General features: G+C 39.8%; 2 protein-coding genes across 5 annotated transcripts; both read right to left on the reverse strand.

Annotated features, from left to right (window-relative positions):
• Positions 1–40425: 40425 nt before the first annotated feature.
• ALKBH8 (alkB homolog 8, tRNA methyltransferase) lies at positions 40426–114753 on the reverse strand. Of its 4 annotated transcripts, none has more exons than XM_004284013.3 (12): positions 114620–114748; positions 108301–108436; positions 104592–104829; positions 101751–101882; positions 100621–100716; positions 98491–98595; positions 97306–97376; positions 80187–80293; positions 59682–59833; positions 56575–56831; positions 42395–42544; positions 40426–41397 (listed from the first exon to the last, which is right to left on the reverse strand). In XM_004284013.3, exons 1-12 carry the CDS (start codon positions 114739–114741, stop codon positions 40840–40842), a joined length of 2124 nt encoding a protein of 707 aa, XP_004284061.2. In that variant the 5' UTR covers positions 114742–114748; the 3' UTR covers positions 40426–40839. The 4 variants fall into 4 exon arrangements, with proteins under 4 accessions (XP_004284061.2, XP_049570046.1, XP_033269305.2 ...); XM_049714089.1 differs by lacking the exon at positions 114620–114748 and adding an exon at positions 111584–111713; XM_033413415.2 differs by lacking the exon at positions 40426–41397 and adding an exon at positions 41441–42274 and having other exon boundaries at positions 114620–114747.
• LOC105748793 (KRR1 small subunit processome component homolog) lies at positions 50863–53398 on the reverse strand. The gene is given in 1 exon segment (XM_033413416.2): positions 50863–53398. A coding segment is annotated over 1 exon segment (1146 nt). The 5' UTR covers positions 53392–53398; the 3' UTR covers positions 50863–52245.
• Positions 114754–137458: the final 22705 nt, after the last annotated feature.

The raw sequence follows: 137458 nt of genomic DNA on the forward strand, positions 1-137458 counted from the left end.
GTCCATTTCTACTGGCTCACAGCTCTTTGTCAACTTTATGTTATCACTTTAAGACCAAGAAACACGTTAAAAATCAGGTGAAATTCATAACTTTTGATAGTTAACTTGAGAAGGTGAAGAACCAGCAATAGGTAGTTTTGTTTGGGGGAGTTTTTTTTCCTAATTATAACAAAATCTCTATGCAACATTTAAGATAGGAAGGAATTGGTTTGGTGGAGGTGAAATTTTATTGAGACACTAGAAAACTTCTTTGTTTATGTGGTAGCTGTATTGTAGATTAGCCAGAGGCTCTGTCTTAAGTGCCAGTTAAAGTAGGTTAATTTTGTCCTGAAATTGATCACGTGCTTCTTTTTCTAGCATACTGTCCATTAACTAGATATTACAAAATCTCATAGGATCTTGAGTTTTTTTTTTTTTTTTGTGGTACGCGGGCCTTTCACTGCTGTGGCCTCTCCCGTTGCGGAGCACAGGCTCCGGACGCGCAGGCCCAGCGGCCATGGCTCACGGGCCCAGCCGCTCCGCGGCATGTGGGATCTTCCCGGACTGGGGCACGAACCCACGTCCCCTGCATCGGCAGGCAGACTCTCAACCACTGCGCCACCAGGGAAGCCCAGATCTTGAGTTTTTATTTTGTTTTGTTTTGAGTTTCTGTCTTTGTCTTTCTCCATGGATTTCCATTTACAATATAATCTATTTCCTTTATTTTTTAAAAATTTTATATTGGAGTATAGATGATTAACAATGTTCTGTTAGTCTCAGGTGTACGGCAAAGTGATTCAGTTATACCTTATATGTATCTATTCTTTTTCAAATTCTTTTCCTTTAAAAAAAAGAAAGGGTATGAATCATATAACACAATTGTAGTCATTTGGTTAAAAATAATTATTATTCTATGGAATTCAGTTGTAAGCAATTTGGTAAAAGTTGCTATTGGTAAGGGATTTTTAGCCCTTTTAGTTTCTAGAATAAGATTTTAGAACTTAACTATGAAAATTTCCAAAAAAAACCCAGAAAATTTCCCAGAATCTTCAACTTAGAAAAATTATGAAAAGATAATTAGCATAATTATCTTTTAAGGTGATTTCATACAGCCTCCAAGGAACCTCACTGAAAAGGATTGTTACAAAATATCTGATGTGCAATTATATTCTTTCCTACCCTCAAGAAAGGATTAGTGTTCTTTTTAAGACTTTCCAGTAGAGTGAGCAACTGGTATTTCTTTGTGCACTAGAGAGCACCTATGTATTTTTCTTTCTAGTATGTGAAAAAGGCAAGATTTGCACGGGGCTTACAGATAGATCCAAGTAATCTAGGTCTTCAAATCTAGATGACTCACTTCGGTGTCCATGCTATTTACTTTGACCCCTGAGTGGGACACTTAAGTTCTTTTTACTATTAGTTACACCCAAATTTGCCTTTTAATTGTCTCAATACACAGAACAAATACCCTTATTACGTATTTGGTGAGTCCATATCTCACAAGTGTTTCATTGTGTGGCTATGTTAACATGTATACATGTGTTCTCCCATTTCTTTTTTTTTTCATTTTAACATCTTTTTTGGATTATAATTGCATCTCCCATTTCTGTTCATCAGTTTTCCTATTATCACAAACCCGAGGTTTACTGTAGACCTCATTCCATGAATGAGTGTTTTAAAATTATCTCCTGGGACAACAGCTTATCAAGCTAAACTTTTACCTCCACCCCTTTTAATGAAGCCCATACCAGGACAAATACTAATAGCTTCAAGGATATTTGGGGGGAAAAAGTAGAAAGAGAACAATGTTACTATTTGTTACATTTACAAAGATGACAGTTTCCACCCATCCAAATGAAAAATGACTCTGAGTTGCAAATGGCTTCCTATTTCAATGTAACTATGCTATTCATCTTCTCAATAGTTTGAGCCATATTACATTAATCTGTAGTTTTAAAATAATTAGTTTTATATTAACATCTTTATCCTCCTCCTCAACTGTATAAGAATTCACTCTTATGCTTCAACCAGTATATGGTTCTCTCCATCTCACAAATGGCATTAGAAACAGTAAGCACTTTTTAAAAATACGTTAGCCTCAGAATGAATATATATGCACACATGTTAATAACATAAAACAGTAGTAAATATATGAAATAATATAGTTTTCAAGTATAGAAAAGTAGTTTTTCTATTCCAACATTATTTGATTAACCTATTGCTCAGGATTGCAGTGTTAAAAATTAGTATAATTTCAGCTTCCAATGCATGAGAAATTTTCTGCTCTTCTCAGAGTCAGAATTGTGATTTTGGGTCAGTGTCCTAATAAGAAATAATAATAATAATAATATAATAAGGTAATAGGTAACATAAACTGAGTAGACAGAATGTTCTGAGAACAGTTTTAAGTAATTTACTTGTATTATTCTTCACAACAAGCTTTAAAAACAGGTACTACTATTATCCCCATTGTATGAATGAGGAAACAGGCACAGAAGTTGTGGCAAGAAGAAACAAAGCATATTTTGTTTATAAGGCCAATGTAAAGTAGGGTGTCCTGTTAAATATCTGCGTTTTCTTTCATATTTTTCTTCCCATAGAGTGATTAGAGCATAGCTAAGAGGGAAAGATCTTTGCTAAACTTTGGATCTTTTACTATCAGTTGTTAAAAACTAAGTTTTGAACCCTTTCTCCGATTAGAAGAGAATGATGCTTCGTTTTCATCAATGCTGTTCAAGTATACAAAAAGGCCTTGTCAGTTACTGTACAGTATGTAAAGAAAGCTTGATTTTGGAATTATTAACAATTTCTTAAATATATCATTCTTTTCCCAAAATATGGTCATGAATGCTGATTCCGCTCCCCAAACCACACCACCCATTTATCAAACTCTGAGCCACATTAGGTGGTCAATCAAGACTATTGCTATGACTAAGTTATTACTAAATATTATATTTCTTAAAAAAATTTTGATTTTTCCATTAATATTTTATCCTCTGAGAAGTACAAATTCCATATATTTTTATACTAGAACATACAATGAGGGATAAAACAGAAATAACCAATTAATGATCTGCTATTCTGATCAGAAATTTAAAATTTCTTACCTCTCTAGAGTATTTGTAATTTACAGTTTTGATTATCAAGGTTTTCAGGAAATGAATATGTATAGTAGGTATTAACATAAAATGTAGAATCAGAATATATGGGATTTTTCTGGGATTGGGGTTGGAAGAAATCAAGTGGAAAAGGAAGGTGTCTACAGTTTGAAGTACAGAACAAATAGACTATATTGGCACTGGTTGGTTGTTTTTCCATTACCATATAGGTTATGGGATAGACTCAATCTTGAGTTTCCAGCAATCTCACCCTCAAAAATCGTTTTATTTAATTAAATCGTACCCTCTGCATACCTAGATATTTATAAATGCAACACTAATTTCAGCAGTGGAACAGGAATGCATTCACATTGCAGAGCAGCTTCCTAAGGTTTGTTGTAACATGTTTATAACCAGTTGCAAACCTAGGTGTTGCATCATCGCTAAGCCTCAGTGGAACATTTTGGACATGTTTTATGATTTGCTGATTTGTGCTGTGAACCCATCAGTCTGTTTGCAGTGGGGAGGAAGTGGGTGGGAGGGGTGGGAGGGTGGAAGAAGGGAGGATCATTTTGTTTGATGTGTTGGTGGAGGGAAGGAGGGAACTTGGTCATGAAGTTTGAAATAAGATGCACCTAAAGAGTTCCATTTTGACCCTTGCACAAAATCAGCTGCAATAAATAGATGCTACTCATAAGCAGGTTTTCAGTGATCATATTTCTTTTTCTTTTTATATTTTTTTCTCAGGGGAAATCTCTCACGTCAAAGAGGTTAACAAGCCTTGTTCAGTCTTATTAAAAGGATCATCTTGTAGCATGTAAGTGAACTGGAGTCATTGCATATACTTTGTAGTTCTTTGTTGTTACCTGCAGCAGAGGACATTAGACCAAGATGTTGCATGAGCAAAGGACCTGAATTGTTCTTTTTTGTGTACATTAAGGCACTGCCATCTCCAAGGGACTCTACCATCTCGATGCCTCCATTTCAAAATGTCTGCTGACTTCCTCCTTGTATTAAGCTGGATCTGTGTCTTTTCCTTTTTTAACGATTCAAGTGAAGTAAATCTTTTTCTCCCCTTTCTATCTTAAAGCTTCTTCTAGACACACAGTTCACTAAAAATTCAGTCACAAACTGGAAGAATTGTAAAAGGAAAAAAAGCATATATCAATAAGTATACATACAGCTTCACATTTATTAAATAAATTAGCACAGAAAGTTTCATTTCACCAATATATCACAGTCAGAAACAAGCTTGTGTCTTTGTCTGTTGTCTGTATATTCTTGGTTAATGTTTCTCGCATTTATTTTTATACCATATTTAAATGAAACACCTTTTACTCCAAATGTATTCAAGTTGATCCCTTCTCTGTAAATTTGTGAATGTTTATATTGTTTTATCTTTCATTAAAAGATGCATAATCTCGTTGCTTTTGTAACTTTTGACTTCTGTGCTAATTGAAAATAAAAATGCTGAGAAAGCATCAACAAATGTAGTCACAAGGTAAGCTCTCACCCTGGAAGTTTATTTCAGGGCTTCAAGACAAGCTTGGATGGTGCAGCAGCCAGGAGCAGACTGAAAGTGATTCATCTGGGAGTTCACCCAAGATCAGGTAGATGCTTTTGCTCCCCTGGAAAACAATACAGATTGGCCTTCCACATTTTCAGAGCTATTTATGAGGTCTTTCTAATTATGAATATGCATCTCTATGTTTTACAAATGCATATTTTATTAGAATTATGTTTTAGTGTGACTTTTCAATTCAGGAACAGATTCTTTTCTTTAAGTATAATTCTAAAATGCCTAAATCAGTGGCTCTTAACTCTGGTGGTTACAAATTCCTTTGAGAACATGATGGTAATTACTAACATTTAGTGAGTGCTTACTGAGTACCTACCACTGTATTATGGGCTTCATATGCCCATAAAATCCTCACATTTAATCCACACAGCAAGCCTGTAAGATTATTTCTGCAATTTTGAGAATATTGAAGCAGAGAAAGCTTAAGTAACTTGTTCAGAGTCACACAGCCTAGTGGTGGGTTGGAATACAAATCCAGATGATGGACTCTAGAGCCCACTGTACTACGCTGATCCACTATACCACACAAATTCTTTTGGTAAAAGTTAAGTGAAAATCCATACACACTCTCACATAGGAAATATTTGCCCTGAATTTTAAGACATTCATAGAATACCCTCTGAAATTCATCCAAGGACCCCAGATAAGAAACCTGACTGCCTTTAAGGGTTGGATCAGTGACACAGAAGGTCACCCAGCCAAGAGACAGGCCTAATCTGTTTGCTTTTGCATCCACCAAAGGATTGCAGAATCTGGTTATTTAAAAAAGAAAAAGAGATCGAATTATTAATGGCTATTAATTACTGAGTTAATTTTTAATTCCAAAAAAGTTTACCAATATTGATGCAAAATCAATAGTGGAGTTTGTTGGCTACTTTATAAACTGCTGCAAGTTGGAGGAGACTTATATATAAGCTATAATCTGAACACTGTGAATAAGTTAAGAAAAATTTAATTATATGCCCATATGGCTTTTTAAGAACAATACATAAAATGCAAATAAACCTAAGTTTATAGATGTTCTCCCTTAACACTTAGGACAGCTTTGAGCACTGAAACTAAATTGAAACCCTATCTAAAGGAAACATTGTTTGATAGAAAACAGTAACCCTTTTAGAAGAACATGATGCATAAACAATAAGCCTTGCACAAATATGATTGGTCATTTTGGAGACTATTTTTCAAAAACCATTCTTACTAATTCCAAATCATAGAATTGGATTTATACAGAAATGAAAGGCATATGAATGACAATAGAGGGCAAAGAAGTGAAACCCTCAGGCAAGTATCCTTAAGTCAGGAGCTCCCAGTAAAATTGTGAGTCAATTTCTAGGTTCAAGAACATAAAAGTTTTAAGTGGCCTAATGACTCATTTTAATGTCGTTTAGACAAGACTCAGGATACAAAACAGTGGTATTTCAGGAAAAGCACTTGGAAAAGTTATGGAATTCCTTGCACCTAACTCAAATAAGCATGGGGCAACTGTCTCCCACCCCACCTAGGGACAATTTTATCTATAAGGCATAGAATAAAAATCTCTCTAGTTTCTAATGAATAAAATGGTTTCTAAGAAGTCTTTTTCTACCTTAAAGCAATTTAAAAAGTTATTCACCAAAGCAGTGACCCAGAGTTCCTACACTTACACTGCAAAGCTATGTAATATAGCCTCTAAATTGCATAAACTGCTTTCCTTTGCCATGTATGTTACAGCAATGTTTTTGGTGGATCTCCAAAGGAATTTCTGCTTGAATCAGAGTAATAGAAAGGTAGTCAGAAACCTTTAAGCCGTCTCCTGTCAGATGCCAGGAAAATAAATGAAGGCAGAAACCTTCCCTCTTCATTATAGCAAGTGTGTGAGTTGATCTTGCGACTTAGGAGTAAAGTTCTCAATTCTCTGTGTAGATATACGATGGTTTATTAATAATTTTGGTCTATGGGGAAAGGCAACTCTTGGCTACTAGCATGAATTTAGTCCAGCTACATGTACTGATCATCTCACATATGATTTTTGTGTTCTTAGATACATACTTGAAAGAGCACATTGAAATATTCCATGGTTTTACTATTCCCCGTGACTATCTCGCCTAGCTGGACAGGAGACCAAAGCCAAGTGCTGAATCAGGATACCAGAGACCAAGGGAAAGGTATAGAGAACAGTCAGGTGTGATGGTGGGTTGAGAACCAACCAGATAAAGCCAATGAAGAATTAGGACCAAATGGGTGACCAAAAACTGAAATTGATAAGTCAAGGAGACTATGTCTTGAAGAAGTGGATTCTGGAAATTATAGCTCTGCAATATAGAAATGGGACTTTTCAGAGAGCATCAATGGCCTCACCTGTGTATAGGAAAGAAACTTTTGCGGGAACCCAGCCAGTATGAGCTACAGGTGGTTGATGGTTATTATAATGTAACAGAGATTAAATTACCTATCTTTCCCAGTTCAGGGTATTCAAAGGAATCTTTGGCCCCAAAGTACAAGAATAAAAACTTCTCCCTCTCTCACACTCTAAATTTCCAGAGGTCTCCTGGGATAACAAAGGGAAATGGGTATTTGGTAACTAAAATATTCAGTTTTGTTATTATTATTTTATAGAAAATACACACTTAGTTAACTAATTTTTAATAATTTCTTTGCTTACCATTAATTCTTTTTTGCATATATTCTTCACACTTCTTTTTTTTTCTCTTGATAGAGACCATGCTCTATCAAGAAGTAAACTTGGAAGTTGAAAAGTAGAAGGGAGTAGAAGGAAACAAAATATTTTAACTTTGTCTTATTTTTGAGAACTGAAATACAGAATAGCTTTATATTTAGCTAGAAAAAAATACATTTAAAATTTTAACTATGTACTTATATAATATACAGTATGAATATTGAAATGAAAAATATCACTTCTAAAATATATGATAGGGAAATGATGAAAAAAGAATACAGTTGGAAATACGAAAGGGGAAGGGAAGTAAGAGCATATTAAATGGCAAACACAAAATAACGTGGAAGAAATAAATTCAAATATTTTAATAATTAAAATGCAGGAGATGATTTAAAATCATCTCTTAGAAATTCTCAGATTAGACTAAAAGTGCATCTGGGCATAGTTTATAAGAGACACCTAATACAATACTACCCAAAGTTCTAACCCAAGGTGTCAGTGTGGGAAGATTCTGAACTCACCTTTTCTCATGGATGCAACATATTAACATCTGCATGTAAAGAAATTCCTCCTGAAGAAGAACTGACAGCTAACTGAACAGCATCTCTACAACAAAAATGATAGAGACGTTTGTAGGAGGGGTGTACCCATAGAGATGGGTAAGAGAAATGGAGACACAGTATGTCTTGCCAAAAGTTTTACTTTCATTTTAGGTTCGAAGGATTCGTTAACAAGAAGACACCACTCGTCACACAAATGACAATTTCAACTTAATTTTAATAGAAAATCATTAAAAATAAAGAAAAAAATGAAAAGGGAAAGAAAAGTAAAAGCATGTACACCACCAAATTGGGCCAACACCTACACCCAGACTCAAACAGAGCTGGGAAGTCCGAAGAACAGTAATCTGGAGTCCCAATTGGGAAAATCCAGGCAGTGTGTCCACTCTGCAGGTGAGACTTCAAATTGCAGTTTAGAGGAGTCCCGCTTATAATACCAGGCTGCAAAGTGATATCATCAGTTTGCATGCAAATATGCAGCTGTGAGTCTCTTCAGCAATGCTGTTTATCTCATTTTGTGTATTATAAGAAGTTCTAGACCCCCAGGAACTTGCCAGGTCCCCAAGGCTCAAGAAATTCCATGATCCACTCCCATCTTTTTTTTTTTTTTTTTTTTTTTTGCAGTACACGGGCCTTTCCCTGTCGTGGTCTCTCCCGTTGCGGAGCACAGGCTCCGGATACGCAGGCTCAGCGGCCATGGCTCACGGGCCCAGCCGCTCCGCGGCATGTGGGATCCTCCCGGACCGGGGCACGAACCCGCGTCCCCTGCATCGGCAGGCGGACCCTCAACCACTGCGCCACCAGGGAAGCCCTACTCCCATCTTTTTAAAATTTATTTATTTTAATTTATTTATTTTTTGGCTGCTTTGGGTCTTCATTGCTGTGCGGGCTTTCTCTAGTTGTGGAGAGTGTGGGTTACTCTTCATTGCAGATTGTGTGCTTCTCACTGTGGTGGCTTCTCGTTGCAGAGCACAGGCTCTAGGCATGCGGGCTTCAGTAGTTGTGGCATGCAGGCTCAGTAGTTGAAGCACATGGGCTCAGTTGCTCTGAGGCATGTGGAATATTCCCAAACCAGGGATTGAACCCATGTCTCCTGCATTGGCAGGCAGATTCCCAACCACTGCACCACCAGGGAAGTCCCCCTTCTTTATCTTAAGTGCTTCCGGACTTGCTGGCGGCAGCTCACAAGCAGGCATGTAGTCCAGGCAAGGTCACTAATCAGTTAGAGGCCTAATGTTGCCTCTGAAGCCTGAACAAGTCTACTTCCTTTTCAAACCTCCTAACATGGTATTGACAGGAACCCCACCCCCAACACTGTGACATGCAGTAGGAAAGCATATCACTGAAGGGCAGGCGCAGACTTGCTTGCCCTGGGGCACAATGGAGAAACACTTGTTTAAAGGGAACCTAGACTATATGTGAGGGAAATTCATTTACCCACCCTAGAACTTCTGCCAAACGGGAAGGACACTGCTGAAACTCTCTCCAAGGTCAGAGGTTCAAGACAGCAAGATTTTTTGTATTCCCTTTTCACCTTGCTATCACAGGTGGGAACGTGATCCAGGGCTCTAAGTCAGTCTGCCAAAGCCAGCTCAGTGTGCCCCAGACCCCAGTCCACACTATCTCAAGCCATCCCCGCAAGGCAGTGCTGGTGCACTGCATCTCAGGTTCCCCTGACTGTATGCAGTCCAGCTCCAGCTGTCCCACCAAAGTGGTCTTGGTGCAGCCCCAGGAACCCCCTGGCCCATGCCTGCTCCTGTTGTCTGCCAAGGCAGCTCCTGCATGGCATGCCCCAGTGCCTCCACCCCCCGTTCCATACCCACTTCAGCTGCAGATGGCCTGCCAAAGCCACTCAGTACATGAAGTCTACACAGAAGATCCAGAGGAATATGTTCCAGACAAAAGAACAAGATAAAACCCCAGGGGGGATAAAACCTAATGAAACAAAATAAGCAATTTACCACATAAAGAGTGAAAAGTAATAGTCATGAAGATGTTCACTGAACTCAGGAGAAGAATGCAGAATCACAGTGGGAGTGAGAACGTCAACAAAGAGAAAATATGAGAACAATCAGAGCTGAAGAACACAAGAACTAAGATGAAAAATATACTAGAGGGACTAAACAGTGGATTAGATGATACAGCAGAAAACCAGTGATCTGGAAGACAGAATAGTGGAAATCATGAAATCAGAACAGCAAAAAGAAAAACAAATTTAAAAAATGAAAACAGTTTAATTTTTAGGACAACATTAAACATACTAACATTTGCCTTATAGCAGTCCCAGAAGAAGAGAGATAAAAGGGGGCAGAAAAAAATATTTGAAGAAATAATAGCTGAAAAATTCCCCAACCTGGAAAAGGAAACATATCTTAGTCCAGGAAGCACAGAGAGTCCCACACAAGATGACCCCGAAGAGATCCACATGAAGACATATCATAATTAAAATGGGAAAAGTGAAAGATAAAGAGAAAATCTTGAAGCAAGAGAAAAACAGTCACATACAAGGAAACCTCCATAAGACTATCAGCTAATTTTTCAGCAGAAACTTTGCAGGCCAGAAGAGAGTGGCATGATTATTTAAAGTACGAAAAATTAAAAACTTACACCCAAGAATACTCTACCCAGTAAGGTTATCATTCAGAATTGAAGGAGAGAGAGTTTCTCAGACAAGCAAACGCTAAAGGACTTCATCACCACTAAACCAGCCGTATAATAAACGTTAAAGTGTCTTCTCTAAGGAGAAAAGAAAAGGCCATGACTAGAAATAAGAAAATATATAGAAGAAAAGTCTCATTGGTAAAGGCAGTCGATAAGCCACTTTAAAAGCTAGTATGAAGGCTAAAAGGCAAAAATAACTATAGCTACAAAAAGTAAAGGGATACACAAAATTTTTAAATGTAAAATATGGCATCAAAAACATAAAATGTAGACAGGGATTAAAAATGTAGTGCTTTTAAAATGTGCTTGAACCTAAGCAACTATCAGCTTTAAATAAGCCACTATAGATATAGGACAATATATATGAACCTTATGGTAACCACAAACCAAAAACCTACATTAGATACAGGAAAAAAAGAGAAAGACTCAAGCATGGCACTAAAGAAAATCATCAAACCACAAGAGAAGAGTTCAAGAAAAGAAGGAACAGAAAAGAACTACAAAAAAAAAAAAAAAAAAACCAGAAAACAAGTAACAAAATGGCAATAAGTACATACTTATTAATATTTGCTCTAAATGTGAATGGACTAAATGCTCCAATAAAAAGACATATCTAAAGACATACAGACTGAAAGTAAAGGGATGGAAAAAAGATATTATATGCAAATGGAAACAGACAACAAGGGTAGCAATGTGTATATTAGACAAAATAGACTTTAAAGTAAAAACTCTAACAAAAGAAAAAGTTAGCCATTACATAATGAAAGAAGAGGACATAACATTCATAAATATTTAGCACCCAACAATAGAAACTCATAAATATATAAAGCAAATATAAACAGACATAAAGGGAGAAATTGACAGCAATATAAAATAGGAGACTAACACCCACTTACATCAAGGGAGAGATCATCCAGACAGAAAGTCAATAAGGAAATATTGGCCTTAAACAACATGTTAGATCAGATAGAATTAATAGATATATACAGAAACTATTTGCAAATGGTACGACAAATAATGGGTTAATATCCAAAACATTTAAACAGCTCACACAACTGTATCAAAAAAACAAAACAAAAACAAAAAAAAACTGATCTTTTAAAAATAGAGAACCTGAATAGACATTTTTCCAAAGAAGACATAGAGATGGCCAACAGGCACATGAAAAGATACTCAACATCTCTAATCACCAGGGAAATGCAAATTAAAACCACAGTGAGATATCACCTCACATCTGTCAGGCTATATCAAAAAGATAACAAATATCAAGTGTTGAGAAGGATGTAGAGAAAAGGGAACCCCTGTGCACTGCTGTGGGAATTGTTACAGCCACTATGAAAAATAGTATGGCGTTTCCTCAAAAAATTAATAATAGAACTACTATATGATCCAGCAGTTCCACTCTGGGTATTTACCTGAAGAAAATGAAAACACTAATTTGAAAAGATATATGCACCCCAATGTTTATTGCAGTATTATTTAAAATAGCCAAGAAATGGAAGCAACCTATCAATATATGAATGGTTAGAGAAGACGTGGTATATATTTATAATGGAATATTACTCAGTGATACAAAGAATTAAATATTGCCATCTGTGACAACATAGATCTAAAGGATATTATACTAAGTGCAGTAAAGACAGAGAAAGACAAAGTCAGAGAAAGACAAATACCATGTGATTTAACTTATATGTGTGAAATCTAAAAAACAAAACAAATGAACAAACAAAACAGAAACAGACCAATAGATACAGAGAACAAACTGTGTTTACCAGAGGGGAGGAGTATGGTCCCCTTCAAGGAGGGATGGTTAAAATAAGAGAAGGGCTTTAAGAGTTGCAAACTTCCAATTGTAAAATATATGTCATGGGGATGTATAATGTGTAGCATAGGGAATATAGTCAATAATATTTTAATTACTTTGTATGATTCCTAGATTTTTTGTGGTGATAACTAATGTATAAAAATATCAAATCACTATGTTGTACATCTGAAACTAATATATTATGTCAATTATGTGTCAGTGAAAAAAATACTACTCCAAAAAATGGAACATAAAAATTTTGAGAATATATATCTATCCAAAAAAAATTCCATGTGAAAAGCATTAACTGAAATCAAGAGGTACATTCATATGGATAAATAATCAATAATCCATAAAGAATTTAAAACAATCATAAACCTACATTCACCTAATAATACAGCCTCAAAATTTAAACAAAACTGCCAAATTGGACAAATACATAGTGGGAAACTAAAATACTGCTTGCAAAAACTAAGTGTAACAGTTATTAAAGATATAGAATATTTGAATAATATAACTAACACACATGCATTTGCACACACAAACACACACAACAGAGAGGGTACTGACTTGGTTTTCCAACACTCTCAAAACATTTAGAAATACTGACCAGATATTATGTGCAAAATAGGCTCAATAAATTATTGAAATAGGCTCAATAAATGATTTGTATTATTTGCTAAGATACAATAAAAATAGAAATCAACAATAAAACGATAAACTTTCTTTAATACAAGTAGAATATAAAAAGCAAACTACAATAGTCTTGAATTAAAAAGGAAATCTAAATAATACTGGGAAAATAGATCTATCTGATCAAGAAACTAAAGCTGTTACTCAAAAAAACAAATAAAATGGTAAGATCTCCAGATTAACCATGAAAATAAAAGATGTAGCAAAATTATTAATATTCAAATTAACGTCTTCAATATTCTTTTCTTCTCCCTCTTCTTTTTCCTTTCCCTCTCCAACTATTCAAAGCCCACATCATTAGGTGGGGCTTAGCAAGGTGAGTGGCTATGCAATGTGGGTGCTTGGGGAGAGACATAGAGGCTCAACATAAGGAGACAGAGACCAAGCAGGGAGATGAGGTGGTCCTCACAGGAAAGGCAACCTAATATGGCCTATGAAAGACTGGGCAGGGTGAAGAGAGTGTTCATAAGGAAAGCACACAAAGCAACAGCCCAGGGACAACCAGGGTATCAGAAACCAAGCAAAGTGAGGGGGGCATCCCCAGGCTGGAGGGTATAGCTTTCTGGAGATTGAGAAGAGGGAAGAGGACCTCTATATAGGGGGACATTCAGAGTGGGGCCCACAGGAGGCCAGAGGGCATCCACCTAGGGAGTAGATGGTAGTTGGCCCAGCAGCATGGGATGTTAGATCTGCCATATGCTGAGGAAGGAATCCTTGCATAGAGAAAGCAGCAGCAGCAGCTAAGAGCAGGGCATTGGAACCTGAGCAGGGTAAAGAGGATGTTCACAGGAGGCCATCACAAGATGTCAGAGCCAGAAAAAGTTGAGAATGTGTCTATCTAGAAGGAAGGCTCAGCACAGAATCCAGAGGCTTAAGCATATTATAGTCCACATGGTGAGTGGACTGGTACAGCATGTCAGAGCCCAAAAGGATATAAGAGGGCTACCATGCAGGGAGTGACTCAACCCAAGGAGGATGAATAGGGGGGAGAGGTAGGTGCAATGTTGGAGCCCAAAAGAGGTAAAGAAGGTATTCTTACACAGTACCAAGTATAGGAGAGGAGGTAAGGAGGAAAAAGGCAATGGCAGTCAAGAGAGGAATAATGGCAGCCAGCCTTCTAACTGTTGGAGAAGGGGTTTAGAAATATGAAAAGGGAAACAACTAGAAAGAACTCTAAGATGTTTGATGAGCATTAGAGATGCCACTGTGAACTTGTTTTCATTATATAGCCATGGATATAGATATAATGTGTACATACATACATACACATAGGTCAAATAAATAGATGTAATGTGTACATACATACACATAGGTCAAACAAATTCCTTATGCCCACTGAGAGAGCCTAGGAGCAGCTGCATCTCAATGACTAGAAGCAATCCAAGTTCCCAGATCACAGCTTCTAAGTGATTCTCCTGGGCAAAAGGAACCATAGCTTCTTGGAGAAAACAGAAAATTCCAGGACTGGGGCAGGGATGGCAATATATGAGGATAAAATGTCTGGATAAAACACCCGAAACTAAGGAAGTACACAGAGACTGATGGGGAAATGTCTAAAGGACATAGAAGTCAACTTGAAGGAGCTCTCACTGGCCAGTTTGAGCATCAGAATAAATAATGAAATTAACAGATTATCTAATGATTAAATAATAATCTAGTGAATAAAATAGTAATCACTGAATCTAAATTATTAATACAAATGAATGAACTGAATATTTGATTAGGATGGCGTATTTACATAATTTCAGAGTAGCTCCCCATAAATCATATCAATTACAAAAGAGGAATGAGTAACTTTACAAGGGAGAAGCCTGGAAGGCACCACGTTAATCAAGTCCCAGTAATGGGACAAATCCAAATTAAGCACCCACTTTCAAGGATGCAATGAGAAGAATAAGCATCATCTCAGTGATATTCCTGCCAAAGATGCACAACTTTAATCATGTGGAAACATCAAACTCAAATTGAGGAACACTCTGCAAATTACTGACAATGTTCAAAACCGTCAGCATCAAAAAAAAAAAAAATCAAGGTGGGGGCTTCCTTGGTGGCGCAGTGGTTGGGAGTCCGCCTGTCGATGCAGGGGACACAGGTTCGTGCCCCGGTCTGGGAAGATCCCACATGTCGCGGAGCAGCTGGGCCTGTGAGCCATGGCTGCTGAGCCTGCGCGTCTGGAGCCTGTGCTCCGCAACGGGAGAGGCCACAACAGTGAGAGGCCCGCGTACCGCAAAAAAAAAAAAAGTCAAGGTGGGACTGAGGAAGTATTCCAAATGGAAGAAGACTAAAGCAACATAGCAACTAAATGCAATGCATGGCTCTGACTGGATCCTTTTGCTATAAAGCATATTTATGGGCAATTGGCAAAGCTTGAACTGGCTTTGTCGAATAGACTGCTGTAATAAGTCAATGATAATTTCCTAATGTTGATAGCTGGATTGTTGATATATAGAAGAATGTCCTTGTTTGTAGGAAATACACACTAAGGATTTGGGGGGGTGTCAAGATGGTGGAGTGGGAGGACACGGAGTTCATGTCTCCCCATTACTAGGGTACATACCAGATGCTAGTAGGGGACCTTGACACCCAAGGAGATGGGAGGAACCCCCGAGCAACCAGGTAGGACATGGAGGGGAGTGAGTAGGGAAGAGAAGTGGAGGCCAGACAGGACCAGTGCCCCTAAGGGGTGGCTGGGAGAGGGGAGGGGTTTCCACACCTGGAGGGACCCTCAGGGGCTTATAGGATCAAGGGGGAGCACGCCTAGCGTTTCCCCTCCCCACTCGGCCCTGGGGAGCCTGCTGGGGTCCCAGGCTGGATCCTCAGCCTTCCAAGGCCCCCTTTGACCCCATTGGTCCTAGGGGCTTAGGAGGGAAGGGGGGCGAGAAGAGGAGAGGTGGATGGGGAAGGGCCCTCCAGGATCAGAGGATCATGGGGGAGCATGCTTAGTGTTTCCCCTGCCCACTCGGCCCTGGAGAGCTTGCTGGGCTCCCAGAGCTTGTCCTCTGCCCTCTGAGGGCCCCTACAGCTGCATGGGTCCTAGGGGCATAGGAAGGAGAGAGGAAGAGGAAGAGAGGCAGACAGGGTGACCTTCCAGGACCGGAAGATCAGGGGACGTGCACTTGAGCCCTGGGAAGCCTGCTGGACTTCCAGAGCAGGTCCTCCACCTTCCAAGGCCTCCTCTGGTCGTGTGGGTCCTAGGGGCGTAAGAGGGAGGGATGAGGGGGAGAAGAGGAGAAGTGGATGGGGGGGGCCCTCTGGGATCAGAGGATCAACGTGAATGTGCCTACCATTTCCCCTGCCCATCTGGGCCCCAGGGAGCCTGCTGGGCTCCCAAGCCTGGTCTTCTGCCCTCCAAGGACCCCTCTGGCTGCATAGGTCCTAGGGGCTTAGGAGCGGGGAAGGAGGGGGGAAGAGTAGGAGAGACAGACAGAGTGGGGGGACCCTCTGAGGCCAGAGGATAAGGGGAGGTGCGGCTGGGGTTTCCACCACCTACTCAGGCCCTGGGAAGCATGGTGAGTCCCAGGTTGGGGCCTCCACCCTCCAAGGCCCCCTCCAGCCGCATGGGTACTAAAGGCGTGGGAAGGAGGGAGGAAAGGGGAAGAGGAGGAGAGGCAGACAGTGGGGGGAGGAGACTCCAGGATCATCGTATCAGGGGAGATGTGGCTAGTTTCCCACCTGCTCAAGCCCCAGGAAGCCTGCTGGGCTTCCAGGCCTTGTCCCCTGCCTTCTGGGGCCCCCTCTGTCCATATGGGTCCTAGGGGCCTGGTCGGGGGGAAGAAGATCGGAGGTGAACAGGGAAGAACCCTCCAGGATCAGGGGTTCAGGGGGAATGCCCCTAATATTTCTCCTGACAACTCAGCCCCTGGGGAGCCTGCTGGGGTCCCGGGCCTGGTCCTCCACCCTCTGAGGCCACAGGCACTCCTGGGCCTTACCAGCTGCACTGAGCCTAAGCCCCCCCTGCCCCCCCCCACCATGGGCCCTTTCCAGCTGCATGGGCCCTAAGCCTAGGTCCTGGACCCCACCTAAACCATGTCCCTGCCTAAGCCCTGCCTCCCACAGCCAAGGCATTTTCCAGCTTTTTTCCCCCTCTTTTCTGCTACTGTGGTTCTGTTATACCTTACAGTCATAGTTTCACTTATATATTTTATTTTTTCTAATATATCTGTTAGTTTTCTAATCTTATTTTACTTTTTACTCTTTCTTATTGTCCTGCTCCTTTTTTTCTTTTTCTTTTTTTTTTGTTTTTTTGCCGCCCCATGCAGCTTGTGGGATTTTGGTTCATGAACCAGAGGTCGGGCCTGAGTTCCTTTGATGGGAGATCCAAGACCTAACCACTGGACTAACAGAGAACCTCAGACCCCAGGGAATATTCATTGGTGTGAGGTCTCCCGGAGGTGCTCATCTCAGCACCAAGAACCGGCTCTACCTAATAGCCTACAAACTCCAGTGCTAGAAGCCTCAGGTCAAACAGGAAAATAGGAACACAACCGTATGCTAACACATATATATGGAATCTAAAAAAATATGGTTCTGATGAAGTAAGGGCAGGACAAGAATAAAGATGCAGATGTAGAGAATGGACTTGAGGAGACGGGGAGGAGGAAGGGTAAGCTGGGACAAAGTGAGAGAATAACACTGACATATATACACTACTAAATGTAAAATAGATAGCTAGTGGGAAGCAGCTGCATAGCACAGGAGAATCAGTTTGGTGCTTTGTGACCACCTAAAGGCGTACGATAGGGAGTGTGGAAGGGAGGCGCAAGAGGGAAGGGATATGGGGTAAAAACCTACAAGACCAAATAAATGAAGAGGAAATAGGCAACCTACCTAAGAAGGAACTCAGAGTAATGATAGTATAGGTGATCCAAATTCTTTGAAACAGAATAGAGACATGGATTGCAAAAGTTACAAGAAATGTTTAACAAAGATCTCGAAGAAGTAAAGAACAAACAAACTCAGATGAACTACACAATAACTGAAATGAAAAATACACTAGAAGGAAACAATAACAGAATAACTGAGGCAGAAGAATGAATAAGTGAGCTAGACAGAATGGTGGAAATGTCAAGGAGCAGAATAAAGAAAGAAGAATGAAAAGAATTGAAGACAATTTCAGAGACCTCTGGGACAACACTAAATGCACCAACATTCGAATTATAGGGGTCCCAGAAGAAGATGAGAAAAAGAAAGGGTATGAAAAAATATTCGAAGAGATTAGAGTCAAAAACTTCCCTAACATGGGACAGGAAATAGCCACCCAAGCCCAGGAAGCACAGAAAGTCCCATACAGGATAAACCCTAGGAGAAACACACCAAGACACATATTAATCAAACTAACAAAAATTAAATTCAGAGAAAAAAAATAAAAGCAGCAAGGGAAAAAAAAGTACAAGGGAAGCTGATTCTTCTTGCAGGACATACTTAAAGTGATGAAAGGGAAAAAACTACAACCAAGATTACCCAGCAAGGATCTCATTCATATTCAACAGAGAAATCAAAAGCTTTATAGACAGGCAAAAGCTAACAGAATTCAGGACCACCAAACCAACTTTACAACAAATGCTAAAGGAACTTCTCTAGGCAGGAAACACAACGGAAGAAAAAGACCCACAAAAACAAACCCAAAACAATTAAGAAAATGGTAATAGGAACATACATATTGATAATTACCTTGAATGTAAATGGATTAAATGTTCCAACAAAATGACACAGACTGGCTGAATGGATACAAGAACAAGACCCATATATGTGCTGTCTACAAGAGACCCACTTACAAGAGACCCACTTCAGACCTAGGGATACATACAGACTGAAAGTGAAGGGATGGAAAAAGATATTCTGTGTGAACAGAAATCAAAAGAAAGCTGAAGTAGCAATAGTTGTATCAGATAAAAGAGACTTTAAAATAAAGACTGTTACAAGAGACAAAGAAGGACACTACATAATGATCAAGGGATCAATCCAAGAAGATATAACAATTATAAATATTTATGCATCCAACATAGGAGCACCTCAATACATAAGACAAATGGTAACAACCATAAAAGGGGAAATTGACAGCATCACAATAATAGTGGGGGACTTTAACATCACACTTACACCAATGGACAGATCATCCAAACAGAAAATAAATAAAGAAACACAATCTTTAAATGACACAATAAACCAGATGTATTTAATTGATATTTATAGGACATTCCACCTGAAAGTGGCAGAATACACTTTCTTCTCAAGTGCACACAGAACATTCTCCAGGGCAGATCACATCTTGGGTCGCAAATCAAGCCTCAGAAAATTAAAGAAAATTGAAATCATATCAAGCATCTTTTCTCACCACAATGTTATGAGATTAGAAATCAATTACAGGAAAAAACTGTAAAAAACACAAATACATGGAGGCTAAACAGTGTGCTACTAAATAAACAAGAGATCACTGAAGATATCAAAGATGAAAAAGAAATACATAGAAACAAATGACAATGAAAACACAATGACACAAAACCTATGGGATGCAGCAACAGCAGTTCCATGAGGGAGGTTTATAGCAATTCAATCTCACCTCAAGAAACAAGAAAAATCTCAAATAAACAATCTAACATTACGTGTAAAGCAACTAGAGAGAGAAGAACAAACAGAACCCAAAGTTAGTAGAAGGAAAGAAATCATAAAGATCAGAGCAAAAATAAATGAAATAGAAATGTAATCAACAGTAGCAAACATCAATAAAACTAAAAGCTGGTTCTCTGAGCAGATAAAACTGATAAACCTTTAGAGAGACTCATGAAGAAAAAAAGGCAGAGAACTCAAATCACTAAAATTAGGAATGAAAATGGAGAAATTACAACTGACTCCACAGAAATACATAGGATCATAAGTGACGACTACAAGCAACTATATGCCAACAAAATGGACAACCTGGAAGAAAGGGACAAATTCTTGGAAAGTTATAACTTTCCAAGACTGAACCAAGTAGAATTAGAAAATATTAAAGCACAGCAGTAGTGACAGCTGAACAGCTCAGTAAACTGAGCCCAAGCTCCCCGGTGCCGCCTGTGACAGCATCGCTCTGAGGACGAAGGGCTGACTGCAGGAAGACTGAACGAGCACTGGGTCCTTGGGCCAGACGCTCAGTTCGCGGCCCCACACTTGGGGCAGTGACTGGGAGTTGCTGAGCTTCCACGGACACTGACAGCAGCCCCAGGGCCTCACAGGGCACGGCGCCCCCTGCCCCAGAGCCTTCCCTCTGGTTCTCATCACCGGCTGTCACCAGAGTTGCATGCAATGTTCCTTTCTTTTCTTTTTTCTTTTCTCAGTCCCTCAGCACGCAAAGGGGTGAAGCCCTGACACTCGCTGCCATGTGGATGCACCCTGAGCACACAATGCTCAGCGAGAGAAGTCGGACACAGAAGGACACACAGGGTGTGGCACCACTGAGGAGAAACGTCCAGAACGGGTAGATGCACAGATTCCGAGACTGGGTTCCTGGTTGTCAGGGTCTGCCGAGGGGTTGGACTGATAGGTAAGGGCGTGAGGGACATTTTTGGGGTGATGGAAGTGGTCCAAAGCACGCCAGTAGGGACGGCTGAACAGCTCAGTAAAGTGTCCCCATGCTTCCCGTTACAGCCTGTGAGAGCATCGCTCTCAGGACAAAGGGTGACTGCAGGAAGAATGAACGAGCAGTGGGTCCTGGGCCCGGACACTCAGTTGGTGGCTCCCCACTTGGGGTAGTGACTGGGAGTTGCTGGGCCTCCACGGAGACTCGCTGCAGCCCCAGGGCCTCACAGGGCACGGCGCCCCCACCCCAGACCTTTCCCTCTGCCTATAATCCCTGCTGTCAGCAGAGTTGCGTGTAATATTTCTTTCTTTTGTTTTTTCTTTTCTTAGTCCCTCAGCACGCAAAGGGATGAAGCCCTGACACTCGCTGCCACGTGGATGCACCCTGAGCACACGATGCTCAGCGAGAGAAGTCAGAGATAGAAAGGCACCCAGTGTGTGTCACCACTGAGGAGAAACGTCCAGAAGAGGTAGATCCACAGAGTCAGAGAGTAAGTCCCTCGTTGTCAGGGGCTGCCGAGGGGGAGGAGTGATAGCTAAGGGCATGAGGGACGTATTTTGGATGACGGAAAGGGTCCAAAACATGGTGGTAGTGATGGCTGCAGAGCTTAGTAAACTGTCCCCTCTCACTGGTGCTGAATGTGAGAGCATCGCTCTCAGGACAAAGGGTTGACCGCAGGAAGACTGAACGAGCGGTGGGTTCTCGGCCAAGATGCTCTCCTGACGCCCCCCACGTGGGGAAGTCACTGGTATTTTCTGAGCCTCCTCGGAGACTGGCAGCAGCTCCAGGGCCTGACAGGACATGGTGCCCACGGCCCCAGAACCTCCCCTCTGTTTCTCATCGCCGGCTGTCACCACACTTGCATGCAACGTTCCTTTCTTTTCTCTTGTCTTCTTTACGTCACAAGGCCATGCAAAGGGATGAAGCCCTGACACTCACAGCCGCGTGGATTCATCCTGAGAACACGATGCTCAGTGAGAGAAGTCAGATACAGAAGGACACCCAGTGTGTGTCACCACTGAGGAGAAACATCCACAACAGGTAGATCCACAGAGTCAGAGAGTGGGTTCCTGGTTGTCAAGGGCTGGCGAGGTGACGGAGTGATAGCTAAGTGCATGAGCGACATTTTGCGGGTGACGGAAGTGGTCCAAAGTATGGCAGTAGTGACGCCTGCACAGCTCAGTAAACTGTCCCCATGCTCCCCGGTGCAGCCTGTGAGAGCATCGCTTTTAGGACGAAGGGCTGACCGCAGGAAGACTGAACGAGCGGTGGGTCCTGGGGCCACACGCTCAGTTGGCGGCCCTCCACTTGCAGAAGTGACTGGGATTTGCTGAGCCTCCACGGAGACTGGCAGCAGCCCCAGGGCCTCACAGGGCATGGCAACACCTGCCTCAGAGACTTCCCTCTGCTTCTTATCACCGGCTGTCACCAGACTTACATGCAATATTCCATTGTTTTCTTTTATCTTTTTTCCGTCCCTCAGCACACAAAGGGGTGAACCCCAGACACTCGCTGCCACGTGGATGCACCCTGAGGACACGATGGTCAGCGAGCGAAGTCAGACACAGAAGGACACACAGTGTCTGACCCCACTGAGGAGAAACGTCTAGAACAGGTAGATCCACAGAGTCAGAGAATAAGTCCCTCGTTGTCAGGGTTGGCCGAGGAGAAGGAGTGATAGGAAACGGCATGAAGGACATTTCTGGGGAGAAAGAAATGGTCCAAACATGGCAGCAGTGATGGCTGCAGAGCTTAGTAAACTGTCACCCGTGCACCGGTGCAGCCTCTTAGAGCATCGCCCTCAGGATGAAGGGCTGACCGCAGGAAGACTGAATGAGCAGTGTGTTTTCGGCCAAGACGCTCAGCTGGCGCACTCCACATGGGGAAGTCACTGGTACTTGCTGAGCCTCCAAGGAGACTGGCAGGAGCCGCAGGGCCTCACAGGGAATGGCGACCCGGGCCCCAGAGCCTCTCCTCTGTTTCTCAACACTGGCTATCAGCAGACTTGCATGCAACGTTCTTTTCTTCTATCTTCTCTTTTTTACATCACTAGGCCATGCAAAGGGGTGAAGCACTGACACTCGCTGTCAAGTGGATGCAGCCTGAGAACACGATGCTCAGCGGGAGAAGTCAGACACAGAAGGACACACAGTGTGTGACCCCACTGAGGAGAAACGTCCAGAACAGGTAGATCCACATAGTCAGAGAGTGAGTTCCTGTTGGTTAGGGGCTAGCGAGGGGACGGAGTGATAGCTAAGTGCGTGAGGGACAGTTAGGGGCTGATGGAAGTGGTCCAAAGCACGGCAGTAGGGACGATTGCACAGCTCAGTAAACTGTCCCCATGCTGCCCTTTGTAGCCTGTGAGAACATGGCTGTCAGAGCGAAGGTCTGACTGCAGGAAGGGTGAACGAGCAGTGGGTCCTGTGCCCAGACTCTCAATTGGCGGGTCCCCACTTGGGGTAGTGACTGGGAGTTGCTGAGCCTCTACGGAGACTCACTGCAGCCCCAGGGCCACAGGGCACGGGGCCCCCGGCCCCAAAGCCTCCCCTCTGTTTCTTATCACCGCCTGTCACCAGACTTGCATGCAACGTTCCTTTCTTTTCTCTTGTTTTCTTTACGTCACTAGGCCATGCAAAGGGGTGAAGCCCTGACGCGCACTGCCACATGGATGCATCCTGAGAGCACGATGCTCAGCGAGAGAAGTCAGACACAGAAGGACACACAGGGTGTGACCCCACTGAGCAGAAACGTTCAGAAGAGGTAGATCCACATAGTTAGAGAGTGGGTTCCTGATAGTTAGCTGCTAGCGAGGGTAAGGAGTGATAACTAAGGACGTGAGGGACGTTTTTCGAGAGAAGGAAATGGTGCAAAACATGGCAGTGGTGATGGCTGCAGAGCTTAGTAAACTGTCCCCAAGTTGCCTATTGTAGCCTGTGACAACATCGCTCTCAGGAGGTAGGCCTGACTGCAGGAAGACTGAACGAGCAGTGGGTCCTGGGCCCAGATGCTCAGGAAGTGACTGGGAGTTGCTGAGTCTCCACGGAGACTGGCAGCAGCCCCAGGGCCTAACAGGGCACGGTGCCCTCATCCCCATAGCCTCCCCTCTGTTTCTCATCACCATCTGTGGCTAGATTTGCATGCAACGTTCGTTTCTTTCCTCTTGTCTTCTTTACCCAACTAGGCCACGTAAAAGGGTGAAGTCCTGACACTCGCTGCCTCGTGGATGCACCCTGACAACACGATGCTCAGCGAAAGAAGTCAGACACAGAAGGACACACAGGATGTGGCCTCACTGCGGAGAAACGTCCAGAACTGGTAGATCCACAGAGTCAGAAAGTGGGTTCCTGGTGGTCAGGGGCTGGCGAGGGGACGGAGTGATAGCTATGTGCATGAGGGACATATTGGGGGTGATGGAAGTAGTCCAAAGCACAGCAGTAGTGACGGCTGCACAGCTCAGTAAACTGTCCCCATGCTCCCCTTTGTAGACCTGAGAACATCACTCTCAGGATGAAGGGCTGACTGCAGGAAGATTGAACGAGCAGTGGCTCCTGGGCCCAGACGCTCAGTTGGTGGCCCCCCACTTGGCGTAATGATTGGGAGTTGCTGATCCTCCACGGAGACTTGCAGCAGCCCCAGGGCCTCATAGGGCATGGCGCCTCCGGCCCCGCTGCCTTCCCTTTGGTTCTCATCACCAGCTCTCACCAGACTTTCATGCAATGTTCCATTGTTTTCTTTTATCTTTTTTACGTCCGTCAGCACGCAAAGGATTGAAGCCCTGACACTCGCTGCCACTTGGAGGCACCCTGAGCACACGATGCTCAGTGAGATAAGTCAGACACCTAAGGACACACAGGGTGTGACAGCCCTGAGGAGAAACGTCCAGAAGTGGTAGATCCTCATAGTCAGAGAGTGGGTTCCTGGTTGTTAGGGCCTGGCGAGGGGACGGAGTGATAGCTAAGTGCAATAGGGACATGTTTCGGGTGATGAAAGTGGTCCAAAGCATGGCAGTAGGGACGGCTGCACAGCTCAGTAAAGTGTCCCCCGTGCTCCGGTGCAGCCTGTGAAAGCGTCGCTCTCAGGACGAAGGGCTGACTGCAGGAAGACTGAACGAGCAGTGTGTCCTTGGCCCAGGCGCTCAACTGGCGCCCCCCACTTGGGGAAGTCAGTGGGACTTGCTGAGCCTCCACGGAGACTGGCAGTAGCCCCAGGGCCTCAGAGGGCATGGTTCCCCCGGCCCCAGAGCCTTCCCTCTGTTTCTCATTACCAGCTCTCACCAGACTTGCATGCAACGTTCCTTTCTTTTATCTTGTCTTCTTTACATCACTAAGCCACGCAAAGGCGTGAAGCCCTGATACTCGCTGCCACGTGGCTGCACCCTGAGATCTGTACGCTATGGGAGAGAAGTCAGACACAGCAGGACACACAGTGTGTGACCCCACTGAGGAGAAACGTCCAGAACAGGTAGCTCCACAGAGTCAGAGAGTGGGTTCCTTGTTGTCAGTGGCTGGCGAAGGGATGGAGTGATAGCTAAGTGCGTGAGGGACATTTTGGTGGTGATGGAGGTGGTCCAAAGCACGGCAGTAGTGACAGCTGCACAGCTGAGTAAACTATCCCCATGCTCCCCGGTGCAGCCTGTGAGAGCATGGCTCTCAGGCAGAAGCGCTGTCTGCAGGAAGACTGAACGAGCAGTGGGTCCTGGGCCGAGACGCACAGTTTGTAGCCCCCAACTCGAGGAAGTGACTGGGAGGTTCTGAGCCTTCACGGAGACTGGCAGGAGCCCCAGGGCCTCACAGGGCATGTCGCCCCTGCCCCCAGAGCCTTCCCTATGGTTGTAATCACCGGCTGTCACCAGACTTGCATGCAATTTTCCTTTCTTTTCTTTTTCTTTTCTCTGTCCCTCAGCACGCAAAGGGGTGAAGCCCTGACACTCGCTGCCCCATGGATGCACACTGAGGACACGATGCTCATCGAGGGAAGTCATACACAGAAGGACACACAAGGAGTGACACCATTGAGGAGAAACGTCCTGAACAGGTATATCCACATAGTCAGAGCTTGGGTTCCTGGTTTTCATGGCTGGCGAGGGGACGGACTGGTAGCTTAGGATGTGAGGGACACTTTTGGTGTGATGGTAGTGGTCCAAAGCACGGTAGTAGGGACGGCTACACAGCTTACTGAACTGTCCCCATGCTCACTACTGCAGCCTGTGAGAGCATCTCTCTCAAGACCAAGGGCTGACCACAGGAAAACTGAACGAGCAGTGGGTCTTATGCCCACACGTGCAGTTGGCAGACCCCCACTTAGGGTAGCGACTGGGAGTTGCTGAAGCTCCACAGAGACTGGCATTACCCCCAGGGCCTCACAGGGCATGGCGCCCCCAGCCCCCTAGCCTCCCCTCGTTTTCTCATCACCGGCTGTCACCAGAATTGCATGCAACGTTCCTTTCTTGTCTCTTGTCTTCTTTACGTCACTAGGCCCCACAAAGGGTTGAAGCCATGACACTCCCTGCCACGTGGATGCACCCTGAGGCCACTACACTACGCGAGAGAAGTCAGACACAGAAGGATACGCAGGGTGTGACCCCACTGAGGAGAAACGTCCAGAACAGGTAGATCCACAGAGTCAGATAGTGGTTTCCTGGTTGTCAGGGGCTGCCGAGGGGATGGAGTGATAGCTAAGGGCGTGAGGGACATTTTCGGGACCATGGAAGTGGTCCAAAGCATGACAGTAAGGAGGGCTGCACTGCTCAGTAAACTGTCCCCATGCTCCCCGGTGTAGCCTGTGAGAGCATCGCTCTCAGGACTAAGGGCTGACCGCAGGAAGACTGAACGAGCAGTGGGTCCTTGGCCCAGACGGTAAGTTGGCAGCCCCCCACTTGGGGAAGTAACTGGGAATTCCTGAGCCTCCATGGAGCCTGGCAGCAGCCCCAGGGCCTCACAGGGTATGGTGCCCCTGACCCCAGAGCCTTCCTTCTGGTTCTCATCACCGGCTGTCACCGGACTTCATGCAATGTTCCTTTCTTTTCTTTTTTCTTTTCTCAGTCCCTCAGCACACAAAGTGGTGAAGCCCTGACACTCACTGCCACATGGATGCATCCTGAGAACACGATGCTCAGCGAGAGCATTCAGACACAGAAGGACACACAGGGTGTGACACCACTGAGGAGAAACGTCCAGAACAGGTAGATCCACATAGTCAGAGAGTCAGTTCCTGGATATCAGGAGCTGGCGTGGGGACGGAGTGATAGCTAAGGGCGTGAGGGACATTTTGGGGTTGATCGAAATGGTCCAAAGCATGGTAGTAGTGATGGCTGCACAGCTCAATAAACTGTTCCCATGCTTCGCGTTGCAGCCTGTGCGAGCATCACTCTCAGGACGAAGGGCTGACCGCAGGAAGACTGAACGAGCATTGGATCCTGAGCCCAGACTCTTAGCTGGCAGCCCCCGACTTGGGTAAGTAAGTGGGACTTGCTGAGCCTCCTTGGAGTCTGGCACCCACCCCAGGGCCTCAACCAGCACAGCGCCCCTGGCGCCAGAGCCTTCCCTCTGGTTCTCATAACCAGCTGTCAGCAGACTTGCAGGCCACGTTCTTTTCTTTTCTTTTGTATTTTCTAAGGCAACTCCTGAATACATGTACTTAACATGCAGGGAACCAGCCCTGACTCCTTGATCTGGGTCTTCCAGCCTCTAGAGCCTCGAAGGCATCCATATTCGTTGTTTTCGCGCCCAGTGCCTGGGGTTTGATGATGGAAACTGACACTGAGGGCGTCGCCACGTGCGGGGTGACATCAGGGAAAGAATCCCATGGCGAGGGCCTGCCTGAGGCCCATGTGCTCCTGGTACCTCCCCACCCCCTGCCTGCAGCCGTGCGCCTGGGAGCGGAGCTGGTGCATCGCGTGCCCAAAGTCATGGAAGTAGGTCTCCCACTCATCATGCTGCAGCAGGGAGGGCGTGTTGGGCGTAGGCTTTTTGAAGTTGGCCACCATGGCCACAATGACGATCTGTAGCTCCCATCGTGCTGCAGGCAGCCCGGCCCCAGGCGTACGCCACCTTCTCTGGGGCCACCTCTCCGGTCTGCGGTGGGTTTCTCCTGGGACACCCCAGTCACCACAGAACCAGCATGGCCTGTCTGTAGCCCAAGAAGGTGGGGACACAAGACTGTCCCCTGTGCCCCCCGCATCACCCGCGAGGCCGAGCGAGCACCAGTGGTGTCTGTGGCGAAGATGAAGGGCTCATGCACAGCCCCCATCTACAGAAGCACAGACTGCAGCCACATGCGCTATGGAACAAACACAAGTGTCCATGCAGGACCCGATGTCTGAATGTCAAGGCCGTGCCCGGGCCACAGTGAGAAGGCCCATCCCCCATGCAAGCCACAGAGAGGGGATGGGGGGCCATCTGCGATTCTGAGCTCATCGGGCATCACCCCAGAGGGAGAAGGCAAGAGAGAGAGGTAGACAGAAGTACAGAGGGAGAGGGAGAGAGAGGGAGGGAGAGGCGTCTCTCCCTTCCCTGGGGGTTCTCTAGTGCAGCCAAGGCTGAAAACCACTGCATCTTGGGAGATGGGTCCTCGTGGAAGAGTTAAATAGTAGGTCATGGCATTATCGACACATATTAAAAAGGCCCCAAATCTTGGGGAGTCAGGGAGGGGAGTGTGGGCTGCCTCATAAACGAGGAGAGATTGGGCATCAGAGGAGGTGCCTGTGCAGCCCACTGCCCAGGGCCCCGCAGACTTCATCTCCCAGCGGTGGTCCTGGGCTGGAAGTCAGCAGGGAGGTCAGGCTGTCCAAGCATCAACGTTGACTTCAGGACTGATCTAAAAGGCACCTGGTGTTTGTTGAAGCAGAAAAAAGAGAAAGCAGTAGGGAGAGGTTGGGAGTGGGAGGGGGAGGGAGCCCCCTTCCTCAGCATTTCTACCTCTCTCCCTCTCTCTCTCTCTCCCTTTCTCCCTCTCTCCCTCTACCTCGCTGTCTCTCACTCTCCCTCTCCCTCCATCTCTCCCTCTGCCTCCCTCCCTCTCTCCCTGTCGCTCTTTCCCTGTCCCTCTCTCTCTCTCCCTCTTTCCCTCCCCCTCTCCCTCTCCCCCTTTCCCTCTCCCTCTCTCCCTCTCCCTCTCTCCCTTCCTCTGTCCCTGTCCGCACGCTCTGGCTCTACCTCTTTCCCTCTCCCTCTCCCTCCACCTCCTTCCCTCTCTGGAGAGGGAAGGAGGTGGAGGGAGAGAGAGAGAGAGAGAGATGGAGAGGGAGGGGGGAGAGAGAGAGAGAGGGTGGAGAGAGAGAGAGTGATAGAGGGAGGGAGCGAAAGACTTCTCTCCCTCCCTCCCTCTCTCCCTCCCTCTCTCCCTCTCCCTCCCTCCCTCTCCTCCCTCTCCCTCTCGCCCCAACTCTCCTTCTCCCTCCGTCTCTCCATCTCCCTCACTCCCTCCCAGAGAGGGAGAGATGGAGGGAGAGGCAGAGATAAGGCAGAGGGAGAGAGGGAGAGGGAGAGAGGGAGGGAGAGGGAGAGGGAGGAAGAGGGAGAGAGAGAGGGAGAGAGAGAGGGAGAGGGAGAGAGAGGGAGAGAGGGAGAGGGAAAGAGGTCTCTTCCTCCCTTCTTCTCCCTCTCTCCTCCTTCTCTCCCTCTCTCCCGCTCCCTCTCTCTCTCCCTGTCCCTGTTTCCCTGTTCCGTTCTCCCTGGCAGTCTGCAAGAAAAGACGTCTTCACCGAGGAGAGAATGTGCTGTTCCTGCCTTCCCAACGAGATGCGGGGCGTGTTAGAGATTCTGGTTGTTCCCTGAATGCACTTTACAGACTGCAGCTGAACAGTGGCCTAAGCGCAGAGAGACCTGCAAAAATAACCTTCTAAACTCTCACTGGGCATTGACTGGATCTCTGTGCTCACCGCCCTAGTAGAAAAGCTAACCTCTGCAAACCCGGAGAGAGGCAGGTCTCCTCTGTGGTATTACATGCTATGCTGTCTCACGAGCTCAAAGAAATGAAATCTTTGGCAACTGTTGCTTCTGGACAGGGACCACCATAACCCAAGCAGATGATTAATGTTGGGCCTTAAGTCCCAGCAACGTAACCCTAGGGTTCCATGAGGAGACCTGGTGTCTCACTGTCCAGAAGTGCCACACTGACCCCCAGGGTGGCTATAAGCATTTTCAAGGCACGTACACCTCAGAGTCTCCCAGAGTTGCCAGATTTCCTTTAATTTATCCGAGCACATGGGCGGAGATGTTCTTGGGGATGTGACCGTGTGCTGTCTCTTGGAAAGTTCCTTTTTGGAGGGGGTCAGAGGCGTTTCATCCTAACCCTGTCAGTGTAACACTAGAGTTTCTTACACTCACGTCCCACTGAGCGTTGTTCCATGCACTTGTAAAAGCAGTCATTGTGTCGCTCCATCACGTGGCAATCAATCTACGGGGTGTCAACGGGATTGGAAGGAACAAAATTTCAGGAGGCCTCATCACGCATGAGTCTCGAGAAGAACTGTTGCCTCTTGTTTCTTACCACCACAGAGGAGTTCTGTGCACCGTGTTGGTTCCTGGAGCGTGAGAAACACTCGAAGTGTGGATGCAGTTAAGTATACCGGGGCAGACATCTGTTCAACTGCTTCTCCTACCATAACTATCAACACTGCCCAGAGGGCACTGTGCTCCAAAAGAGTGGGAGTGAAGGCCGACCAGCCAGAGCAATGGCCTCTTTACCCTGAGAGAACTTGGAAGCATTTCCTACACTCTTGTAAAACTCGGTTTTGTGCAGGATGTTCGGGCAGGCTGTGGATATTGTCCACGCAGTTTGGACGGGCGCTGAAAGGCAGGCGAGACCTGCAAACCTACCTTTCCTAGCTGGCCATGGAAGCAGCAGTTACCACTCTGCCCCATGGCAAAAAAAGCTGAGCTGGGGAGGATTTCGGACTCCACGAAGAGGCATGCTTTTCGTGCAGTTAAATGTACGTGTTTCTCAGGAGCATGTTCTGTATGTCTTATTTCTCCTCATTTAGCGGTGTTTGGCGCCTGTCGATATGATCTACACCCTTGAATGCAAGAGCCTTTCACGGGGCCTTTGGCAACGGGATATCCATAGAAGGAGAAGGAGGCCATTGTTTCCTCCCATCAAGCTGCAGCTCCTTTGTGTTTCATAGGAAGTAAGACGGAATGAATGGGGACACACGGAGTATATTCTTTAACACGTGTACGGCATTGAGGGAAGGGGTCATTTGAACGCTATGCCAAACTCGGTGTTCTGAAAAGGGGTAGGAGTCCAAGCCTGGCAGGCTGTAAGAAAAGGCTTCTCAGTCGCTGAGGGAAGGTTCTGTTCCTAAATAACAAGGTGCGGGAAATTGTAGAGTTAATGTTTCTTCACTGAATGCACCTTACAGTTGGAAGCTGAGCACGAGCCAATGGCAGGGAGACCTGCAACATGATCTTTTTTTTTCATCATTATAGCAGCTGTTTGACCATTTTTATTTTTAACATCATTATTGCAGTATAAATCTGCTATATAACAAAGTGAAGCACATACATATACATATATCCCGATATCTCCTCCCTCGTGCATCTCCTTCCCACCCTCCTTATCCCACCCCCTATGTGGTCTCAAAACACTGAGCTGATGTGTCTGTACTATGTGGTTGCTTCCCACTAGGCTACCTATTTTACCCTTGGTAGTATATGAAAGTCCATTCCACTCTCTCACTTCGTTCCAACTTACCCTTCCCTCTCCCCTTGTCCTCAAGTCCATTCTCTCCATTTGCGTCTTTATTCCTGTTCTGCCCCTAGGTTCTTCTTAACCATATTTTCTTCTTTTTTTTTAGATTCCACGTATATGTGTTAGCATACGGTATTTGTTTTTCTCTTTCTGATTTACTTCACTCTGAATGATAGACTCTAGGTCATCCACCTCACTAAAATAACTGAATTTTCTTTCTTTGTATGGCTGAGTAATATTCCATTGTACATATATGCCACATCTTTATCCATTCATCTGTTGATGGACACTTAGGTTGCTTCCATATCCTGGATATTGTAAATAGAGCTGCAATGAACATTGTGCTACATGACTCTTTTTAAATTATGGTTTCTCAGGGTATATGCCCAGTAGTGGGATTGCTGGGTGGTATGGTTGTTCTACTTTTGTTTTTTAAGGAACCTCCATACTGTTTTCCATAGTGGCTCCATATCAATTTACATTCCCACCAACAGTGTAAGAGGGTTCCCTTTTCTCCACACCCTCTCCAGCATTTACTGTTTGTAGATTTTCTCATGATGGCCATTCTGACTTGTGTGAGGTAATACCTCATTGTAGTTTTTTTTTTTTTTTTTTTTTTTTTTTTTGTGGTACGCGTTACTCTCACTGCTGTGGCCTCTCCTGTTGCGGAGCACAGGCTCCAGACGCACAGGCTCAGTGGCCATGGCTCACGGGCCTAGCTGCTCCACGGCATGTGGGATCTTCCTGGACTGGGGCACGAACCCGTGTCCCCTGCATTGGCAGGCAGACTCTCAACCAGTGCGCCACCAGGGAAGCCCCTCATTGTAGTTTTCATTTGCATTTCTCTAATGATTAGTGATGTTGAGCATTCTTTTATGTGTTTGTGGGCAATCCATATATCTTCTTTGGAGAAATGTCTGTTTAGGTGTTCTGCCCATTTTTGGATTGGGTTGCTTGCTTTTTGATATTGAGGTGCATGTGCTCCTTTTATATTTTGGAGATTAATCTTTGTCAGTTCGTTCATTTGCAAATATTTTCTCCCATTCTGAGGGTTGTCTTTTGGTCTTGTTTATGGTTTCCTTTGCTGTACAAAAGCTTTTATGTTTCATTAGGTCCCATTTGTTTATTTTTGTTTTTATTTCCATTTCTCTAGGAGGTGGGTCAGAAAGGATCTTGCTGTGATTTATGTCACAGTGTTCTGCCTATGTTTTCCTCTAAGTGTTTTATAGTGTCTTGCCTTACATTTAGGCGTTTAATCCATTTTGAGTTTATTTTTGTGTACAATGTTAGGGAGTGTTCTAGTATCATTCTTTTCCATGTAGCTGTAAAGTTTTCCATGCTCCACTTATTGAAGAGGCTCTCTTTTCTCCCTTGTATATTCTTCCTCCTTTATCAAAAATAAGGTGACCATATGTTCGTGGGTTTATGTCTGGGCTTTCTATCCTGTTCCATTGTTGTATATTTCTGTTTTTGTGCCAGTACCATACTGTCTTGAGTACTGTAGCTTTGTAGTATAGTCTGAAGTCTGGCAACCTGATTCCTCCATCTGTGTCTTTCTCAGGATTGTTTGGCTATTCGGAGTCTTTTTTCTTTCCATACAAATTGTGAAATCTTTTGTTCTAGTGCTGTGAAAAATGCCTTTGTTTTTTTGATAGGGATTGAATTTTATCTGTAGATTGCTTTGGGTAGTATAGTCATTTTCACAATGTTATTCTTCCAATTCAAGAATGTGGTATATATCTATCTGTATCATCTTTAACTACTTCCATCTGTGTCTTACAGTTTTCTGCATACAGGTCTTCTGTCCCCTTAGGTAGGTTTATTCCTAGGTTTTTTTTTTGCAATGATAAATGGGAGTGTTTCCTTAATTTCTCTTTCAGATTTTTCATCAGTAGTGTATAGGAACACAAGAGATTTTTGTGCATTTTGTATCCTCCTACTTTACCAAATTCACTGATTAGCTCTAGTAGTTTTTTGGTAGAGTCTTTAGGATTCTCTATGTATAGTATCATGTCATCTGCAAATAGTGACAGTTTTACTTATTCTTTTCCAATTTGGATTCCTTTTATTTCATTTTCTTCTCTGATTTCTGTGGCTAAAACTTCCAAAACTTTGTTGAATAATAGTGGTAAGAGTGGGCAACATTTTCTTGTTCCTGATCTTAACACTGGAGAAGCGGGCTAACGGCAGAGAGACCTGCAACACTATCCTTCTAAAGTTTCACTGGGAGCTGACTAGAGCTCCGTGTTCAACGGCCAGTAGCAATGCTAACCTCAAACCATGGGGAAAGGCGGATTTCCTTCTCTTTGGTACTGCATGCTATGTTATGTCTCACAAGCTCCAGGAAAAGAACTCGCTGGACACACTGTTGTTTTTGGAGAAGGACCTTAACCCAAGTGGCTGAGGAATGTCATGCCTTAGGTCCCAGAAGGGTAACACTAGGGTTCCATTAGGTGAATTGGCATCTCACCTCCCAGAAGTTCCTCACTGACCCACCAAAGTGGCTGTAAGCCTCTTCAACCCACGTACAGAGTAGAGTCTGTACGTGGAGATTTCCTTTTTTTTTTAACCAAGAACACAGTAGAAATGTGTGTGGGGATGTCAGTGTGTTCTTTCTCTAGGGAAGTTATTTTAGGGGAGCAGAACATAGACGTTTCATCCTAACACTTGTCAATCTAGCATTTGTTTTTCGAGCTCATGCTGTACTGAACGTGGTTCCATAAACGTTTTTTTTCTTTTTTCCAGTACGCAGGCCTCTCACTGTTGTGGCTTCTCCCGTTGCGGAGCACAGGCTCTGGATACGCAGGCTCAGTGGCCATGGCTCACAGGCCCAACCACTCTGGCATGTGGGATCTTCCCAGACCGGGGCACAAACCCGTGTCCCCTGCATCGGCAGGCGGACTCTCAACCACTGCGCCACCAGGGAAGCCCTCCATAAACTTTTAAATGCAATCATTGTGTCGCTTACATCACATGACTTTGAAGCTACGTGGTGTCCAGGGTATTGAAAAGAAAAGACTTTCATGTGGCCTCATCGTGCACGAGTCTCCTATAAGAAATGTCGGCTGTGGTTTCTTACCATCAGAAAGTACTGCGCACCATGTTGGTTCATGGAATGTAAGACACACTCGAAGTGTGGATGCAGTTTCATTACGGTTTCATTAGGGTTCATGGAATGTAAGACACACTCGAAGTGTGGATGCAGTTTCATTAGGGTTTCATTAGGAGACCTGGCGTCTCACCTCCGAGAAGTGCCTCAATGACCCACTGAAGTGGCTATAAGTCTCTTCAATCCGCATACAGCATAGGGTCTCCCATAGTCCCCAGGAGATTTTCTTTTTTTTAAACCAAGCACACAGCAGAAATATTTTTGGGAACGTGACCGGGTTCTTTCTCTAGGGAAGTTATTTTGTGTGTGTGTGTGTGGGGGGGGGGCAGGGAATATAGGCATTTCATCCTAACACTTGTCAATGTAGCATTTGTGTTTCTTAGCTCAAGTCGCAATGAATGTGGTTTTATAAACTTGTAAATGCAGTCATTGTGTCACTTATATCACGTGGCATTAAAGCTACGTGGTGTCAATAGGATTGAAAGGAAAAGACTTTCAGGTAGCCTCATCATGCACGAGTCTCCTATAAGAAATGTTGGCTGTTGTTTCTTACCATCAGAAAGGAGTATTGCGAACCGTGTTGGTTCATGGAGCATAATACACACTCGAGGTGTGGCTGCAGCAAATATACCAGGGCAGACATCTGTCCTACTTCTTCTCCTGTAGGAACCGTCAAGCCTGCTCAGAGCACATTGTTCCCCAAAGCAATGGGAGTAAAGACTTTTCACACCGCAGGAAAGGCCTTGTTTCCCTTAGAGAAAATGGAAGCATTTTGTACACTCTAGTAAAACTAGGTTTTATGCAGGCTGTTTATGCAGGCTGTGGAACTTGTACTCGCGATTTGGACAGGCGCTGAAATGCTTGGGAGACCTGCAAACCTAGTTTTCCTACCTGTCCTTGTAAGCTGCGGTAAGTTCTCTGTTCCAGAGCTAAAGAAGTTCAGCAGTGGAGGCTTTCAGGCTCTACAAAAAGGCTTGTTTTTCGTCCCGTAAACATATGTGTTTCTCAGAAGCAAGTTGTTGTGTATCTCGCATTTCTCATTGTTTAGCGATGTTCCACACCCGTCGGTATGCTCTATACCGTTGAAAGCCAGAGCCTTTCACGAGGCCCACGGAAACGGGGATATTTATAGAAGGAGAAGGAAGCCCATTGTTTCTTACTATCAAGCCAGAACTCTTGTGCGTTTTTTGAAGGGTAAGATGTAGATGAAGGGGGACACATGGATTATATTCTTTTAGAGATATGTATGGCGTTTATGGAAGGGGTCCTTTGAATGCTGTGCCAAACTCGGTTTTCTAATAAGGAATAGGAGTCCAAGACTTTCAGAGTGCAGGAAAAGATTTCTTTACCGCAGAGAAAATGTGCGTGTTCCTTATGAGCAATATGCGTGAAGTTGTAGAATTTATGGCTCCTCACTGAATGCACTTTACAGACAGAACCTGGAGCAGTGGGCTAACGGCAGTAGACCTGCAACACTACCTTTCTAAACTTTCACTGGGAGCTGCCTGGAGCTCCTTGTCCAACGGCCTAGTAGAAATGCTAACCTGTTAAACGACCAGGAAATGCTGGTTTCCTTGTGTTCGGAACTGCATGGTATGGTATGTCTCACGTGTTCCAAGGAAAGAATTCATGGGGCACACTTGTTTCAGGATAAGGACCTTAACCCAAGCAGCTGAGGAATGTAGTCCCTTAGTTCACAGATGTGTAACTTCAGTGTTCCATTAAGATACTTGGTGTCTCACCTCCTGAAAATGCCTTACTGACCCACTGAAGAGGCCACAGGCCTCTTCAACCCTCATACAACCCAGAGTCTCCCATAGTCCCACAAGATTTTTTTTTAAACCAAACACAAAGAAGAAATATTTTTGTGGGTGTGACCGTGTTCTTTCTCTAGGGAAGTTGTTTTTTAGGGTAACATGTGCATTTCATCCTAACACTTGTGAATCTAGTATTTGTGTTTCTTAGATCATGTCTCACTTAACGTGGTTCCATAAACTTGTAAATCAAGTCTTTGTGTCTCTTACATCACGTTGCACTTCAAGGTACATGGTGTCAATGGGATTGAAAGGAAAAGACTTTCAGGCAGCGTAATCATGCACTAGGCTTCTATAAGAAATGTCGGAAAGTTGTTTCTTACCATAAGAAAGGAGTGCTGCACCATATTCGTTCTTGGAGCATAAGATACACTTGACGTGTGGATGCAGGAAATGAACTATTGAAGAGATCTGTCCTACTGCTTCTCCTATAGGAACCATCAAGCCCACCCAGAATGCATTGTTCTAAAAACCAATGGGAGTGAAGTTCTTTCACACCGCAGGAAAGGCGTTTCCCTTAGAGAAAATGGAAGCTTTTCTTACACGCTAGTAGGAGTAGGTTTCATACAGATTGTTCATGGAGGGTGTGGAACTTGTATCCGGGATTTGGAGCAGCTGCTGAAATGTTTGGGAGACCTGCAAAGCTAGTTTTCCCACCTGTCCTTGCAAGCTGCGGTGGAGCTCTCTTCCATGGCCAAAGAAACTGAGGGCGGGAGGCTTTTGCACTCTACAGAGAGTCTTGTTTCTCATTCTGTAAATGTATATGTTTCTCACTAGGTAGATGAAAGAACTTTGAGGCAAAGGGGATGGAACTCAACCCAGGTGGCTGAAGCAGGCAGTGTTTGATTTCCTAGACTAGGAACTCTTTTGTTTGTATAGGCTACCTTGAATCTTCCTGTATGCAGTAGCTCATGGAGAAGATAATGGGATCAAGGTGAAGATAATGGGATCAAGGCTTCTTCAACCACCTGACAATGAAGAGTTCCTTAGAGTAACCAGAAGATCTTGTTACCAAGCTACCAAGCACAAAGTTTTTCTAACAATTTTATACCTTGTGGTTTACCTATGTGTATCCAGCACTTATTATTCTTAAAGGATGTTGATCTCCACTTACTGTGCTCTCTCCAATTGAAAGCAGAATCCTTTCACTGGGCATAGGTAAACATGATTTTCATAGAAGGAGAATGCAGCCAATTGTTTCCTAACGTAAGAAATAAGTACTATGCACTTTGTTCTTTCATTGAGTATAAGATATATTTGAAGTGTGGTGTATGTATAATAATATAGTTTTTCAGAGGTCCGTACAACTGCTCTTTCTCAAGGTACTTTAAAGCTGTGTCAAGGTTCGAGTTCTAAAGGTAAGAGTGAAGGCTTTTAATACTGTAAGAAAATGCTAGCTTCCCAGATAGAAAATATATTCGTTTCTTATAATCTAGATGAACAAAGTTTTATATGGATTGTTCTTTCAGTGTATGGAACTTGTACACAGGATTTGGAGTAGCTAGTGAAATGTTTGAGATACCTGCCAACCTACCCTTTCTAGTGTGGAGATGTATAAATGTCAATCACTGGCCAGGCTGGTGGAAATCTGACCATGGCTTCTGTGACTGTCTGCGGTCCCCAGCAGGGGTCTTAATTTTTTTCTAATAGAATTTTGAAAAACTATCTATACTCTCCATCATTTAAAAAGCTATATCTAAATTTTCACCTTAATTTTAAAGAGTTTTCTTATATAAATACAAATGTTGAAAATAAATTACCTTACTCTTTAAACATAAAATAAGAAAATCATCTATTCCATCTAGATGTTAAAATTTATTAGTATGTGTTAAACTTCAAATTGTGATGTAAAGTCCTAGAATGTATATCAGAAATAAAACTATTTTTCACCCTGCAATTCTTTCTTCCCATATCATGAACCTTACAAATTCATCTATAGTGAACAATTATAATCTTATTCAGAAATTCCACAACAAAATAATCAGTGTCTCATCTAAGACTGATTTTTGATGACTACTGTTTTGAAAGCTTAATGCTGAAGATTAGCATCACTAACATATAGTAACAAGATATATAATTGCCTGCACAGCCATCGTTCACAGAAAGAGTTTTTTCTTTAGGTAGTCTAAAGCATTACTACTACAAAGCAATGCATGCTGAGAGTACAGTATTAAGAATAAACCATAATTCAAAAAGAGTCATGTACCAAAATGTTCATTGCAGCTCTATTTACAATAGCCAGGACATGGAAGCAACCTAAGTGTCCATCAACAGATGAATGGATAAAGAAGATGTGGCACATATATACAATGGAATATTTCTCAGCCATAAAAAGAAACGAAATTGAGTTATTTGTAGTGAGGTGGATGGACCTAGAGTCTGTCATACAGAGTGAAGTAAGTCAGAAAGAGTGGCGCAGTGGATGAGTCCGCCTGCTGATGCAGGGGACACGGGTTTGTGCCCTGGTCCGGGAAGATCCCACATGCCGTGGAGCGGCTAGGCCCGTGAGCCATGGCTGCTGAGCCTGCGTGTCCGGAGCCTGTGCTCCGCAATGGGAGAGGCCACAACAGTCAGAGGCCCGCGTACCACAAAAAAAAAAAAAAAAAAAAAAGAGAGAGAAAAATACTGTATGCTAACACATATACATGGAATCTAAGAAAAAAAAAAAAAAGGTCATGAAGAACCTAGGGGTAAGACGGGAATAAAGACACAGACCTACTAGAGAATGGACTTGAGGATATGGGGAGGGGGAAGGGTAAGCTGGGACAAAGCGAGAGAGTGGCATGGACATATATATGCTACCAAATGTAAAATAGATAGCTAGTGGGAAGCAGCTGCATAGCACAGGGAGATCAGCTCGGTGCTTTGTGACCACCTAGAGGGGTGGGATAGGGAGGGAGACGCAGGAGATATGGGAACATATGTATATGTATAACTGATTCACTTTGTTATAAAGCAGAAACTAACACACCATTGTAAAGCAATTATACCCCAATAAAGATGTTAAAAAAAAAAAGAATAAACCAAAATGTTTTCCCTTTTGCATGATAATTTGACCTCTGTGCCTCCTGGAAGCTTGACATAAGGTATGTTAACTGGGTAACTATGGCATATATGTAGGTAAAACATAATCCCTGATTGCACTGGACTGGAACAAACTATGAAAGAACTAGAAATACCCAATAATGACACCATAGCTTTGGCTAACAGAGAATAATTAGGTCTAACTGACAATTCTTAAGTTTTGCTATTTAAATAAAGGAGTTAAAAGATCATATTTGTGGGGCTTCCCTTGTGGTGCAGTGGTTAAGAATCCGCCTGCCAATGCAGGGGACATGGGTTCGAGACCTGGTCCGGGAAGATCCCACATGCTGCAGAGCAACTAAGCCCTTTCACCACAACTACTGAGCCTGCGCTCTAGAGCCTGCGAGCCACAACTACTGAAGCCTGTGCACCTAGAGCCCGTGCTCCACAACAAGAGAAGCCACCGCAATGAGAAGCCCGTGTACTGCAATAAAGAGTAGCCCCTGCTCTCAGCAACTAGAGAAAACCGGCATGCATCAGCGAAGACCCAATGCAGCCAAAAATTAAATAAATGAATAAATAAATTTATAAAAAACAATTTAAAGAAAAAAGAGCGTATTTGCTGGGACTTCCTTGGCAGTCCAGTGGTTAAGGGGGCGAGGATTTGATCCCTGGTCGGGGAACTAAGAGCCTACATGCCACTCAGCCAAAAAAAAAAAAAAAAAAAAAAGAGCATATTTGGGTTGCCTTTAGCATCCAGACCAATGCATTAGGAATACCAATTAACTCTTGGTAATAACTATAGTCAGGATTAGTAGTTATTTCAGCCCTTTAAAAATAACCTTTTGTTCTCACGTGAAACCCCCTGTTTTAATTTTTTTCCATAGCATTTATCACCTGTATCTGTTTGCTTATTGTCTGTCTTTCCTTCTAGAATGTAAGCTCCATGAGGGCATGGACTTTGTTTTTTTCTTGTTCACTGTTCCCCTTCCAGAACTTAAAATAGTAACTGGTACAGAGTAGAGGTTCAATAAATATTTACTGGATGAAAGTTCCTATATTAATATATGGGTACTATCCAATTGACTAAAATTTTACTGAGTACCTACTATGTGTCAAGCCCTGTGCTAGTAAGGTGTAGTGACAGAGTGGTTATCATCTATGATTTTACAGAGCTAACAATCACAGATAAAACTTCAGACAATTTTCTACTGAACAGGAATATTTTCTTTATTATTGATAAAATGTTATGTGATTACTTCACTAAGATTCTATACGATTTAGTTCATTTAGTAACACTTTATAACAAAAGTTTATCTTTAAAATGCTGTGCTCTTACCCTAGGATCCCAAATATTTCACAAACTACTTCAATCACTTTTAAAAACCATCCCTGTTACTCCCTATAGGAGAAGCCTACATTTATGGATTAAATGATGTCAGCAATAGTAGAAGATCGAATATTTCCTAACTAATCTCTACTTACAATTTCTCTCAGGCACTCTCCTTTGATACTTTTCCTCACGGTTTCTCTTTAACTAATAATACAGGTAATTTAATCTCCTTTTTTTTAAAAAAAGCTGAACATTTATTCACTGTATATATGTTCATAGAGATGATCAGACCTTTTGAAGAATCACACACCAGTTCCCCTGATCATAGTAGCTTTGCAGTATGCTGATATTACTCAAAGTCTGGCAGGCAGCTTCCATTTCTCCCTCACAGAACACATGGTAGTAACGATGAAACACAGGACCTGGGTCATGGGATCCTAATGGTCCAAATGGCTCAACAGACTTGCCCTTACCAGGATTTTCCTTAAGGTGCCAGGGAACCAGTAAGTCTTGAGAATGAAAAGAAGTCCTATTAGTGTGAATAGGCAACTTGGAATTAGTAACTTTCCTTGAATTATATCCTCTATCCTGAAAGTCATTAATGGAGGGAACAGAAGGTGCTGAATCGTGATTGCCCACATCAGGCATCTGCTTCACAAGCAACTCTTGCACTGATGTATCATTGCTGATTTCCTCTTTCTTTTCTTGGCTAATTCTGTTTTCTCTAAGATACTTGGACTTATTATTATTATATTCTTGTTCCATTGCCCAAACATAGATGAGTGCCTTCCCACCAGGTCTTAGGAGTCGAACAAGTTCTTGGAGAGCTGCCACTCTACGCTCCTAGTTAAAACAAAAAAACAACAAAAAACCATATTGCCATTTATCAATGAGAAAGAGATACAGAGAGGAAACAGGAAAATATAACTGACTATAGGACTACTTTCAATTAAGATGGACAGTACAGAAAATCAAACATGAAACAAATCTTATAGTTAAAAAAAAGGGGGAATAAAGGAGAATTTTGCTCTGCAATTGAGAGGAAAAAAAGTGTTGATAAAAGGGGAAAACTTTTTTTTTCTTTCTGATAATAATACAGAGGCATAGAGGCTTTTCTGCTTTGTTTGAAATTCAGTTGAGATCATAAGATATATTGAAACTGCCAGGAATTCCAGCACAAAGGGATCTATAATGTTATTGCTTAGATTGGGGGAAACGAGTAACACCTAGGAATAATAAGATTTTTTTTCCTATAAGAAAAATATAAAATATTAAATTCACTTATTTTAAAATTAGAAGCAGAGTGACTAATTAAAAGCATCAGCATACTACTACCATATAAATACCTGAGTTTTGAAGAAAAGAACAGGAAAAGAAGAAAAATAGAATGGGAAGAACATGAGACTCAGATGTCAGGAATGAGAGTGAGAGCCGAGAAAGCAAGATGGGAAACGGAAATAAAGAAGAAGCTCAGAGGCTGAGGAGACAGAGAGAATACTCAAGAGGCTTAGAGCTGATGATCTCTTAAAGTCTCTTACAGCTAAATTCTGCGACTCTGTGGGTTTGAGGAAGACATTTAAAGATGAGTAAGACTCAGGTAGGAAAAAGGCAGAGATGTGCAGCAATAAATGCATAGTCTCATCAGACCTCTGTTTAAGTAATCACAGCTCCCATGTAACTCATCTCCATTCCACAGGCTTTCTTTAAAAACTGCAGTAAACTGACAAGAAAAGAGAATGGAAAGAAAGGAAAAGCTAAAATGGGGTCCAAATCAGTAAAATCCATGAACATTTCCTGCCACTTAGTTACAAGTTCTTGGAGCAAGAAAGACAATACTTACTGCTGTAGCAAAATGGTGAATAACAGCAATGGAGATGCAAGCATCACAAGACCCACTGCGGACTGGTACTGCCAAAGCATCACAGACAAAGGCCTGATAATGCTTCTCTCTACAAATGTCCACAAGGTTTTGGCTACGATCACAGCCAATCTATAACAGATAAAGAAAGAATTTCAGAACAACTTGTTTAAATGTCATAAAGTTATTAGACAGATTTCATATTCATTGTGAAAGGGTCTAAGACCATGATATTATAGGTTCTTACAACCAGTACAAAGTCAGCTTATATAATTTACAGGGCAGCATTTATTACCTTAACAGGTATCAAACAATTCAAATTAGTGAATGGAAACAAAATAACTAGAATAAAAATAACATTGGTGGAAATGGGAGGTCCTAATTGGCATCTAATTAATCACGACCCAGAATCTTGATCTTTTTGTAATATCACACTTTATTTTATTTTATATCTTATCGTATCTTATATTCTGCGCCACACGGCATGTGGGATCTTAGTTCCCTGACCAGGGATCAAACCCACACCCCCTGCAGTGGAAGTGCAGAGTCTTAACCACTGGACCACCAGGGAAGTCCAATATCACACATTTTAAAATGGAAATTATCGCATAAACATAGACATTTAGTCTTTTGGGGGAAGCTACAAATAAAGAGGTTCTAAGGTATCTCTTATTAGTATATAAACTATTCAGTAATGACCCAGATATCAGGAGGATGGCTTATTTTTTTTCCTTCTCCTTTATACTTTTCTCTATGTATTACTTGCACCATCATAAAATAAAATCTTCCCAAATAAAGTTAAATAATTTATTTCATTTTTTAAAGCCATTGAGTCTTGTTCTGCTAAATACCTGAATTCAAAATTTGTAAAATGCTATTGAATTAAACCTTTTGGCATAACCAAACCATTCTATGGGAATGACAACACTGAAGGCAGCTGGCAGCATCCTTTCATCTCCCCAAGCAGCTGAGGCCTAACATGCCTTATGCATATGTCTGGTTCTGTGGCAAGTATTTGTGGGCTAGGACTGCCTATATGCTCTCTAGTTTTGTTGTTGTTTTTGTACACAGTTTTGCTGTTTAGTTCTAAAAATACCATATATAGAGAGAGACAGGAACAAAGACAGAGACAAAGAGAGAGCACACACAAGCACGTGCAATGTGCACATATAAATTGAGGGAGGAATAGGAGGAGCTTAAAGAATGTTAAATCACTAATAATTATCTCCAGATATTTCTTCTTAACCCAATCTCTACAAGAGAGAAAAGATATGTATAAGTAGATTTCATCTAACAGAAGTAGCCACCTCAGGTTCATTTGAATTTTTGCTATAAGTAAGCATTGATCATTGCTAAGGGATCAGGGTTCCCTCAGTCCATCTGAGAATAAAGATATGAATCTTCATGTCAAAACAATTCTTATTAAGTCACACTGCCATGCCAATCATACCTAATATGAATTTGCTCAGTTTCTAATAAATATTAAATAGCTTCGGTATTCCAGCCCACAGCTGCATTAATATCTGAGGTATAATAAAAGGTACCAAGCTAGAGGTAAAGTATAGCAATATCATTTTGGTATAATTTTAAGATGGAAAAGTACTAAGGGCCCATTAATAACAACAGTGGCACAATTCCCACTTAATTGCTCCCTTTACCTGTATAAGATATATAACTGGCTATTACTCTTATTTATTTTCTTCCATATCTTATGCCAATAGTCACAATATCAAGATGACAGTACCACTCAAACAATATGTATATTATATTTTGGTCTTTGCCAGGTTTTATTACAATAAAATTCAGTTCATGGAAACAGAAGTTTCAAGTATGCCCAACTATTACCTTGCTAAAAGTCAACAAGAAGAAATCCAATGTGCCTATCCCCAGAGATAGAGCTTGACAGTTACTCAGAGGAGGAGAGTTATTATCTGAGGATCACAGATAAAACAGAACAAGGAGAAGAGCAACCGAACAAAAACTAGAGAAAATTTCCTTCTTCTTCCTGCCAGACTCTTACAATTATTTGTACAGAGCACTCCTTTTCACCAACAAATGAAATCAGGGGCAATTTTAGTCATAAAGTACCAGGTCTAATGTAGTCCTGACTCATACCTGGCTCAGTACTTTCACCTTTCACTTATTTTGCCTGAGTCTTCCAAATACTATAGTCAAATCAACAGTATTTTCTTCTCTTCCCTTTCTATTTTTAAATTCCCTTAAGTTTTTATACCAAGGATAGTACCAGATATTTGAAATTCTCCCTAATAATGCTACATAATGTCAAAAACAGGACAGAAAATAGCTTATGTATAAATACTCATTAATGGTAAGGGACTCATGTAAAGCTACATATTTCTGTATGTGGGATGGAGATGAATGACAATAAAAACACATATTGGTTGGGCTTAAAATGTATACTTTATACTTCTATATAATTTTTAAAGTCTTCAACATAATATTAAATATGAAATTCTGGAAGTACTGGTAAAAATGAAAAAGTATCCAACTTAGTAATCAAACTAAACAAGGTTTAACTTTTCTCCTATTAAAGTATCAAAAATATTTTAAAACCAAAGTATACCACAGTGATAGCTCTGTGATACAACTTCCTGTCATAAAGTGTTGTTGACAGTACAAATTGGCTAGGCCAATTTTAAAAAGCCATTTGGCAAACCATTTTTTTTTTTTTGCAGTGCGCAGGCCTCTCACTGTTGTGGCCTCTCCCGTTGCGGAGCACAGGCTCCAGAAGCGTAGGCTCAGCAGCCATGGCTCACGGGCCTAGTCGCTCCGCGGCATGTGGGATCTTCCCGGACCAGGGCACGAACCCGTGTCCCCTGCATCAGCAGGCGGACTCTCACCCGCTGTGCCACCAGGGAAGCCCTGACAAACCATTTTTTAAGAAAGATAAAAATGTTCACAATTTTTCATCCAATAATCATTCTTCAAAAAATTTATCCTAAGAAAATAATCCAAAATATGGAAAAAGGTAAACAGGCTAATGAAATTGCCTTTAATGAATACCCACCATATGTTAAAGCAGATTCTTTATATAAATGTACTTAACTCTTGACAGTGGTGGAAACAAGATGGTGGAGTAGAAGGACTTGAGCTCACCTCCTCTCACAAAAACACTAAAGTCCTCTCAAGAAAACATCAAAATTGCAACTAACTGCTGAACAAAAATCAACAAAAAAGATATTCTACATCCAAGGACAAAGAAGAAGCCACAACGAGACAGTAGGAGGGGCGCATTTGCAGCACAATCAAACCCCATTCCTGCGGGTGGGTGACCCACAAACTGGAAAATTCATCACAAAGTTTCTCCCACGGGAGTGAGAGTTCTGAGCCCCATGTCAGGCTCCCCAGTCTAAGGGCCTGGTGTTGGAAGGAGGAACCCCCAGAGCATTTGGCTTTGAAGGCCAGCAGGGTTTGACTGCAGGAACTCCACAGGACTGGGGGAAACAGAAACTCCACTCTCGGAGGGTGCACACAAAGTTTCACGCACACCGAGACCCAGGGACTCAGAGACTTCATAGGAGCTTGGCCAGAACTACCTGCTGGTCTTGGAATGTATCCTGGAGGGGTGGGGTGGGGTGGCGGCTGTGGCTCACTGTGGGAATAAAAACACTGGTGGCAGAGGTAGAGGTAACAGGGAGTACTCATTGGTGTGAGATCTCCTGGAGGCCGCCATTTTGATACCAAGACCTGGCACCACCCAACAGCCTGTAGGCTCCAGTGCTGGGATGCCTCAGGCCAAACAACCAACAGGGAGGGGACACAGCCCCGCCCATCAGCAGACAGCCTGCCAAAACTCTTCCTGAGCCCACAGCCACCTCTAAACACATCCTTGACATGGCCCTGCCCACCAGAGGGACAAGGCCCAGCTCCACCCACCAGTGGGCAGGCACCAGTCCTGCTGACCAGGAAGCCTGCACAACCCTCTAGACTAGCCTCACCCACCTATAATACTGCAACCTGCAGCCTGCAGCCTGCAATCTACAATCCTGCAGCCTGTAGAACAGAAACTGCAAACACAGAAAGTTAGACAAAGTGAGATGACAGAGAAATATGTTCAACACAAAGGAACAAGATAAAACCCTAGAAGAATAACTAAGTAAAGTGGAGACAGGCAATCTACCTGGAAAAGAATTCAGAGTAATGATAGTAAAGATGATCCAAAATCTGGGGAAAAGAATGGAGGCACAGACTGAGAAGATACTAGAAATATTCAACAAAGATATAAAGAACAAACAGAGGTGAACAATACGATAAGTAAAATGAAAAATACACTAGAAGGAATCGATAGCAGAATAAATGAGGCAGAAGAACAGATAAGCGACTGGAAAGACAGAATGGTGGAATCACTGCCATGGAACAGAATAAAGAAAAAAGAATGAAAATAAATGAGGACAATGTAAGAGACCTCTGGGACAACATTAAATGTATCAACATTTGCATTATAGGGGTTCCAGAAGGAGAAGAGAGAGAGAAAGGACCTGACAAAATTATGGAAGAGATAATAGCTGAAAACTTCCCTGACACGGGAAAGGAAAACATCACCCAAGTACAGGAAGTGCAGAGAGTCCCATACAGGATAAACCCAAGGAGGAAAATGCTGAGACACACATTAATCTACTTGACGAAAATTCAAGACAAAGAGAAAATATTAAAAGCAACAATGGAAAAGCAAAAAATAACATACAAGGGAATCCACATAAAATTACAGATGATTTTTCAGCAGAAACTCTGCAAGCCAGAAAGGAGTGGCACAATATATTTAAAGTGATGAAAGGGAAAAACCTACAAACAAGAATATTCTACCCATCAAGGCCCCCATTCAGACTTGACAGAGAAATCAAAAGCTTTACAGACAAGCAAAAGCTAAGAAAATTCTGCACCACCAGACCAGTTTTACAACAAATGCTAAAGGAACATCTCTAGGCAGAAAAGAAAAGGCCACAATTAAAAACAAAATTACAAATGGGAAAGCTCACTGGTAAAGGCAAACATACAATAAAGGTAGGAAATCATCCACACGCAAATATGATATCGAAAACCAGCAACTGTGAGGAGAGTACAAATGCAGGATATTGGAAATGCATTGGAAATTAAGAGACCACCAACTTAAAATAATCTTGTATATATACATATAGACTGCTATATCAAAATCTCAAAGTAACCACAAGCCAAAAAGCTACAATACATACACACACACAAAAGAAAAAGCAATCCAAACACAACACTAAAGACAGTCATCAAATCACAAAACAGAACAAAAGAGGAAGGAAAGGTTCTTGAAAATATAAACAAAATTGATAAACCTTTATCCAGACTCATCAAGAAAAAAAGGAGAGGACTCAAATCAATAAAATTAGAAATGAAAAAGAAGTTACAACTGACACCACAGAAATACAAAGGACCATAAGAGACTACTACAAGCAACTATATGCCAATAAAATGGACGACTTAGAAGAAATGAACGAATTCTTTAAAAGGTACAATCTCCCAAGACTGAATCAGGAAGAAATAGAAAATATGAACAGACCAATGACAAGTAATGAAATTGAAACTATGATTAAAAGCTCCCCAAAAACAAAAGTCCAGGACCAGATGGCTTCACAGGCGAATTCTATTAAACATTTAGAGAAGAGTTAACATCTATGCTTCTGAAACTATTTCCAAACATTGCAGAGGAAGGAACATACCCAACCTCATTCTATGAGGTCACAATCACCCTGATACCAAAACCACACAAAGATACCGCAAAAAAAAGAAACTTAGAGGCCAATATCACTGCTGAACATAAGCGCAGAAATCCTCAACAAAATACTAGCAATCAAAATTCAACAACACAGTAAAAGGATCATATACCATGTTCAAGTGGGATTTATCCCAGGAATGCAAGGATTTTTCAATATCTGCAAATCAATCAGTGTGATACACCGTACCAACAAACTGAAGAATAAAAACCATATGATAATCTCAATAGATGCAGAAAAAGCTTTCAACAAAACTCAACACCCATTTATGATAAAAACTCTCAAGAAAGTAGGCATAGAGGGAACTTACCTCAACATAACAGAGGCCATATATGACAAACCCACAGCCAACATCATTCTCAATGGTGAAAGACTGAAACCATTTCCTCTAAGATCAACAACAAGGAAAGGTTATCCACTCTCAACACTATTATTTAACATAGTTTTGGAAGTTTTAGCCACAGCAATCAGAGAAGAAAAAGAAATAAAAGGAATCCAAATCAGAAAAGAAAAAGTAAAGCTGTCACTGTTTGCAGATGACATGATACTATACATAGAGAATCCTAAAGATGCTACCAGAAAACTAATAGAGCTAATCAATGAATTTGGTAAAGTAGCAGGATACAAAATTAATGCAGAGATCTCTTGCATTCCTATACACTAATGATGAAAAATCTGAAAGAGAAATTAAGGGAACACTCCCATTTACCATTGCAACAAAAAGAATAAAATACCTAGGAATAAACCTACCTAAGGAGACAAAGACCAGTATGCAGAAAACTGTAAGACACTGGTGAAATAAATTAAAGATGATACAGAGAGATATACCATATTCTTGTATGGGAAGAATCAACACTGTGAAAATGACTATACTACCCAAAACAATATACAGATTCAATGCAATCCCTATCAAACTACCAATGGCATTTTTCACAGAATTAGAACAAAAAATTTCAAAATTTAGGGCTTCCCTGGTGGTGCAGTGGTTGAGAGTCCACCTACTGATGCAGGCGACACGGGTTCACGCCCTGGTCTGGGAAGATCCCACATGCCGTGGAGCGGCTGGGCCCATGAGCCATGGCAACTAAGCCTGTGCATCCGGAGCCTGTGCTTCACAACGGGAGAGGCCACAATAGTGAGAGGCCCACGTACCGCAAAAAAAAAAAAAAAAATTTCAAAATTTGTATGGAAACACAAAAGACCCCAATAGCCAAAGCAATCTTGAGAAAGAAAAACGGAACTGGAGGAATCAGGCTCCCTGACTTCAGACTATACTACAAAGCTACAATAATCAAGACAGTATGGTAATGGCACAAAAACAGAAATACAGATCAATGGAACAGGATAGAAAGCCCAGAGATAAACCCATTTACATATGGTCACCTTAACTTTGATAAAGGAGGCAAGAATATACAATGGAGAAAAGACAGCCACTTCAACAAGTGGTGCTGGGAAAACTGGACAGCTACATATAAAAGAATGCAATTAGAACTCTTTCTAACAGCATACACAAAAATAAACTCAAAATGGATTAAGGACCTAAATGTAAGATAAAACTCTTAGAAGAAAAGATAGGAAGAACACACTTTGACATAAATCACAGCAAGATCGTTTTTGACACATCTCCTAGAGAAATGGAAATAAAAACAAAAAGAAACCAATGGGACCTAATGAAACTTAAAAGCTTTTGCACAGCAAAGGAAAACATAAACAAGACGAAAAGATAACCCTCAGAATGGGAGAAAATATTTGCAAACGAAGCAACTGATAAAGGATTTATCATAAATGGGTGTTGAATTTTGTCGAAAGCTTTTTCTTTACCTATTGAGATGATTATATGGTTTTTCTCCTTCAATTTGTTAATATGGTTTATCACATTGATTGATTTGTATTTACTGAAGTATCCTGGCATTCCTGGGATAAACCCCACTTGACTATGGTGTATGATCCTTTTAATGTGCTGTTAGATTCTGTTTGCTAGTATTTTGTTGAGGAATTTTGCATCTATTTTCATCAGTGATATTGGCCTGTAGTTTTCTTTCTTTGTGACATCTTTGTCTGCTTTTGTTATCAGGTTGATGGTGGCCTCTCAGAATGAGTTTGGGAGTGTTCCTCCCTCTGCTATATTTTGGAAGAGTTTGAAAAGAATAGGTGTTATCTCTTTTCTAAATGTTTGATAGAATTCGTCTGTGAAGCCTTCTGGTCCTCGACTTTTGTTTGTTGGAAGATTTTTAATCACAGTCTCAATTTCAGTGCTTGTGATTGGTCTATTTGTATTTTCTATTCCTTCCTGGTTCAGTCTCAGAAGGTTGTGCTTTTCTAAGACTTTGTCCATTTCTTTCAGGTTGTCCATTTTATTGGCATACAGTTGCTTGCAAGTAATTTCTCATGATCCTTTTTATTTCTGCAGTGTCAGGTGTTACTTCTCCTTTTTCATTTCTAATTCTGTTGATTTGAGTCTTTTCCCTTTTTTTCTTGATGAGTCTGTCTAATGGTTTATCAATTTTGTTTATCTTCTCAAAGAACCAGTTTTTAATTTTATTAATCTTTGCTATTGTTTCCTTCATTTCTTTTTCATTTATTTCTTTTTTTTTTTACTAATACTTATTTTTAATTGTTTTATTTTAATTGCATTTATTTTATCTGCCAGTTACATTATGTAAAATGATTTTCCATTTATAGTAGTGGTATATAAAAAGTTTATATATAAAGGTTATATAAACAAGTTGATTGAAACAGTCAATGGTTATAATTAAGAGACTTGGCTTTTTAAAAGAAAACAAAAGCCTCACCAGTATCTATTCTTTTAATTCTTTTCTTTCTTATTTTATAGCTAACCCACAACGAGACAAAGTGACACGTATGTATATAAACCTTAAATTGTATAAGATCTATCTGAGTTATGTTACTGCATTATGAGGAATAACATTTAAGAGTATATTTTATGTTTGTTTCACAGGTTACTACTCTGTTGTGTTTCCAGACTGGCCAATATTTCCACGTAACAGATACACATCCCTTTTCCTCATTGTTACTCCACCAATCCTAATACTGAGTGTTATAATTATCAGTTTGGTCAAGCACAAATACCCTCATTTAGTTCTTCTGAACTAATACAATCCAGGGGGGGAAAAAGCCTCATTCGTACATGGCTTTAAAAAATAAAATTGGGTGTTATTTCTAATTTGCAGCAAACCCTTACTCAAAAGAAGAAATGGTTCAATTTCCTAACATTAGAAGGTAAACTCATCTTTACTTTCCACTTTTTATGAAGAAGCATTGTTTTCATGCTGCCACAGCTGTGACTTTCAGTGAGTAACCTACCCCCCGTGTGCCTTAGCTTCTAAATATGTAAAATCAGTGAGCTAGATTTAGGCGAGTCCTGGCCCTCATCAGTAAAAAGCGTTTCTATGTAACCTGTTGCCTGCTGCTTCAACTCCAAATATCTGGTTTTCCCTGTTCTCTTGCAAATTTGATGTCTTTCTGGTTCACTACTTCCTCAGACTCATATTGGAATAGTAATTAAGGGAATTAATTTAAAAGGCCTTGCACTTTTGGATTATGGATTACTCTTGGAACAAAATGTAAAATAAGATTACAAAAAGGGATAAACCTAAATGTTTACTTGTTGCCATTAGAGCACTGAAAAATCTATTTTCCTCAAAACCAAATGCTGGGACATGATTATATTTAAAGACTAACCGATGGCCTCAGACATTGGATTTGATGGATAATTACAGTAGCTAAATTGCAAAAATCTTTACATAAACAACCTTAAGAATTACCCCTAAAACCATGCCTAGATAAAACGTGCCTGGAATAGATTAGGTGCAATGCATATAAACACATATATACCACCTTCTAGTATAAAAATTTTCAAAAAACATGGAGAATACAATAATTTATAAAGAATTGCTGTTTATGTAAAGAACAAAACAAACTCAGAAAAAAGTGATCAGGGTATTACTTCTCAGGGATAAGGCAACTAATGCCCTAGTATCTCAAAATCCTTTACAAAAGGAGATAGCTTAATAAATTCTAGCTCAGGGATTTTTGTTTGTTTTATGTATGTTACTTTTTTTTCTTCTTTTTCTTTTCATCTGCTTCCATTTTAAGCTTAACTTCTTCAGCTGTAAGGGCTCCCAGTTTCTTACTCTTCGCTTTCTTAACCTTTTCCTTGATGGCTGCCACATCAATTTTAGTTTCAGTAGAAGCTTCCTTAGGTTTCACAACTGGTTTTTCTTTAGGTGGAATAAACGCTTTGTTTCTTTCCTCTTGTCTCCTACTAAGAGCTTCTGCTTGTTTAGCCTTTATTGCTTCCATTTTCTGTCTCCTCTTTTGACTTGCCTTCAGAAAGTATTCACCAGTAGCCAATTCTTTATCAATCTGACTTTCTGGCTGTGGTGGTGGGAATGGTGTATACTCCTTCTTAACAGTTTTCTTCTTTGGTTCCTTGCGTTTATTCACATTTTTGTGCTTGAACTGTGGCAAAAATCTTTCCCAACTCTGTGATCTTAACTCAGAATCTTTCGCCAACTCTCGTTTAATCATTAAGGTTTTAATGTTATAAATTGGATGAATATTCTCCATAGTGTCTAGGACTACTTTTCAAACCTCTTTTAAGCCACTAAAAGGTCCAATGGCTGAAACCGTGTTTCCCTGTACCATAATGTAACAGTTTGTTAAGAGTTCCAACGCCTTCAACGTAGATCCTTTGGGACCAATAAGCCATTGTCTTCTTTTTACAAATCTTTCTTTATTTCTTACTAAAGAACCTATTTTAATGATGTCACATGCAACATCATCCTGAAGAATTCGTACTGCCTGTTCAAATGAAACACTCCTTGCTAACAGTTTTATTAGGTCTCTGGCCCTAATGATGATATATGGATCAAATGTCTTCTTTGTTGTACAGACAGTCATGCTGCCCTCGATCAGGTCCAGGGTTGCATTAACATGATGTTCACTCAAGGCTTTCTGTACCAATGGCCAGCACTCTTTCAAGTAAGCCTCTCTATATTTTGGAAACAAAGTTGCAAAACTGCTCTCCTCCAAGAGTCCTCTGGGATTGTCCTCTTTGGAAAAAGCTGGCTCCTTCCAACCATCAGGAACAGTGAGGAGTTCTGATTCATCTCGGCTCTCCGGCTTCGGCTTCTGGCTACGAAATTCACTTTTCCTAGATGCTGCAGCTTGTCCGTCCTGCTTGGAGGACGCCATCTTCAAACTGCTCTTTCATTTATTTCTAATCTGTTCTTTATGATTTCTTTCTTTCTGCAAACTTTGGGTTTTTTTTTTTCTTCTCTCTCTAATTGTTTTAGGTGTAAGGTTAGATTATTTATTTGAGATGTTTCTTGTTTCCTGAGGTAGGGTTGTATTGCTATAAACTTCCCTCTTAGAACTGCTTTTGCTGCATCCCATAGGTTTTGGGTTGTCGTGTTTTCATTGTCACTTGTTTCTTTTTTGATTTCCTCTTTGATTTCTTCAGTGATCTCTTGGTTATTTAGTAGTGTATTGTTTAGCCTCCATGTGTTTGTATTTTCTACAGATTTTTTCCTAATCTAGTCTCATAGAATTGTGGTGGGAAAGGATACTTGATATGATTTCAATTTTCTTAAATTTACCAAGGCTTGATTTGTGACCCAAGATATGATCTATCCTGTTGAATGTTTCATGAGCACTTGAGAAGAAAGTGTATTCTGTTGTTTTTGGATGGAATGTCCTATAAATATCAATTAAGTCCATCTTGTTTAATGTATCATTTAAAGCTCGTTTCCTTATTTATTTTCATTTTGGATGATCTGTCCATTGGTGAAAGTGGGGTGTTAAAGTCCCCTACTATGATTGTGTTACTGTCGATTTCCCCTTTTATGGCTGTTAGCATTTGTCATGTAGTGAGGTGCTCCTATGTTGGGAGCATATTTACAATTTTTGTATCTTCTTGGATCGATCCCTTAATCATTATGTAGTGTCCTTCTTTGTCTCTTGTAATAGTCTTTATTTTAAAGTCTTTTTTGTCTGATATGAGAATTGCTACTCCAGCTTTCTTTTGATTTACGTTTGCATGGAATATCTTGTGCCATCCCCTCACTTTCAGTCTTTATGTGTCCCTAGGTCTGAAGTGGGTCTCTTATAGACAGCATATATACAGGTCTTGTTTTTAAGTTAAGTATTTATCTAAGAAACACATTCAGACTGAAGGTACTCTAAAATCAATGCACAGAACATCATGTAGTGAATAAGCTAGACCAAGCTCTGGGTATGCACATCTCAACTATTATTGGTACAGTTATAAAGGCAATAAGTTTCTTGAAGGTATAAAATCTTTCTTATAAAATTTAACTCTGAAAATAAAGCCAACAGCTAATGCTGATGCTAGGAATTATGGAGTCTAAATAAGAAATGTTTCTTAGCTAGAATATAGAAATTTTGAATTAAAGAGCAGAAGAACAAGCTCATGCATAACTCAGATCAGATAAGAACAGATTCACCACATTTACTTCTCAGAGAAATGAATAGTTGTTTATAAAACTATTTCCATGAGAGCCCCAGCTAGTATTTTTAAAATATACTCTGTAAAGGAAATTATATAAAATAGTGATACTAATAATTTTTTAAATTCTGAGACTATCTTAGATATACATTTGAATACCCAGAATGAATGTCTCAGGTCACATCCTCTCATGAATGTCAAGAAATGCACATATTTTCATGCTCAAAGATGGCTGTTCAAAATACACTCAAGTATCATTGCTCCATCCAGGTTGGAGCCTCAGCAGCTTAAAAAAGTAGTTTTTTCTTTTACCATACATAATTCCATTTCTTGTATAATGAAAACCATAACTCCAACCCAGACAAGTAGTTTTCATTCATTCATTGAACCACACCTACTGAGCCTTCCCTACAGGTCAGACAATGGCAGTAGGTTCCAGAAAGAGCAGACAGGAAAGAACACATGCAGACTGCCACTGATAAAATGAATGTAGATTATGGAGAGTGAGTACACTTATGATTTTCTATTTCTTCTGAATATACTCCTTCTTGAATCAGCTTCAGGTTTTTGGTTCAGTTTATCAAGAAATCATTTTTCTTAACTGTAACAGGATAATATTATCATATGACTAAGTCAGTGTGTTTGACTTCAACCTAGTTTCACTATCACAATTGATACCTGACTAGACATAGCCACAGGTTATCATCAAGAAAGTGTAAAAGCAGAGCTTCCTGAGAAACATTTTTGGATAGTACCTTAAGATTAAAACATCAGAAGATATACTTTAAGCTGTGGTTAGAGTTGTGACAAATCTAAAACCTATTTCCTCTTCAACATGAACAAACTTAATTCACTAGACCTTACTCTTTATAAACTAAAATTTAATTGTAAACATGATGACAATATATGAATACTTGTCTTCTCTTGATGAAAAGCGATTCTTTCATCTGCCTCTTAATGCACAAAGTCTACCTTTCCTCAATTGCAGTAGTACTGTTCTTTCTTCATGTAGGTGTACAATATCTAGGATGAGGTTAAAATAAAGATTACAAGCAATCTGACATACTACAACAGCCCATGAAGGTAGACTGCTCTCATTCTCCTTATATACTCCCCTTACTCTAGTCCTTCCTCCCCTAATCTTGAGAAAGGGAAGCTCCAGTCCTCACAGAGCAGTGTTGACACAAGTACTTACAACAATGCACTAATGCAGGGAGAACTTCCTACTTCTTAGCACAGCAGAGAAAAAAGTGATCCATTAGAAAAGGAAATTATAACAACTGAAAACAGAAACTTTGGCATCAGAGAGAAGTGGGTTCAAGTCCTAGGTCTAGCACTATAACCTTGGTCAAATTTTTAATCTACTTGAGGTTTAATTTTCTCAACAGTAAGACAACAATAAATACTAACCTTTTTTTTTTCTATTATGAGTAAAAGAACACTAGATTTGGAGTCATAAGTCATGGGTTCAAGTTCCAGTTACATCCTCTAATAATATAACACCAAGGAAGTAATATAACCTCTGTGAGCCTCAGTTTCTTCATTTATAAAAGATGGACGAAAATATCTGCTTTATACTTCTCATACTTACAAGGAACTAGGAAAGAAAATGGTTTCTATAAAAATCCTTTATAACCTGTAAAGAGTTTTATAAATATAAGACAGTTTTACTGATAAAATAATCTTAGAAAGCAAAATCTGAAGGGACCAAAAAAAAAAAAAAAACTGCAAATAATGGCATGCCCATAAATTTCTAGAGGAATAAAAAAGAATGGGAGTGTTCATTAATTTTCAACCTGTTGGTTACAATTTTCTGCAGTGACCTAAAAACACAGCATTATATCATGACGAAGGTGATAATAACCCTTACAAATAAAGCAAAAAGAAAGCCAGAAGCAACAATTACTTGCCATATATAACTCCTTATTGATGCCAAGATATTTTCCATTTCCACATCCAATATCAGCAACTAATGAACCACTTGGCAAAGCTTTCAAAAACTCCACGATGTGTGGCCAAGGGGTATGTCTCGTGCTGCTAAAGTGTCTAGCAATTTCTTCGTAAACTTGATGGACATATTCTTGCTCCAGTTGTGAGGCTTCTTTATCACTCTCTGGAAATGATGTGGAAGTCTCCTTCATCTGGCTGTCACAGACCAAAGGGTAACCTAATGAATAAAAGAAAGCAATATAAACCATTTACTTATTTGTTTGTTTTTTTAATTTATTTTTTGGCTGCACCACGTGGCATGTGGGAGCTTAGTTCCCTGACCTGGGATTGAACCCACACCCCCTGCATTGGAAGCACAGAGTCTTAACCACTGGACCACCAGGGAAGTCGCTAAACCATTATTTTTATCCAAATGATTCATAAGGTATGATTGTTTTCTCAAAAGAAAAAGCAAATCAATCCATGTTTGATGACTAGGGTTAAATAGGCTCTGATTTATCAGTTAAAAAAAGTAGTTCTTACCTAGCAAGTCCAATTATGTATGTGAGGGGTCTAATATAAGAAGGGGTAAATCCATTTGAAACAAAATATGACTGTAATTCTGCATGCCTTATAATGCAGATGCCTATTTTATCTTGGGATTAAGGGTCCTCTTATTCAGGAAAGCATCTTGATGGGCCTGGTGTAACCAGAAGAAATTTAGCAATTAACAGGATTTAGGGTTTTTGTCTTGGTAGGAGTTCTGGGGACCCTAGGACTCTCAGAAGAACCAGATCTAGAAACAAAGTGTGATTTGGTAATAATCACAAGATTTAATGAATACTGTTTGAAGCGGTTTACATATATTGTCTCAATCCTCACAGTAACACTATGAATAGGTATTATTACATTCATTTTACAGATGATGAAACTGACTCATGGAATATTAAATAATGATCCCAAAGTGACAAAGATGTTAAGTCATAGAGTCAAGATTTGAACCCAGGCAGTGGAGACTCCAGAATCCACATTCTCAATGACTACACTGTGTTGCCTCCTTCAATAGAATGAGCAAATCCTAAGGAGAACACCAGCAAGTAGAGGAGATGACAGAGGAAATTTAGGATACAATGTCTCAAATTAATTTTGAAGTGTTCCCTGTTCTCTGCAATAACGTCTAATATTCATTTCGAGTCCTTGCCTTTTCTTGGCTATGCTATAATTTCCCTTTGTCTTCAGCCAGTCTGTGGCACACAACATCTTTTTATGGGTAGTATACTAGAGAATAAAGAAAGAAGTAGTGTTCCCAGAGAAACCACAGACAAGACTTAGCAATAATTAGAAAGCATGTGGCAGCAAAGAATTGATGGCTTCAGGAATTTTCCCTAAATATAACTAGAAGATTCCAAACTTTGAATGGGAGTGGAACTATCTAGTCCCTACTAATGTGTAAAGTGAAGCTCTAAACACTTTATGTAGACATTTAAGAAAAGGGTAGCCCCAGAAAGCTTGAGAGCTCTAAAACATACATGTGGAAACAGATGGGTTACATTATGTTGGTTACATCAGAATTACAATTACACTACAATATACATTACAATTATCTTAAGCTGGTCTTGCTAAAAATTTTATTCTCTTGGAAATTATGAACATCTCAGTTATGTAAAAGGAGGATCACTTAAATCCACAAATTTTGACCAAAAGTATCCAAAAGATGGCCTTGAACTTTTAAAAAATCTGTAAACTGAATATATAATCAGAGCTTCTTATAGCAACCCTTAAATTAATGCCCATAACAAAAAAACATTTGCATAAGAAAACTAACTTGTCTCTTCTACTAAATTTCAAGTTCCTTGAGAACAAGAGCCATGCTTTATTTTTCTATACCTTGTAAAGCTACTGGCAGTGTTAGATGTTCATCAAATACTAAATAAATATTTTTTAATTGATAAAAAAATTTTGTTTTTAAGTCCTCAGTGACATTTTTAGCAAAAGAAACAAAAACCTGTTAAAACCTATTTTAAGCTTCACTAACATGAAGTTATCAAATATGAAGAGTCCAAGTTTCCTAACAGAATAATATCTTATACATATAATAAAGATTTTTAATTTAAAATGTTTTTAAGATGACTAAATCCAAAAGCTCCTGCTAAGATACCACCTATAACTGAAACCACCAGGATGTAAAAAGCTCATAACATCACTGTTATTGTAAAATATTATTTATAAAACACAAGGGGTTTTTATTTGAGTCCAAGAAATACAGGTCATGATGCACTTATACAGACAATTCAGAACAGCATCCTTGACAAGTTTTTGAGCACTCCTTTCCAAACTGACTAAAACAAACACTGTTTATCCCCCTAAAGTTATCCACTTCCTATAGAACAGTTTGTCATTTCCAACTTCCCTGTTAAGTTAATGAGAAGTAATTGAGAAATGTGACAAGCTGTTTCCAAAAAAACTTATTCTTGTACAAGTGATATTTTATTTATTTATTTTTTTCCCCACCGTGCAGTGATCTTTTTTTTTTTTTTTTTTTTTGCGGTACGCAGGCCTCTCACTGTTGTGGCCTCTCCTGTTGTGGAACACAGGCTCTGGATGTGCAGGCTCAGTGGCCATGGCTCACGGGCCCAGCCGCTCCACAGCATGTGGGATCTTCCCGGACTGGGGCACGAACCCATGCCCCCTGCATTGGCAGGCAGACTCTCAACCACTGTGCCACCAGGGAAGCCCCTACAAGTGATATTTTAATGCCCCCAAACTGTAGTATTCTTAACCATGACTATAATAAATAAAATATTCATTTAGAATCCAACTATGCTCAAGCACTATGTTTGAGGAAAATAAAGATGAGCAAGATGCAGTCCCTGCCCTCAAGGACTATAAACCTAACCACAGGGGTGGTTAAGAAAAGTATATGTCAGTACAATACAAGGCAGAACACAGGAAATGCCATTAGAGGAGTTAAGACAAAGCTCTTCTCAGTTCTTATGGGACTTTAAAAGATTTTCATAGTAGATTTACTATGAGAACCAAAATTATATACTTACTACATTTTACAAGAGAACCAAAATTATATACTTACTACAATTACAAGGTGTTTGCCTCACTTTCCTAAAGGTAAATGATGTCCGTATTCCCCTCTTGCTTAAAGTTAAGTCTTCAACATCTCCAGTGATAATTCCACTTTTGTGACCCCTGGACGCTTGAACAGTATCAAATTTTCTGGGTGTGATGCTAAAAACAACAGTCAAATTAGTTTATTTAACACTGTATTCAGAAAAATATTTCATGTCCTTTAAAAATATTAAGTGAATAGAGTAAATCTAGAAGAATTTATTGCAAATATCTATTGGATTCCCTGAATTGCTAAGCATTGTGGAAAAAAATCAAAGAAATAGAAGTCTTTGTCTCTTAGGAAATTAGCTCCAGGGTAATCATTTACAGCTAACAAACTATGCAAGGGGGAAAAGTAGAAAAATAACAAATGCTTAATTAATACCAATGCCAAGGAAGAAAAAACAGGAAACAGATGGAACAAAGAGGAAACAAATAGATAGTAAAGTTAAATCCAATTATCAGTAATGTTAAATGTAAAAGGACTTTAAATCCAATTAAAGAACAAAGAATTTCAGATTGGATGTTTCTAAAAATCCAACTATGTGCTGATTACAAGAGACACACCTTATAAATAAGGACAGAGAATGGTTGAAAATGATAGAAAAAAAAGATACAACATACAAAAAACAAATATTTTGCATATACCTAGCAAAACCAAAAGACATGTGGTATAGCTATACTAATCAGACAAAGTAGACTTTAAGGCAATAAGTGTTAATAGAGATAAAAAGGAACATTTCATAATGATAACAGGGTCAATCCAACAGAAAAATATTATGTAAAAACCCTATATATTTGTATGCATCTAACTAATAGCACAGCCTCAAAATATATAAAGCAAAAAGTGAAAACAAAATCTAAAAGGAGAAACAGACAAATACATAATTATCACTGGAATTTCTAATATATCTTTCTTAGTAAGTGAAATCTAGCTGCAAGTCAAGGACATCATCAGAAAACAACAGATAATGGAACAAAAAAGTATATGATTAACAGATAAAATAAGTAAAACAAAGATTGAAAACTAAAGAGAGAAAAGTACAAGCCATTGTAGATTATAAGAAAGTTTAAAGGGAATCTTGGAAATAAGATCAAATTTTTCAACGGGAAAAAGGAATCATTTAGTAAGAAAATATGGCCTTTTCAAAGTTAAATTTATAGGGTGAAATGCACATATCTTAAGTGTACAGTTCAATGAATTTTGACAAATGCACACAACCATGTATCCACCATCCCAATCAAGACAATTACCCAAGGAAATTCCCTCGTGCCCTTTTCCAGTCAGTCTTCCCCGCCCCCCTCAAAGCAACCACTATTCTGATTTCTATCTGTATAATTTTGCCTGTTCTTGAATTTCATATATAGTTGGCACTATTTTGTATCTGGCTTTGTCCATTGAACATAATTTTGAGATCTAGCCATGTAGCTGTGTGTTTCAGCAGTTCACTGTTTTTCTTTAATCACTGAGTAAAATTTCATTATATGAACATGCCATAATTTATCCTAAATCTCCTGTTTATTGATATTTGGCATTCTTAGTTTGGGACTATTACAAATAAAGCTTATACACATCTTTTTCAGATATATACTTTTATTACTCTTGGGAAAATACCTAAGATTGAAATTGGTGGGTCACAGTGTAAGAAACTACCAGTTTTCTAAGATGGTTGCACATAATTTTACACTCCCACCAGCAACATATGAGAGTTTCAGGCTGCTTGACATTCTCACCAACACTTGGTATTGTCTAAGTTTTAAATATTAGCCATTTTAGCAAGTAGCAAGTGATATGAAATTTCAGTTATAATTTGTATTTCTCTGATGACTAATGATATTGTTTCTTTTCATGTGCTTTTTAGCCATTCATAGATCCTTCTGGTAAAGGATCTGTTCAAATCTTATACCCAGTCTTTTATTAGATATATGTATTGTGGATACTTTTTCCCCCATGTATAGCCTGGCTTTTCATTTTCTTAATGCTGTCTTCTGATAAGCAGAAGTTTTAAATTTTGATGCAGTTATTTTGTCTTCTTTTTCTTTTACAGTGTTCTGAAACCTTTCTAAAAAAAAACTTTGCCTACCCCAGAGCTGCAAAAGTATCCTCTTGTATTTTCTTCTAGACATCTCCTAGTTTTTGTTTTTACATTTAAATTTATGATCTACCCCATATTAATTTTTGTGAATGGTGTGAGGTATATCAAGGCTCATTTTATTTCCACATAGAGCTCTGATTGTCCCAGCACCATCTGTTGAAAATTTTCCTTTCCACAATGAACTGTGTTGCCATCTTTGTCAAAAATCAACTGACACCATATCTATGAATATATTCTGTCCCACTGGTCTATTTGTCTATCTGTACAACAATACTACACTCTTTTGATTAGGTAGCTTTATATACAGTAAATCTTAAACGTAAGGTAGAATAAATCCTGCAACATTGTTCTTATGTTCAAGATTGTTTGGATTATTCTTTTTTTTTTGCAGTACGTGGGTCTCTCACTGTTGTGGCCTCTCCCGTTGCGGAGCACAGGCTCCAGACGCGCAGGCTCAGAGGCCATGGCTCATGGGCCTAGCCGCTCCGCGGCATGTCGGATCTTCCCGGACCGGGGCACGAACCCCTGTCCCCTGCATCGGCAGGCGGACTCTCAACCACTGCGCCACCAGGGAAGCCCTGGATTATTCTTGATCACTCACGTTTCCTGGTAAATTTTAGAATCTGCTTATCAATTTCTACAAAAAAAGTCTTTTAAGATTCTGATTGGAATTACACTAAATCATTAGATCAATTTGGGAATAACTGATAACTTAACAATATTAAGTTCCCTACCCATGATTATGTCATCTCTATTTCTTCATTTATTTTGCTCTGTAATTTCTCTTACCAATGTTTCATGATTTTTAGAGTATACGTGTTGTATATCTTTTGTTAAATTTATTTCTGAGACCTAAATCTTCTAAAGCCAAGTTGTCTGCTTGACCCACTCTACCAAGGTTATCTGCCTATAGAAGTGGGTTTCATACTCACAGGGAATGTGCCAGGCCTGAAAGATCTCAGCAAACTTTTAAAAAGCATAATTTTATACTAAAGTTGTTGATACTGCTTTATCAAGAATCAGATATGTTGACTACACATCTAGAAAAGTATCAACCATATAATTAAAGTACAAACCATGTCTACCAGACAGCCCACAGTAGTCTGCCCGCCACAACTTAAGGAACCATGCAGTCCACATAGAGGGCACCCCTAGAGCATATAGATCTGGTGTCCAAAGGGCAGTGTGCTGCTGGGCCCCATAGGACACTTCCTAGGTAAGATCACTTCTCTGAGATTGAGAAATATAACCCAACAAATACATAGAAATAAAAACAGCAAATTAGGCAAAATGAGGTGACAGAGGAATATGTTCCAAATGAAAGAACAAGATAAAAACCCCAGAAGAAGAACTAAGTAAAGTGGAGATAAGCAATCTGCCCAACAGAGAGTTCAAGGTAGTGATTGTAAAGTTCATCAAAGAACTCAGGAGAAGATTGGGTGAACAGAGTGAGAAGTTAGAAATTTTTAACAAAGAGTTAGAAAATATAAAGAAGAAACAAACAGAGCTGAAAAATACGACCACTGAAATAAAAAATACAGTAGACGGAATCAGTAGATTAGATGATATATAGAGAAATGGATTATCGAGCTGGAGACAGAGTAGTGGAAATCACTCAAGCTGAACAGAAAAAAGAAAAAAGAATAAAAAGAAATGAGGACAGGAGACGAGGGGAAGATGGAGGAAGAGTAAGACGCGGAGATCACCTTCCACCCCACAGATACACCAGAAATACATCTACACGTGGAACAGCTCCTACAGAACACCTACTGAATGCTGGCAGACCTCAGACCTCTCAAAAGGCAAGAAACTCCTCACGTACCTCGGTAGCGCAAAAGAAAAAACAGAGACAAAAGAATAGGGACGGGACCTGCACCAGTGGGAGGGAGCTGTGAAGGAGGAAAGGATTCCACACACTAGGAAGCCCCTTCACGGGCGGAGACTGCGGGTGGCGGAGGGGGGAAGCTTCGGAGCCGCGGAGGAGACCGCAGCAACAGGGGTGCGGAGGGCAAAGCAGGGAGATTCTCGCACAGAGGATCGGTGCCGACCAGCACTCACCAGCCCGAGAGGCTTGTCTGCTCACCCGCCGAGGCTCGGGCTTTGGTCAGAGCGCAGGGAGAGGACTGAGGTTGGCAGCGTGAACACAGCCTGAAGGGGTTAGTGCACCATGGCTAGCCGGGAGGGAGTCCGGGAAAAGGTCTGGAGCTGCCGAAGAGACAAGAGACTTTTTCTTCCCTCTTTGTTTCCTGGTGCAAGAGGAGAGGGGATTAAGAGCGCTGCTTAAAGGAGCTCCAGAGAGGGGCGTGAGCCGTGGCTAAAAGCTCGGACCCCAGAGACGGGCATAAGAAGCTAAGGCTGCTGCTGCCGCCATCAAGAAGCCTGTATGCGAGCACAGGTCACCATCCACACCTCCCTTCCGGGGAGCCTGTGCAGCCCGCCACTGCCAGGGTCCCGGGATCCAGGGACAACTTCCCTGGGAGAATGAACAGCGAGCCTCAGGCTGGTGCAATGGCATGCTGGCCTCTGCCGCCACAGGCTCGCCCCGCTCTCCGTGCCCCTCCCTCCCTGCGGCCTGAGTGAGCCAGAGCCCCCGAATCAGCGGCTCCTTTAACCCGTCCTGTCTGAGCGAAAAACAGACGCCCTCCAGTGACCTATACGCAGAGGCGGGGCCAAATCCAAAGCTGAGCCCCTGGGAGCTGTGAGAACAAAGAAGAGAAAGTGAAATCTCTCCCAGCAGCCTCAGAAGCAGCGGATTAAAGCTCCACAATCAACTTGATGTACCCTGCATCTGTGGAATATATGAATAGACAACGAATCATCCCAAATTGAGAAGGTGAACTTTGAGAGCAAGATTTAGGAATTTTTCCCCTTTTACTCTTTTTGTGCGTGTGTATGTGTACGCTTCTGTGTGAGATTTTGTCTGTATAGCTTTGCTTCCACCATTTGTCCTAGGGTTCTATCCGTTTGTTTTTTTTCTTAATAATTATTATTGATTGTAATAACTTTATTTTATCTTCTTTCTTTCTCTCTTTCTTTCTTTCTTTCCTTCGTCCTTCCCTCCTTTAGACAACGAATCATCCCAAATTGAGGAGGTGGACTTTGAGAGCAAGATTTATTTTTTCCCCTTTTCCTCTTTTTTTGAGTATGTATGTGTATGCTTCTCTTTTTTTTTTTTTTTTTAGCAGTACGCGGGCCTCTCACTGCTGTGGCCTCTCCCATTGCGGAGCACAGGCTCCGGACGCGCAGGCCCAGCGGCCATGGCTCACAGACCCAGCCGCTCCGCGGCATGTGGGATCCTCGCGGACTGGGGCACGAACCCATGTCCCCTGCATCGGCAGGCGGACCCTCAACCACTGCGCCACCAGGGAAGCCCTATGCTTCTCTTTGAGATTTTGTCTGTATAGCTTTGCTTCCACCATTTGTCCTAAGGTTCTATCCGTCCATTTTTTAAAAAATTTTTTTCTTAAGAATTATTTTTTAATTTAATAACTTTATTATATTTTACTTTACTTTATCTTCTTTCTTTTTTCCTTCCTTCCCTCCTTCCTTCCATCCTCCCACCGTCCCTCCCTCCCTCCCTCCCTCCCTGTCTTTCTTTCTTTCCTTCTTTTCTTCTTTCTTCCTGCCTTCTTTCCTTTCTTTCTCTCTTCCTACTTCTACTAATTCTTTCTCTCTACTTTTTCTCCCTTTTATTCTGAGCCATGTGGATGAAAGGCTCTTGGTGCTGCAGCCAGGAGTCAGTGCTGTGCCTCTGAGGTGGGAGAGCCAACTTCAGGACACTGGTCAACAAGAGGCCTCCCAGCTCCACGTAATATCAAATGGCGAAAATCTCCCAGAGATCTCCATCTCAACGCCAGCACCCAGCTTCACTCAACAACCAGCAAGCTACAGTGCTGGACACCCTATGCCAAAAAACTAGCAAAACAGGAACACAACCCCACCCATTAGCAGAGAGGCTGCCTAAAATCATAATAAGTCCACAGACACCCCAAAACACACCACCAGACGTGGACCTGCCCACCAGAAAGACAAGATCCAGCCTCATCCATCAGAACACAGGCACTAGTCCCCTCCACCAGGAAGCCTACAAAACCCACTGAACCAACCTTAGCCACTGGAGACAGACACCAAAACCAATGGGAACTACGAACCTGCAGCCTGCAAAAAGGAGACCCCAAACACAGTAAGATAAGCAAAATGAGAAGACAGAAAAACACACCACAGATGAAGGAGCAAGATAAAAACCCACGAGACCTAACAAATGAAGAGGAAATAGGCAGTCTACCTGAAAAAGAATTCAGAATAATGATAGTAAAGATGATCCAAAATCTTGGAAATAGAATAGACAAGATGCAAGAAACACTTAACAAGGACCTAGAAGAACTAAAGATGAAACAAACAACGATGAACAACACAATAAATGAAATGAAAAATAATCAAGATTGGATCAATAGCAGAATAACTGAGGCAGAAGAACGGATAAGTGACCTGGAAGATAAAATAGTGGAAATAACTACTGCAGAGCAGAAAAAAGAATGAAAAGAACTGAGGACAGTCTCAGAGACCTCTGGGACAACATTAAACGCATCAACATTCAAATTATAGGGGTTCCAGAAGAAGAAGAGAAAAAGAAAGGGACTGAGAAAATATTTGAAGAGATTATAGTTGAAAACTTCCCTAATATGGGAAAGAAAATAGTTAATCAAGTCCAGGAAGCACAGAGAGTCCCATACAGGATAAATCCAAGGAGAAATAGGCCAAGACACATATTAATCAAACTGTCAAAAATTAAATACAAAGAAAGCATATTAAAAGCAGCAAGGGAAAAACAACAAATAACACACAAGGGAATCCCCATAAGGTTAACGGCTGATCTTATAGCAGAAACTCTGCAAGCCAGAAGGGAGTGGCAGGACATATTTAAAGTGATGAAGGAGAAAAACCTGCAACCAAGATTACTCAACCCAGCAAGGATCTCATTCAGATTTGATGGAGAAATTAAAACCTTTACAGACAAGCAAAAGCTGAGAGAGTTCAGCATCACCAAACCAGCTTTACAACAAATGCTAAAGGAACTTCTCTAGGCAAGAAACACAAGAGAAAGAAAAGACCTACAATAACGAACCCAAAACAATTTAGAAAATGGGAATAGGAACATACATATCGATAATTACCTTAAATGTAAATGGACTAAATGCTCCCACCAAAAGACACAGATTGGCTGAATGGATACAAAAACAAGACCCATATATATGCTGTCTACAAGAGACTCACTTCAGACCTAGAGACACATACAGACTGAAAGTAAGGGGATGGAAAAAGATATTCCACGCAAATGGAAACCAAAAGAAAGCTGGAGTAGCAATTCTCATATAAGACAAAATAGACTTTAAAATAAAGACTATGAGAAGAGACAAAGAAGGACACTACATAATGATCAAGGGATAGATCCAAGAAGAAGATATAACAATTGTAAATATTTATGCACCCAACATAGGAGCACCTCAATACATAAGGCAAATACTAAAGCCATAAAAGGGGAAATCGACAGTAACACATTCATAGTAGGGGACTTTAACACCCCACTTTCACCAATGGACAGATCATCCAAAATGAAAATAAATAAGGAAACACAAGCTTTAAATGATACATTAAACAAGATGGACTTAATTGATATTTATAGGACACTCCATCCAAAAACAACAGAATACACATTTTTCTCAAGTGCTCATGGAACATTCTCCAGGATAGATAATATCTTGGGTCATAAATCAAGCCTTGGTAAATTTCAGAAAATTGAAATTGTATCAAGTATCTTTTCCGACCACAACGCTATGAGACTAGATATCAATTACAGGAAAAGATCTGTAAAAAAACAAACACATGGAGGCTAAACAGTACACTACTTAATAACGAAGTGATCACTGTACAAATCAAAGAGGAAATCAAAAAATACCTAGAAACAAATAACAATGGAGACACGATGACCCAAAACCTATGGGACGCAGCAAAAGCAGTTCTAAGAGGGAACTTTATAGCAATAGAAGCCCACCTTAAGAAACAGGAAACACCTCGAATAAACAACCTAACCTTGCACCTCAAGCAATCAGAGAATGAAGAACAAAAAAACCCCAAAGTTAGAAGAAGGAAAGAAATCATAAAAATCAGATCAGAAATAAATGAAAAAGAAATGAAGGAAACAATAGCAAAGATCAATAAAACTTAAAGCTAGTTTTTTAAGAAGATAAACAAAATAGATAAACCATTAGCCAGACTCATCAAGAAAAAAAGGGAGAACACTCAAATCAACAGAATTGGAAATGAAAAAGGAGAAGTAACAACTGACACTGCAGAAATACAAAAGATCGTGAGAGATTACTATAAGCAACTCTATGCCAATAAAATGGACAACCTGGAAGAAATGGACAAATTCTTAAAAATGCACAACCTGCGAAGACTGAATCAGGAAGAAATAGAAAATATGAACAGACCAATCACAAGCACTGAAATTGAAACTGTGATTAAAAATCTTCCAACAAACAAAAGTCCAGGACCAGATGGCTTCACAGGCGAATTCTATCAAACATTTAGAGAAGAGCTAACACCTATCCTCCTCAAACTCTTCCAAAATATAGCAGAGGGAGGAACTCTCCCAAATTCATTCTACGAGGCCACCATCACCTTGATACCAAAACCAGACAAGGATGTCACGAAGAAAGAAAACGACAGGCCAATATCACTGATGAACATAGATGCAAAAATCCTCAACAAAATACTAGCAAACAGAGTCCAACAGCACATTAAAAGGATCATACACCATGATCAAGTGGGGTTTATTCCAGGAATGCAAGGATTCTTCAATATACGGAAATCAATCAATGTGATAAACCATATTAACAAATTGAAGGAGAAAAACCATATGATTATCTGAATAGATGCAGAGAAAGCTTTCGACAAAATTCAACACCCATTTATGATAAAAACCCTGCAGAAAGTAGGCATAGAGGGAACTTTCCTCAACATAATAAAGGCATTATATGACAAACCCACAGCCAACATCATCCTCAATGGTGAAAAACTGAAAGCATTTCCACTAAGATCAGGAACAAGACAAGGTTGCCCACTCTCACCACTCTTATTCAACATAGTTTTGGAAGTTTTAGCCACAGCAATCAGAGAAGAAAAGGAAATAAAAGGAATCCAAATTGGAAAAGAAGAAGTAAAACTGTCACTGTTTGCAGATGACATGATACTATACATAGAGAATCCTAAAGATGCTACCAGAAAACTACTAGAGCTAATCAGTGAATTTGGTAAAGTTGCAGGATACAAAATTAACGCACAGAAATCTCTGGCATTCCTCTACACTAATGAGAAAAATCTGAATGTGAAATCAAGAAAACACTCCCATTTACCACTGCAACAAAAAGAATAAAATATCTAGGAATAAACCTACCTAAGGAGACAAAAGACCTGTATGCAGAAAATTATAAGACACTGATGAAAGAAATTAAAGATGATACAAATAGGTGGAGAGATATACCATGTTCTTGGATTGGAAGAATCAACATTGTGAAAATGACTCTACTACCCAAAGCAATCTACAGATTCAATGCAATCCCTATCAAACTACCACTGGCATTTTTCACAGAACTAGAACAAAAAATCTCACAATTTGTATGGAAACACAAAAGACCCCGAATAGCCAAAGCAATCTTGAGAACAAAAAAACGGAGCTGGAGGAATCAGGCTCCTGACTTCAGACTATACTACAAAGCTACAGTAATCAAGACAGTGTGGTACTGGCACAAAAACAGAAAGACAGATCAATGGAACAGGATAGGAAGCCCAGAGATAAACCCATGCACATATGGTCACCTTATCTTTGATAAATGAGGCAGGAATGTACAGTGGGGAAAGGACAGCCTCTTCAATAAGTGGTGCTGGGAAAACTGGACAGGTACATGTAAAAGTATGAGATTAGATCACTCCCTAACACCATGCACAAAAATAAGCTCAAAATGGATTAAAGGCCTAAATGTAAGGCCAGAAACTATCAAACTCTTAGAGGAAAACATAGGCAGAACACTCTATGACATAAATCACAGCAAGATCCTTTTTGACCCACCTCCTAGAGTAATGGAAATAAAAACAATGAACAAATGGGACCTAATGAAACTTCAAAGCTTTTGCACAGCAAAGGAAACCCTAAACAAGACCAAAAGACAACCCTCAGAATGGGAGAAAATATTTGCAAATGAAGCAACTGACAAAGGATTAATTTCCAAAAGTTACAAGCAGCTCATGCAGCTCAATAACAAAAAAGCAAACAACCCAATCCAAAAATGGGCAGAAGACCTAAATAGACATTTCTCGAAAGAAGATATACAGACTGCCAACAAACACATGAAAGAATGCTCAACATCATTAATCATTAGAGAAATGCAAATCAAAACTACAATGAGATATCATCTCACACCAGTCAGAATGGCCATCATCAAAAAATCTAGAAACAATAAATGCTGGAGAGGGTGTGGAGAAAAGGGAACACTCTTGCACTGCTGGTGGGAATGTCAATTGGTACAGCCACTATGGAGAATAGTATGGAGGTTCCTTAAAAAATTACAAGTAGAACTACCATATGACCCAGCAATCCCACTACTGGGCATATACCCTGAGAAAACCATAATTCAAAAAGAGTCATGTACCAAAATGTTCATTGCAACTCTATTTACAATAGCCCGGATATGGAAACAACCTAAGTGCCCATCATCGGATGAATGGATAAAGAAGATGTGGCACATATATACAATGGAATATTACTCAGCCATAAAAAGAAATGAAATTGAGCTATTTGTAATGAGGTAGATAGACCTAGAGTCTGTCATAGAGAGTGAAGTAATTCAGAAAGAGAAAGACAAATACTGTATGCTAACACATATATATGGAATTTAAGAAAAAAAAATGTCATGAAGAACCTAGGAGTAAGACAGGAATAAACACACAGATCTACTAGAGTACGGACTTGAGGATATGGGGAGAGGGAAGGGTGAGCTGTGACAAAGCGAGAGAGTGGCATGGACATATATACACTAACAAACTTAAGGTAGATAGCTAGTGGGAAGCAGCCGCATAGCACAGGGAGATCAGCTTGGTGCTTTGTGACTGCCTGGAGGGGTGGGATAGGGAGGGTGGGAGGGAGGTAGATGCAAGAGGGAAGAGATATGGGAACATGTGTATACGTATACCTGATTCACTTTGTTATAAAGCAGAAACTAACACACCATTGTAAAGCAATTATACCCCAATAAAGATGTTAAAAAAAAAAAGAAATGAGGACAGTTTAAGAGACCTCTGAGACACATCAATTGCACTAATATTCACACTATAGGGGTCCCAGAAGGAGAAGAGAGACAGAAAGGGGCAGAGAACATATCTGAAGACACAAGAGCTGAAAACGTCCCTATCCTGGGAAAAGAAACAGACATCCCGGTGCAGGAAGCACAGAGAGTCCCAAACAGGAGCAACCTAAAGAGGACCACACCCAGATACACTGTAATTAAAATGGCAAAAAATAATGATAAAGAGAGAATATTAAAAGCAGCAAGGGGAAAGCAACACGTTACATACAAGGGAACTCCCATAAGGTTATAAGCTGACTATGCAGCAGAAACTCTGCAGGCCAGAAGGGAGTGACACAATATATTTAAAATGATGAAAGGGAAAAATCTACAACCAAGAATACTCTACCCAGCAAAGCTTTCATTCAGACTTGAAGGAGAGTTAAAAAGTTTTACAGACAAGCAAAAGCTAAAAGAGTTTAGCATCACCAAGGCAGCTTTGCAAGAAAGGCTAAAGGGACTTTTCTAAGCAGAAAAGACCATAAGAAATATGAAAACTGTGAAAGGTAAAATCTCATTGGTAAAGGCAAATATATAGTAAATGTAGTAGATCAACCACTTACAAAACTAGTAGGAAGGCTAAAAGATAAACCTGGTTTAAAAAAAAAGCAAACATGATAAAAATATGATCAAGTTAAGATGAAATTTATTATCTATAGAATTCTAGTGTAAATTAAAGGGAAAATAGAAAACAACTGACTACAGTTTAATCTATGTGCCACTGCAAAAAAAAAAAAGATCAAGAACTCAATAATAGGCAGAAGATCTGAACAGATATTTTTCCAAAGAAAACATACAGATGGCTAATGGGTACATGAAAAGGTGCTCAACATCACTAATCAGTGAAATGCAAATCAAAGCCAGAATGAGATTACCAGCTTATACCTATTAGAATGGCTATTATCAGCCAGGACAAGGAAGCAACCTAAGTGTCCATTGACAGATGAATGGATAAAGAAGATGTGGCACGTACATACAATGGAATATTACTCAGCCATAAAAAGAAACAAAATTGAGTTATTGTAGTGAGGTGGATGGACCTAGAGTCTGTCATACAGAGTGAAGTAAGTCAGAAAGAGAAAAACAAATACCATATGCTAACACATATATATAGAATCTAAAAAAAAAAATGGTTTTCAAGAACCAGGGGCAGGACAGGAATAAAGATGCTGACGTAGAGAATCGACTTGAGGACACAGGGAGGGGGAAGGGTAAGCTGAGACTAAGTGAGAGAAAGGCATTGACATATATACACTACCAAATGTAAAACAGATAGCTAGTGGGAAGCAGCTGCATAGCACAGGGAGATCAGCTCGTGCTTTGTGACCACCTAGAGGGGTGGGATAGGGAGGGTGGGAGGGAGACACAAGAGGGAGGGGATATGGGGATGATTCACTTTGTTATACAGCAGCAACTAACACAACAATGTAAAGCAATTATACTCCAATAAAGATGTTAAAAAAATTGTGAAAAAAAAAAGAATGGCTATTATCAAAAATACAAAAATAACAAGTGTTGGCAAGGATGTGTAGAAAAGACAATCCTGTACACTGTTGGTGGTTATATAAATTGGTGCAACCCTTATGGAACAGTATGGAGATTCCTCAAAAAATTTTAATATAACTACCATATAACAAAGCAATTCCACTTCTGGGTATTTATCTGAAGGAAACAAAAAGACTAACTTAAAAAGATACCTGGGGGCTTCCCTGGTGGTGCAGTGGTTGGGGGTCCACCTGCCAATGCAGGGGACGCAGGTTCATGCCCCGGTCCGGGAGGATCCCCCATGCCGCGGAGTGGCTGGGCCTGTGGGCCGTGGCCGCTGGGCCTGCGCGTCCGGAGCCTGTGCTCCGCAATGTGAGAGGCCACAACAGTGAGAAGCCCACATACCGCAAAATAAAAAAAAAAAGATATCTGTACCCCCTATGTTCATTGCAGCATTATTTACAATAGCCAAGACATGGAAACAACTGGGCATTATGCTAAGTGAAATAAGTCAGAGAAAGAAAGCAAATATCATATGATCTCACTTACATGTGGAATGTAAAACAAAAATAAAACAAACTTATACATACAGAAAACAGATTGGTGGTTTGTGAGGTGGGTGGGGTGGGGTGAAGTGGGGTGGGGGAAGGTGTGTGAAATGGTAAATGTGGTCAAAAGGTATAAACTTCCTGTAATAAAGTAAATAAGTCCGGGTGCTATAACGGTGTCGATAGTTAATAATACTGTATTGCATATTTGATAGTTGCTAAGAGAGTATATCATAAAAGTTCCCAATAAAAGAAAAACAAATTTGTAACTGTGTGGTGATGGATGTTAACTAGACTTATTGTGTTGACCGTTTTGCAATATATACATAGAGCGAATCAGTATGCTGTACATCTGGAACTAATACAGTGTTATATATAAATAAAATCTTAATTAAAAAATCAGAATTTCCAGGCTGACAGCTTCTGAAACTGTTTATTTTTGAAACTAATTAATTCAGAGTATTGGAAAAGAAGTATTTTACAGGTTGTAACCGAGCAGGACCTTATGTGGTCTTCCCCAGACAGATCCCTCCCCCACATCCTCTGCTTTTAGCTCCTCTCTGAAGTACCTAGATAATAGTATCTGATGCACATTTCCTGAATTGTTTTACAGATGCTAAAACCCCTACTAAATGAAAGAAATTAACTACTTGATGACCATGAGCACCCATGACCTACTGGCACCTAAGGATTGATAATATTAACCCCTGTAACACCACCCTGTTACTTCAACATCAACCAATCAGAGAACTGTGCACAGGCTAATCACATACCCTGGGATACCCCTCCCTCACCCTGCCTTTAAAAATACTTTGCTGGGGTTTCCCTGGTGGCGCAGTGGTTGAGAGTCCGCCTGCTGATGCAGGGGACACGGGTTCGTGCCCTGGTCCGGGAGGATCCCACATGCCATGGAGTGGCTAGGCCCGTGAGCCATGGCCTCTCAGCCTGCACATCCAGAGCCTGTGCTCCGCAACGGGAGAGGCCACAACAGTGAGAGGCCCGCATACTGAAAAAAACAAAACAAAACTTTGCTGAAACCCATTGAGGAGTTTGGGCTTTTTGAGCACTAGCTGTCCGGATTCGTTGTACAGTGCCCAACAATAAATGCTCCACTTTCCTTCACCCACAGCCTGATGTCAGTAGACTGGCTTTTACTGCGTGTGGGCAAGTGAACCCAAGTTTGTTTTGGTAACATGGTCTTGATACTATTTTAAAATGGATTTTATTTCTTTCCCCCAAAATTAATTTTTTTTTTTTTTTTGCTGTACGCAGGCCTCTCACTGTTGTGGCCTCTTCCGCTGCAGAGCACAGGCTCTGGACGTGCAGGCCCAGCGGCCATGGCTCACGGGCCCAGCCGCTCCGCGGCATGTGGGATCTTCCCGGACCGGGGCACGAACCCGTGTCCCCTGAATCGGCAGGCGGACTCTCAACCACTGCGCCACCAGGGAAGCCCAAAATTAATTTTTGATTATTGACCCTGTATGCTACAAACTTGTATGCTATATTTAGTTATTAATTCTAGTACTTTGTAGATTTCCTAGGATTTTCTACATCTACAATCATAAAGAGTTTTACTTCTTCCTTTCAAATACATATGATTTTCACTTCTTTCTCTTGGATTATTATACTAAGACATCCAATACAATATTAAATAGAAGTGATGAGAGCAGAAATCCCTGCCATGTTCAATATTTTAGGAAAAAGCATTCAATATTTTATCACTAAATATGATGTTGCCTGTGGGTTTTTCATTGATGCCCTTTATCAGACTGAAGAAGTTTCCTTCTTAACCTGGTTTGCCAAGTTTTTATCATGAGTGGATGCTGAATTCTGTCAAATACATTTTCTGCATCAATCAAGATGACATGATTATATACTTTTTCTCTTTTGTTCTTTTAATGTTCGGTTTCCAAATGTTAAACCTATCTTACAATCCTGGGATAAACTCCACTTAGTCTTGATGTGTTTTCTTTTTTATATATTGCAGGATTGGATTTTCTAATATTTTGTCAAGGACTTCTACCATCTCTGAGAGATACTGGTCTGTAATTTTATTTTGTTGTAATGTCCTTAACAAATTTTGGTGTCAGGGTAATGCCAGTCTCATAAAACGAGTTGGGAGAATGGCTCTTTTAAAAGAGCTCATGCTAAAAGCAATTTTTTAGAAGTAAAAGCAAGCGAAAAATGCCTGAAATTATATGATTGTTACTCTAATAGCTGAAAATGATTAAAACTATGGTGTTGAACAAAAGTCAAGATATTTTAGAACAATGAATATCTTGAAACTCTTATTAGCAATTCTCTCTTGGGTACTAAGTAGTTCTCTCTATAATGGCTCTCTGAAGTCAATGACTTCACTTGCCTAGAGTTAAATCTTAGGCAAAGGTCAAGCAGTACTTACTGCTTTGGGTACCAATCTCAGATTTTTAGGAAGAGGTAATCCATATGTTAAAAATAATTAATTCTTTACATGTCTCTGAACATCTTTTTTCCCCCTGTACTTAAATTATAATCTAGTTGGGAAAATATTAAATAAAAAGATAAAAACAGGGCTTCCCTGGTGGCGCAGTGGTTGAGAGTCCGCCTGCAGATGCAAGGGACGTGGGTTCGTGCCCCGGTCTGGGAAGATCCCACATGCCGCGGAGTGGCTAGGCCCGTGAGCCATGGCCACTGAGCCTGCGCGTCTGGAGCCTGTGCTCCACAACGGGAGAGGCCACAACAGTGAGAGGTCCGCGTACCGCAAAAAAAAAAAAAAAAAAAAAAAAAGATAAAAACATTTTTATAGATTTAAATAACAGTTCAATACAATAGAAAAGACATCACAAGCCAGTAGGAGACAATACAGTCTTTAGGAGTTAAGAGAGAAATTATTTCAGGCTACTGCAGTCAGAAAAATCTTTATACATTATAAGGGAAATAAAAGTTGAGCTACATGTTAAAAACAAGTGAATGGAAGGGAGAAGGAAATTTATTGCATTAAGAGTTGACAAAAGTCTGAAGGCTACAAGGCACTGTATAAATTCAGATGAAAGGGAGCAAACAAGTTTAGCTATAACAGTATGGTTAAGAGCACAGATCCTGAAGCCAGACTCCCTGGCTTTCTGGTCTTGTGTCTGCCCTTTAATGGTTTTGTAACTTTGTACAAGTTATGCTCCAATTTCCTTTAAAAATGGGGACAAAACCACGAAAAAAACTTTCCACTGTGACGATATGAGTTAAATCAGTTAATATATGTAAAGCCTTTAGACAATGCCTGGCACAAAGAAAATGCTCCAAAAATAATTTAAAAGGAGAGCTCACACAAACTCGTGAACTAATGCAACCCAAGGCTAGTCAACTAACATAAATGAGTGAAGCAGGTAGATTTGTTTAGAAATATATTGTTTGCCATTAAAAACATAGGAATTGTCTTCATTTAAAAAAACAGTGTTCTCTTCCATTTTTCTTAAAACACATGTTCCTGCTCATTCTACCTTTTTTCCCCACTTTTAAAACAGACATGAGTTTAAGAAATATTTAATTTTCACTTAACTCTGTTTTAAGATAAAAACAACAGTACAAGCACAATGATAAATGACAACTGATACTCAGCCGTAGTTCAGGGAGTCATAGAAAGTGGTAGGAACTCTAGAGAATCTGAAAATGTAGGTCTCACCTATAGAAAGCCATTGATAGTCTCAGCTACTGCTGCCAAAAGATACTGTGGTTTCAGATCTTCTCAATTTTCAAAAGAAGCTGAAAATTCAGATTCTTGTGTAAAAGCTCCTAATTTTCACGTGTAACCAATTTTTTAAAATGCCACAACATTGAGCACTACCACACCAGCCAAACAGCCTGACTGCTATATTTGACCCATGTGTTGCCAGTTTGCCATATTTGATTTAGGGCCTGCTGGCTAGAATAGTAAACTATATATCGAATTAAAAGTATTTGGAATTGGCCGCGTTAATCAACAACCTTCTTCAGTAGTGCTTTCTAGTGCTTTTTTAGCACAGAGATCAAACTGTTTTTAATCAAGGTTTATTTCTATAGTTTATATGTATTTTTAAGTGCACTAAATGTGCTTTTTCAATTTATCTTCCCTTCCATCCAGATTCCAAGGAACCCGTCAGTAGTTGATATACCATTTGTTTGGTCAGTCTCTCTCTGTTCCTGTTTCTGTGTGTCTTCCCTTCCCTTCCCTCCCTCCTTCTCTCTCTCTTCTTGACACACACACACACACACACACACACACACACACACACACACACACAAATCACATTACAGATAACGGGTATCAGTGGAAGCCTTTAAAAATAATACTGAAGGTTCTTTTTCCCCTGAAATTATTATAGAAAATTTTCATTCTAGAGAAAGGTTTAAAAATAAATATTAACCTGCAAGTCAATCTTCCAGAGATCCTACTCCTAACATTTAACAAGAAAATAATCTGATGAAGATGATGTTTAGGAGAAGTAATCTATACTATTACCCAGAACAAATTAAAATATTTTCATAACATAGGCCTATAGAAAGTAATTTCTTATTTTGTATTTGTTGTACTGCTATTACTCTTAAGTTTAAATGGTACCAATAGTAAAAATCCTTGAACCTAAAACAAAAGAAAATGTGAATATTCTCAAAATTACAGGAATACTTTAAACACCACTAGATCACATCACCATTTTCAATTACTGAAAGTTAAAAATATTTTAAATGGCTGTGAAAAAGAAATCAGGTAAATTTAATCCTTAGTGCACAAAATCAGGCCATCTGTTTTTATGGCTCATTTAAGACAGGTTACAAATTCATTTACATGTTCACTTCCTTGAATTTTTTTTTTTTTTTTTTTTTTTGTGGTACACGGGCCTCTCACTGCTGTGGCCTCTTCCGTTAAGGAGCACAGGCTCCGGACGCTCAGGCCCAGCGGGCATGGCTCACGGGCCCAGCTGCTCCGCGGCACGTGGGATCTTCCTAGTCCAGGGCACGAACCCGTGTCCCCTGCATCGGCAGGCGGATTCTCAACCACTGCGCCACCAGGGAAGCCCCTTCCTTGAATTTTTATAAAAATGCATCAGCTAAAATCTCCAACCAGGGCAGTATTAATAAGTACAGAGCTCAGAAGTATTTTAAGTGACATGACAATATATGTAAATTTTAGCAGTGTGATGCTTCCACCTCAAAAGGCTAAGGATTCATTCCTGCCAAAAGTGAATAACCCATTTCTTTCAGATTAGATTCAATCGAACAAACTCAAATTTAGGGTCATTCTGTAAAACAACTGGCCTTCTTAAAAGCATAAATGTCATGAAAGACAAAGAAAAGTTGAGGAATTGTTTCAAATTAAAGAAGACTAAAGAGAATTGACAACTAAGTGTAATGCAGGTTAATGGGCCAAATCCTAGATCAGAGGGAAAACTTACCAAGAGGTACTGACAGATTCTCTCCGTGACCAAACTTTACTCAGGTTCCTCTGAGCCCAAATAGGCCCTATCCTTGGGTATGTTCTAGATCTAGCCCCATTTTAGCAAGAATTCTGCTAAGTCAGTTTAGCCCGAATCCCCCACCCTCGATATCTGATCATCCTTGGTATCTGACCAAATTCCTTCCTGCATCTTTCCCCCAGGTGATGTCTGATCGTCCTGGCCTGCCTTCAGCAAGAATCCTATGGTTGGTTTAGCCAGAATTCCCCCTTACCACTGATGTTTCCTCTTAGTTTTCTATCCACCCACACTGCCCCATTCCCAATCCCAGGCTCCTTGCCTATAAAACTCCATTTCTCCTTTTTGTATTGAAATTGAGCCCACTCCTATACTGAGGTCTCTTTTCCCCTGTTGCAATAGTTCCTGAGTAAAATCTGGTTTTGCTGCTTTAACTACTGTCAGGGTCTGGTTTTTCTTTGACAATACTATAAAGTACAACTAGCACAATTTCATGATGGATTGTATAAGAGTATGATAAGAGTATTTTACAATGTTGAATTTCCTGAATTTGAGGCTTACACTGCAGTTTCATAAAACAGGGGCTGGCAAACTTTTTCTATAACAGGGCCAGATAGTAAATATTACAGGCACAGAGAGCCACATATAGTCTCTACCACATATTCTTTTTTGGTTTTGTTCTTTACAACCCCTTAATGTAAAACCAGTTTTAGCTCAAGAGCTTTGTAAAAATAAGGGCTGAATTTGACTCACGAGCCATTGTTTGCCAACCCCTGATACAGACAATGTCCTTGCTCTTTAAAAATATGCAATGAATGGGCTTCCCTGGTGGCGCAGTGGTTGAGAATCTGCCTGCTAATGCAGGGGACACGGGTTCGAGCCCTGGTCTGGGAAGATCCCACATGCCGCGGAGCAACTAGGCCTGTGAGCCACAACTACTGAGCCTGCGCTCTGCAACAAGAGAGGCCGCGATAGTGAGAGGCCCATGCACCACGATGAAGAGTGGCCCCTGCTTGCCACAACTAGAGAAAGCCCTCGCACAGAAATGAAGACCCAACACAGCAAAAATAAATAAATAAAATTAATAAACTCCTACCCCCAACACCTTCTAAAAAAAAATAAATTAAAAAAAATTTTATAAATTAAAAAAATTAAAAAATAAAAATATGCAATGAAGCATGTAAGGGTAAAGAGTCATGATGGCTGCAACTTACTCTCAAATGATTCAGCAAAAATAATAATAATGATAACATGTGAGAGAGAAAACGCATAGCAAAATATTCACAATTTGTAAATCTATGTGAAAGGTGAAGGGAATTAACCATACTACGCTTACAACTTTTCTTTAAATTTGAATTTTTTAAATAAAAAGTTTTAAAAAAGCCATAGATGTCCCTGGGGTTTTAAACCCAGAAGCCTCAATGTGCAAGCCTGGAGCATGGTTCTGGTGGCTCAGGAAGAAAAGAATGAGAACTCCCACAAAGCAAAAGGTATCCTGTCATCAAGGTCATTTCAGTACATACCCATGGGTCCAAAGGTATCTAGATTCTCCTGTCATCACCAGCAAACTCCTACAAGGCAGCATAACAGGCACTGTGACACCACCTGGGTGCTTAAAATCCATGACAATCTTGAAGTAAAGACAAAAGCATAAAGATCAATCCAAAATGTCATGTACTCCAAGAATAAGAATGATTCTGGCTATCCTTCTAGGCTAATAGAGATTAAAACATGGTAATGCTTATAGGATGGCATAGCACAGAGGTTCTCAAACTTTAGTGTACATAAGAATCAAATGAATGACTAAAAAACATATTTAATCCACAGAGAGACTCAGTAGATGTATCATGAGGCTCAGGAATCTGCACTTCTAACATAATTCTAACATAATTTCTAAGGAAATTATGATGCGGATGGTCTGAGGAACACACATATACTATGCAAAACACTAGGGTAGTGGTCAAACACAAGGACTTAGGAGCTGAAACATTCATATCCTGGATTTTTCATTTACTGGCCATATGATTCAGGACAAGTCATTTAACCCTTCTGTGTCCCGCTTCCTCAACTCTTACAGGATTGTTAAGTGGATATAAATTACAGTATCTGGTACAACATAAATACAAAAAACACTATTATTATTCATAGAAATATTAATAATTCATAATATAAGGGGAAGTAACTATTAGATGCAGATTCTCATATAATCCATTTGTCTTTAAAGTCATGCAACATTTTGGATTTTAGAGACTGATTTACAAGAGATAAACAAAGAACACAGGAGGATTTTCAGCAATTCTTCCTAAATTATGATCAAATATTATAAATAGCAACATATAAAGGTACAACAGCCGAGAAAATGTTTTTGTGCTCAGGAACCCAAACACTGATGACTTCAGTCTAAACGTAGCAGCAGCTAACAAATGTGAATTTTAAAAAGGCGTGTGACAGGGCTAAAAAATATTTAAATGAACAAATCAATCCATCTGAAAAATAAATATGACAACCAAATATCAGTGGGATAATATAATTTAGCATAGTACCTTCATTAAAGGTAAACTTGGCACAGTACCTGGCATCAAAGAAAGCATTCAGTAACTGTTACCTACTATTATTAATAATAATATTGGATCAAATTAGATAATACACATGAAAATTCTTTGTAAACTATACAAAATTATACAGATCTAAGCTGGTTTTTTCCCCTTCTCATCTGCCATTCCAATCTAAGTATGGAAAATAAAGTAAGATGATAGAATTTAATTTTCCAAACAATTATCTGTTCCAAATGATGACATATAATTTCAAATAGTCATACTCCAAAAGCATTCTATTTTATAAACACTGTAGATAAATTCTGAAGTTTTGGGTGTGAAATGAAACTTCCCTGAAACGTATAAATAAAAGATGGACTGACAGACAGAGGGTGGTTAGATGAACAGATATTTAATAAAGCAAGCATATTAAAATGTTAACTGTAGCATCAGGTGGTGAGTATAGGGATTTACTGTATAATACTAACTTTTCGGTGTGAAAATTTTCATAATAAAATGTTAGGAAAAGGGGAGAAAACCCCACTGTGGCCCATTTTTAAGCCATTATATATAGGCTTCAATTTTCTGAATAGACACTAAGGTCCACACATAAGAAAAAATAATAGCGTATTTATTAATTACATTATTAGAGATGATCAGTTGTGGCTTAAAGGAATGAAAACTGTCTGGGTGAAAACTCTTGATGGGAAAATATTCTGAGAGACTAGACTATAACTCATTCATTAGACAAATATTTATTAATCACTGTGTGAGGCATCAAAGACTCCAATGGTGAATAAGAGACATATTCTCTGCCCACCTAGAGATTACAGTTTCTGGCTAATTAATATTCCACATGTTTTAAAAATACAAAATACATATATATTTGTGAAATTCAAACACATCCCCTCCTATCAACAGAGTAATGATTTTAAAATAGGGAAATCTCAGTTTAAACAAATGATTAGAACTGACAAGACAAATACAAACATGACACTAATTAATGTGGAAACATTTGTGCTGAAATATAAAAGCCAAGTTTCAAGGAAGAAAAATACACTACCAAATAATCCAAATGTTATGGGAATTATGTTAGAAAATGTACAGAATACTTATTAATGATTATAATTGATGATTATTGATTTACTAGAGAAGCTCACAGAACTCAGGAAGACAGTTTACTTACTGTTTATCAGTTTATTATAAAAGGATATGATAAAGCATACAGATGAACATCAGATGCAAGAGGTGTATAGGACAAGGTAAGGAGTACAGAACATCCATGCCCTCTCTGGGCACACCACTCTCCCAGCACCTCCACGTGTTCATCAACCTGGAATCTCTCTATACTACTGGGATTTTTATGGAGGCTTCCTCATGTAGGCATGATTAATTATTAACTCCATTTCCAGACCCTCTCCCCTCTCTGGGAAGTTTTTGTGAATTTAAGGAAATGACTCTTATTTATAAAATTAAATGTACATTTTCTATGAAAATCAAATTTTCCTTAAAATATTCCATCATAAAAATAAAGTATTATCAATATCATCACAGTATCTGTATCTGAAATATAATGCTTGTGGGACTTCCCTGGTGGCGCAATGGTTAAGAATCTGCCTGCCAATGCAGGGGCCATGGGTTCGATCCCCAGTCCGGGAAGATCCCACATGCCGTGGAGCAGCTAAGCCTGTGCACCACAACTACTGAGCCTGTGCTCTAGAGCCCGTGAGCCACAACTACTGAGCCCACGTGCCACAACTACTGAAGCCCACATGCCTAGAGCCCACGCTCTGCAACAAGAGAAGCCACCAAAATGAGAAGCCCATGCACCGCAATGAAGAGTAGTCCTCACTCACTGCAACTAGAGAAAGCCTATGCGCAACACAGCCAAAAATAAATAAATAAATAAATTTTAAAAATATATAATGCTTGTTAAAGGCCAAAAAAAAAAAAAGATTTTTTTCAAAAATTCACTAAGGACTCACAATAAATAGTGCTTGCCAGCAACTGCTGAATCATTCTGCCCTGTGACAGCTTTGTTCCACAGGAGCTTTTTCCAATTATTCTTTTTGGCTTTACCTATATTCTTTATTTTCTGAGATGGCAGAGTCAATAAAGATCAAGTTCCCAGCAAGCTCATGGTAAGACAGGAGGGAAGGGGGCAGGGCACAATCATTAAAAGAATGACACAGCCATTGAGGATACAATAAAAACTAATCCGCCTAATTAGGCCCAAGATGGCAGAAGATTTGACTTCCAGTAGACCTTGAGCCTTATTATAATGCATTAGCTTATTGTAACACATTAGCATGCTAAATGACACACCCATAGGCACAATGATGGTTCCCAGGCTGACCACAAAAGGCCAAAAAGTGGGCTGTGGCCCAGTTCCTGGAAATCTCCATCCCTTCTCCAAAACAGTTAGAATATTCCTCCCACTCGTTAGCATATGTAATTACCCAGCCCATAAAAACTAACCACCCCCACAGCCTGGGACCCCAGTCTCACCTTCTGAGACTGACTACATTCTGTCTATGGAATGTGTCTCTCTCTAAACAAACTTTCATTTACTATGGCTCGCCCTAGAATTCTTTCCTACGTGAAGCCAAGAATCCTCACTTGGTAGCTCATCCCAGGAATTCACCCAAGACCTGGGACATGACCATTCTCTCACACTCCCTTCTCCTCCAACAATGGGGCATGACTGAGGGTAATGTTCAGTTCAAAGCAAACAAACAAAAAATCCTAGACATTCTGATCTTATAAAACCTTTAACACAACCAAAATACAACAGAAAAAAAAACTCAGACACAGCTATCACTCAAGTATTTACTCAAATAAAGATAAGATGCAGGGACTTCCCTGGCGGTACAGTGGTTAGGACTCCGGGCTCCCAATGCAGGGGGCACAGGTTCAATCTCTGGTCGGGGAACTAAGATCCTACATGCCGCATGGCACAGCCAATAAAAAAAAAGAAAAGAAAAAAAAGATAAGATGCATAACAGAAAGTACATGAAACAGATCTCCTCCATGTTGGCTAAACAGGAAAATGAAAAAACATATTGCTACTGGGAACACTTCTGAGAAAGAAGACAAACTTAATCCTGATCCTTATTGGTTAAAAATAGGCTGAGACCTTTAATCTTTTGAAACCCTTGAGGGTATATCAACAAGAGACAATAAGAGGTAAAGAATGATGTGTGATTTATACAGAACGATGAAAGCTGAGAGGACAGAAGTGACTATATTTAGCTGGAGAAAATATTTCATACCTGAGAATTTAGCAGACTAGAAAGAAGTCCACCTGTTTCCCATAGCCTGCCAAATCTAAGTTGCCCTAACTGGACCCACCTGTAACTGAGCAGGACCCTATGGGGTCTTCCTGGGACAGACCCCTCCCCCATATCGTCTGTCTTAGCTCCTCTCTGAAGTACCAAGATAATAGTATCTGACGCATATTTCCTGAGTTTTTTACATGCTAAAACCACCACCAAAGGAAGAAATTACTTAATGATTATGAGCACGTAGCCTCCAAACCATCTGGCACCTAAGGATTGATCACCATCAATCAATCAGAGAACTGTGCAGAAGCTGATCACATATCCTGGGACACCCCTCCCTCACCTTGCCTTTAAAAAAACTTTTCTGAAACCCTTCGGAGACTTTAGGGTTTTAGAGCATGAGCCACCCATCCTCCTTGTATTGGCACCTTTACAATAAATGCTGCCCTTTCCCTCACCACAATCCAGTGTCAGTAGATTGGCTTTACTGCATGCGGGCAAGCAGACCCAAGTTTGGTTCAGTAACAAAATGAAGTAAGTTTGCTTTTTATTTTAAACAGCAAACAAGTGATTCCACATACCTCATCATGGCCATGTCTGCCATGTTTGGACACGTGAGAAAGGAGAAGAGGAAAAAGGGAGACAGACACAACTGCAAGGATACAAGACTGAAGCTACAAACTACTTACAAAGGAAGAAATACAACAATATCAAAAATGTCTGTTAACATACGTTCCCTGGATTCATAAATATAGAATCCCACCATATCATGAGATAATTAGTTCATTGTGAGGGAGAAGAGCAACCCTGAACATTTTTAGTAAAACAAATATAACTTTTTGTCCTTCTACAAAAGATGACACTCCCAGAAGTATACTTTCCTAAGCTGAAAAGTAGCTGAAAGAGAAGCTTGTGGTATACCATATTTTTCCAAAGCAGAGGAATTAATAGGAATTTTGCCTAGGATATGTTGGAGACCAACAGCTGCTGTCAGTGACCTTTAAATCTCCTACCTATACTACATAAGTCTGCTTAGTTTCCATCCTTTAAGAAAAGTTAAAATCAAGGACCACAACAAACCAGTTTCCCAACACTAGGAGCCATGAATTCATTTGCTAAATTCTTTGAAAACTGGAATCTCAAGATTACCAAGTCTTGTGAAACTCAAAGGAAGGAGACAATGGCAGTAACAACACACTCTGGAATCAACACACAGCACATAGGACCTCCCATGTAAAAATGACTAAAGAAAGAAAACGAGCTCTGCTCCCTTGTCCTACAGTCAGAAGCAATTTTCTAAAGTACAGGCCTTAATAGTCTTATCAAGAGGGGGAAAAAGATCTCATACATGAAGTTGAGATGGTACCTTACGGCATATAACAGTGATCTGCAAGTAGTAGATGCAGCAGCTAAATACCATTGGGGCCCAAGGAACTTATTTCTCACTGCTTCTGAGAGAGCGTGTAAGAAGCTGAGCATCATTTCATGTTTCTAGCGTGAAAACTTTCCTAGTTGATCAGATACCATGAATACATTTAGGGGACATACCTGGGAACTTGTCTACAGTATTGCCTATGTGAAACAAGCAAAATTAGATCCGATTAAAAGTTTAAAAGAAAACACCACAAACAAATCTACTCTAGAGCACAACGTCAGCAAATTCCACCTTTCAAACACAACTCTACCTTACAAAACTAGGTCTCAACAGCTGAATAATAGATTCTGCCCTCTCTTCCTCTTCAGCCCCAAATACAGATGATTTTTCAATGGTTTTATATGGCTGAGCTCAAGAGGAATGTAAAATTAAAAGAAAAGGCATCTTTTAGTTTAATGGTCTAAGCACATTGCCAAATGCCATAAAAGAGAGCAAAATATACATTGCATAACAGAAAAATAAGCTTGAAAATGAACAGATGCCCAATTAGAGGCACTTTAGCCATCACTGAATATTCAATAGCTTAAACACCTATGAGATAATATGATCATGCTTATGTGTTTGCACTGAGACCACTTGCTATCAGCTCTCATTTATCACACTGTGGCTTCATTTGTTTGCAGGTACTGTGAAGTGAAATCCACCACCATCCAATTAAGGACTCTCAAAGCAAGATCAGTCACAAACCACCTCAGTAAAATTAAGTTTTCCTTTGTACATGATAAGGCTACATAGGTAATGAAACATTTTAGCTTAAATAAAAATTTTTTGGATTTTATCCTCATTTACTTGTTAGATTCTGTCTAGTAGATTATATTCCACAAATATTTTGGGGTGAATAAATGAATAAGTTCATCATAAATAATTTATTTGAAAATATAGGTGGTGTATCATACATTTTTGGAGAGAAGGCTTCCTAAATTCCATTTATTTATGTCCTGGGCTTTCCTCCTTAAGCAAAATAAATCACCAGATTCATATACACAGATAACCCAAATAAGACAGCTAGCACAACAAGAACAATAGTAGTTGTATGTATATCTATTCCTGAGGACCTGGCTATTCCTCATGAGGAAAAACTTACTATAGTACCTACCTCAGGCCTAGCATAGAATAGGTGATTGCTACACAATGAGGTATCACCTCACATCTGTCAGAATGGCGATTATCAAAAAGAAATAACAAGTGTTGGCATGGATATGGGAAAAATGCAACCTTGCATGCTGTTGGTAGGAATGTAAATTGGTTCAGCCACTAAGGAAAACAGTATGAAAGTTCCTCAAAAAATTAAAAATAGAACTACTATATGATCCAACAATTCCACTTACGGGTATTTATTCAAAGGAATAAACACTAACTTGAAAAGATATGTGCTCCCTCATGTGCATTATTTACAACAGCCAAGACATGGAAGCAACCTAAATGTCCATTAATGGATGAAGAAAATGTGAGATACACACACACACACACATTATTCAGCCATAAAAAAGGAGGAAATTTTGCCATTTGCGACAACAGGGATGAACCTAGAGTGTATTATGCTAAGTGAAATAAGTCAGACAAGAAAGACAAACATTGGGTTGCCCAAAAAAGTTCGTTCCGGTTTTTTCTGTAAGATGTTATGATCTCACTTACATGTGGAATCTAAAAAAAACATAACAAAACAGAAGCAGACTCAGATACAGAGAACTGGTGGTTCCAATGGGGAGGACGATGGAAGGATGAGTGAAATAGGTTAGGGAGATTAGGAGGTACAAACTCCCAAACTTACAAAATAAATTGGTCACGGGGATATAATGTACAGCATTACAATATTATTGACTATATTCTGTATCGCAACATATGGCAACTAGGCTTATCGTGGTAATCCTCTTACAACGTATAAAAATATCAAATTTCTATCCTGTACACCTGAAACTAATATAATACTGTAAGTCAATTATACTTCAATTTTTTTAAAAAAACTGGAAAAAAAAAGTATATGCTTCCAGAGACACCAAATGGAGAAAACAATTACAGCAGATTTTCAGTGCAACTCGAGGTAAGTTTTCCCCTCTTTACCAGTTTTAATTAAAAACTATAGAGGGGGGCAGAGTCAAGATGGCGGTGTGGGAAGATGCAGAGTTCACGTCTCCCCATAACTGGGGCGCCTGCCGGACTCTGCTCGGGGAGCCTAACACCCAAGGAGGATGGTAGGATGTGGGGGAACTGAGGCGGGGAGAAGCGGAGTTTGGACAGGACCGGCACCGCTGAGGGGTGGCTGAGAGGGGAGAGGGGTTCCCACGCCTGGAGGGACCCTCAGGGGCTCGGATCAGGGGGGAGTGGGCCCAGCATTTCCCCTACCACATTGGCTGGGGAAGTCTGCCCGGTTCTCAGGCCGGGTCCTACGCCCTCAGAGGTCCCCTCCAGGCTGGGTTGGTCCTGGGGGAGTAGGAGGGAAGCCGGGAGAGAAGGATAGGCAGGCAGAAGGAGCCCTCAGGACCAGAGGAGCAGGAAAGGAGCAGAGGGCATTTGCCCCTCCCACTTGGGCATGGGGAGCCTGCTGACCTCCCAGGCCAGTCCCCCGCCCTCCAAAGCCCCCTCCAGGCTTCATGGGCCCTGGGGGCATATGAGGGAGGCCGGGGAGATCAGCAGAGGCAGGTGGAAAGGGACCTCCAGGACCGGAGGAGCAGGAGAGGAGTGGAGGGCGTTTGCCCCGCCCACTCAAGCCCAGGAAGCCTGCTGGGCTCCCAGGGCAGGGTCCCCCACCCTCTGACACCAGGGGCAGGAGGCACTCCTGAGCCCCTTCTGTTCTGTTGAGCTTAAGCCCCACCCCCCACCCCACCACAGCCTTTCCCAGCCCTGTTGGTCCTAAACATAGGCCCACCCACTGCCCAAACATCACCCCTGCTTCGGCCCCACCCTCCACAGCCAAGGCTTTTCCCACCTTTTCTCTTCCTTTTTTTTACCATCCCGCAGAACTTGCAGGATCTTGGTTCATGAGCCAGGGGTCGGGCCAAAGCTCCTGCAGTGGGAGCTCTGAGTCCAAACCACTGGACTAACAGAGAACCTCAGACCCCAGGGAATATTCATCAGAGTGAGGTCTCCCGGAGGTCCTCACCTTAGCACCAAGACCCAGCTCTACCCAACAGCCTACAAACTGCAGTGTTAGAAGCCACAGGCCAAACAACTAGGAAGACAGGAACACAATCACACTCATTAAAAAAAGGAAAAAAAAATGAGAGAGCAAAACAATATGTCACAGATGAAGGGGCAAGGTAAAAACCTACAAGACCAAATAAATGAAGAGGAAATAGGCAATCTACCTGAAAAGGAATTCAGAGTAATGATAGTAAACATGATCTAGAATCTCTGAAATAGAATGGAGACACGGATTGAGAAAATACAAGAATGTTTAACAAAGATCTAGAAGAATTAAAGGACAATAAAACAGAGATGAACAACAAAAAACTGAAATGAAAAATACACTAGATGGAATCAATAACAGAATAACTGAGGTAGAAGAACGAATAAGTGAGCTGGAAGACAAAATGGTGGAAATAACTGCCAAGGAGCAGAATAAAGAAAAAAGAATGAAAAAAATTGAAGACAATCTCAGAGACCTCTGGGACAACACTAAATGCACCAAAATTCAACTTATAGGTTCCCAGAAGAAGAGAAAAAGAAAGGGTCTGAGAAAATATTTGAAGAGATTATAGTCGAAAACTTCCTTAACATGGGAAAGGAAATAGTCACCCAAGTCCAGGAAGCACAGAGAGTCCATACAGGATAAACCCTAGGAGAAACACACCAAGACACATATTAATCAAACTAAGAAAAATTAAATTTAAAGAAAAAATATTAAAAGCAGCAAGGGAAAAACAATACATAACATGCAAAGGAATCCCAATAAGGTTATCAGCAGATTTTTCAGCATAAACTCTGCAGGCCAGAAAGGAGTGGCAGGATATACTTAAAGTGATGAAAGAGAAAAACCTACAACCAAGACTACTCTACCCAGCAAGGATCTCATTCAGATTCGATGGAGAAGTCAAAAGCTTTTCAGAAAAGCAAAAGCTAAGAGAATTCAGCACCACCAAACCAGCTTTACAACAAATGCTATAGAAACTTCTCTAGGCGGGAAACACAAGAGAAGAAAAGGACCCACAAAAACAAGCCCAAAACAATTAAGAAAATGGTAATAGGAACTTCCATATCAATAACCTTCAATGTAAATAGATTAAAGGCCCCCCAAAAAAGACACAGACTGGCTGAATGGATACAAAAACAAGACCCATATACGCTGTCTACAAGAGACCCACTTCAGACCTAGGGACACATAAAGACTGAAAGTGAAGGGATGGAAAAAGATATTCCATGCAAATGGAAATCAAAAGAAAGCTGGAGTAGCAATACTCGTATCAGATAAAATAGACTATAAAATAAAGACTGTTACAAGAGATAAGGAAGGACACTACATAATGATCAAGAGATTAATCTAAAAAAGAAGATGTAACAATTGTAACTCTTTATGCACCCAACATAGGAGCACCTCAATACATAAAGCAAATGCTAACAACCATGAAAGGGGAAATAGACAGTAACACAATAATAGTGGGGGACTTTAACACCCCACTTACACCAATGGACAGATCATCCAAACATAAAATAAATAAGGAAACACAAGCTTTAAATGACACAATATACCAGATAGATTTAATTGATATTTATAGAACATTCCACCCAAAAGTGGCAGAATACACTTGCTTCTCAAGTGCACATGGAACATTCTCCAGGATAGATCCCATCTTGGGACACAAATCAAGCCTCTGAAAATTTAAGAAAATTGAAATCGTATGCAGCATCTTTTCTGTCCACAACGTTATAAGATTGGAAATCGATTACAGGAAAAAAACTGTAAAAAACATAAATACATGGAGGTTAAACAGTGCACTACTAAATAACCAAGAGATCACTGAAGAAATCAAAGAAGAAATTAAAAAATACATAGAAACAAATGACAACAAAAACACAACAACCCAAAACCTTTGGGACACAGCAAAATCAGTTCTAAGAGGGAAGTTTATAGCAATTCAATCTCACCTCAAGAAACAAGAAAAATCTCAAATAAACACTCTCACTCTACACCTAAAGCAACTAGAGAAAGAAGAACAAAGAAAACCCAAAGGCAGTAGATGGAAAGAAATCATAAAGATCAGAGCAGAAATAAACGAAATAGAAATGAAGAAAACAATAGCAAAGTTCAATAACACTAAAAGCTGGTTCTTTGAGAAGATAAACAACATTGATAAAGCCAGACTCATCAAGAAAAAAAGGGAGAGGACACAAATCAATAAAATTAGAAATGAAAAAGGAGAAATCACATTTGACACCATAGAAATACAAAGGATTATAAGAGACTACTACAAACAACTATACGCCAATAAAATGGACAACCACGAAGAAATGGACAAATTCTTGGAAAGGTACAATTTTCCAAGACTGAACCAGGAAGAATTAGAAAATATAAACAGACTTATCACAAGTAATGATATTGAAACCATAATTAAAATTTTTCCAACAAACAAAAGTCCAAGACCAGATGGCTTCAAAGGCGAATTCCATCAAACATTTAGATAAGAGCTAACACCCATCCTTCTCAAACTCTTCCAAAAAATTGCAGAGAGAGGAACACTCCGAAATTCATTATATGAAGCCACCATCACCCTGATACCAAAACCAGAAAAAGATATCACAAAAAAAGAAAATTATAGATCAATATCACTGATGAACATAGATGCAGAAATCTTGAACAAAATACTAGCAAACAGAATCCAACAACATAATAAAAGGATCATACACCATGATCAAGCAGGATTTATCCCATGGATGCAAGGATTCTTCAATATATACAAATCAAGCAATGTGATACACCATATTAACAAATTAAGGAATAAAAACCGTATGATCATCTCAATAGATGCAGAAAAGCTTTTGACAAAATTCAACACACATTTATGATAAAAACTCTCCAGAAAATGGGCATAGAGGGTACCTACCTCAACATAATAAAGGCCATATATGACCAATCCACAGCAAACAGCATAAGCAATGGTGAAAAACTGAAAGCAGTTCCACTAAGATCAGCAACAAGACAAGGATGTCCACTCTCACCACTCTTATTCAACATAGTTTTGGAAGTCCTAGCCATGGCAATCAGAGAAGAAAAAGAAATAAAAGGAATACAAATTGGAAAGAAGAAGCAAAACTGTCACTGTTTGGAGATGATATGATACTATACATAGAGAGTCCTAAAGATGCAACCAGAAAACTACTAGAACTAATCAACAAAATTGGTAAGGTTTCAGGATACAAAATTAATGCACAGAAATCTCTGGCATTCCTATACACTAACAACAAAAAAATCAAAAATATAAATTAAGGAAACACTCCCATTTACCATCACAACAAAAAGAATAAAATACCTAGGAATAAACCTACCTAAGGAGGCAAAAGACTTTTACTGAGAAAACTATAACACATGATGAAAGAAATCAAAGATGACATAAATAGATGGAGAAATACACCATGTTCTTGGAATGGAAGAATCAATATTGTGAAAATGACAATACTACCCAAAGCAATCTACAGATTCAATGCAATCCCTACCAAACTACCAAGGGCATTCTTCACAGAATTAGAACAAAAAATTTTACAATTCATATGGACACAAAAGACCCCGACAAAGAAAAATGGAGTTGGAGGAATCAAGCTCCTGATTTCAAACTATACTACAAAGCCACAGTAATCAAGACAGTATGGTACTGGCACAAAAACAGAAATATAGATCAATGGTAAAGGATAGACAGCCCAGAGATAAACCCACGCACATTTGGTCACCTAATTCATGAATAAAGGAGGCAAGAACATACAGTGCAGAAAAGATAGCCTCTTCAATAAGTGCCAGGAAAACTGGACAGCTACATGTAAAAGAATGAAATTAGAACACTCCCCAACACCATACACAAAAATAAACTCAAAATGGATTAAAGACCTAAATGTAAGACCAGACACTATAAAACTCTTAGAGGAAAATATAGGTAGAACACTCTATGACATAAATCACAGCAAGATCTTTTTTGACCCACCTCCTAGAGAAATGTAAATAAAAACAAGAATAAACAAATGGGACCTAATGAAACTTAAAAGCTTTTGCACAGGAAAGGTAACCATAAACAAGACGAAAAGACAACCCTCAGAATGGGAGGAAATATTTGCAAATGAACCAATGGACAAAGGATTAATCTCCAAAATATACAAACAGTTCATGGAGCTCAATATCAAAAAAACAAACAATTCAATTAAAAAATGGGTGAAAGACCTAAATAGACATCTCACCAAAGAAGACATACAGATGGCCAAGAGGCACATGAAAAGATGCTCAACATCACTAATTATTAGAGAAATGCAAATCAAGACTACAATGAGGTATCACCTCACACCAGTCACAATGGCCATTATCAAAAACTCTAGAAACAATAAATGGTGGAAAGGGTGTGGTGAAAAGTGAAGCCTCCTCCACTGTTGGTGGGAATGTAAACTGATACAGCCACTATGGAGAACAGTATGGAAGTTTCTTAAAAAACTAAATATAGAACTACCATATGACCCAGCAATCCCACTACTGAGCATATACCCTGAGAAAACCATAATGCAAAAAGAGACATGCACCACAATGTTCATTGTGGCACTATTTACAATAGCCAGGACATGTAACCAACCTAACTGTCCATTGACAGATGAATGGATAAAGAACATGTGGCACATATATACAATGGAATATTACTCAGCCATAAAAAGAAACAAAATTGAGTTATTTGTAGTGAGGTGGATGGACCTAGAGTCTGTCATACAGAGTGAAGCAAGTCAGAAAGAGAAAAACAAATACCGTATGATAACACATATATGTGGAATCTAAAGGAAAAAAAAATGGTACTAATGAACCTAGTGGCAAGGCAGGAATAAATACGTAGACATAGAGAATGGACTTGAGGACATGGGGGAGGGGAGGGGAAAGCTGGGGCGAAGTGAGAGTAGCGTCGACATGTATATACTACCAAATGTAAATAGCTACTGGGAAGCAGCAGCATAGCACAGGGACATCAGGTAGGTGCTTCGCAATGACCCAGAGACATGAGATAGGGAGGGTGGAAGGGAGGCTCAAGAGGGAAGGGATATGGGGATATATGTATGCATATGGTTGACTCACTTTGTTGTACAACAGAAACTAACACAGTACTGTGAAGCAATTATACCCCGATAAAGGTCTGTTAAAAAAATAAAAACTATATAATGGGACTTCCCTGGTGGTCCAGTGGTTAAGACTTCACCTTCCAGTGCAGGGGGTGCGGGTTCGATCCCTGGTCAGGGGGAGCTAAGATCCCACATGCCTCGTGGCCAAAAAACGAAAATATAAAACAGAAGCAATATTGTCACAAATTCAATAAAGACTTTAAAACTGGTCCACATCAGAAAAAAACAACTATATAATGAACTTTTAGGGTGTTGGAGGAACACTTAGGCCCCATTTTTTATATTTCCCTAGGAATGGAGAGAATCTCTATAGGAGTGAAAGTAATAAGAACAAACCTCGCTCTTCTCCATTCCTTAACTTCCAACTCCCCAGGAGAGAAGGCACCTCAGCTGATTGGTTAGCCTGGAGCCAAACCTGCTTGGATGAGCCCTTTCCTCTCTCCTTCTCAAATCCCGCTGGTTTGCAGAATCTAATTTATGCTTCCTCATGTCCTCTGTTATAGGGGCAGCCTCTGCCTCTATAGGAAAAGTCTCCAGTTGTACCAGTGTAAAGGACAGTATGTCTAATTCATAGGTGAATTATTAATAAGTCCACTTGGCTACAGATCCAAAGCCATGATCTTCCATGTTTTCTCAGTAGTTAAGTTGACAGTCTGATATTCATTTATCTTTCATTTCATTTCTCAATTGGTTACACAGAAGGAAAAAACAAAGATGTTCTTTACTGGTCCCCTAAAGCTACAAGCCAGGATAAGAGGTAAAATTAAAATAAACCAGTCAGAGAAGAGCTCTTTTCGCTTCCTGTCCTCATTATTTTTGAAAGCACTTAATAAGAATCCACACATGTAGTTGATAAGATGGTTGTCTTATCAAATACACTAGCTCTGTAGTCACATTATCAACATAATCACACAAGCTCAGCAAAAGTTAAAAAGCCAAAGCACTATAGTTAGTGATAAGAACTAAGCAAATGCAAACAAATACTAGTAAACAGTATTTGCATCCAGCAACAAGATCAGATTTTGAAACAACCTCATATTTTAAAGATGCTTACAGATCTGAAATTCTGATTTCTTTTTTTTTAATTGGAGTATAATTGCTTTACAGTGTTGTGTTAGTTTCTGCTGTACAATGAAGTGAATCAGCTATATGTATATCTATATCTCCTCTCTCTTTTTTTAAAATAAAATTTATTTATTTTTGGCTGCATTGGGTCTTCGTTGCTGTGCGTGGGCTTTCTCTAGTTGCAGCAAACGGGGGCTATTATTTGTTGCAGTACACGGGCTTCTCATTGCAGTGGCTTCTCCTGTTGCGGAGCATGGGCTCTAGGCGCACAGGCTTCAGTAGTTGCAGCACACAGCCTCAATAGTTGTGGCACACGGGCCCAGCTGCTCCGCAGCATGTGGGATCTTCCCAGACCAGGGCTCGAACCCATGTCCCCTGCATTGGCAGGCAGACTGTTAACCACTGAGTCCTCTCCTCCCTCTTGGACCTCCCTCCCACCACCCCCATCCCACCCATCTAGGTCATCACAGAACACCGAGCTGAGCTCCTTGAGCTATACAGCAGGTTCCCACTAGCTATCTATTTTACACATGGTAGTGTATTTATGTCAAACCTTATCTCCCAATTCTTCCCACGTTCCCCTCCCCCCCATGAACACATGTCCGTTCTCTATGTCTACATCTCTATTCCTGCCCTGCAAATAGGTTCATCTGTACCGTTTTTCTAGATTCTACATATATGTGTTAATATACAATATTTGTTTTTCCCTTTCTGGCTTACTTCACTCTGTATGACAGACTCTAGGTCCATCCACATCTCTGCAAATTACCCAATTTCATTCCTTTTTATGGCTGAATAATATTCCATTGTACATACGTATCACATCTCGAAATGTCATTGGACATTTTGGTTGTTTCCATGTCCTAGCTACTATAAACAGTGCTGCAATGAACAATGGGGTACATGTGTCCATTTCAATTATGGTTTTCTCAGGGTATATGCCCAGTAGTGGGATTGCTGGATCATATGGTAGTTCTGTTTTTAGTTTTTTAAGGAACCTCCATACTGTTCTCCACAGTGGCTGTATGGTTTACATTCCCACCAACAGTGCAAAAGGATTCCCTTTTCTCCACACCCTCTCCAGCATTTATTGCTTGTAGATTTTTTGATGATGGCCATTCTAACCAGTGTAAGGTGATACCTCATTGTAGTCTTGATTTGCATTTCTCTAATAATTAGAGATGTTGAGCATCTTTTCAAGTGCCTCTTGGCCATCTGTGTGTCTTCTTTGGTGAAATGTCTATTTAGGTCTTCTGCCCATTTTTTAATTGGGTTGTTTTTTTTTTATATTGAGCTGCATGAACTGTTTGTATATTTTGGAGATTAATCCTTTGTCCGTTGCTTCATTTGCAAATATTTCCTCCCATTCTGAGGTTGTCTTTTCGTTTTGCTTATGGTTTCCTTTGCTGTACAAAAGCTTTTAAGTTGATTTCTATCTAAAATTCTATCTGCAGTTTGCAAGGATTGCTTTAAATCAGACTTTTGATAGCTTCTTTAGCAGTTCAAATAAAGTACAACTATTAAAAACAAGTCAATGAATAAACATGAACCTCTTATTATTCATTTGTAAAGATAAGGACATTACCCTCTACTACTCAAAGTTGTTGAAGGGACTGAATCATATACTATACGTGAAAAAGTTTATCACAATTCCAGACACTTACATTTTAGTTTTGTTTCTTTCATCTCTAGCCTGCAGCTACTATCTTTAGCCACTAGATGGTAATGCTGCTACAGTAAATTATTGCAAAATGGAAGTCTGGATTTTATTTAACTTCTAAAAGTAAAATGTAAAAATTAACTTACAGGACTTTTCCTGGCATCTGATGAACTGATAGATAAAACTTTGGACACCTAAAAGAAGAGACTGTGATAATTTCACAGTCTGTAAGAAATGAAACTGTTAATGGTGCCTTTACATTTCATTTTTAAATCTTAATTCACTTGGATTAAGAAATGTGAGAAATCCTATGAAAAGGGCATTGTATAAGGTAAGGCATTTGTTGATAGCTAATAAAAATGTTTGAATATTTACCTCTGACCCCAAACTGAGAGAAACGATCTCATCCTCAAACGCAGAATGTGTGTCAATATGAGCAGGAATTCCTGAGATGGAAGATAGGATAACAGGTCACTTCATTTTTCCTTTTCGTAGATTTAAGACAACTCTAAATATAGCCTCATAGTATTAGAGTGAAAACATCATTTGATAAACTGGAATGTACTGTAATTTTAGTTAAAAGGAAACATTTAAGGTCAATGTGAATAAAATTAAACTAAGTCTAAACTAAAAATATAACTTCATGTTAAAGCACCATTGTGACCTGACTGTAAAATCAAGATTTGAGAGTCACTCCTTAACTAGAACATTTACTCAATCCCAGCCCAAGAGGAAGTGTGAAATATAACTAACAAAGTCATTTTGACCTCTGAATACTGGATTCCCAAGTACCTGTAGAACAAAAACAACAGCCAGGTGTGAAGACTAATCTTATCAATAACTAAGATATGGCTTCTTCCACCAGTCTCTCAATCTATGTTAAATGAGTATCTCTTACTTGAAAGGAACCTTGCTACATGGTGAGGGTACCTAAACCTAGTAAGACACAATCTCTGTCCTCAAGGAGCTTATAGACCAATGGAAAGACTGATAGGTAAATAAGCTATCATAAAACATCCTGATAAATGCAGAGAAGGAAAAAACGCCACAACTCCTGCCATTAATAAAACCCTCAATATCATTTGATTAGTACAAATATCAGACGAAAATGCTGCTAACAAGTGCAAAAAATCAATAACCTAAAGATTTTTTACTAAAATGTCATCCTAGAATTGTCTTCCACATTCTCGACAGAAGAGAAAGAAGAGCATGATGATCCAACCAGTTAGTCTTCTTCTATGTACCTGTAAATTATTTGATTTCTTCCACTTTACATGCCTCCTTTGTTTTTAAAGCAATCTTCTCCCTCTCTAAAAAAAAAATGTTGAGGGAGAACAAAAGAAAATCACAAATAGCAACTGTGTCTGTTTACACTTAGAGATGCAAATTCCTCAAGAGACTGAGCGTAGACTTGCAAATGGATTGAAATCAACACAGGTAACAAACATAAGCATATTAAGAGTCAGTTCGAGCTAAAAAATACTATCTTTGATCTTAGAGTTATATAACCCACTTAGTTATGAAATATATGACTGGAATTTTAGAAGAAGAAATATTCACCATGCCCAGGTTCATACTGGTTAACAGTCAGTTGATCAGGTTTATGTTTAATGAAACCTTCCTTCAACCATTTCTCCAAAATGCTATCACAAATGTCCGGAAGACCTGAAACCAGTAATCATAAAGGTGAAACATATTAAAATATTTACTTTGCATGTTTTACCCAAGAATGAAAAAATAGTCACTATGATAAAAATCACACAGCTTTGGGGCTTCCCAGGTGGCACAGTGGTTGAGAGTCCGCCTGCCGATGCAGGGGACACGGGTTTGTGCCCCGGTCCGGGAAGATCCCACATGCCACGGAGCGGCTAGGCCCGTGAGCCATGGCCGCTGAGCCTGCGCGTCCAGAGCCTGTGCTCCGCAACAAGAGAGGCCACAACAGTGAGAGGCCCGCGTACCGCAAAAACAAAACAAAACAAAACAAAATCACACAGCTTTTAGTTTAGTGGTCAGATCCAAACGTAACAGTAAACTCACAAGCAAAGTAAAATTAAAACAAAATTTTAAGAATCTTTTAAAGTTATTTTATTGATTTTATCAAATAAAATGTACAAAAGAACAATTTTGCAGACAACAATTTTGGTATTTTGTAAAACAGAAATAAGATTATAACATTTATGATATTATATACTGGAAATTATCCTGACCACTTTCTTTTTTGTTATTTTAAATTATTAATTTACTTTAAATTTAATTATTTTAAATTATTTCTCTTTAAAAAACATGCTTTTCAAAGTGGAACTAACTTACTTTTATTGGAGTCATAAATGTTATTTCATGAGGCAAAGGAAATATTTAAATAAGATTAAAGTCATAAAAATACAGATAAATTTAACTCCAACGAACAATTCTACCAAAGGATTAATATCCTGATTATGTAGCAAATTCTTATTAATATATTTGACCACCCATTAGAAAAAACTGGTAAAGAAGATGAAAAAGAATTCACAGAAAAGGAAATAAAAATGGCCAACCTCACTAGTAATCAGGTGATTATAAAGTTAAAAGTTTTACAATATCACATGCTGCTAGGGGTAGGGGGAAGGAGGTGCACACTTCGTGAGAGTATGTTGGTATAGCTTTTTTAGGGTGCAATTCGTCAGTGTCTATTGACATTTTTAAACGAACATAACTCTGACACAATTCTAATTTAGTAGTTTCCCTTGAGCAACTCTTGCTTTAATGCATAAAGAGGTGTATACAAAGATATTCACTGCAGCACAACTTGTAACAGCTAAAAACTAGAAATAGCCTAAATGTCTAGCAAAAGGAAATTAACTGAATAAGCTATTATTGAACATTCAGTAAAATGAAAACCTATATAAGATCTCTAAGACATATTGTGATAATGTGGTAATATATGAATATACAATTTATAACATACAGTGTAATACTACGTGTTAACACCTATATACGTTTACAGGTTATTTGGATGTAAACTCATTTATAAGGATTGAAATAGTATACACTAAACTGTTAATGGTACTACTTCTGAAGAGGAGTATGGGAGTATGGATAGTGTTCAAGAGAAATTAAATTTAGCTTTATTTATATGTATAACATTTTTAACACAAAACGACACTATTTAGTTAATTAAAATGGTTTAAATTTAATCAACTGTTTCATAAGTTTACCTACAAATGACAAATGAAAAATAATCTCAACCATGATATCCTAATATTATTAATATATTAATTTTTACCAGCCCTTATTATTTATTAACAGTTACTGGGTTTCCCTGGTGGTGCAGTGGTTAAGAATCCGCCTGCCAATGCAGGGGACACGGGTTCGACCCCTGGTCCAGGAAGATCCCACATGCCACGGAGCAACTAAGCCTGTGTGCCACAACTACTGAGCCTGTGCTCTACAGCCCACGAGCCACACTACTGAGCCCGCGTGCCACAACTAGTGAAGCCTATGCACCTACAGCCCATGCTCCGCAACAAGAGAAGCCACCGCAATGAGAAGCCCGTGCACTGCAACAAAGAGTAGCGTAGCCCCAACTCGCCACAACTAGAGAAAGCCTGCATGCAGCAATGAAGACCCAATGCAGCCAAAAATAAATTAATTAAATAAATAAATTAAAAAAAATTTTTTTTAATGTATTAAAAAAACACAACAATTACTTACCCCCAGGTAATGGCTTATCTTTATCTACATGGTTGTTCTCATAGTGGAATTCATAGCCAAAATGCTTTACTCTTCTGTGTTTTAAGGATTTTTGAACTGTATGAAGAGAAGAAAGTAAACTATTTAGGAGAAAAAGAATTTGATTCCTCATGTATTTCAAAGTCAACTTTATGAATAAGGATTGGTTTAGTAATGGTAACTTTTGTTAACTGCTAAATTATTGTCTTTAGTAAAATGAAACATTCTACCTCATAGCTGCTATTCTTTTAAGTCTAAAATTGAAACAAACTTTTAAGGGTTTCACCCAGTCAATCTGAAAGAGCTAAACATGTCCACTGCCACTCATAAGATTGCTAATGATCTGGAAAAGAGTCAAAGTAACGAATTTGTAAATTTCTCCAGGAGGTTCTTACTACATTATAATGATATGTTACTGAACTGCTGATTCCTCATAGGAAATTTGTCTTAGGGTGGAGAGAACCAAATAAGACAATATAGGGTTGTCCCTGGGTATCCTTGGGGGATTGGTTCCCTCAAATACCAAAATCCAAGGACAATAAAGTCTCTTACATAAAATAGTGCAGTATTTGCATGTAACCTTCATACAGCTTTCACATCCTCCAGCATGCTTTAAATAATCTCTAGATTATTTACAATACCTAGTACAACGTAAATGCTATGTAAAATAGTTGTAAATAACAACGTAAATGCTATGTAAATAGTTGCCAACATGCGGCAAGTTCAAGTTTTGCTTTTTGGAACTTTCTGGAATTTTTCTTTTTTCTTTTTCTTTTATTTATTTGGAATTTCTCTTTTTTTCCCAAATATTTTCAATCCATGGTTGACGGAATTCATGGATACGGAACAGACAACCAACTGTATATAAAACGGCTTATAAATGTTAGTTGCACAAATGTTGACTAATAAATATTAATCAGTTTGGAGTTTTAAATTGATACCTATATAAATGCTATTTATTATTAATGCTCTTAAGAATTGTTGGTATGACTTACCTAACATTGTATCCAGGGTACTTTCAGTAATTTTGAGGAAACAGAGTTTTAATAAACCAAAGGAGGATAAGGCATTTTGCAGAAACTTTTAAATACCAGATTTAAAGTTTTACTTACAATTTTGATTGTCTGTATCTTCTGTCCAGTTAACACTTTCCAAAAGCATTTTCTCATCCTCAGAAGAAATAATGTCTTCTATTACCATGAGGCCTGGAGGCAAGGCTTGAAGCCCCAACTCTTTCCACTGTGCTGGGGAAATGAAATTAAAATAGTCAAAATACAAAACTTAAAGTTCTCATAGACAAATAATTCTGTCCAATAGCCATTTATCAGTTCATAAAACCCCAAACCTCATTTTTAGAAATAAGAATGCTGAAAGGCACACAACATATTAAAAACAAAAAATAAAGGCCAAGATAAAAATTATGGTACATTTTATCCACTGCAATTACCAATAGCAAATAGAACAGTATTTACTTAAATATTTTGTTTGAACACAATTAAGCCACTTTTTAAATCTCACTAAGAAAAAAGGTTTCTCATAATATCTACAGTATGCACCTCCATAAACAAACCAGATTCTAAATATTGAATAAAAAAATTTAAATACTCATTTTTGCTCCTATGGTCAAGTAATAGAAGAGTGTAAAACAACAGTATGGTGGTTTCTTAAAAAAACTAAATATAGAGTTGTCATATGACTCAGCAATCTCACTCCTGCACATACATCAGGACAAAACTATAATTCAAAAAGATACATGCACCCCAATGTTCATAGCAGCACTATTTACAATAGCCAAGACATGGAAGCAACATAAATGTCCATTGACAGATGAATGGATAAAGAAGATGTGGTAAATACAAACATACACACACACACACACACACACACACACACACACACACACAGGAATACTACTCAGCCATAAAAAAGAATGAAATAATGCCATTTGCAGCAACATGGAAGCACCTAGAGATTATAATACTAAGGGAAGTAAGTGAGAAAGAGAAAGACAAATACCATATGATATCACTTATATGTGGAATCCAAAATATGACACAAATGAAACAGACTCACAGACATAGAGAATGCACTTGTGGTTGGTTGCCAAGGGGGGCGGGCAGTGGGAGAGGGATGGTTTTGGGAGTTTGGGATTAGCAGATGCAAACTATTATATATAGAATGGATAAACAACAAGGTCCTACTGTATAGCACAGGGAACTATATTCAATATCCTGTAGTAAACTATTATGGAAAAGAATATGAGAAAGAATATATATGTATGTATATATGTATACATACATATATATTCTTTCTCATATTCTTTTCCACACACACACACACACACACACACACATATAAAACCGAATCACTTTGCTGTACACCAGACACTAACACAACCTTGTAAATCAACTATACTTCAATAAAAAATACATTAAAAAAGTACATCTGGACCTAATACAGGATTTCAAATAAAAAACACTCCAAAACTCATTTCATGCAATTTCTTACAGTGTTCAACATGCTGAATGGGGGAAAACCCAAGGACAATATTTTTTGATTAAGACTTATTCCTACAACATTGTAAAACAACTGTACCCCAATTTAAAAAAAAAAAAAGACTTATTCCTAAAGCATACAATTTTCAAAAACTGATCACAAACACAAAATACGAAAAAATCTAGTTTTCAAAATCTGAAAGCTTAAGTCAGATTTAAAATTAAGTACATATTGGATTTCCCCAGTAGCGCAGTGGTTAAGAATCCGCCTGCCAATACAGGGGCCATGGGTTCAATCCCTGGTCCGGGAAGATCCCACATGCAGCGGAGCAACTAAGCCCGTGCACCACAACTACTGAGCCTGAGCTCTAGAGCCCGCGAGCCACAACTACTAAGCCCACGTGCCACAACTACTGAAGCCGGCACGCCTAGAGCCCATGCTCCATGACAAGAGAAGCCACCACAGTGAGAAGCCCGTGCACCGCAACGAAGAGTAGCCCCCACTCACTACAACTAGAGAAAGCCGGCGTGCAGCAATGAAGACCCAATTGCAGCCAAAAATAAATAAATTAAAGAAATTTTTAAAGAAATTTTAAAAATTAAGTACATATAGACACTGAGAATTATAACTTCTAAAATATATCTATAAAGGAGTTAAAGTTTCCTTTGAACCTTATTTTATAAAACATAAATTTGATCATATTCTACTCTCCTACCCACTCCCAGCATATCTAAACAAAACTCTTTAATTGCCTAAATAGTTGGCAAATGAATATAATAGGAGGAGATTAGAAGTCTAAGTTCATCTCAATGTATCTCATTTCCATGGCTCAGTGGTGAAAAGATGTAATAATCCCTGCAGCAATTCTGTAAATCAGTCTACAAAGCTTTTATTTAAATTAGTTAACTTAATTAATTTAAATAAAATTAAATTTAAAAACCAAACAATCGTGTTGGACAGTACAGATATAAAATATGAACATATTTCCATCATCACAGAATGTTCTACTGGACATCGCCACTCTAAAGCTTTGGGGATCTTTGGTAGCTAAAGTTGCTCCTCCATAATCATGAACCTTGGCACGTAATCATTTGGATCACAATTAATTCCTAAGTGATTCATTGAAAGCTTCTGGGTAGACACTGTAAAATAAATTGGTGATCTAAATCCTCAACAATAAATTTTGAAAGACACAATTAGATAGCAGGGCTCCAAAATAACATGCATACATAATAAATGTATTGTTAGGTTGGTAAGCTATGTCTAAATCACCTCCCTTCAACTACTAGTCCCATGCCTGTACAAACTAGGCACTTAAAGAATGTTTGTTAAACAAAAAGGGGTTGCTTAACTGACATTCAATTCTGTTTCACAATAACTGAAACTTCCAACTGAGGTAAGAAAAGAAAACACACAAAAGCAAAAACCATTTTTAAAAAGATACCTGTATGATATACCTTTTTCCACAAAATTCAAGTACAGAATAATCTTTTGTCCTAAGTCATCCACTATTTCTTTTCCATTGAGAGTATCATAGGCTTTCTTGGATTCTTCTACAGTTTTGTATCTTACAAATGAGTAGGGCTTATTAGGTGGCATTAAGAGAGCATCCACCAATCCACACTTCTCTAACACCAGGAGCAGTTGGTTCCTACTCACTCGGTTACCCAAACCACCATTGGCAACAATCAGGCTCTAAAAAAAACAAAAAAAAGAAAGTAACATGAGCAATTGATATCAATCTGTTATTTTTAAATGAAATTTAAAAATAAGATATTGTAAATAATACTGATTTTTAATAGCCTTTTCAGTAAAATATTCATTTCTTAATGACCATATACATACAAATTAAAAGATAACTTTCACTGCTCATAAATTTAACACAATGAAACGGAAAGAGGAGGCAGAGAGAAGAAACAAGGATTTACATAATACTTGCCTTTTTTTTTTTTTTTTTTTTTTTGTGGTACGCGGGCCTCTCACTGTTGTGGCCTCTCCCATTGCGGAGCCTGTGCTCTGGACGTGCAGGCTCAGCGGCCATGGCTCACGGGCCCAGCTGCTCCGCAGCATGCTGGATCTTCCCAGACCGGGGCACGAACCCGTGTGCCCTGCATCGGCAGGCGGACTCTCAACCACTGCGCCACCAGGGAAGCCCAATACTTGCTTTTTTGCTAGACACTGTGCTATATGTTTTTACCTACTCAATCTTCATTAACATAATCTTCACAACAATCCTACAAAGTGGGTAATATAAGCCCCACTTCATACAGAAAGAAACTAAAAATCAGAAAAATGAGGTTAAGATGGTGATTAGTTGGAGCTGGGTTTCAAATTTACTTCTGTCAGTTTCCAGAATCCATACTTTTTGATATAACCATTATACAATGTTTACTAAAAACTAAAGGTAAAGGTACTGGCTGGAAGAAAAAAACAATTACAAGTTCTATTGAACATAAAACAGGAAAAATTTCCTCTGTTTGTGGGTTATTCAGTCATTTTGCAATTAAATTTTTTTCCTTTGTAAATATCATGCTTACTTCCTGTCATTTACAATCCTGTTCAACTTTACTCAAGGAATTAGGTAGGGGAGGTTTTCTATTTTTATTCTGATGCTTATGGCCTAGTGCCATCTGTACTTAAAAAACATTCTACACAGCATTAAGATCTTTAAACTCTGTAGCATAACAAAAGTAAACAACTGATGGCCTACACTCATCAGTTTCATCATTTATACCAGGTATTGGCAAAACTTTTCTGAAAAGGGCCAGATAGTAAATATTTTAAGCTTCACAGGTCATATAAGCCTCTGCCACATAGTCTTGTTTTATTCTTAAACAACGCTTAAAAATGGAAAACTCATTCTTATCTCACAAGCCAGATTTGACCTGAAGACAGTAGTCTGCCAACACCTGATTTATGAGTGTAGAACATAATGTTTTAGCTTCATATGCATAAAATAGGAATATCTAGAACACTGTTTTAAAAGAATATAAAACAATTATTATAAAATTGGATAATAGGGCTTCCCTGGTGGCGCAGTAGTTGAGAGTCCGCCTGCCGATGCAGGGGACGCGGGTTCGTGCCCTGGTCCGAGAGGATCCCACATGCTGCGGAGCGGCTGCGCCCGTGAGCCATGGCCGCTGGGCCTGCGGTTCCGGAGCCTGTTGCTCCGCAACGGGAGAGGCCGCAGCAGTGAGTGGCCCGCGTACCGCAAAAAAAAAAAAAAAAAAAAAATTGGATAATAAGTAAAGCTCTGTTCTTTCATGGGGCAGCCAATACTTTATATGTATGTAAGTATACACACACACACTAATAAACACATTAATACAATACTATAAAATATGATTAAAGCTTCTAGAGATCTGAAGAAAAAAGTCAACCTCAACCAGAAACAAGTTTCAGAGGCAGCAAAGAAACTTAACCCATTTCTTTTCTTACCACTTGTCTTCACAACCCCTGTAAGGGGAAAAAATGCCAGTTATGCTTGAGAATTGATGAAAATAGGGTATATCATAAATCTTCTGAATGCCTCACAGCCTCAGTGGTCTTGGCAGGAAGTGCGTGCAGACATTAATTCTAATCTATTATCCACTCCATCCTTTTTTGAGGGATTTGGTTTAAATTCTCTGAAGTTATTGGGTTTGTTTTTTTTTTCATGTATATGTGCTTTTATTGAAGGTGTACTTCAGGAAAGGAAAAATTCTCCATGATGCTGGTTTTTTTGGATGATACCTTACAACTGTTTCTTCAATGATTAGCGCTTGATGAAGATTTCGCACCTGCAAAGCACACTGCTCGTCCGCCCCATCCAGGCACTCCTGCCCTCCGTTGCAGAGCCAGGCCACAGGAATGCATCTCCCACCACAGGCAGCTTGCCTCATCACGTTACACTGTATTTCATCGGTCATGGAGCCCCCGAGCCCCCAGTGTGGCCAGCACGGGTGGCAGGAGCAGAAGGAGCACCTGGCGTCTCATGGCTGCGAGGGAACAGTGCAGGAACCTGGGCGTGAGGCACACTGTGCGTGGATGCCACGGTGAGAGGGCCTGAAGTTATTAATATTTAAGAAAATATAAGTCTGGGCCTTTTACCTGGTAATATTAAATCTCCCTAAATAGAGCACTCATTCCTAAACTATGATGCAGTACAGAAGACAGAAAAAGCATTAGAGAAGAGTACTGGTCTGAGAATCAAGAGGTCTAAATTTTAATCCCAGCTTCACCTCCTAAATTGTATGTCTTTGGTCCTCAGTTAGATGCTAGCTAAGCTGCCTTACTACTGTTATCCTATATCTTTACAACCAGAAAGAATATGATAAGAATACTTTACATTCATGTGGTATTTTAATGACTAAGAAGTACTATCATATACGTGTTCTCTTTAGAATGTAACAATCCAATGGAATAAAAAGTATGTAATACTATGTCCTTACAAATGAAGAAAGCTGAAGTCAAAGGGTACTGCTCATGTACAAATACGTGGAGAAGCTAAGAGTTAAAATAAGTTCTTCTCATTCATAGCCCAGGAAGAGTTTGTGTGTATGTGTGTGTGTGTGTGTGTGTGTGTGTGTGTGTGTGTGTGTGTGTGTGGAAGGCGGGTGGGGGGGTATCTATACATACATACATATATATCATTTAATCATTGCCCATAAGAAAATAAAAAGGCTTTGTAAATGAGGTCTCATAAATAAGAAATGTTTCACAGCATATAATCAAATACTTTATAATAGAAATGAAGTTAGGAATAGAAGAAAGAAGACTGCATTAGGGTACAAAAGATCTAGCTTTAGGTTTCTATTCAGCACCTTATATCAATGGACATATCACAACCTTTCAGAACCTTAGTTTTCTCATCTACCTCATAAGGATTTCTAGGGAATTAAATATAATAATGAATATAAGTATGCTTTGTAAACTGTAAACAGTTGTATAGTGTTATTGTTATTAATACAGAATTACAACTTCCTCAGTGGAAATTCAAACTATACTAGGCTATGTCCCCAAATAGAAAGTTAGCAGGTCTTATCATATGTATATTTAACACAGATCGTAACACATGATGGAACAATTATAGCCTTCTTCTCTGAGCAATTATTAAGAAATATTACTTAGAACACACTAACATGGCAATACATTTACATTCAAATGATAATAATAGTTTTAGGTCACCTGAGTAGCATAGGATACTGTCTCAATGCCTTCATGTCTCAGCAAAGTATGCCTGGCTTTAATCTGTTTCCTTAAGAACTTCTTCTCAGTTTTACTGAGTTTGTAACTACTTTGGTGGTTGCTGTCCATGGCAATACTTAAAAAAAAAAAAAAGTATAAAATGTCAACCTTAAAGAGTCCCAAGAAACAGTTATAATAATACTATTCATGTATTTTATAGTTTATAAATATTTCTATGCGATAATTTTTAAATGGTTACCATACTTGTCACCAACAAAGAGAAGTGAGAACAAACAGATGCATGGACAATAAAGGAATATTTAAGAAGGTAACAAAGAAGCAAGAACATCTAATAGCATCTCTGGTAGGTTCTACAAAACATGTCAATGCTTTAGTGCTATTAAGTGAGATATTTTCCCACATGCGTTCCCTTTACTTATGAAGTCCAAGGTAAAATGTGCCACAAACAAATCTCACAACATAATGTTAGGAAAGGAAAAAAGGGAGAAACAAACAGACAAAATTTACAGAAGAATATACAGTATGATTCCATTATATAAAGTTCAAAATCCAAAAGTAAGCCATATGTTGTTTAGAAATACATATGTAGCATAATGCAAAGAAACGCAAGGAAATGATAAACACAAAGTTCAGGAGAGAAGTTATTTCATGGGGGGAGGACAGAACTGTGATATGAAAGGGACACATAGAGGCATCAAAAATATTTAAGCTAGGTGGTGGTTTAGGTGTTTATTATTTTTAAGCTATATGTTATATATTTTTGTATCTATAATTTTTAAAATAACAGGTATAAGAACCCCATAGAATTGTGTTTTCATTTTTTTTGAAATATGTCAATCAGCAAGTAGTTACTGAGTGCTATTCCAAAAAAGGTCTTTGCACTATCCAAATCAGCACCCTACATTATGCTTTATTATAGAAGTCTATTTTATTTTGTTCACAGAACTTAACACAATTTGTGATGATTAATTTGCTGGCTTAATTCCTCCATCAGGATGTAAACTCCAAGGAATGCCAGCACACAGTAGGTGCTCAACAAAAATTTGTTGAAGGGATAAACAAATGATAATGAGTGAATATACACATGCCTACTTATGGTCTCAGCACTCTACAGCATACAAATATAATACATAGTTTATGCTTTCAACCAGTTTATAAGTTAGTTGAGAAAAACAAACATTAAACAATGAAAGAATATGACGTGTCTTTAGATAATTAAGTGTTAATGGTCTTTAGATGTGATACAAATTAGAGACAAAAAAGATAAGATCAATGTCAACTGGAAAAGTTTGGGAGAACTTCAAAACAAAAGGGGACTTGAGCTGAGTATCAAAGGACAAGAAATATACAGTCACGTGGAAGGGAGGGTATCCAGTGAGGCAATAAAGAACAGAAGCTAAAAATAGAAATAGATGTGTCTGGCAAAGACAGTGAGTAGTAGACATAATTTTTTAGAGCAGAGAATATTGGCTTATCCACTGATTCCACTCTTCACCCACTTGAAAGTCTTCAAAGTTAGCAAATGAAATAAGTTTAAGAAGTTAAATAAAATTATATTCCAGGGACTTCTCTGGTGGTGCAGTGGCTAAGAATCCGCCTGCCAATGCAGGGAACACAGGTTCGAGCCCTGGTCCTGGAAGATCCCACACGCCGCGGAGCAACGAAGCCCGTGCGCCACAACTCTAGAGCCTACACTCTAGAGCCCACGAGCCACAACTACTGAGCCTACGTGCCACAACTACTGAAGCCCACGCACCTAGAGCCCGTGCTCTGCAACAAGACAAGCCACTGCAATGAAAAGCCCGCATGCCTCAACGAAGAGTAGCCCCCGCTCACTGCAACGAGAGAAAGCCCACACACAGCAATGAAGACCCAACACAACCAAAAATAAATAAAATAAATAAATTTATTTTTTAAAAAATCAGGGCTTCCCTGGTGGCGCAGTGGTTGAGAGTCCGCCTGCCGATGCAGGGGACACGGGTTCGTGCCCCAGTCTGGGAAGATCCCACATGCCGCGGAGCGGCTAGGCCTGTGAGCCATGGCCGCTGAGCCTGCACGTCCGGAGCCTGTGCTCCGCAACGGGAGAGGCCACAACGGTGAGAGACCAGCGCAGAGCAAAATAATAAAAATAAAAATAAATCATATTCCAAAACAGCTCTCAAACAGTCAAAACTCTAATTATTAATCTTTATGTACAGAGAAAAATGCTGAGACTATTGAAACAACGGCCAGTAATCCAATTTAACTAATACATGGAGCACATGTGATAGGAGGTAAGGCCAGTAAAACAGGCTGGCTGGACTGCACAATAGGGAAATGAGAGGCAAAAGGACTTGCAATAACCCTGCTTAACAAGTAAAAATGCTGGCCTGATGTAGGGTGAAGGCTGTATGTAGGAAGAAAGGAAATAGGGAGAGAAGGGGAGAGGGCAAAAGAAAAGTTCAAGAATAATCAATAGTCCTGATGACTACTCGGACATGAGGGAGAGAAGAATCAGAGATCAGTTACTAGCAGGACAGAGTCTGAGTGACTGAGAGGCTAGTGATGTCATTCCAAAACTGGAAAGTCAGAAGAGGGTCAGGAAGAGCTGCTCAGTAAGGGAGGTGATAAGTCAGATTTAGGATATAATGTTTGAAGTACCGTTCAGATACACAGTTGCAATGTCTGGCTGGCAGATGAAAAACATAAAGTGGAAAAATGAGAAGAACTGAGGTTAGACAGAAAGGTTTAGGAGTCATCGTTACACAGGAAGGGGACAGCTGAATATATATTTTTAACATTGCACTAATTATTTGTTCTAATGTTTGTCCCCTTCCACTGGACTATGAGCTCTTTGATGACAAGAATTAAATCATATTTTTGTTTCCCCAGAGCCTCCTTCAGTTTTTTGAGACAGTATAACACAGTGTTTAGGGGTCCAGGTTCTAGGTTTAAACCTCAGGTTTACAATTTACTAGCTATATGACCCTGTGCGAGTTACTTACTTATTTCTGTGCTTAGGTTTCTTCACCTATAAAACAGGAAAAATAGTGCCTATTCTTGGCACATAACTCCATCCAAACCCTGCACTAAAAAACTTCACCAAACTCTAGCTTATAGCAGCATAAAGCCATACCCTAGGATGACCCCAGCTCCCCATTAAAATGGCTGCCTGAGAAAACTTAAAATGCTGCCTGGATATTTTACTATTTGTTCTAACATCTCCTAACAATAGGCCCCTGACCTCCCTTCTTTTTTAAAGCACTTATTAAAAACGGCTTACGGGACTTCCCTGGTGGCACAGTGGTTGAGAGTCCACCTGCCGATGCAGGGGACACGGGTTCACGCCCCAGTCCAGGAGGATCCCACATGCCGCGGAGCGGCTGGGCCCGTGAGCCATGGCCGCTGGACTTGCGCGTCCGGAACCTGTGCTCCACAGCGGGAGAGGCCACAACAGTGAGAGGCCACTGTACCACAAAAAAAAAAAAAAAGAAAGAAAAACCAGCTTACAATTGTGAACATGTATCTCCTGCAACTCAGACATGTCTCTCTCAAGAACCTGAGAACCATTCCTTTGAAATGTTTTTTATTTTGTTTTGTTTTTTTCGCGGCACCATGAGGCTTGCAAAATCTTAGTTCTCCCACCAGGGATTGAACCTGCGCCCTCCGAGTGAAAGCACGGAGTCCTAACCACTGGACTGCCAGGGAATTCCCCCTTTGAAATGTAATCATCAGGAAGGACAGGGCCTCTGTCTCTCAGTCTCTGTGACAGGATGGAATCCTAACTTTGACAACTGCCAGCTGGCCTAACTGCATTTACACTGACCCACCCTTTATAATTTTTTACTTCTCCGACTCTACTGAGCACCCACACACACACCCCCTAATCACTTCCACACAAATTGGAATGGAGTTTAGCTCTTTCTCCTACTGTCAATAATTACTAAATAAAGTCTGTTTTCCCTGCTTTAACTAATGTCTGGCTGTGTTATTCTTTGACACTGTCTCATAACTTTGTAAAAAGTATTAAATACGTCTATTACTAAATTACTGTTAATTTCCAGAAGAGCCAGATAAGACTTGTTTAGGAAGACCAAGAAAAGCTGAGCACCCTCAAAAGAATTATCTTATTGCCACTCCATTCCAAGATCATCATTTTTGCAGTTAGCAATGAAGAACAGGGATGAATCTACTAAGAATTTTTTTCTAAATATGTTACATGAGCAAAGACTGCAAAGTGGAAGAAATGAGAAAAAAGATGATGCTGAATACATTTTTTCAAGTCTGACACTTAGAGTCCAGCACCAGTAGATGGAGCCTCATAATCACATTTCTGTCATCCCCTTTCCCTTCTTCCCTCAGTGAGGCAATATTACTCCATGTGAAGAAAGACCAGTAGAGTCACCTTACCAAGGAATAGGCTGATACCAGCTGCTGAGATGTGGAGGTGCCCCTTTCTAACAAGGCCACTTCTCTGGCCAAGGGATTTCCCACAAGGGATTTGCACAAAGGCTTGCGTGCTCCTTGCCATGTTACGGGACTGTTATGGGATGTTACAGGAGCCAGGTCACTATTTATTAGAATACCAGCCATGCTGAGTCCAGCCTAAGCACACTCTCCATAGGATAACAAGGGTTTATAAATCACATCTGCTCTGTTAGTAAGTTTAACCCCAACACATCCTATTGGATATTGCCTAAATGGTAATGGTAATATGTGTGTCTATGCTCTCCTTAAATAAGACAGCCTAAATGAACCAAGCAGTATAGACAAATGTTCCTATGCTAGTATGTAAATTAAATTTAATTAATAGCAAAGATTGGAAACAACTTCAATTCCTATCAAATGAGCCCTGGTTATAAAGTACAGTACAGGCATACAAATTATACATACAGGTTTCTAGAACATACAAGATATCAGTGATATGGGTTGCCACCAGGAAGGGAAAACAGGTAGAGTAGGTACAGGAATGAGAAGCTCCTCTTTTGTAAGTTTTGAATTTAGCAGCTATTCAAATTGCATTACCTATTTAAAAAAAATTTTTTTTAATGATTAGAAAAAATTGACCCATCACTGTCATATCACCTCATTTTAATTCTTTGAAGAATACCTACTCTATATTTTCTAATGCCCTCAGTAATTGTCTTTATTCTGTCTTCCTCCTTTAACTTACTAGGAAGGTAAGCTCTATGAAAGTAGAGATTCTGGGACTTCCCTGGTGGTCCAGTGGTAAAGAATCCACCTTACAATGCAGGGGACGAGGGTTCAATCCCTGGCGGGGCAACTAAGATCCCACATGCCGCAGGGCAACTAAGCCCTCGCGCCACAGCTACTGAGCTCGCGTGCTTCAACTTAGAGCCCTCGTGCAGAAAACTACAGAGCCCACGCACCCTGGAGCCGACGCGCCACAACTAGAGAGAAGCTCACACGACAAAGAAAGATCCCGCATGCCTCGACGAAGATCCCACGTGCCTCACCCGAGCCGCCAATAATAAAGTAAATAAATAAATAAATAAGAAATAAGAAAAAAAGAAAGTAGAGATTTTTTGGTCTGTATTATTCACCCTGTAGCACTCAGCACGTAGAACAGGACCTAGCACCTAGGAGTTACTCAATAAACGCTTACTGAGTAATCCTAAACTTATTAAACTTGCCATCTTACCTCCTAAACCTCTTTGCCAGGATTCTGAGCTTGGTGGCCCTCTTCAATGTTTTCATTAATATCTAATGTGTATCTCTATCCCTGCAATTTTCACATTATATTATAATTCCCTGTTTGTGTGCTGGGCTCACCCAGAAGGCTGTGACCTACTTGAAGGCACATCACTTGAGTGCCTAGAGTTCAGCAAGTACTCAGTAAGTATCTGTTAAATGAAATCAGCCCAAACTATAGGCTCACAGTACCACAAGCCCAGGGGTCTCCGGTTTTACTCAAAAAAGGGCATAGGAAGATTCAGCTTTGTAAGCTACCAGACCACCAGCAACATCCTTTCTTCACTGCATTGGCAGGGTCAAAAAAAACCCTAAAGCTAACACCACTGACCAACACTCCTCAGGTTGCAACCGCCTGTCTCCAACCCCAAAAGAAACAGAACATTGACACGGACACAACGTGAGCACCCGCAACAAATACAAGCACGTGCACCTCAAACTCTGACAGGACCACCCCATGCACAGACAACCTACTGCCCACGGACCATCCCTCCTCTCCCTGGTGAGGTCCGAAGCTCTTGAGGCAGATAGAGGAGACCGGAAGAGGCCAAAAAGAGAAAGCGGCGATTTGCATCCATCATGTCCGCCAATAAGAAGTGCCACAAACCTCCGCCTTGACTCAGGCTGGGTTCTCGCCACGCGGGTGCTCTCTCCTTCGGCAGTTTCTCCCACTCTATCCCCAGAAGCCGCAGAGGGTACAAGCACATCAACTCTCCTGGGCGCAGCCATGTTGGAGAAAACTGCACTACATTTCCCATGAGTCTGCGGGGAGATGACCGGCGTTCCCACAATCCCTTTCGCCTCCCAGAGCTTTTAGTGCCTGTTTCTCTGCGAAGAGTCTTTGACTAGAGAAGGGCTTGCTCTCCGTTACAGTGAAAATTAGGTTGACTTTTGCGAGGGGCATAGCAAGGGTTGTTAGTGCAGCTTATTTGGGGTAGCTCCCCAAATGGACACGGTCAAACAGGTTTCTGTCCCTCGGTCCCTGAGTAATGACCCCCTCCGCCTTGGGCTCTGTGCGTCTTACCTCCTGAGTCTTAAGGGAATGGGAGAGAAGCTTGGGGTCTGAAAGATGACACCGCATAGACAAGAGAGTGGGAGGTGAATATGCGTGAATGTGCCAGGGGAATGGTGAATACTACCGGGTGATAGAAAGATGTGTGGAAGAATGTTGAGGGAGGTAGGAGAGGAAAGATGGGCTGTGCTACATTTTAGAAGAATTTACGCCATTCTGCTCTGTAGGCCTAAGGGGATCCCTGAAAGAAATTGGGTAATTTGACCGGAGCTTCTGGTGGAAGGTAGGAGGAGAGACTAAAAGAAGACTAGGTAACAGGCTATTGCAGTGGTGAAGTGAAAAGGGAAAAGATTTGGTAACAGATCAGAAATAAAAGACACAGGAGAGGGTGATGATTAGCTATTGTTCCTGCATTAACGTTATTTGTGTGATATGAATGTATTATAATCATGCTGCTTGCATTGGATTATGAGCTGTGTGAGTGCAGGGAAGGAAACTTAGGAGTGGGAAGGAAATCACTTATGGTGTTGAGACAGTGCCCCCATTTGCACCCTACCACAGTGGACTATCAGTAAAAGTTAAGGTTGGCTGCTCAGGAAAAGTGGCATTGACAAGAGTGTTGTTGAGAGGATGAATGATTTGTATGGAGAAAAGATTAGAAGGAGGAAGGAACAAGTTGGGGAAGCAGATAGGCAGCCATTGCAATAGTCCAGTAAAACGAGCGTGAGACTGAAAATGAATAGCAAAAGTGAAGACACAAACTCAAGCTAGAGAAATCAAATCAACCAGATGTTGCAAACTACTATAGACGGCATAAGGGAAAACATGTTAAATCTCCCCATTGCATTCTTGCTTCTGCACTACTGGATGCTTTAAAAAAATACATTCCAGTAGAACTTTCTGTGATGATGGAAATTTTTTTTGAGTTGTCCAATATGCTAGCCACTAGCCACATGTAGCTTTTGAGCATTTCATATGTGGCTAATACAACTAAGGAGCTGAATTTTGACTTTTTAATTAATTTAAATGTAAATAGCTGCATTTAGCTAGTGGCTACCAAATTGGACAACAATGTAGAGACATGGATGAACCTAGAGACTGTCACACAGAGTGAAGTAAGTCAGAAAGAGAAAAACAAATATCGTATATTAATGCATATATGTGGAATCTAGAAAAAATGGTATAGATGAACTTATTTGCAAAGCAGAAAGAGACACAGATGTAGAAATCAAACGTAGGGATACCAGGGGGGAAAGGAGGGTAGGGGGTGGGATGAATTGGGAGACTGGGATTGACATATACACACTATTGATACTATGTATAAAATAGATAACTAATGAGAACTTACTGTATAGCACAGGAAACTCTAGTCAGTGCTCTGTGGTGACCTAAATGGGAAGGAAATCCGAAAAAGAGGGGATATATGTATATGTATAGCTGACTCACTTTGCTGTACAGTACAAACTAACACAACATTGTAAAGCAACTATACTCCAATAAAAATTAATTTTAAAAAGGGAAAAAAATTGGACAGCAAAACAAAATATCACCTTATGTCCTGTTGACCAAATTCAGTTTATTTCATCTCTGCATCCACCCTGCTTGAAGGTACTGGAGCTTTTAAACCTTTTAAATTTCCTGGCCTCTGTGAAACAATTCTCTCCTAGTTTTCCTTACACATTCTGATCACTTGTTTTCAGAGTTTTTCACTAGCTTCTCTCCTTTTTCCATGATTAAATGCAGGCAATCCTTCAGGTTTTGTGTTTGACTCTTTTACTCTACAGTCTCCCTATCTGGCTCTCCAGAATTTTAAAGAGATTTGTGACTCTTCTAATCTTATCTTCAGTCCCTGATTCTCTTTAGGAGACAGTTTGATTTAGTGAAAGCAATATGGTCATTGGAGTATGACGTGAAGCAGAAATTGCAAAACAGCATTTACCTTTGGGGATTGATATAACAATTTAACTAACATATATAAAGTAGCTATTAAATGGTTGTTTATTCCTTTTCTACTCTTCTGATCCTGAGTTACAGGCCCAAATTTCCAACCACTTGCTGTCCATCCTTATTTTCATATCCTTAGGAAAAAGCAGATACATATAAAATTTTTTTTTAATTTGGCCACACTGTGCAGCATGCGGGATTTTAGTTCCCCAACCAGGGATCAAATCCAGGCCCCCTCAGTGAAAGAGCCAAGTCCTAACCACTGGACTGCCAGGGAATTCCCAATCCATATGAAATTTTGCATGCAATCCTTTTTATACAGGCCCTTATCTTTTGCTCAGAATATTGTGTGAATAATTTCTGCCAGAGAAGATGACTCCCTGAAGTGATTTCTAGCTACATTAAGACCCTGTTTTATTCATTATGTAACTCCAGTGTCTTCCATACTCTTGTAATAATAGAAATTCAATAAATGTTGAACTGAAAAGAAACCTAATTTGAAGGTAGAATTCATCTTTACCTGTGCCAAAAGCTTTACACAGTGATTTATAATAATTTTTCAAAGGTATTGAATGCTTACCTAATAACTCTTTCCTTAGTAAAACCCCAGTCTCAACTTCATGATAGGTGAATCCTCTTTGGGACTAGTGAGGTTGGCATGATTTTTCCATAAAGGCCCAGATAATAAACTTTCAGTTTTGTGGTCACATATTCTTTTTTTTTGTTGTTGTTGGGGGGCAGGCGGTGTGGAGTTACAATCTTTTAGAATACGAAAGCCTTTTGGACTTCCCTGGTGGCCCAGTGGTTAACACTCTGCGGTCCAAATGCAGGGGGCATGGGTTCGATCCCTGGTCAGGGAAGATCACACATGACGTGTGGTGCAGGTCAAAAAAAAAAGACTATGAAAACCTTTCTTAACTCCATGGCTTATGCCAGCAGGCTTGGGCTCATGGGCTATAGTTTGCTGACCTCTGGACCCTCTTCCTGGACTCTGTAATTCTGAATACAGCCTCAAGGTGAAGCTAAGGTTGACACCACCACTGAAGACATTTATTATGAATTACAATATAAATTAATTTAATCAGATTGGCCAACACTACATTTTAAAGTGTAGTAAAGTAGAGATGTGTCCCACAGTACAGTTCCAGAAATCAGGGCTAGGAGCAACATAACATTTAGATTGCTTTTGGTTGCCAGTGACAGAAAACTGAACTGATTGCTTGTAAACAAATCATTACTTTTCATCAAATGACAAGCCATCCAGACAAAAGCAATCACTGGCATGGTTCTGCTATTCAAAAATATCATCAAGGGCTTCCCTGGTGGCTCAGTGGTTGAGAATCTCCTGCCAATGCAGGGGACATGGGTTCAAGCCCTGGTCTCGGAAGATCGCACATGCCGGGGAGCAACTGGGCCCGTGAGCCACAGCTACTGAACCTGCACATTTGGAGCCTGTGCTCTGCAACAAGAGAGGCCGCGATAAAGAGTGGCCCCAACTTGCCCCAACTAGAGAAAGCCCTCGTACAGAAACAAAGACCCAAAACAGCCAAAAATAAATAAATTAAATAATTAATAAAAAATATCATCAAGAGGACCTAGGTGCTTTCTAGTCTCCTGCTCCACTATCCTTGGTATGTTGACTTTTATCTTCATTCTTGACGTCTCCTGGTTACAAGGTAGCTGCTGCCACTCCAGACACATTGTCCCCCACTAGCGTCTCTAGCTGGATAAAAAGAGCAGAGTCTCTATCTTTTCACCTAGGAAATGAAACCTCCAATGGAATTCCCCTTTTTTCTTTGAATATTTATGTGTTACATATAATGGTAGGCAGAATAATGGACTCCCAAAGATATCCACACCTTAATCCTGGGAATCTGTGAATATGCAGATATAATTGTTTGCAAAACTTTAAATAGATTATCTAGGCGTCCAACATAACCACATGAGTCCTTAAGAGCAAAATGTTTACCAGGGCTGGAGCAAGAGAGACCAAGCAAAAGTCAGAAAGTTTCCAAGTGTGAAAGGTTCAACACACCCTTGCTGTTCTGAGATGCAATGGTCCATGTGCAAAGACTGAAAAGATGCTCCTATGAGCTAGGGGCAGCCCCCAGCTGATAGCCAACAAGGAAATGGGGACCTCAGTCCTACAACCTCAAGGAACCGGATTCTACCAACAACATGAATAAACATGGAAGCAGATCCTTCCCAGAGCATTTTGATAAGAGCCCAGCCAGTCAACCCCTTGATTCTGTCCTTAAAGACTCAGAGCAGAGAAACCAAGTGAGCCAACCCCAACTTCTGGCCTACAGAACTGTGAAATAATAAATTTGTGATAATTTGGTACAACAGCAATAGAAAACTCTTACATATGCTTACCCCAGGCCAATCATTAGCTAAAGGGAGTGGGATTACTATGACTAGTGTAAGCTAGTGATGATTAATTCCATGGGGCTGGTATGAGACCCATCCTCCCTGAGATGAAGAGATCTTGATAAGCTACACTCTATCTGGAGAAAAATAAAATTAGGGTTCTATTAGCAAGAAAAAATGAGAGAACAGCAGTTGGATAGGTAATTAACAGCCTGTTCCATAAAGGGCTTGAAAATTTCATTTGGCTGGATTACCATAATATGGTCAATCTCAAAAGAAAGGGATACTAGAAGGAGGAGTACTCTCATCAACTAATAAACATTCAAAGGTAGAATTCTAATAGCTATTATATTTCATTCAAGATTCCTCACTCAGATAACATTGAAAATGTTCCCAGAGTCCTTGAAAATTGTAAATATTTATTATGGTTCTGAAATGTAATACCATTTTACTACAGTTTCAAATTCAATTCCTATACTTATGAGGTTCCTAATTTCCCCTCCTGCCCCCCCACCAGACCATCTGTTTTTGGCTATCTTCTGTTTTTTTCCCCCTCTGTCCCCAGTGGCAAGTGTGTTCGTTTTGCTTTTTTTCCTATTTTTGGTTTTTAAAAACCCCACACTTTTATTTCTCAGTCTTTTCTCTCCACTTATTTTATCCTTCCTGATTAAATGATAAATTTATATGAAATTCCTTTCCAAACGTTGCCTTCTCTGCTGCATCCCTGGATTGCTGGCTTCTTGAAACTCCATCAAGAATGTATTATGTAAAACAACTTGATGTTCATTGTGACATTTGAGGACTGAATGAATTATTCATGCTATAGTGATAAAAATTCAATGAAAAGTTTCCAGTTTTATAAGTCATATGGTGAAAATATTCCCATGCAGTAATGAGAGGCAAACGTTACCAAAAAGAAAAAGAAAAGGAGCCAGACTTTAATTTGTAATACAAAACATAAAACTCTGCTTGGAGGATTGTTTTTTGTTCCATTGCAAAACATGTTAGCTGCAAAGTATTGGCCAATTCCCACCACCACCCCTCCCCCAGAACATGGTTTATTCTAGAGGCTGAAGACCTGCTTACATCACAGAATATTGTTCTGCAACATATTTTTCAAGTAGAAGAGAGTAAAGAGATAACAGATAACTCAGGGTGCAGGAAAATCTTTAGGGTGGCCAGAGGGGTGGGATTTATGGATTTTTAAAAGTTATGATAAAACAATTTTTTTTAATGTTTCTCTTAACTCTACAAGAAAAGATTTATCTTAAAAATGAGGTATCACCTCACACCGGTCAGAATGGCCATCATCAAAAAATCTACAAAGAATAAATGCTGGAGAGGGTGTGGAGAAAATGGAACCCTCTTGCACTGTTGGTGGGAATGTAAACTGATACAGCCACTATGGAGAACAGTATGGAGGTTCCTTAAAAAACTAAAAATAGAACTACCATATGACCCAGAAATCCCACTACTGGGCATATACCCTGAGAAAACCATAATTCAAAAAGAGACATGTACCACAATGTTCATTGCAGCACTATTTACAGTAGCCAGGACATGGAAGCAACCTAAATGTCCACTGACAGATAAATGGATACAGAAGATGTGGCATATATATACAATGGAATATTACTCAACCATAAGAAGAAGTGAAATTGAGTTATTTGTATTGAGGTGGATGGACCTAGAGTCTGTCATACAGAGTGAAGTAAGTCAGAAAGAGAAAAACAAATACCATATCCTAACACATGTATATGGAATCTAAAAAAAAAAAATGGTTCTGATGAACCTAGGAGCAGGACATGAATGAAGACGCAGACATAGGGAATGGACACGGTGTGGGTGGGGTGAGCTGGGACAAAGTCAGAGAGTGCCACTGACATATATACACTACCGAATGTAAAATAGATAGCTAGCTAATGGGAAGCTACTGCACAGCACAGGGAGATCAACTTGATATTTTGGGATGACCTAGAGGGGTGGGATAGGGAGGGTGGGAGGGAGGCGCAAGAGGGAGGAGATATGGAGATATATGTATAGCTGATTCACTTTGTTATACAGCAGAAACTAACACAACATTGTAAAGCAATTATACTCCAATAAAGATGTTAAAAAATTTATAAACAATTCATTTAAAGATGTCTAACTAATTTAATGGCTTCATACTATCATTAATCTCTCAAAGACCCCAAAATACAAAGATACTTGCCCAGAGGTGGCAATTTCATCATTAACTATCCTGGATGTAAATCCATATTTCATATAATCTTCATGATCATTTTTAATTTGGGGATATTTGTTAGAGCTGATTTAGATGGTCTTAGCTTTTGCTTACATTATGGCTAAGGCCTCATACTAGGAGCATCCATTTTGCCATTTTCTGTTGGTTATCTGTGCTTCAGTTATTATCTTCAATTTCACTGTAGGGAATTTAGAGTTTTCTAACCCACTTGTCCATTTTTCAAAAATAGTTTTTGGGTTATGTAAGAATTTACCAGGCACAAAAATCATGTCTTGCTTAAAGCTAAGGAGGGAGGGTGCCAGAGGCAGCTCCCCTGCCTGCGAACTCCCACTCTACAGTGTTTTTTTAGAGCACCTATCAGAATCTGTGACATGTGACAATCAGACATGCAGACCTAATGAAACCTCCAGCATACTAAATATGAGTGGAGATTAATTTGATTTTGACAAAACTATAAATAGAATTTCTAACATATTCTTCCAGATAACGTAGGACGTTATGTACACTGCACATTAGAGGTCACTGCACTTGGGCATATTTCTCAAAGGATGGTCCTCAGACTAACTGTATCAGAATCACTGGAGTACTTGTTAAAAACGCAGAGTTCCAAACCCCATTAGATATAATGAGTCAGCTAAAACCAAATATAAGTTTTAATAGTTTCTCTATTGGATTATAGTGTGTGTTTCAAAATCTCTGGGGCCAGGGCCCAACAATCTGCATGAGTAACAAGCAATCTTGCTAGCAACCACTGAAGAAAATTATCAACATAGAGCTCTTTAAAAATCTGCTCCAGGGCTTCCCTGGTGGTGCAGTGGTTAAGAATCCACCTGCCAATGCAAGGGACATGGGTTCGATCCCTGGTCCGGGAAGATCCCACATGCCGTGCAGCAACTAAGCCTGTGCGCCACAACTACTGAGCCTGCTCTCTAGAGCCCGTGAACCACAACTACTGAGCCAACATGCCACAACTACTGAAGCCCGTGTGTCTAGAGCCCACGTTCTGCAACAAGAGAAGCCACCGTAATGAGAAGGCCGCTCACCGCAACGAAGAGCAGCCCCTGCTTGCTGCAACTAGAGAAAGCCCACGCACAGCCATGAAGACCCAATGCAGCCAAAATAAATAAATACACAAATAAAAACTTAAAAAAAAAATCTGCTCCAGAGTAACGAACTGTCAAGTTTCTAATATATTTTGAATTTTTATTTCAGGTGAAATGTTGTAACTTTATAAGGTACAAGGGACCAAGAAGCCAGATGATACAGTGCTCAGATTATCAGATTATTAAAGAACCCATAAAATTATCTCAAAACTATTCTAATTATTAATATCTCCATATCCCATTTTACAGATATAGCAACTGAGACTTAAAAGACAAACTGTATAAGCTGTTTAAGTAGGAAATAGTTTTCAAGAGTGATTTATATTCATGTCTGTGTTCTTACATGAATAAAAGGGCACTGTTTTATAAAACATATCTATCTACAGCTACATTTTAGTGAGGTATTAAGTACTTACTACACTTAACATACTTTATTATTTAATCCTAGCAAGAACAACCCTAGGGATAAGTCTTATGTCCTCAATTTTACAAATGTGGAATCTGAGGCTCAGCAACATTAAGCAACTTTCCCTAGGTTACATAATTAGTAGGATTGACATGTATACACTACAAAGTATAAAATAGATAACTAATGAGAACCTACTGTATAGCACAGGAAACTCTACTCAATGCTCTGTGGTAACCTAATGGGAAGGAAACCTAAAAAAGAGTGGATATATGTGTATACATAAATGATTCGCTTTGCTGCACAGCGGAAACAAACACAACACTGTAAAGCAATTATACTCCAATAAAAATTAATTTAAAAAAAGAACTATGGGGTGCAGCAAAAGCAGTTCTAAGAGGGAAGTTTATAGCAATACAATCTTACCTCAGGAAACAAGAAAAATCTCAAATAAACAACCCAAGCTCACACCTAAAGCAACTAGAGAGAGAGGAACAAACAAAACCCAAAGTTAGTGAAAGGAAAGAAATCATAAAGATCAGAGCAGAAATAAATGAAATAGAGACAAAGAAAACAATAGAAAAGATCAATGAAACTAAAAGCTGGTTCTTTGAAGAGATAAACAAAATTGACAAACCTTTAGCCAGGCTGATCAAGAAAAAGAGGGAGAGGGCTCAAATCAGTAAAATTAGAAATGAAAAAGGAGAAGTTACAACAGACACCATAGAAATGCAAAGGATCATAAGAGACTACTACAGGCAACTATATGCCAATAAAATGGACAACCTAGAAGAAATGGACAATTCACAGGCAAATTATACCAAACATTTAGAGAAGAGTTAACACCTATCCTTCTGAAACTATTCCAAAAAATCTCAGAGGGAGGAACTCTCCCAAACTCATTCTATGAGGTCACCATCACCCTGATACCAAAACCAGAAAAGGATACCACACACACACAAAGAAAGAAAATTACAGGCCAATATCATTGATGAACATACTACTCAACAAAATACTAGCAAACCGAATCCAAGAATACATTAAAAGGATCATACACCATAATCAAGTGGGATTTATCTCAGGGATGCAAGGATTTTTCAATATCTGCAAATCAATCAGTGTGATACACCACATCAACAAATTGAAAAATAAAAGCCATATGATCATCTCAACAGATGAAAAAAAAGCGTTTGAAAAACTTCAACACTCATTCATGATAAAAAGTCTCCAGAAAGTGTGCATAGTGGGAACATACTTCAACATAATAAAGGCCATATATGACAAATCTACAGCTAACATCATACTCAACAGTGAAAAACTGAAAACATTTCCTCTAAGATCAGGAACTGATCTTGGAGAGACAGCAGTGAGTGGTGGGGTGAAGTGAGATCTTAATTCCCTGCCCAGGAATTGAACCAGGGTAGCCTGGATGAAAACCAGGAATCCTAGCCACCACGCGTCCTGGCTCTTGCCCGCAATGAGAAATGCATTTCTCAAGGAGGCAAAACAGTAAAAACAGGTACAAAGTTTATTATTAGAGACATAGCACAACAAGAAGTGGGAGAGCACACTTATCATTGTAATCGTCACCTTTTTCAGTTTTCATATTAACTTAGTAGGAGAAATGTCTCCATTATATGGTAACATATTTTATGAACCAAATATTGAGACTCATCATTTAAAATACAATCTGACGATAAAAGAAAATATTTGAGATCTGGAGAGTCTCAGAAAATTCTGATTGGATGAATACCTCATCCATGTTAACAAAAACCTAAATCAAATTCTTCTCCACCACATAAATAACTATCACGAAAAAAATCCATGCTTTCTTTATTATATTTTCCCCTCTTTCAGCAGAAAGCTGGTAGATTCTGAAGAAAAAATAAATTTAAAGCACTAATATCTATAACAAACTTGATCTTCAGTGTTATCTTACTTGAAAATGAATGAATTACATAGATTTTCAAAGAATCAGAATTATTCAGTTTTGAAATAAAAGAAGTCTGTTCCACAGACGCAAATAAGCCTTTAGGTTTTATATTGATTGTAAGATAAAGAGAGTGTACAAGATAAAGGCAAATGGCACAATATATATGTGGGGTAAACCATATAAAATATTTTGGAATAAAATAATGAATTCACAATATGTGTTGGAATAAGAAACTTGTAATTATGTTGTGTAATAGCCATTTGTTATAACTTTTGTTATAGCTGTATTTCAGCTGTATCCTTTCAATTATTTATTTATTCATTTATTTTGGCTGCTCTGGGTCTTAATTGAGACATGTGGGCTTCTTAATTACAGCATGTGGACTTCTTAGTTGTGGCATGTGAACTCTCAGTTGCTGCATGCATGTGGGATCTAGTTCCCTGACGAGGGATCGAACCCAGGTCCCCTGTGCTGGGAGTGTGGAGTTTTACCCACTGGACCACCAGAGAAGTCTCTCCTTTCAATAGTTTAATATGACCAAACCATCTGTTTTAAGTGTAATTTTGCATGAGATATTTTTCCCCTTCCTTTTTTTTTTTTTTAACTCTGGACTTACAGGTCCAGCAGAATTCTCTTAAATAAACTAGGTCCTGATTTGAATTTTTCACTGTATCCACAATGGCCATTTAGATTGCTCCCAAAAGTCAACAAAATGCTGTTCACTGGCAGATTTACCATTGTAAAGAACATAACATAAGAAAACAGGCCATTATTTTAATGAAAACTGTATGTGAGATCCAAATAATTTAGGCTACTTATATATCTATTCTTGAAAAAAGTACAGATTTTAAATTTTTCCATATGATTCCTGACTCTAACTTACTTTTTCTTTCCCTAAATGGAAACCTATTTTCTTCCTAATGATGAGAAATGTCTCTTTTTCTAGGAATGGAGACTTCTATCCACACAATGGATTAGAAAAAAAAGAACCACTTCCTTGCCATGCTGGCCACAGCTTTCCTGACTGCATCTTCCAAGTCAATGCCAGAAGTTACAGGGAGCTGGATATTGTTGAATATGTTCTGAGACTCTTGGACACTGATTCCTTCAAGCCTGACCACCAGAGCTATGAGTTCTAGTGTTCAGCAGTCTTTGATGATATCATCAGCAATGATAGCAAATTTCACTATTTACCTTAGGATCAGCAATGAGCAAATAAAATATTTAATACACTGAGCTTCCCTAACACTGAGATCCAAGAAGCTGGTTGGGCTTTGACCATGAAGAGAAATGATGTCATATGGAGCTATGTCTAGTCCAGCACCATTCACAAACAGTTGGTATTCCCATTCCCATTTAGTTTTATGTATTTTAGGTCATATCTACCGACTTAATTTTGAATAGATGCATTTTTAATTTGTTGTCCATGGCAAATATATCTTTTTGTATATATCTTGAATTGTCCTCAAAGTGTATTTTGGCATCAAAACAGACAACTTGTCTTTCTGGAATCTCACCAAACGGTTTCAGTTCAACCTAAGTAGCATAAATTTCTAGGAAGAAATTCCATAACTTCTTAATTTGATTCACAGCCTAATTTTCATAGACCCCATAGAAGCCTAAATTTTCTCCTGTCTGCTAAACTTGACTGTTCGTCAAAACTGTCTTCAAAAGTGTAAATTTCCTCCATAAAAATATATTCTGGTATAGAAGCAGCCAGATTAAATGTCAATGCTCCTGCCTGAGGCTGCCCATCAGCAAAGGCCTTTGCAGGATGGGCCCATTAAAATTTCCAAGTAGGGACTTCCCTGGTGTTCCACTGGTAAAGAATCTGCTGTACAATGCAGGGGATGCAGATTCAATCCCTGGTTAGGGAACTAAGATCCCACATGCCACAGGGCAATTATGTCTGCATGCCACAACTACTGAGCTTGTGCGCCTCAACTAGGGAGGCTGCATGCTGCAACTACAGAGCCCACATGCTCTGGAGCCCGTGTGCCACAACTACAGAACCCATGTACCCTAGAGCCTGCACACCACAATTAGAGAAGAGAAAAACCTGCACGCCACAACTAGAGAGAATCCTGCACGTCAAAACAAAAGATCCTGCATGCCTCAACAAAGATCCCATGTGCCACAACTAAGACCCAACACAGCCATAAATAAATAAATAACTAAATAAATCTGAAAAGAAAGTCCATTTGTTTAAAAAATCTTTTCCAAGTAGGAACATCATACAGTGTCAGTCGCAATATATTTGAACTATTGTCTTGTTGTCTAACATTATTTTCTTATTCTTGGATTCCTGCAGGATCAGCCATCTTTTAGAGATTAATTAAATTTTCTTGGACTTGGCTGACAGAGTGAGGGCACCAAGACTCACAGATGTTTTGGACCTGCATTGCCATGGGGGAATGACATCTTAAACAAATACCAAGCACAAAGGAGTCTGACTGGGTGATCGAGATGAGAGGAGAAGGAGGCTTAGTAGAGATTTAATTCTTTATTGGAAACAAAGCTGAAGAAAACACCCAGTTGTGTGTGTGTGTGTGTGTGTGTGAATGTGCACACGTGTTTGTGGCTGGTTTTTTGCAGTTTTTTTTTTCTTGTAGTTGCTTTCTAGTCTCATAGCATTGTGGTTGGAAAAGATGCTTGATATGACTTCAGTTTTCTTAAATTTTACTGAGACTTATTTTGTGACCTAGCATGTGATCTATCTTGGAGAATATCCCACGTGCACTTGAAAAGAATGTGTATTCGCAGCTTTTTGATGGAATGTTCTATACATATCTATTAAGTCCATTTTGTCTAACGTGTCTTTTCAGGGCAGTGTTTTCTTATTGGTTTTCTGTCTGAATGATCTTCCATTGATGTATCAATAAGTAGGATGTTAAAGTCTCCTATTTTAACATCCTGTCAGTTTCTCCCTTTGTTTCTGTAAGTATTTGCATTATGTATTTAGGTGCTCTTATGCTGGGTGCATATATATTTACAATTGTTATATCTTTATGTTGGATTGATCCCTTGATCATTATGTATTATCCTTCTTTGTTTCTTGTTACAGTCTTCATTTTAAAGTCTATTTTGTCTGACATATGTACTGCTACTTCAGATTTTTAGAAAATTTCCATTTGCTTGGAGTACCTTTTTCCATGTCCTCACTTTCAGCCTGTGTGTGTCTTTAGGTCTGAGGTGAGACTTTTGTAGGCAGCAAATACATGAGTCTTGTTTTTGTATCCATTCAACCACTCTATGTCTTTTGACTAGAGCATTTTATCCATTTATGCTTAAAGTAATTATTGATAGGTATGTACTTACTGCCATTTTGTTCATTGTTTTGGGGTCATTTTTGTAGCTCTTTTTTGTTCCTTTCTTCTTTTGTTCTCTTCCCTTGTGACTTGATGACTCTTTAGTGTTGTTTGGATTCCTTTCTCTTTGTGTCTGTATCTATTATAGATTTTTGATTTGTGGTTACTATAAGGTTTATATATAGCAATCTAAATATATACATAATTAATTTAAGTTGCTGATCTCTTAATTTCAAATGCAGTTTAACAACCCTGAATTTTTACTCCACCCACCACATTTACTGCTTTTCACATCATATTTACATCTTTTTTTTTTTTTTTTTTATTATTTGCGGTACGCGGACCTCTCACTGTTGTGGCCTCTCCCGTTGCGGAGCACAGGCTCCGGACGCGCAGGCTCAGCGGCCATGGCTCACGGGCCCAGCCGCTCCGCGGCATGTGGGATCCTCCCGGACGGGGGCACGAACCTGCGTCCCCTGCATCGGCAGGCGGACTCTCAACCACTGCGTCACCAGGGAAGCCCCATATTTACATCTTTTTGTTTTGTGTATTCCTTAACTGCTTATTGAGGATATAGATGATTTTACCACTTTTGTCTTTTAACCTTCCTTCTATCTTTGCACGTGGTTGATTTACTACCTTTACTGTATATTTGCCTTTAGCAATGAACTTTTTCCTTTCATAATTTTCATGTTTCTAGTTGTGGTCTTTTCTTGTTCACTTAGAGAAGTTTCTTTAACATTTCTTGTAAAGCTGGTTTCATGGGACTGAACTCTGTTAGCTCTGCTTGTCCATAAAACATTAAATTTTTTTTATTGGGGTATAGTTGTTTTACAATGTTGTGATAGTTTCTACTGTACAGTGAAGTGGAGTTCCCTGTGCTATACATCAGGGTCTCATTTGTTATCTATTTTATACATGTTAATGTATATATGTCAATCCCAATCTCCCAATTCATGCCCCCCATGCTTTCCCCCCTTGGTGTCCATACATTTGTCCTCTACACCTGTGTCTCTATTTCTGCCTTGCAAACCGGTTCATCTGTACCATTATTCTAGATTCCACATATATGCGTTAATATACAATATTTGTTTTTCTCTTTCTGACGTACTTCACTCTGTATCACAGGCTGTAGGTCCATCTATGTCTCTGCAAATGACCCAATTTCATTCCTTTTTATGGCTAATATTCCACTGTATATATGTACCACATCTTTAACCATTCAAACTATCACTGTTTGCAGATGACATGAAACGATATATACAAAATCCTAAAGATGCCACCAGAAAACTACTAGAGCTAATTGATGCATTTGGTAAAGTTTCAGGATACAAAATTAATGCACAGAAATCTCTTGCATTCCTATACACTGAAAATGAAAGAGAAATTAAGGAAACAATCCCATTCACCATTGCAACAAAAAAATAGAATAACTAGGAATAAACCTACCCAAGGAGGTAAAAGACCTGTACTCAGAAAACTATAAGACACTGATGAAAGAAATCAAAGATGACAGAAAAAGATGGAGAGATATACCATGTTCTTGGACTGGAAGAATCAAAATTGTGAAATGACTATACTACCCAAAGCAATCTACAGATTACTGCAATCCCTATCAAATTACCAATGGCATTTATCACAGAACTAAAACAAAAATTCTTAAAATTTGTATGGAGACACAAAAGACCCTGAATAACCAAAGCAATCTTGAGAAAAAAAAAAATGGAGCTGCAGGAATCAGACTCCCTGACTATACAACAAAGCTACAGTAATCAAGACAATATGGTGCTGGCACAAAAACAGAAATATAGATCAGTGGAACAGGGTAGAAAGCCCAGAGATAAACCCATGCACCTATGGTCAACTAATCTATGACAAAGGAGTCAAGGATATACAATGGAGAAAAGATAGTCTCAATAAGTGGTGCTGGGAAAACTAGACAGGTACATGTAAAAGAATAAAAATAGAACACTCCCTAACACCATATACAAAAATAAACTCAAAATGGATTAAAGACCTAAATGTAAGACCTGACACTATAAAACTCTTAGAAGAAAACATAGGAAGAACACTCTTTGACAAGAAAGATCTTTTTTGACTCACCTCCTAGAGTAATGGAAATAAAAACAAAAACAAACAAATGGGATCTAATGAAACTTAAAAGATTTTTCACAGCAAAGGAAACTATAAAAAAGATGAAAAGACAACCCTCAGAATGGGAGAAAATATTTGCAAATGAATCAACGGACAAAGGATTACTCTCCAAAATATATAAATGGCTCATGCAGCTCAATATCAAAAAAAAAAAAACCAACCCAATTCAAAAATGGGCAGAAGACCTAAATAGACATTTCACCAAAGAAGACATACAGATGGCCAAGAGGCACATGAAAAGCTGCTCAACATCACTAAGTATTAGAGAAACGCAAATCAAAACTACAGTGAGGTATCACCTCACACCAGTTACAATGGGCATCATCAGAAAATCTACAAACAATAAATGCTGGAGAGGGTGTGGAGGAAAGGGAACCCTCTTGCACTGTTGGTGGGAATGTAAATTGATACAACCACTATGGAAAACAGTATAGAGGTCCTTAAAAAACTAAAAATAGAACTACCATATGACCCAGCAACCCCACTCCTGGACATATACCCAGAGAAAACCATAAACCAAAAGACACATGCACCCCAATGTTCATTGCAGCACTATTTACAATAACCAGGTCATGGAAGCAAACTAAATGTCCATCAACAGACAAATTGTCCATAAAATTTTGATCTCTCCTTCAAATCTGAATGAAAGCCTTGCCAGGTATTCTTGGTTGCAGGTTTTCCCCTTTCACCACTTTAAACACATCATGCCACTCCCTTCTGGCCTGCAGAGTTTCTGCTGAAAAGTCAGCTGATAGCCTTATGGGAGTTCCCTTGTACATAACTTGTTGCTTTTCTTTTGCTGCTTTTAATATTCTCTATCTTTAATTTTTGCCATTTTAATTACAATGTGTCCTCTTTGTGTTGATCCTGTTTGGGACCCTGTGCTTCCTGCACCTGAATGTCTGTTTCCTTTCCCAGGTTAGGGAAGTTTTTAGCTCTTATATTTTCAAATATGTTCTCTGTCCCTTTTTTCTCTCTCTTCTCCTTCAAAGACCCCTATAATGTGAATGCTAGTGTGCTTGATGTTATCTCAGAGGTCTCTTAGACTGTCTTCATCTCTTTTTTTTCTTTTTTCTGTTCAGCTTCAGTGATTTCCACTACTCTGTCATCCAACTCACTGATTGGTTCCTCTGTGTCATCTAGTCTACTAGTGATTCCTTCTAGCATATTTTTCATTTCAGTTATTGTGTTCTTCACCTGTTTGGTTCATCTTTATATTTTCCAACTCCTTATTAAAAACTTCTAAGTTCTCACTCTGTTCATCCATTCTTCTCCCAAGTCCTTTGATCTTTTTTTTGGCGGTACGCGGGCCTCTCACTGTTGTGGCCTCTCCCGTTGCGGAGCACAGGCTCCGGACGCGCAGGCTCAGCGGCCATGGCGCACGGGCCCAGCTGCTCCGTGGCATGTGGGATCTTCCTGGACCGGGGCACAAACCCGTGTCCCCTGCATTGGCGGGCGGACTCTCAACCACTGCGCCAACAGGGAAGCCCTCCTTTGATCATTTTTATGATCACTACCTTGAACTCTTTATCAGGTAGATTACCTAATCTTCACTTTATTTAGTTCTTCTTCTGAGGTTTTGTTCCATCTTATTCCTTCATTTGGAACATGTTTCTCTGTCACCTCATTTTGCTTAATTTGCTATTTTTATTTCTATGTATTTGGTAGGTTGGTTGTTTCCTGACCTTGAAGAAATGGTTGTGGCTCTATCTCGCTTATGAGTTCTTCAAGATCATGGACAGTGTTTTATTTATCTTTGTACCCCCAGCATCTAAGATAGTGTATTATATATACTAGGTACTTAATAACTGACTATTAAGTGAATTAATAATCATTTTGGGGACTTCCCTGGTGGCACAGTGGTTAAGAATCTGCCTGCCAATGCAGGGGACATGGATTCGAGCCCTGGTCCTGGAAGATCCCACATGCTGTGGAGCAACTGAGCCTGTGCACCACAACTACTGAGCCTGAGCTCTAGAGCCCACGAGCCATAACTACTGAGCCTGTGTGCCACACCTACTGAAGCCTGCATGCCTAGAGCCCATGCTCTGCAACAAAAGAAGCCACCGCTATGAAGAGTAGCCCCTGCTTGCCACAACTAAAGAAAACCTACTGGCAGCAATGAAGACCCAATGCAGCCAAAAATAAAAATAAATTAATTAATTAAAAATAATCATTTTGGACCAGTCTTTAGGCCACTGGAAAGCCTTCTCTAGATCATGTTTTGAAAACTACTGCCATAGCAGCATGTCTAAGAATCTTAGTTTATTTTGTTTAAAGCATTCTCTGGCAGAATGAATAACACATAATCTCAGTCACAATTTTATCAATATAGATATTGACAACCATACTGGGTCCAACTGTCACTTCAGTTTTGTACATAGAACTCCATAGGTCTATAAAATTTATTCTATTGGAAAACAGAGTGGTCTTAAACTAATTTTTAAATTTTATACAGCAATTAAGTAAAATTGAGACAAGGCCTAATACTTTTTAAGCTCAGAGGTTTCATTTCTACTTTCATTGTGAAGACATTACATACAATACATACATCTCCTACTACCAATTCTTCAAGTCACAACACTTAAGACCAGAGCTAGATTAAAAATAGATAAATGGGCCAGGACTCCCACTCCACCCACAAAATAATTCAGGCAGGAAATTCCTACTTGCCCATTGCTCAATCTAACCTTGCTAAAGAAAGAGACCTTTGGGTGGGGAAGTTCTTATTCAAATGAATTCCTAAGGATGGTGCTCAGTAAGAGATCCACCTGTCTGGAAAACACCCAAACTCTGTCACTTGTAATGGACAAATGTGGAGTCCAAACAGATGACAGAGCACAGCATCTCCTAGGTCTTCCCTTCCTCCTCAGCCCCACTGCTGTAATTTGGGCAGACTTTAGAGGCACAACTTCCTCCTCCATGGATTCTCTACTCATCACGTCTAAATACTACATCAGGTGATCTCAGTTTCTTCAACTACCTCTCTGTTGATCTCATGGTACTCTGTTAAATACACTTTTTATCCAGAAATAATGCAGCTGGATTCATGGCTAACATTTATGGACCACTATGGACCAGGCACTATGCTAAGCACTTTACAAATCATTTACTAATTTAATCCTTCCAGCGACAACACGAGGTAAATATTCTTTATTATTATCATCCTCACTTTAGAGATAAAGTTGAAAGAAGTTAAATCCAGGTCCCTTAACTTCCAGGCTGGTGCTTGAATATTATGTAACACTGTTGTAGCAAATGTCACCAAACACTTTACAGCCTTCATTCAAACAATTAATCGTGAGACAGGCTGGGACCTGGGACTCTTTGCTGCAGTGCTGCAATACTTGCACTTGGACAAACGTCTCCTTGAGCAACAAAATCCAAAGAAACTATAAGAGACTAAAAATAATTGTATGCATGTGCAGTTGGGGCAAATTAAGGACAAGAAGATATAAAAAGACCAAAAAACCCAACTGCCACTTCTGAAGAGCTGGGAGCAAAAACAGGGTGTCAGTAGCAAAAACCCCTGCACTCAACACAACCAAAGGGGTGGACAAAACACCTAAGCTACCCCTTCAGCCTGACCCATAGACTCACCACTACCTACCCTCACTCCATATAAGGAACCAGCTTGCCCTCCCCTCGGGGAGCAAGAAAGGGAAACCGTTGCTTGTTTTCACTCCCTCCTGCAGCTGCAGAAGCCCCCGTAAAGCCTTCCCTGAATTTCTGGTCTGGCATTTAGTCAATTTCTATTCACTGGGGTAAGGCCAAGAACCCTGGTTGATATCAATTTCCTTCAAATTACCTGGGCATGGGTCCCTGCCAGTTTGGCAGCCCATGAGAATTTCCTGGATTAATTCAAAGATATATTAGTCTCCAACAAGTCTATTACCTGAAATTCTATAAACCTCTCTGCATGTCATCCTACTAGATTATCTATTAGCTGCATTTTCCCAATGTTTATTAACTGATGAGAAATGCTTTATTTGTTTACCTATGACAAAGCTGCATATCATAGTAGTTTTCCTTGAACAGTACCTAGTAGTCAACTAAAAGATAAAAGATGTTTAATGATGGGGATATGTAGGAAAGCTGCTTCAGTTAGCAGAGCACAAGGTCTTGCACCTTTGTGTACTTATAGGCTTGGCAGGTGTAACTGTAGCCATGATGAAGCAGAAAAGAAATGCCTAGAAATGGGAATGGGCCAAGGAGTTTTCTTTAAAACTCATTCTTTAAACACTGGGAGCTTTATAATAGATAGTTTATTTTTAGATATCTTAAAAGGGCACTATGGTCAAGTCAGTTTTCTTAACAAACTCTGGATATGTTTATTAGAAGGTGGAAGATAGTTGAGAGAGATGAGAGAATGAGAAAAGTTGGTGATAGCCAGAAGAAAGGGAATAAAGATGGAAGAGGATAGCCTATTGGTACAGACTAGCTCAAGAATGAAGAGAATACCTACTCTGCTGAGATGATTAGGAAGAGGAAAGAAAGGGTGTGGAGGAAATACAATAATAAGGTAATTCCTAGGGTGATGGTACTCAATGGTCTCTCTTCTCTGGTGCAGTGGGGAGAGCTGGAAGTACATTGTTAAAAACATGGTGGGTTGAGGAGGTGGAAAGAGAAAAATTTTTAAGATAGTTGCTGTGGATTGGAGGAAGCAATAGTGATACTAATTTATAGATGATAGGTTGTGGCTTTAGCTAAAACACACACATTTGTAACGAATTATGGCTAGGATTTTCTTTCACAATGCTATGTGGACCCTGAATTGTAGAAATCTGTGAATTTGTGACTGGAGGGAAATTAGTAGACTAGGAAAGGGAAAAACTGACCCAAATACTAGGTTTATTAGGAAGACCAATTAGAAAAGACCTATAATCTGAGGAATCAAGAAGGGTTGAGAACGTGTATACATTCATTCATTCATTTTACAATCTTTTATTGAGGATCTGTCACATATTAACTATCTGTTAAATTCTTTAATACAAGGATGAATAAGATCCTGCCCTGAGTTAAATGTTAACAGGTGGCAAGGCTGTCACTAATTGCTATGGAATATATGTGTACAAATATACTTTGGAAAAGTTGGTTCTAAGTGGTGCCAAGTCTGTCTCACATTCAGACAGTAAAAGAAACAGAGAGAAAAGCTTAAGTTATTCAGACAGTAGGTAGATCCAAACAGTCAAATGATATACAACAGAGAATAACTATTGACATAAATAGAGGACAAAGGTGGTGAGAAGGTGAGGGTTTGTGAGTGGTACATGATCTTGAAGGAGATGTTTGAGATGTAGGAGATATGGGAGTCCAGGCTGAATCTGGCCATTGGAGAAATGTCGTTCCTCGAGCTTAGAAAAAAGATATAATTTGGTATGGAGATTAAACTCTCTGGGCTTCCTCCATCCCCTTTCATTCATCATATGAATTGCAGGTATCTACCTAGAGAAATTAGCTGAGGGAGTCAAATGAAAGGAGTAAAAATCATTGGCAGGGATACATGTCCATGTAGTTTGGTCGACCTAGGGCCAATATTAATATTTTTATTGATGTTTTTGAGAGAATGAATCAAGGCCTATATATTAATTTGATGAACAACACAAAGACAAAAAATACTTGACTTGTGTCCTTGGAGATTATTCACTTTTTAGGTGTTTATTGCCTATTTTCTTCAAACTAGATTCTAAGTTCCATGAGGGAAGGGACCTGTCAGTCTTGTTCATTGTTGTTTTCCCAGCACCCAGAACTGTGCCTGCACATAATAGTTGCTCAGTAAATTGTTTTACATTGATTAAACAATAGCAGTAGACTGTGATAAGTGCTGTGATACCAGTATGCACTGGTGCTCTGGCAGCAGAGCATTAACTCTGCCTTGGGGGTTGGGGAAGCTTTCAGAAAGAAGGTGGCATTTGAACTTGAAGAATGGGTAGGACTTTGTGAAGTGGAATGGAAAGAGAAGAGTCTTCCAGAAAGGTTGGAACACCATAAATAAAGGCAAAGGATTATGAAACACATGGTATGTTTGGGGGATATTGAAAAGTTTATTTTTCGAACACAGATACTTTAAAATGTACTTAGTGTCAGTGGAAAGTAAATTTCCTTCCATACAGGTATACCTTACTTTATGGAATAGTTATGAAAGAAGGACCACAGTGAAATGCAAGAAAATTAAATTACTTTAAAAAGAATTTGGAGTAAAATCCTTCTGTCATGTGGATAAACCTGCCCACAGTGAATCTCTCCTGAAAAGCTTTTCCTTCCAAAGAGGACTCATATATGGCCTTGGTCTAACTTTTTCCAAGAGGTTTATTCAGGAAGTATGAAGAAACTGGAGATTGAAAGAAAAGGTAATAGAGACTAATGCTTCTAAAAACAATAAAAAGCTAGAAGGATCAAGGGTTTATTATTATTTAATGTGAGGAAGGAACACAATAAATGTTCAGCATTTAAGGACTATCACTAATCTAACCTTTCATAAAAATAGTATAGTGGAGGTGGAACCTGCAGAGACTTTTATTTAGTGAACATCTACTATGGAACAGGTGCTTTGCATTCATTGCCTTACTTAATCCTCGCAAGAGTCCAGAGAGACAGGGATTACCACTCTCCATTTTATAGATGAGGTAAGAGAGGGGCAGAATAGCTGGGTAAACTACTGTGGTGGTAAATGAAACTGAAATCAAGGCCGACCATGAAGGTCATTGTCTTTCCCTACCCTATGCTGCCTCTAACTTAAGAAACATTTTCATTAGAGAGAAACATTCGTTACTAATATGAAACATAATACGAAAGAAAGGCACAGGTCTCTTGTGTGTGTGTGTGTGTGTGTGTGTGTGTGTGTGTGTGTGTGTGTGTGTGTGTGTAAAGTGAGTTCTGGTCCAAGTCCTATAGCCCCAGGCTTTGTTGTCTATAATTCATCCATTATAATTAACCCCAGGGTTAAGGTATTGTTTCTGAAACCTGATTAA

Source organism: Orcinus orca, chromosome 8 (genome assembly GCF_937001465.1).
Source record: "Orcinus orca chromosome 8, mOrcOrc1.1, whole genome shotgun sequence".
NCBI classification, from domain to species: Eukaryota; Metazoa; Chordata; class Mammalia; order Artiodactyla; family Delphinidae; genus Orcinus; species Orcinus orca.

Bases quoted from the DNA above. Each gene is read 5' to 3' on its own strand.
- ALKBH8 (XM_004284013.3), bottom strand. From the start codon at position 114,741: ATGGCTGCGCCCAGGAGAGTTGATGTGCTTGTACCCTCTGCGGCTTCT. The intron at 100,717-101,750 runs GTAAGTAAAACT...CTCTTCATACAG, and splicing joins AGATACAGACAATCAAAATT to TTCAAAAATCCTTAAAACAC. The intron at 41,398-42,394 runs GTAAGTATTGTC...TGTTTTAACTAG, and splicing joins TTCACCATTTTGCTACAGCA to GAGCGTAGAGTGGCAGCTCT.